Source organism: Sus scrofa, chromosome 4 (genome assembly GCF_054392235.1).
Source record: "Sus scrofa isolate SSC_HxYL_T2T_F1_AM1 chromosome 4, Sscrofa_HxYL_maternal_Yorkshire_Landrace_v2.0, whole genome shotgun sequence".
Classification (NCBI taxonomy): Eukaryota; Metazoa; Chordata; class Mammalia; order Artiodactyla; family Suidae; genus Sus; species Sus scrofa.
Window position 1 is genome coordinate 979,031 of NC_139386.1, and position 101,738 is coordinate 1,080,768.

The 101,738-nt window shown below is 61.8% G+C and overlaps 10 protein-coding genes across 42 annotated transcripts; 6 read left to right on the plus strand and 4 right to left on the minus strand.

The window, feature by feature from the left end:
• Positions 1-620: 620 nt before the first annotated feature.
• MAPK15 (mitogen-activated protein kinase 15) lies at positions 621-10,734 on the minus strand. 6 transcript variants are annotated; one of them, XM_085021509.1, is made up of 13 exons: positions 10,602-10,734; positions 5,174-5,272; positions 4,952-4,981; positions 4,755-4,845; positions 3,786-3,916; positions 3,538-3,701; positions 3,253-3,392; positions 2,454-2,511; positions 2,008-2,145; positions 1,817-1,922; positions 1,335-1,709; positions 1,123-1,251; positions 621-1,028 (listed from the first exon to the last, which is right to left on the minus strand). In XM_085021509.1, exons 3-13 carry the CDS (start codon positions 4,961-4,963, stop codon positions 840-842), a joined length of 1,533 nt encoding a protein of 510 aa, XP_084877635.1. In that variant the 5' UTR covers positions 4,964-4,981; positions 5,174-5,272; positions 10,602-10,734; the 3' UTR covers positions 621-839. The 6 variants fall into 6 exon arrangements, with proteins under 6 accessions (XP_084877635.1, XP_020946128.1, XP_020946130.1 ...); XM_021090469.2 differs by lacking the exon at positions 10,602-10,734 and adding an exon at positions 6,692-6,816; XM_021090471.2 differs by lacking the exon at positions 10,602-10,734 and adding an exon at positions 5,650-5,748 and having other exon boundaries at positions 3,786-3,842.
• A 1,450-nt stretch (positions 10,735-12,184) lies between these two features.
• Positions 12,185-13,906, plus strand: CCDC166 (coiled-coil domain containing 166). Its single transcript, XM_013993490.3, is given in 3 exon segments — positions 12,185-12,723; positions 12,817-13,606; positions 13,609-13,906. Coding segments are annotated over 3 exon segments (1,353 nt in total). The 5' UTR covers positions 12,185-12,282; the 3' UTR covers positions 13,731-13,906.
• A 6,238-nt stretch (positions 13,907-20,144) lies between these two features.
• On the minus strand, positions 20,145-42,233 carry ZNF623 (zinc finger protein 623). Of its 8 annotated transcripts, none has more exons than XR_014843269.1 (3): positions 31,964-32,050; positions 21,701-24,342; positions 20,145-20,817 (listed from the first exon to the last, which is right to left on the minus strand). XR_014843269.1 is itself a non-coding variant. In XM_021090510.2 (2 exons), exon 2 carries the CDS (start codon positions 24,270-24,272, stop codon positions 22,857-22,859), a length of 1,416 nt encoding a protein of 471 aa, XP_020946169.2. In that variant the 5' UTR covers positions 24,273-24,342; positions 42,107-42,233; the 3' UTR covers positions 20,145-22,856. The 8 variants fall into 8 exon arrangements, 5 of the variants coding, with proteins under 5 accessions (XP_020946169.2, XP_020946167.2, XP_020946166.2 ...); XR_014843268.1 differs by having other exon boundaries at positions 31,932-32,050; XR_014843270.1 differs by lacking the exon at positions 31,964-32,050 and adding an exon at positions 31,401-31,552.
• On the plus strand, positions 32,133-47,212 carry GFUS (GDP-L-fucose synthase). 9 transcript variants are annotated; one of them, XM_085021560.1, is made up of 14 exons: positions 37,001-37,202; positions 37,779-37,900; positions 38,252-41,462; positions 42,071-42,473; positions 43,433-43,589; positions 43,903-44,017; positions 44,994-45,122; positions 45,247-45,320; positions 45,524-45,657; positions 45,739-45,803; positions 46,125-46,191; positions 46,324-46,403; positions 46,571-46,670; positions 46,854-47,212. In XM_085021560.1, exons 3-14 carry the CDS (start codon positions 41,427-41,429, stop codon positions 46,907-46,909), a joined length of 1,416 nt encoding a protein of 471 aa, XP_084877686.1. In that variant the 5' UTR covers positions 37,001-37,202; positions 37,779-37,900; positions 38,252-41,426; the 3' UTR covers positions 46,910-47,212. The 9 variants fall into 9 exon arrangements, 8 of the variants coding, with proteins under 8 accessions (XP_084877688.1, XP_084877687.1, XP_084877686.1 ...); XM_021090529.2 differs by lacking the exons at positions 37,001-37,202; positions 37,779-37,900; positions 38,252-41,462 and adding an exon at positions 42,885-42,977 and having other exon boundaries at positions 42,407-42,473; XM_021090530.2 differs by lacking the exons at positions 37,001-37,202; positions 37,779-37,900; positions 38,252-41,462 and having other exon boundaries at positions 42,407-42,457.
• A 3,950-nt stretch (positions 47,213-51,162) lies between these two features.
• Positions 51,163-55,558, plus strand: PYCR3 (pyrroline-5-carboxylate reductase 3). 3 transcript variants are annotated; one of them, XM_085021592.1, is made up of 7 exons: positions 51,163-51,267; positions 52,424-52,519; positions 53,110-53,174; positions 53,550-53,729; positions 53,937-54,149; positions 54,360-54,452; positions 54,657-55,558. In XM_085021592.1, exons 4-7 carry the CDS (start codon positions 53,721-53,723, stop codon positions 54,834-54,836), a joined length of 495 nt encoding a protein of 164 aa, XP_084877718.1. In that variant the 5' UTR covers positions 51,163-51,267; positions 52,424-52,519; positions 53,110-53,174; positions 53,550-53,720; the 3' UTR covers positions 54,837-55,558. The 3 variants fall into 3 exon arrangements, with proteins under 3 accessions (XP_084877718.1, XP_020946202.1, XP_084877716.1); XM_021090543.2 differs by lacking the exon at positions 52,424-52,519; XM_085021590.1 differs by lacking the exons at positions 52,424-52,519; positions 53,937-54,149.
• A 531-nt stretch (positions 55,559-56,089) lies between these two features.
• Positions 56,090-60,753, minus strand: TIGD5 (tigger transposable element derived 5). Its single transcript, XM_021090462.2, has one exon. It carries the CDS (start codon positions 60,642-60,644, stop codon positions 58,731-58,733), a length of 1,914 nt encoding a protein of 637 aa, XP_020946121.1. The 5' UTR covers positions 60,645-60,753; the 3' UTR covers positions 56,090-58,730.
• A 386-nt stretch (positions 60,754-61,139) lies between these two features.
• EEF1D (eukaryotic translation elongation factor 1 delta) lies at positions 61,140-73,622 on the plus strand. Of its 3 annotated transcripts, XM_085021492.1 has the most exons (10): positions 61,140-61,209; positions 64,162-64,176; positions 66,163-67,226; positions 68,793-68,916; positions 69,182-69,253; positions 72,468-72,567; positions 72,645-72,745; positions 72,915-73,133; positions 73,251-73,445; positions 73,525-73,622. In XM_085021492.1, exons 3-10 carry the CDS (start codon positions 66,163-66,165, stop codon positions 73,561-73,563), a joined length of 1,914 nt encoding a protein of 637 aa, XP_084877618.1. In that variant the 5' UTR covers positions 61,140-61,209; positions 64,162-64,176; the 3' UTR covers positions 73,564-73,622. The 3 variants fall into 3 exon arrangements, with proteins under 3 accessions (XP_084877618.1, XP_020946117.2, XP_084877617.1); XM_021090458.2 differs by lacking the exons at positions 61,140-61,209; positions 64,162-64,176 and adding an exon at positions 64,709-64,881; XM_085021491.1 differs by lacking the exons at positions 61,140-61,209; positions 64,162-64,176 and adding an exon at positions 64,709-64,881 and having other exon boundaries at positions 68,796-68,916.
• Positions 73,623-74,862: 1,240 nt separating this feature from the next.
• Positions 74,863-78,111, plus strand: NAPRT (nicotinate phosphoribosyltransferase). Of its 2 annotated transcripts, none has more exons than XM_021090465.2 (13): positions 74,863-75,101; positions 75,177-75,304; positions 75,379-75,461; positions 75,691-75,821; positions 75,929-76,044; positions 76,319-76,515; positions 76,591-76,731; positions 77,013-77,097; positions 77,194-77,274; positions 77,364-77,466; positions 77,549-77,703; positions 77,801-77,908; positions 77,996-78,111. In XM_021090465.2, the coding sequence occupies exons 1-13, from the start codon at positions 74,876-74,878 to the stop codon at positions 78,056-78,058; spliced, it is 1,617 nt and encodes a 538-aa protein (XP_020946124.1). In that variant the 5' UTR covers positions 74,863-74,875; the 3' UTR covers positions 78,059-78,111. The 2 variants fall into 2 exon arrangements, with proteins under 2 accessions (XP_020946124.1, XP_020946125.1); XM_021090466.2 differs by having other exon boundaries at positions 75,177-75,265.
• A 1,147-nt stretch (positions 78,112-79,258) lies between these two features.
• Positions 79,259-85,163, plus strand: MROH6 (maestro heat like repeat family member 6). 5 transcript variants are annotated; one of them, XM_021090448.2, is made up of 14 exons: positions 79,259-79,996; positions 80,125-80,277; positions 80,446-80,600; positions 81,191-81,308; positions 81,470-81,654; positions 81,743-81,880; positions 81,996-82,110; positions 82,220-82,363; positions 82,442-82,615; positions 82,802-82,969; positions 83,197-83,316; positions 83,568-83,670; positions 83,783-83,848; positions 83,997-85,163. In XM_021090448.2, exons 1-14 carry the CDS (start codon positions 79,745-79,747, stop codon positions 84,242-84,244), a joined length of 2,139 nt encoding a protein of 712 aa, XP_020946107.2. In that variant the 5' UTR covers positions 79,259-79,744; the 3' UTR covers positions 84,245-85,163. The 5 variants fall into 5 exon arrangements, 4 of the variants coding, with proteins under 4 accessions (XP_020946107.2, XP_084877573.1, XP_084877574.1 ...); XM_085021447.1 differs by having other exon boundaries at positions 79,810-79,996; positions 81,429-81,654; XR_014843210.1 differs by lacking the exon at positions 81,470-81,654 and having other exon boundaries at positions 79,597-79,996; positions 83,997-84,933.
• Positions 85,164-87,101: 1,938 nt separating this feature from the next.
• On the minus strand, positions 87,102-93,300 carry GSDMD (gasdermin D). 4 transcript variants are annotated; one of them, XR_014843265.1, is made up of 11 exons: positions 93,155-93,300; positions 90,292-90,608; positions 89,919-90,111; positions 89,166-89,334; positions 88,942-89,044; positions 88,626-88,679; positions 88,213-88,311; positions 87,943-88,132; positions 87,721-87,862; positions 87,557-87,630; positions 87,102-87,453 (listed from the first exon to the last, which is right to left on the minus strand). XR_014843265.1 is itself a non-coding variant. In XM_021090506.2 (11 exons), the coding sequence occupies exons 2-11, from the start codon at positions 90,506-90,508 to the stop codon at positions 87,214-87,216; spliced, it is 1,467 nt and encodes a 488-aa protein (XP_020946165.1). In that variant the 5' UTR covers positions 90,509-90,608; positions 93,155-93,300; the 3' UTR covers positions 87,102-87,213. The 4 variants fall into 4 exon arrangements, 2 of the variants coding, with proteins under 2 accessions (XP_020946165.1, XP_020946163.1); XR_014843264.1 differs by lacking the exon at positions 93,155-93,300 and adding an exon at positions 91,436-91,526; XM_021090506.2 differs by having other exon boundaries at positions 87,943-88,118.
• Positions 93,301-101,738: the final 8,438 nt, after the last annotated feature.

A 101,738-nucleotide genomic window follows, 5' to 3' on the forward strand; every position in this document is an offset into this window, starting at 1 on the left:
CAGTGTGGCGCAACCACAAGACACCCCGGGCCCTGCTGGGCTCCTCCCATCTCCCTGGCCCCCACACCCCTGGAGTGGGCTCACACTGAGCCCTTTGCCTGGTGATGACCAGAGGAAGCCCCACCTGGCGGTTCTCCCCTCCCCCAACCAAAGCCTGGAGACAAACCAGTGCCTGGCACCGTGTAGGCGGGGCTTGGGCTAGGCTCTCTGACAGTGGCCACAGTCAGGGGCACTGCCCAACATCTGCTCCCCTTTCCCGCTTTGGCTCAGGGCCACAAATGTGGCCACTTGGTGGCTTGCACCTGGACCACAGATACGCCAGTCCCTCCCCTGGCAGGACCACCCTGGGGCCAGCCGCCCCCTGCAGCAACACCAGCTGGGAGCTGCTGCAGGCAGGCCCTGAGCGTCTGTGGGCAAAGGCGGCTCCGAAGCAACCCCCCGGGGCAGCCTTAACCTAACGGGGAAGCGCCAGACACGGGACAGAGAGGAGCCACAGGGTGACAGCATATGTGCCCAGGGCTCCAGGGCTCTGTCCTAGACGAGGCATGAGGGCCTCAGAGGAGGGCGGTACAACCTCAGAGAAAGTCCCTCACAGAGCGGGGGTGGGTGGACAGGCAGGCTGGGGACAGACAAGGCTTTATTGGAGGTGCTTGAGCCTGGGGTGTCAACCTCATCAGCTTCCCCAGAGAGGCCCAGGGCTCTGGGGGAGCTCAAGGGTGGCCAAAAGGAGGCAGGGGGGGGAAGGTGGGTGGGGAGCGCTGGGGTATGGGGTGGGGACTGGGGGAGGGGCACAGGGCTGAGAGGCCAGGGAAGGCCGGGCCGAAGACGCGCAGGGCAGCTCAGGCGCGGGGTCCGGGGAGCAGGGGCAGGCAGCCCAGCGCCGAGTGGCAAACGGTCCCATAGGCCTGGGAGTAGCCCCCGAGCGCAGCCCGCGCGGCCCCCTGGGCCCCCTGCGAAGCGGCCGCGCTGAACATCCTGCGGCCGGGCCGGGGCTCAGGCTGGGCCTCCCGGGGAGGCCGGGGAGGGACCTGCACGCAGACATGATGGGGAGGCTGCAGGCAGCGCCCCGAGGGGACCGAAGCGTGCGGGGGCGGCAAAGAAGGCGGAGGGGCGCGGGCTCACCTGTCGCGTGCCCGCCGCGTCCGCCCCGCCGCCCGGGGTCCGGTCACTCCGGGTCAGGGCCCGGAGGGTCACCCGGGCGGCGGCCTGCGCGGTCAGGGAGGGCGCCAGTCCGCTCTCGCTGGGCTTCACCTGGGAATGCGCGCGTGGCAGGATCACTGCCACCCTCGCGGAAGGATCGGCGGGTGGGTCCCTCTGCCACCCCCACCACCTACCCAGGAGGGGAGCCCTGCCGCCGCCCCACGGGGCTCGTCCCCTCTGCAGAGGCCTCCTGGGGGCGGAGGCGGGTTCAGCGGGGCCGAGCTCCTCCTGGGATGGTTCTTGGCTCCGCCGGGGCCGTCTGTGGGGTCGGGAGACCAAGCCCCAGGGCTAGGAGTCCCGCGCTGCTGAGGGGCCCCGGGTGCGGCGCGGCGGGTGGTGTCGGCGATCACTCGGTGCGCGGGGGTGGGAGCCGGGTCCCTCTGAGGCCGGCGGCCGGGGAGCCACGCCGGGCAGCCCGAGGGCGGCTGGGGGTCGGCCTTGGGTTTGAAAGGGGGCGCCCGGGCTGGCTCTCTCGGGAGGCGGCTCTCGTCCCTGCGCTCCAGGATCACCTGCAGAGGGGAGGGCGGCTCAGAGCGGCGCGCGGGGCGGGGGCGCCGGCGCGGGAAGCCCCGAGGGCGCGTGGGTGGGGGTCGCCGGGGGTCGCGGGCCCGAGCACCTGATAGAGGCGGCGGCGATACTCTGCGGCGGAGAGCTGGACGCCTTCCTGCAGCGGGAGCTGCACATCCGCCTCTAGTGTCCACTCACGGGCCGGGCAGTGGAAGCTGGGGGAGCCGCCGGGGGCGCTGGAGAGGCAGTCGCTCCCACCTCTTCTCCCACCCAAGTCCGACCAACCGCGGCCACCCCCACCTCTGCACGTAGGGGTGCTCCAGGGCCTGGGCTGCGCTGAGGCGCTTGTCTGGGGCAAACACCAGGAGTCGCCTGAGGAGGTCCAGGGCCTCTGGGGGGGTGTCCGGCGGCAGGAGTGCGTCCAGGGTCTGCCTCGGCCTGCGGGCCCTGCCTGTCATCCCTCTGTAGCTTCCAGCCTTTGACCCCCAGCCACTTTCCTGTCCCCGTGGCTCCTGCCAGGCACCGCCCTTGGGTTCCCTGGGAAGGTGGGCAGTCTCCTGCCTCCCTCAGGTCCCTGCCCACCCAGGCCGAGCTGGGCCCACGCTGGGCTCTCCTCGTCGTTCAGCCTGACCAACAGTTTCCGGGTTTGGGACCGCCATCAGGAGGGCAGGGCCAGCTCAGCTGACACACACTGGCCCCTCAGGTTGCAGAAGTGCCTGGAGGCTGCTCCCAGCCTCCCCACTCACCGGGCCGCCAGGTGCTGCAGAACCGAGGCGCTGTAGCCAGAGCCGAGAGCCAGGAGTTCTGGGAGTCGGGTCAGAAGGCAGCACCATCAGGGGTCAGGAAGGTGCCCGGGGGGCAGCCACGCCTTCTGTTCTGCCCACGAGGTGACCTTCTCTCTGCAGGGCCCTAGCTCCCTGGCAGGGCTCAAACCCCCAGTGTGTGGGTGCAGGCCGCCCCCGCATGCACCTGTCCCTGCACTCCCCACGCTCAATCCTCTGGCCGCCCACGTGTGCACACACCTCCACAGGGGAGCCCCTGGCTTCTCCCCACCGCCGGGCGGAGACTTGCAGAGAGACCCAGGCTCCCCAAGGGCTGCCCTTTGACCCTCTCCCCCAGGGAGGAGGAGAGACCCCTATGGCTCCATCCCCACGGCCACCTTCCTCTGCCTCTTCACCGACATCTCTGCCAACGTCCGCGTCTCCCTGCCCGCCCCCCTGCCCCCGGCCCTGTCCCCTGTCAGCAGAGCTAATGCTTTTGTCCTGAAGGACCCTTCGCGAGCGCTGCTCGACCCTCCTGGAGCCACAGCCCTTGCTCCCGAAGCCCCGCAGGGGCTCCCTGGGCCCACCCCCTGCAGGGCCTGCCCTCTCCAGTCTTCCGGAGGCTTCGGGACCCTCCCAGTGGGTGCCTCATCCTTCTTGTCCCCACCCCTCCTCCCTGGCCACCCTCCCCAGGCAGCCCTGGCCTGTCAGGTGCTGTCCTTCCACAGCTGTGTGCTCTGACCCTCAGTGTCCCTGGCGCCCACAGGCCTCAGAACAGGCTCACCCTCCTCGGACGGTGGCGGGACAGCCTCCAAGATCAGTTCCAGCTGGTGGAGCGTGGATGTGCCGGGGAACAGGGGCCGCCCCCGCAGCATCTCCCCCAGGATGCAGCCCAGGCTCCACATGTCCACCCCAGGGGTGTACCTGGGGCAGGAAGGGGTGGCGGCATGGGGGACCCCAGAGGCAGGGGTGAGGGCGGGAGGAGGGACTTCCAAGGGAGTCTGCGACGCTCGCTGGGACCGGGCTGTGCAGGAGGGCAGGGGGTGGGATGGGGGCGGGTCGCTGTTACCAGCTCGAGGACAGCAACACCTCCGGAGCTCGGTACCAGCGTGTGGCCACATACTCTGTCAGGGCCTGGCCCTCGGGCCCCTCGGAGAGGCCGCTGAGGGAGCGGGCGAGGCCAAAGTCGCAGAGCTTCACTGAGCAGCTGGCGTCCAGAAGAACGTTGGCTGGCTGAGGGGGGAGAGGTGGCCGAGGGCTGACAAGGGCCGGGGCTCGAGGACCCTGGGGTGGGGCTCAGCGTGCAGGTGGGGGCACCTTCTGGTCCCGGTGGATAACTCGTCCTGAGTGAATGAACTTGGTGGCCCGCAGGAGCTGGTAGAAGATGTAGCGCTTGTGGGCATCCCTCAGCAGCGTGCCCTTGCGGAGCACGGCGTTCAGGTCAGTGTCTGGGGACCCAGGGAGAGCAGGCGGGTGTGGCCCATGTTGAACCCCAGGGCCCACCGGCCAGCCTCAGAGCTGTGTCCTGGGTGTGTGTACTTCCTAGGCGCCCTTGCTAGCTTCTCAAGCCTGCCTGCTGCCTTTATCAGTACAGGAATAAAAGTTTGCAGCAGTATTTTTATACTTTCATGTTGACTTTGTTTTATAAAATGAGTAGAAAAAAGAAAATGCAGCTGCAAACAGTGGACAAAGCAGGAGCCTTGTCGAGTTCCCTGGTGGCTCAGTGGGTTAAGGATCCAGTGTAGTCACCGCTGTGGCTCAAGTCGCTGCTGTGGCGCCACTGGATTCCTGGCTCCAGAACTATAGCATGCCACGGGCATGGCCAAAAGTAAAATTAAATATGATTTTAAAATAAGTGAAAAAGCAGGAGTTCCCATAGTGGCTCAGCAGGTTAAGAACCTGACTAGTATCCACGAGGTTTCAGGTTTGATCCCCGGCCTCGCTCAGTGGGTCTAGGATCCAGTGCTGCCGTGAGTTGTGGTGCAGTTCACAGACGCCGCTCAGGTCTGGCGTTTATGTGGCTTCGGTCTAGACCAGCAGCTGTAGCTCTGATTCCACCCCTAGCCCGAGAATTTCCACATGCCACAGGTGTGGCCTCAAAAAGCAAAAAAAAAAAAAAAAAAAAAAAAAGCAGGTGCCTCATGGAGGGAAATGAAGGCATTCGGGCTGACACTCTCCAGCTGTTTTTCCTTAGGCACAGAGACAAGGCCCAGGCTGAGCCCGCTGGCCACCTTGGGAGCCAGGCGTGGGAATCCTGGGCTGGGGTCTGAGTGGGGCCTCACTCACCCATGGACTCGAACACCAGGTAAATGTCCCGGTCATTCTCTGCCTGGATCACGTCCAGGAGGCGGACGATGTTGGGATGGTCCCCAAACTCCTGGGGAGAGAGCAGGGGGCTGTGCTCTGGGGGTCAAGAGACCAGGCTCCCCCTTATTTGGAGAGGCAGCATCTGGGGAAGGCGGCGGATGGCCTCGGCCGCTCACCTGAAGCAGCATGATTTCCCGGAAGGTCCTCTGGAACGAGACAGAAACAGGCGTGTGGGTGCGGAGCAAGGCGGATCCCCCGGGACTGATGCTCGCCACCCACACCCCCCGGGCCAGGGATGGAGGAGGGCAGAGCTCTGAGAAGCGTCAGAAACAAGCTGAATCGTCCAGATACAAGGCTGCAGGGGTTGCCCTCAGCCGGCTTCATCCTTTCTCACTTACCTGGGCATCTGTCTTATTCCTGAAGGCATCAAAGATTTTTTTGATGGCCACAACCTCGCCGGTCCTCCGATCCAGTGCCTTCCACACAATGCCGTAGGCCTGGGAAGGACGGAGGGAGTCAGCCTGCCGGCTCGGGGCCATCCCCTCGCTCCCAGGCCGCCCCCTGCAGGCACCAGCCTCCTCCTTCCCACTCTGGCTTCTAGGAGGGGAGGCGGTGTGCTGAGGGCAAGGTGCCTGCGGGTGCAGGCTGCCAGCCTGCTCCTGGGGAAGGCGGGCAGCTTCCAGAGGAGTGGAGAGGAAGCAAGGGGCATCTGGTGACGTCCCCAGGAGGAAGCGAGGTCACAGATGGCAGGGAGTTTCTGGGCAAGAACTGGGGCCTGACCCTTCTCCAGACAGCCTTTCACCTTCCGGGCACCCAAATCCCTCTCCCATCGAGCCCATCCAGCCTGTCAGCACATCCTGTTGGCTCCACCTACAGAATTCATCAGAATCCAGTGGCTTCGTACCATCGTTGCTGCCCTCGCCCTGGTGCCCTGGTCTGTGCCTCTCACGCCTCTTGCCTGCGTCGCTGCACTGACCTCTAAGCTCCTGCTGCTCCTCCTTAACAGAGTGGGCGGGCCGAGCCTTGCAAAGTGCTGCCAAAGGCGGCTACCCCTCCCCATGTCACTCACAGTAGGAGCCAAAGCCCTGGCAGCTCCCCAAAGCCCCACATGATCCAACCATCCTTCCTACCCTGGCACATCAACTTTTCTTCCCCGAAGGCCCAGCAGGTCTTTGTCTCGGGGCCTCTGCACGGCTGTTTGCACCATCTGGAAGCCCTTTCTCCCCTCCCCCATTACACACTTGCACACACCAAGTCACACAGCTCACTCTCACACACAATCCCACATCCTCTCACACAATCACAAATGCACGTGGGGGAGTTCCCACTGCGGCACAGTCAGTTAAGGATCCAGCATGGCCATTGCTGTGTAGGTCACAGCTGCAGCTTGGATTCAGTCCCTGGCCCAGGTGCAGTGGGTGCTGTGGTGGGGGGGAACCCACAAACGTGCAGGGTTCTGGCCCCCACTCCATGCCCACCCATTTACCGGCTCAGGCCCTTCTACTGCAGAGGCCCTGGCATCTGCCGCTGCACAGCTGGGGTGGGTGTGCTGGCCTCCCTGAGCATCCTGTGGGCTCTGGGAGTGGCAGCCTGGGAGCCGAGGTCAGTGGGTGGGGACCGCGGGTGGATGGGGCACTGGAACCACACCCGAGACTGCTGGAGGCCTGGCTGTCACTTGCCTCCCAAAGCCAGGTAACAAGCTCCCTGGGAGTAGACACGGATAGGACCCTGACATAGGAGACAGGCACCAAGGCGCTCCGGGACTTGCCCAAGGCCGCACCAGCAGCTCGTGGAGGAGGCAAGACTCAAGCCCAGGAGACCCTGGCCCTGGGGAAGGCAACCGTCCTCAGACTGGTCCTGTCCACGCCCTGCAGGTGACCCGGTCCGGGGGATGCCCGGGCGCTTCCCCGACTCACCCCCTTCCCGAGCCTCCGCTTGAGCAGGTATCGCTCGGCGACGCGATGGTCCACCTCGGCGGCACACATGCCGGCGGAGGGGCCGGGAGGCCTCCCGACACGGAGGTGCACGAACTGTTGAATCCGGTTTCCTTGGGAACTGGCGGCGACGCCTCCCTTGCGCCCGCGCCGGGCGGGGCGGGGCCTGCCGCGCGAAGCCCGCCCACTCCGGGGCCACCCAGGGGCCCCTCCCTGGAGCCCCGCCCCCTCGGCGCTGGCCTCCCCCACCCCGCCAGCCAGGCCCCAGCGGGCGCCGCTCGCAGCTCCCCGGCCCGCCTCCGCCCAGGGGGCCTCCCGCAGCCTCCAGAACCTCTGCGCCGACGCCGGGCTTGGGCCCGTGTGGTGCCCGCGGCCCGGGACGCGGTCTCCTCCCGCCGTCTTACTGCCGGGCTCTGCTAAGGGCGTGCGGGGGTTGGAGTCATTCGCAGACAGTTTGAGGGCAGGCGCCGCGCCGCCCCGGCGAGTGCGAGTGCCTGAACTGGGTAGAGGCCCCGCGAGGAGCCGGGGCGTTCCAGGGCCGGGGTCCCGGCGAGCGGCAGCGGGGGTAAAGCTGGAGAAGGAGAGTGTTTGGGCGACTGGCTGAGCGGGGATGGCTGCGCGCCCAAGTCAAGCGGTAGACGGCGATCTGAGCCTCTGGTGGGGGCTGGCGGGCGGGGTGGCCAGGAAAGGAAATGGGAGCACATCGAGGGGCCCCGCATGGGGGTGTGTGCCTGGCGCGTCGGAGCCACAAGGAGGCCCGGGTGGCTGGAGACGTCCAGAGTCCGCAGGGGGCGGTGGGCCACGCGGGAGAGCGGTGACTGCGCGGAGAGAGACCCGGCGCAGCAGGGTGGAAGCAGGGGAGGGGAGGAGATGCGAAGGAGTGGGTTCTGGCTGCAGTGGAGCCCCTGGATTTGCTGTAGGGGGGCTGTGGGTGTGAGAGAAAGAGGAATCTTGGATGACGGCCAGGTTCCTGGGAAGGGGGTGTCTGGAAGGAGCCGGCTGAGATGGGAAGGCAGCCGACAGACCAGGTTTAGAGAGACTCGGAATTGAGACGTTTAAGAAGCTGATAGGACATCCAAGTGGAAATCACAGAAAGACCTGACTCGGGTTCAGGGGTGAGGTGACATACCCAAGGGGTGTGGGTTGATGCAGCAAGGCTTAAAGCAGCAGCTGGACAAGACTGCCAGGGCGTGAATGTGGGTACAGAAGCGATGAGGCAGAGCCCTGAGCTCTCCAGCGTTCAGGGTCAGCTGCCAAAGTGTCTGGAGCCCAGCAGTTTTAAAACCTTTCCATCTGTTATAGACCCATCATTTTGTAAAATACAGTAAAAATGAGTTTCTAGGGAAAAAATGTTAACCATATACATAAAAGCCCAAAAGCTTTTTATTAGATTCGGGTCATACAACTACTCCGTCCTATGGCCACGCTTCTCAACTCTTTCCATTTCTGAGTGACTTCATCGTAGACCTTAGCCGTTTGGGGGAGGGCACTACAGACGGGGGCGGGGGGGGGGGGCTGGGTGCTGTCTAGTGGCCACATGAGGACACCACGTCTGAAACAGAGAACACAGGGGTCCCTGGTGGCTCACTGTGTCAAGGATCCAGCGCTGTCACCACTATGGTATGGGTTCGATCCCTAGCCGGGGAACTTGCGCATGCTGCAGGTGTGGCGAAAAAGAAAAAGAAAGAGAACACAAATGAAAGAGCACTTGACATGGGCTGAATGCCTTCTAGAAAGGCTGCCCTGAAGAAGACTGGCCCCAGCCAGTGTTGATGAGGGTGTGTGTTGCAGACCACTGAACGGCTGAACTCGGCAGAAAACAAACTTGGCGCACGTGCAAGAGCACAGCCACTAAGAGGGAGCTTTATCATCGCCTGCACCTGATTTTGCTCACGAACCTACGTCACCATCCCTAATAAAAGGCATGAGGGCTAAAGCCTAGGCGCCTTTGTTCTGCGGAGCAGAGTGCCTCCCGGTCCCTCGCTTTCTAAATCTAAGAGTCGTGGGGGTCTTGCTATGCTGCACCCTCCCTCCTCCAGGATTCCCCGTGGCCTGCAGTGCTGGATGCGGCAGGTGTGGAGTGACTGAAACGCTCATTCTGCGATCATGGGACTATAAACTGCTACAACCACTTTGGAAAACGATTTGGTAGTTTCTTAAAACGTTTAACACAAAGGTACAGTGACCCAGGCATCACCCAAGAGAAACGAAGACATATGTCCACACAAAGAATGGCTCATGCAGGCTCACGCAGCTTTACATGCAATAGCCTCAACCGAGAATCAACCCAGTGTTGCTGCCAACGTTTGAAACAGAGAGATGGGTAAGCAGAATGTGATATAACCATGCGAGGGCACGTCACTCAGGAAAAGGCGAGGAAGTGCTGATGCCCATGACATGACGGATCTCAGAATCCTGATGCTGATTAAAGAAGCCAGTGTCGTCCCAAAAGGGAACCCTGTAGGCTGCCCTCTGTACCCCCTCTGTGCAAATTTCCAGAAAATGCCCGCTGCAGACCTCGGAGGGCCTTGCCATGGAGTGGAGAGAGGGGCAGACGACAAGCCGTACAAGAAAACTTCTGGAGGCGACAGACGTGCTCGGGTGAGGGATGGCCGACGAAGACTCGGGTCGAAACCGGTTAGATCAGACTTTAAATACGTGCTGTTCGATACGGACTCAGACCCTGAAAAACGTGCAGTTTCCAGGGGAGATGGGTGGGGGGTGGGGGGTGGGGATGGACGGGCTGTAACATCGGGTTGTGGTGACCACTGTAAACTATAAATGTGATAAAACTTGCTGAGTAATTTAAAAAATAAAAATCAGAAAAAATCCGCATGTGCTGTTTATTGTACTTCGCCTGCCTCTCACTGGAGGGGTGGGGCATCAAGGAGAGAAAAAGGAATGAAGAAGGGACGAGAGACTTCTACCTCTGGCCGGGACTGAGTAGCTGGTACTGGCCCCGCCCTCTGTCAACGAACAGCTAGGAAACCGGACAAAGTACATGAAACAACTGCGGAAACACCGGACAACAACCAGGGCTGTGCTCTCAGCAAAGGAGACACAGGTGACGTCCTGCTGATTCCACTGCCGACACCACATCAGGGTGGAGACGGAGACACGTCTATGAGTCCAAGCAAGGAACCACTGGGCAGGGGAGGGGGAAGCTGAACATTCCAGATTTCGCCTAGGTCGTAAGGGCTGGGCAGCCAGGGTGGACACCAGGCCATTCAGGAGAGACCCCAGGGGCGTCACGCCTCAGTGAAGGCTCTACACTAGCTCTAGACCAAAGGCCACTCCAGGTTCATCAGGAGTGTGGGAACAAGCCTCAAAGGGAATAAGACCATACAAACATAGCTTAACAGCCTGCCAGAAAGTCAGCCCTCTTTAAAGGGAAACAAGAGAACACTCAACAACAAATTCCACAATAGCCATCATCCAAGAAACGTTACTAGACTCACCCAATTAGAAATATGGACACGTGGCGTTCCCGTGGTGACTCAGCGGAAACGAACCTGACTGGCATCCATGAGGACACAGGTTCCATCCCTGGCCTCGCTCAGTGGGTTAAGGATCTGGCATTGCCGTGAGCTGTGGTGTAGGTCACAGACGAGGCTCAGATCTGGCATTGCTGTGGCCGTGGCGCGGGCCAGCAGCTACAGCTCCAATTCGACCCCTAGCCTGGGAACCTCCACATGCCACGGGAGCGGCCCCCTGCCCCCCCAAAAGATGGAAATTCCACATGGTCTTGAAGTTTGTCATTTTATTATTTATAAATTACATTTTTTACAAAGAGGCACATGCCCCAAATGTGTCCCCAAATTTAAAAGGCTCTGCCACACCTCTGGTGCAGGTGCCACTAGCTGGAGCAAGTCCAGCCAGAGGAGCGACTTACCAGGCTCCAAGAGCAACTTCCTGGAGTTCCTACTGCAGCGCAGTGGGATCAGCGATGTCCCTGCAGTGCCAGGACGTGGGTTTGATCCCCGCACGTCACAGTGGGTTAAAGGATGGGACGGTGTCACAGCGGCAGCAAAGGTCGAAGCTGCAGCTCGGATCTGATCCCCGCCCTGGAACTCCATATGCTGTGGGGCAGCCAAAGGGGGAAAAAAAAAGCCACCTCCTAAGACAGTTTTCAACATAAGCCTTCCTACAAATGTGGTTTCCTAAACCGTGCCCCCCACAAAGTTACAAGTCAGCAATCCTTGAACTTGTTTTTCTTGCAGCAAATGTGGGCAGACCTGGACAGAACCTTGACTGTATGACGGCAAGACCGAAACGTGTAGATTAAAGTTACTTGTCTAAGGCATCTGACAGGATGGGAGGCTCGACGCTCTGCTCACTCTCTGGGCAAGGAGGGGTTTACGATGTTGTTTCCGCAATGCTAATGGCAGAAGGAGCCCAGCCAAATCGCTGGACGTGCCCTTCCTCTCCAGCCACGCTGGCCAGCTGGGAAAGAAGGCCCAGGTCCAGCGGCGGGTGGGATATCGGGGACTGATGCTGCACGTGTGGGCTTAGGAGCCCAGAGAGGAAACCCCAGAGAGAGACAGACACACTGCACTGATGGATGGCATTTTGGCGTGCTCGACCCTCGCAGAGGCCCTAACTCCCACGAAGGCTCCAGGACAGGCAGGAATCATGAAGCGCCTCGAGGAAAACCAGGGTCCCCGGAGCGATAAGAAGCTGCGGGGAAGCGCTCTGTCCTGAAGAGATATAGGGACATTTCACGTGTGTGTGGTGGGGGAGGCCAGGAACCTGGCGAGGACTCTCGCCATATGGGGACAAGTGGGGGAAGAGCCCATTGGTGTACAGTCCGCAAAGGGCCCGAGTCTGGCACGTGGAGTGGGCGCACCTCTGACGGCTGCCGTCTGTTAGAAGCAAGCCCAGGAGTTCCCGTCGTGGCGCAGTGGTTAACGAATCCGACTAGGAACCACGAGGTGCGAGTTCAGTCCCTGCCCTTGCTCAGTGGGTTAACGATCCGGCGTTGCCCTGAGCTGTGGTGTAGGTCGCAGACGCGGGTCGGATCCAGTGTTGCTGTGGCTCTGGCGTAGGCTGGTGGCTACAGCTCCGATTGGACCCCTAGCCTGGGAACCTCCATATGCCGAGGGAGCGGCCCAAGAAATAGCAAAAAGACAAAAAAAACAAAGCAAGCTCAGCATCGCCCTCCAGGGAAAGCCGAAGTCCTGCGCGCCTGGGGTTTGCAGCGAGCACACAGGCCGTCATGCACGGACTCCTCCGAGTGAGGGAGTCGGGGGTAATGGAGAAAGGCGAGTCGGGCCATTGCCCTGGCAACGGGGCGCGGGGGGGTGGTGGTGGTGGGGAGTGGGGAAGAGCGACTACGTTCTGTTTCCATGCAGACCGCAACTCCACTAAAGGTGGGCGAGCCCCGACGGCCGGCCAAGATCCGGAAAGAGACCACTAGCAAAGGTTGGCGACGATGCCCTGACCCCTGATGGACCGCAACCCCCTGATTCCGGCCTCCAACCTCGTGACCCTGAGACGCTTCCAGCCCCGCCAGAACATTCGGGCCGGAGGAGGGGAAGGGCGGAGCTGGAGTGGCGGGCTGGGGGACCCCAGCCATGGCGCCCAAGAAGAAGCGCGGGACAAGCGCGGGGCGCCGGTCGGGCGCGGGGGGAGAGGGCGCCGAGCCGCCGCTGTCGGAACGCGCTCAGTACCTGCAGCGCGAGTACAAGCTGCTCTCGGAGCAGCTGGACGCCTGCGAGCAGCGAGTGGACCAAGTGCTGCGGGACAACGCCTTCCTCGACCGCGAGGCGCTGCGCCTGCGCGAGGAGAACCGGCTCTACGCCAGTTACGTGAGCGCGCGCGCCCAGCGCTGCGCCAACGCCGTCGTCCGGCTGGAGGAGCAGAACCGCGTGGACTTGACGCTGATCCACTGGCAGCGGGCGGAGCTGGCGTCGCTCTACCGCGGGCGTGAGGACGGGGTGCGCGCGCAGCTGCTGGAGATGGAGGCGCGCGCGGCGCAGATGGCGCAGCAGGTGCAGGCGTTGCAGCCCTACAAGGCCAGTGCGCACCCTCCCGCGGGCGGGCGGGGCGGGAGCTGGGCGAGGTGGGTGCGCGTCGTAGACCCGCGCTGACCCGCGCGCCCGCCGCAGGAGCTGCAGCTGGAGCAGTTGGCCCGGATCCGGACGCTGGAGCGCGAGCTGCTGCACATGCGCGTGGAGCACACGCAGCTGCTCCACCGCGTGAAGCGGCGCTTCCTGGAGGACAAGGCAGCCTTCGAGCGCGAGGCGCGCCAGCGCGTGCAGTCCCTGGCGCGGCGTGCGGAGCGTGAGGCGGCGCGCGCGCTCTTCGCGCACACTCAGGCCATCAGAGCGGACAACGGGCGCCTGCGGCAGGAGCTGCTGCGGCTGCTCCGCCGGGCCCAGCTGCTGCACGACATGCGGCGCCAGTTGCTGGAGCAGCGGGAGCAGCTGCGGCGCGAGCACGAGGACACGCGGGACTTGGCGCGCGTGCATGGCTGGCTCTCCCGCGGCCCCGAGGGGCCGCCGCTGTGGCAACCGCCGTCGGCTGCCTCACCCCCGGGGCCGTTCGCCTCCTCCACCAGCCCGCTGCGCGCCTTCTCCCGCGTTCCCTCAGCCTGTGCCTCACGGAACCCGTCTCAGGTCTCGTGGCGCCCGGCCTCTTGGACGCTTGCGGCTTCCCGGGCCGCGTCGCTGACCCCGTCGCGTGTTGCCCTCAGAGGCCCGTCACTGGCCCCTTCGAGGGCGGCTTCCCAGGCTCCATCCCAGCCCCCATCGCAGGTGGGCTCCAGGGTACCGTCCTCGATCCCTTCGCGCCCAGCCTCCCGGGCCCCTTCCTGGACCTTGTCCCGCTCGGGCTCCCGGATCCTTCCCTGGACCCCATCCCGTCCGGACTCTCGGGTGTCGTCGCGGTCCTCGCTGGGTGAGCTTCACAGGACACCACCCTTTCTGGGAAGTCCGTCCCCAGAAGGGGCTCTTGCGGCCTCCCAGTCGCCGGAGACCGTGAAGGTGACGCTGGAGCCGAAGCTGCCTCTGGGAGAGCCTGAACCTACCCGGAGGGAGGCCAGTTAGGCCAGAGGGTGGGGGAAAACGCGTGCGCAGCACACGGATTTGGTGAGTGGATTATCAATAAAGGTGTGGCAGCCTCGCCCCACGCTGCTCTGGCACCACCTGCTTCAGTGGCCAGCATTTCTGGCCGGCAGGGGCCATTCATTATGCCTTCTAGTTTCCAGTCTGCTGGTGGCTTGTGTCTGCCAGGCATTCAGCGTCTGTTCACCCACAGCTAGTCTCCCGGCAGCTGGCAGGGGCAGACGAAGTCAGCGACGCCGTGGTCCTGCCCACAGGGCCTGACAGTCTGGTGGCAGAGAGGGACAGCGAAGGCGTGGTTGGACAGGTAGTGTGAGAGCAGGAAAGGAGTCTGGCGGACCAGGGAGGAGCTGGTCGGCTGCGTGAGGTGGCTGCGACGGCCGGCAGCCACGCAGGCTGCTCCGCGGGGACGGGTGTGGGCTTTTTGTTCCAGCGCCTTGGGGAGTTACGGGCGTTTTTGTAATGTTTAACCTGTTGGGGGGTTGGGGTTAATTCTTAATTGTGATATAGTTTCCAACCTAGAGAAAAGTTGCAAGAATAGTACAGGGAACTCCCATATACCATTTATTCAGACTCACCAGCATTCTGCACCTTTGTTTTGTCTATGTATCTGTTTGTTTGTTTGTTTTTCTTGGTCATGTCCTCCGAATTTGAAGTTCCAGCCAGGGATCAAACCTGAGCTACAGCAGCAACTCAAGCTGCTGCGGTGGATCCTTAATCCTGCTGCACTGCAAGGGAACTCCTGAGCAAACTTTAAGTCTGAAATATATTGAGCAGTAGTCCATGTTTATGGATATTAAGTTTTCAATACTCCCTAAACTGATCTAGAAATTCAGCATGACTCCAAGCAAAATCATAGCAGCTTTTTTGCTTTTTTTTTTCTTTCAGCGATAGATTATAAAGTTTATATGGAAAAGCAAATAACCCACCTTGAATAACAAAGTTGGAAGATTTACACTACCTGGAACTAAAACTACAGTAAATTAAGACAGAGTTCTGTCGTGGCGCAGAGGAAATGAATCCAACTAGGAACCATGAGGTTGTGGGTTCGATCTCTGGCCTCACTCAGTGGGTTAAGGATCTGGCGTTGCGGTGCGTCGTGGCGTAGGTTGCAGGTGCAGCTTGGATCTGGCGTGGCTGTGGCTGTGGCCGGCGGCTACAGCTCCGATTCGACACCTAGCCTGGGAACCTCCATATGCCGCGGGAGCCGCCCAAGAAATGGTGAAAAGACAAAAAAAAAAAGAAAAAAAAAAAAGATAGCGAGATCAGTGGAACAGAATAGAGGGCAAAACAGACCCATGTAACACAGTTAACTGTTTCATGACAAGGGCACCAAGGTAATTCAAAGAATAAAAGAAAGCTGTTGTTTTTTCAATTAATGGTGCCAGAACTGTAGGGGGAAAATTAACCTTACCACCCCTACCCCACAGCATACCCCCAAAGAATTCAAGATCAACCATGGGCCTAAATGTGAAAGCCAAAACTATAAAGCTTCTAGGAAAAAAATACACAATATTTTCACAACCCTGGGGTAGGCAAAGATTTCACTGGTGGGACCCCAAAAGCACTAAGCTTAGAATTTTAAAAATTCACAAATTGGACTTTGTCAAAATTAAAATTTCTGCTTATCAAAAGACAGTTAAGTGAATTTTTTTTTGTTTTTTTGCCTTTTTCTAGGACCGCTCCCGCGGCATATGGAGATTCCCAGGCTGGGGGTCAAATCGGAGCCATAGCCACTGGCCTATGCCAGAGCCACAGCAACACGGGATCCGAGCCGCGTCTGCGACCTACACCACAGCTCATGGCAACAATGGATCCTTAACCCACTGAGCAAGGCCAGGGACCGAACCCGCAACCTCATGGTTCCTAGTCGGATTCGTTAACCACTGCGCCACAACAGGAACTCCGAATCTTTTAGAAAGAAAAGAAAATAAGGAAACACACAAATTTCCCCAGTGCTACTAAGCAAAACCAACTTGAAGGACTAGTTACAGTCTTGCAGACCAGGGGTCAGCAAACTTTTCCTGTAAAGAGTCGGCTCATATGTTTTAGGCTTTGCAGGCCATAGTCTCTGTCCGACCTGCTCCACATGGCCTGCCACTGAAGCATGAAAGCAGACACAGATGATGATACATCAAGGAATGGATGTAGCTGCATTCCAATAAAACTTTATTTACAAAAATGGGGCGGGGTGAAAAGGCAAGCCACAGACTCGGAGAAGAGTCTCAATACATGTGTCTAACAAGACGCATATCCAGAAATAGAACAAATCAATAATAAAAATGAAACAAAGTGAACAAAATATTTGGACTCTTCCGCCAAAAGATACGCATGGCCTATAAACACAGGAAAAGGTGCACTGGGCTCAGGTGTTATGGGTGGTGCTTATCATGAGAGCTGGAACTCCTCCAGCCTCCCAACAACTGAGCACAGCGATAAATAAGAACATTTTCCGGCACTGGGTAATCCACTACGTGCTACAAATGGGCTGGACCTGGCCGACTGTAAAGCAGAATGCGGGAGGCCAGGGTTTGCCGAGAGACAGCCAGAGGATCCGGCCGGGGCCGGCGCACCCAAGGCGTCCTGGGCCACGGTTTGACCTCCTGGAGCGAAGAAATCGGAAGGCCGCGGACAGGATGCCGTGGGGGACACGAGGAGAGGACCGAGCACCGAGTCCCTCAGGGAGAGGCGAAGGGTCCGGGGCAGGGGCAGAGGGTGGAAACGGAGGCGCGAAGACAGGCTGACGACGGAGTTCGAACGCCAGACCTCGTGGGTGGTGGGCACGGGGCGGGGAGGCGCTGCGAAAGGTGGCGTCTCAGCGGGCTGCCTTCTTCGGCCGTAGCAGCGATGTGGGGGAGCTGCCAGGCCAGGGACAGAGTCCCAGCGGCAGCTGCGACCCACGCCACGGCTGCGCCGGCCGGGGAGCGAAGCGCGCCTCCGCGAAGACGAGACGGATCACTGCCCCACCGCGCGGCAGCGGGCGCTCGGGCTCAGGGTTTCCGCTGCTGGGTCGGCAGCGGCGACAGCGCCCGAACCCCACCGAAGCGGGGCGGCCGGAACAGGAAAGGGGCCAGTCCGACAAGCGCCCGGCGGAGAGGGGACGCCCAGCAGCTGGGCCCCGGCGCGGAAACCGACGGCCCGGGCTCGCCCCTCCGCGGCCGCCGCCGCCGCCCCGCGCGGTGCCGCCGCCCCGGCGGAAGCGCTTCCCCCGCCGCCGGAAGCAGCGCGTCGGCCGCTCTAGGAACTCGTCTCGGTGGCGGAGTCCCGGCGCCCCGGCGCCAGCCCGCCCGCTCCCCCAGGGCCAAGGAGCACTTGCGCGAACTCGACAAATCTAAGCGTGGAGTGCAGCTGAATCCGTGTTAGCGGGAAAGTGTTGGCTTTAAATATTTATATCAGGAAAGAAGACATATTCAAAACTACTAGCCTAAGCCTCCACTTTATTTCTACTTACGTTTTTTAAGTTTAATTTTTTTAGAGCCGCACATGCGACATATGGAAGTTCCAGGCTAGGGGTCGATCGGAGCTGTAGCTGCCAGCCGAGGCCACAGTCGAGCGATCCGATCCGCATCTGTGACCTACAGGCAGCTCAGCAACGCTGGATACTTTAACCCACTGAGCAAGGCCTGGGGTGGAACCTGCATCCTCTTGGATTCTTAACCTGCTGAGCCTCGATGGGAACTCCCTAAGCTTCCACTTTAAGAAGCTAGAAAAGGGAAGGGAAAATTGTCTCCAAGTAGAAGGAAAGAAAGAAAATGATTCCACTGCAGTGAAATAGAAAAAAGACAAACAGTAGACAAAATAAGGGAAAACTGAAGTTGATACTTTGAAAGGACTAATAACGTCGGTAAATCTCTAGCTAGACTGATCAGAAAAGCAGAAGGAAGACACAAATCACCAAAATTGGCTGCAGTGCTGGCTCCTGGACAAACAACTCCAACAACAAAATACGAAGAAACTGTAGGTACTAAAAATGACTATGTACACGAGCAACGGGGGCAAATTGTGGGCAAGGAAATACAAAGAAACTAAAAACCCAGCTGCCACTTCTGAAGAGCTCTGAGCAAAAACAAGGTAGTACGCATGCTCTCTGCACCCACCGCCACCAAGGGGGTGGGCCGACCAACTAAGCTGCCCCTCTGGCCTGCCCCCTGGACCTGCCCCTTCCGTTGCCCCCATATAAAGAACCAGCTCACCACCCCCGTGAGTGAGCAAGCCTGGGAATCTGTTTATTTTTGCTCCCCAGTGCTGTAGCAGGAACCCCAAGAAAACCTTGCCTTAATTTCCCTGGCCGGACTTAGCAGTTTCCATTAGGTAAGAAGGCCAAGAGCCCTGGACGGTAACAGAGGAAGCAAAGAAGGGACATCATTTATTTAATTGATTTATTATTTTTTCTTTTTTGGCAGCACTGTGTCATGCAGAGGTTCCTGAGCCAGGGATGAAACCTGTGCCACAGTTGTGACAACACAAGATCCTTAGCTGCTAGGCTACCAGAGAACTCCCGCATCTTATTTTTTGTTTGTTAGTTTTTGTCTTTTTAGGGCCGCACTCTCGGCATATGGAGGTTCCCAGGCTAGGGGTCCAGTCAGAGCTGTAGCCGCCAGCCTACACCACAGCAACTCGGGATCCGAGCCTTGTCTGTGACCTACACCACCGCTCAAGGCAACGCGGGATCCTTAACCCACTGAACGAGACCAGGGATCAAACCCGAGTCCTCATGGATGCGTCGGGTTTGTTAACCCCTGAGCCATGACAAGAACTCCCGACATCATTTTAACTATAACTGATTAAGATAGAATTGTAAGAGGGAATGCACAAAGACAGTGAAATGCTTCAAACAACTTTATGCCAATATACCTAAATTATATTAGATGAATTAAGTAATTCCTTGACAGACACAAGTTATCAAAATTGGCACAAGAAGAAACAGAGAAATCTGAGTAGTGCTGTATGCCTTATAGAAATTGAATTTGGGGAGTTCCCGTCATGGCACAATGGTTAACGAATCCGACTAGGAACCATGAGGTTGCAGGTTCGATCCCTTGCCTTGCTCAGCGGGTTAAGGATCCGGCGTTGCCATGACCTGTGGTGTAGGTCGCAGACACAGCTGGGATCCTGCATTGCTGTGGCTGTGGTGTAGGCCGGAGGCTACAGCTCCAATTAGACCCCTAGCCTGGGAAACTCCATGTGCCGCAGGAGCAGCCCTAGAAAAGGCAAAAAGACAAAAAAAAAAAAAAAAAAAAAGAAGAAATTGAATTTGTAGTTTTCCCATTAAGAACTCCCCAGAGTTTCACTGGGGAACATCTATCAAATATCTAAGGAAGAAATGACATCATTACACGAACAACTTCAGATAACAGAAGTGAAGAGACTAATTCACAACTCTGAGAGCAAGTGTTTGCCTGATATCAAAACAAGACGAGGGCGTCCTCTCACCACTTCTAACGAAAATTGTACAAGACGCCCAATAGCAGGGCAATAAAGCAAGAAAAGAGAGCAAAGTCTATGCAAACTGGAAAGGCAGAAATAAAATTCTTTAATTGGCTACATAGAAAATGCTGACGAATCTAGAGAAAAGCTAATGGTATCAATGAATCAATTCATCTAGGCTGCAGGATACAAGGTCAATTGCAAAAAAAAATCAAATGCATCTCTACACACTGGCAATGAATCTGGAAAAGGGCCTTTAGAAAACCAAGACAGAGGGCTCTCTGGTGGCTCAACGGCTTAAGAACCTGGCGGTGTTACTGCCGTGGTGAAGGCTCAGTCCCTGGCCTAGAAGGTGCCACATGCCACAGGTGCAGCCAAAAAACAAACAAACAAACAGGCAAAACAGAGACAGAACCCAAAAAGCATAGCCATAAAACTTTGGGTAAATTGCAGCCCCGAATTGATATATCATTAAGAAAACCAAAAGGTTAGGCCAAGGATGAAAAGGAAGCGTTTATAATAAATAGTCTGGGAGAAGAATGACCTGGAACATCAAGGACTCTTGCAAGTAAATGTTAAGGAAACATCGCCCCCCTCCCGTGCAAACATGTGCAAGAGACGCGAAGAGACACATCACAAGAGGTGATTCACACTCGAAAAGCTCTCATCCTCCCCAGCATCATCGCTCGGCAGGCAGCACAAGCCAGAAGCATAAAGAGCCAGCGTTATGTCCCCCTGGCGTGGATGAGACGTTGGCAGAGTGACAACAAGGGGAGGCGAGGGTGTGGACGGACCGACAGAACCCTGCAGGCAGGCGGGAACAAGGGCAAAGCCACGAAGGAGAGCTTCTGGAAATCTCTCAAAAAGGCAACACTCACGTATCTTATCACCCGGGAACTACATTCTAGGCCTTCACCCACAAGAAACACAGAGGCAGGTCCAAATGAGCAGGTTAACACAAATGCTTAGAGCAGTTTTATTCACAACAGCCCAAGCTGGAAACGCCAATTTCCGCCCCCAGAGGCACGAGTAAGAGACGATGTCTACGAGGGACCCACTCACAGCGAGGAGCTCCCGAGACAGGACGCCTCGCTGAGGCCTTACGACGCCGGAAGGAGCGGCAGCAGACACGCGGGGTTACACACCGTGCGACGCCCTCCGTGCGAAGCCCCAGGACAGGCGGAACCCCCGCCCCGACGGAAAGCGGCGACTCGGGGCCCAGGTGGGATTCGCCGGGAAAGAGCACAAGGGAACTTTTTTGCGGGGACAGAAATGATGTTTTTCGCGGTTGTAACACAGGTACCTGGATCTGTCAACATTCTGCACACTTAAAAGAGGTGTTTGAGTGTTTGGAAGTTGGACCTCAACCAGACATGTTTGGTTCACGTGGCCCGGCTCGCTCTGTCTCTATAGCATTTGCGAATCTCCAGTAACGGGGAGTTTCCCAAGAGGGAGAACGCGTTCTTTTTCAGTAATTTACCCCCTCAAGTCTTCTAGGGTTACTGGAGTCGAAGGACTCAAAACATGCCCTCACGGGCAGGATGCTGTTTTATAACATTTCAAAACTGATCGTTGTTTTCTCGTTTCTCTTTTGGCTGCACCCTTGGCATGCAGAAGCTCCTGGGCCAGGGATCGAACTAGAGCCACAGCAGTGACAAGGCCACGTCCTTAACCTGCTGTGCCCCGAGGGAACTCCAGAACTGGTCATTTTGATTAACGGTCAGATAAAAGAAGCCTGGAGGCGACAACCAACAGTCCTGCTGGACTGGCGCCCCCTGTAACACAGCTGGCCTGCTCCCAGCAGCCCTACCAAAGAGGGCCCACCGTATCTCCTGTTTCTGCACGTGCCCTGCCTGGGTCACTCTCTTCTCTGGCTGCCGAGTGTCTCCTTATCTCTGCAGACCAGTTCGAATGGCGTCTCTTCTTTGAAGCCGTCCCAGACCCCCTGCCTCGCCTCCGCCCCTGCACAACAGGGAAGAGCACTTACCTCGGTGAACCCCGACTTTGGACAACTTCAGGACAGACTTGTTCATCCATCCTCCTCCGGTTTTTAGCACTGCGTCTTACAGGTCAATGCATGGCCAAGGCAATGACAAAGGGAACCAGAGAGCAGGCAAAGGGCAAAGAGCTGGGCTCAAAAAGGACAGAACTGCTCGGGCAGAAAAAGGGCACGGAGCACACCAAGACGGTGGGCCCTGTGCACGAATTAGAGACCCACGGCTACGTGGAGATCTGGCTTCCCGAGCGGGCAGCACAGATAAGCCCCGAAGGCAAAAACTGTGAGGGGCAAGGCCCTCCACTGCCGTTTGTTTCCTGCAACTGCTGAGCGAAGTGGGAAGACGACATCGCCAGGGCAGACAGGGGAGCTGTTTCCAGCAGATCACACCGCTAGACGACAACAAGAACGGCCAAAAGATAGGAGTTCCCTGGTGGCCTAGGAGTTAAGGACTTGGCATTGCCCCTGCTGTGGCGTGGCTTCCACCCCTGGCCCAGGAACTTCTGCCTGTCCCAGGCACAGCCAAGAAAAAAAAAATGTCAATAGCAGTATATAAAGAGGATGAAGGGAGTTCCTGTTGTGGCTCAGGGGAAATGAATCTGACCATGAGGATGCAGGTGCCATCCCTGGCCTTGCTCAGTGGGTTAAGGATCCAGCGTTGCCGTGAGCTGTTGCAGGTTGCAGACACCCCTCAGATCCTGCGTGGCTGTGGCTGTGGCGTAGGGCAGCAGCGACAGCTCCGATTCGACCCTTAGCTGGGGAGCTTCCACGTGCCGTGGGAGTGGCCCTAAAAAGATAAAAAATACAATAAATAAATAAAGAGGATAAAGCAAGACAGGTGCCAAGGACACAGATTCGGGGTGTGGTTTTTACTGCCTTGCCCCAGACACTGCAGCGGACACGCAAACCAATGAGATATGCTCATTGTCCTCAAGGAATTAACAGTGTAAGGATGAAAGAGATAGTGTACAAAACACAATTTTGACACGTCAACGTGCGTGCAGCAACAGAGGTGCATGACCACTGAACAACGGAAGCCGAGGGGTGGCTGGCTGGGCCCAACACGACACCACACCTGGGGCAGGTCCTGACTGCTGATGAGGAGCCCACCAGGTGAGGAAAGGGGCGCGTTCAAACACGCCCCAGGCCAGGAGGCAGGAGCAGCTGGGAGAAGGGGGGCCACTCCGCAGTTAGGGCTGCCGCCGTGCCAACCACGTGGCCAGGAGTTCACTGGCGGGAGAAGGAGAAGGCCAAAGGAGGGCAGCAAGAGGAGCCTGGAGTTTATCCTAAGGACGACAGGGAGCCCATTCGCAGTTTTAGATAAGAAAGTATCTTTCTCCAACTTGCCTTTAAGAGAGATCAAAATTTGCTACGAAATACTCTTTGCAAAGGAATGAGTAGATACATGACTCTGCTTTAAAAGAGCTGAACTCAGGTGAATTGCAACGGCGCAGTCGCCGGAAGACGCCCCTCTTGGGCCTAGCTCCCCACCCCCCCAATCCCTCCAGCTCCGAGTCAGCTGCCCAATCACCGGCTCCCCTCAGGGCAGAGGTGCAGTCCAGCACTGTACCAAAGTGGCAGGGGACAGCCCGCTCCAAAGGCAGCCCCGTCCTTGATTCGGGGACATTCAGACACATGCAGAGCTGCAAGAATGAGGACTCTCTTAGGAGTCTGCGCCTTCCCCCTGACCCACATGCGTCTCGCCCAAATGCACGGGGGTCTTTTTCAAGGGAAGTCCCTCCGGGGGGTCATCCTGAAGGCTTTGGAAGCTCGGAGTGGAGCTGAACTCTTTCCCATAGTGACCGCATTCATAGAGTTTCTCTTCAGTATGAATTTTCTGGTGTTGGAGGAAGTTTGACCTCTGAATAAAGCCCTTCCCACAGTAACTACACACATAGGGCTTTTCTCCAGTGTGAATGATCTGGTGCAGGAGGAGCTTGGAGCTCTGAATGAAAGCTTTCCCACAGTCCTTGCATTCAAAGGGCCTGTCCCCAGTGTGGATCTTCTGGTGCTCGGTGAGGTGGGCTTTCTGGAGAAAAGCCTTCCCACACTCCTTGCACTCGTAGACCCTCTCTCCAGTGTGGATTTTCTGGTGTCGGATAAGGTAGGAACTCAGAAAGAAGGCTTTCCCACACTCGTTACACTCATAGAGCTTCTCTCCAGTGTGAATTCTCTGGTGCTGAGTGAAGTTGGATGTCTGGCTAAACCGCTTCCCACACTCGTTGCACACGTAAGGCCTCTCTCCTGTGTGGATCCGCTGGTGCTGAATCAGCTTTGAGCTCCGGATGAAGGCCTTGCCACACTCGTTGCACTCGAAGGGCCTCTCCCCAGTGTGGATCCTCTGGTGCTCGATGAGGTCCGAGCGGTGGCGGAAGGCCTTCCCGCACTCGCTGCACTCGTACTGCCGCACCTCGGTGTGGATCTGGTAATGCCGGATGAGGCTGGAGCTCCGGATGAAGGACTTGCCGCACTCGTTACACTCGTAGGGCCTTTCTCCCGTGTGAATCCGCTGATGGCGAATGAGCAGGGAGCTCTGGCTGAAGCCTTTCCCACACTCCTTGCACTCGAAGGGCCTCTCCCGGGTGTGAACGCGCTGGTGCCGAGCCAGGTCAGAGCTGTGACAGAAGGCCTTCCCACACTGAGCGCACTTGAGCGGCCTCTCCCCGGCCTGGGGCCTCTGTTCCGGGTGGAGAAGCAAGTCCTGCCCGCACCCGCTGCACGCGGGCAGCCCTTCCCCGCCCGCAGCCCGTCCACGCTGGTCCCAGCCAGACTCCGGACTAAACGGGAAGCTTCGGCCACAGGCCCGGCGCCGGGCCTCGCCTTCGGCCAGTTCGCTCTCCAGGAGGAGGAGGTCCGAGCTCAGGCCGGGGTCTCCGCCCGCTGCGCGGCCCACCTGCGCTGCCGGGGCCGCTTGCATCTCCCCACGGGGAGGGGCCGCCTGCTGGCCACGCCCCTCCTGGGGGCGGCAGCTCCGCAGGCCCCGCCCTTCCAGGCTTCCCAACAGGCCCCGGATTTGGGGTTCCGCGCCCCCAGCAAATGTGGGGGCCGCGAGCTCCCTCACGGTCAGGGCTTCTGACATCGTCTTGGGCAGGTTCCCATGCTCAGCAGCTCAGGCTCCGGCGTGTCCCCGTCTAGTCACCAGTCGGAATCTGAAAGAGATGAGAGTGAGATTAGCCCCCCTTCGTTAACAGGACTCTAGCGGAACACGGGACAGAGGAAGGCCTTCCCTCTGCCCACAAGTGACCCGCCACAGCCAGCCTCTCCCCCTGGCGGCCTGCTGCTGGCCCCAGGGGACAGACGGGCCGGGTGGCAGATGGGGAGGGAGAAGGCCTGGACTCCACGCAAAAATCAAGACTTATCGCCAAAGAAGCACAACCGTCTCCCGCCGTCCCTTGCGTCCTCCGTCCCTCCTTCCCCATGGGCGGGCTCTGGCATCATCCTGGTTTGGGCGATGTTACAGTATCTTCGTCCCCACTCCCCTGGCCCTTTCTTCGTCCGTCTTGCGTGGGAAAACCGCAGATCGGGAAGCGTCAGCTGGCTTCCCGACCTGCGTCTGCATCCCGGCTGGGTTCGCTCCACGTTTATAACCACGCGCCTGATGGGGCCCCGAGAGCTGCCAGCATTTCCACCCTAATTCTCCTGTAAGACCATCTCCCTGTTTTTCCTCTTTTCTCAAACGTCCAACACCCCCTCCTCCCTCTCAGCTGTGGCCTTGCACCTTCTTTCAGTGAGAAGATAGAGCCAGGAGACAGAACACCCCCCTCTCCCCTGCATTGACCAACTGTGTCTGTGCCCACGCACACCCTCCCTCCTGATGTCATAGCCCTTGATCCAATCGAAGGTGAGCAGCTTCACCTGTGCACTAAAACCCACCTCTGCCCATAGAGAAATCGAATTGGCATGTTCCCAGCAGCACTATTCACAATTTCTCAGGAGTTCCCATCGTGGCGCAGTGGAAACGAATCCGACTAGGAACCGGAGGTTGCAGGTTGGTATCCCTGGCCTCGCTCAGTGGGTTAAGGATCCGGCGTTGCTGCGAGCTGTGGTGTAGGTGGTAGATTCCACCTGGATCCTGTGTTGCTGTGGCTGTGGTGGAGGCCTGGCAGCTGTAGCTCCAATTCGACCCCTAGCCTGGAAACCTCCATATGCCGTGGCTGCAGCCCTGAAAAGCAAACACACACCCTCCCAAACCTCCAGCATCCATCAACAGAAGAAAGGGGCAACTGAGGCGCCTTCCAAGGGGTAACTGCGGGCAGCCCTGCGCAAAAGCACAGGTGAGCCTCCCAGACGTTAACGCTAGCAGGGTCCACGTGTGTCATCCTGCTCATATCAAGTTCAAAACAAAGCCAGTTCGTGGGGAGCACCAAGAGAGCAGTGGTCTTCAGGGAGCTCATGGCTGGCAGGGGTGCCTTGGGTTCCAGCGCTCTGCACGGCGGGCAGTGTCCCACAGGTATGTTTGCTTTGGAAAAGCTGGTGACAATTCTTTTTTTTTAAGCTGGTGGCGATTTAACCTTCAACTCCCTTCTTCAAAGAAATGCCTCCCTCCAGTTCTGGAATTCTCCCACTGGACACTTTTTCGGGTGGAACCACCAAGGTCATGCCATCTCCCTGCATCTCTCTACTGCACCACAAGCTACCTACCACCACCCAACACCACAGCACAAGCTCAGCAGCAGGAAATGGCACCTGCCATCTCGCCTTGCCCAGGTTTCAAGTCCAGCCTGCGAGGGCTGGGACCCCTGCTGAGGGTCACACAGGCGTCAGCCAGCTCTGGGTCAAACTCATTCAGGTTATTGGCAGAGCTCAGCTCCTGGCACTCACAGAACTGTCCCTGATTATTTGCTGGTGGCCCCTTGGGAACACCTGCATCTTCCCCGACTTCTCTTCTGCCACCAGCTGCAGGAAACTCTGCTTTCCAAGGGCTCCCTGGCTTAGCTCCACCTATGTCAACTGACTAGGACCTTAATTACATGAGAACCACCCCCCGCCGCCCAGAAGCTGCAGGTGTGCATACATTGGGCGACAGAAACCTTGGACCTCTGCCCACCACACCCCAGCTAACTTCTGGTCAATGGTGTAACCCAGGGTTCCCTGCCTCCATGTGGGGCTACTCTGAAGGATCACCCCAGCCCTAGAGCTCCTGGGATGTGCCTTGGCCTGTTTCAACCCCAATCCTGCCCCCCTTACAGGAGTCACCTGCCAGCTGTCCCTAGATGTGCACCAGTGGGAAGCAGACCGACTGCTCTGCAGCCACAAGAGAGGGTGCCCTCCAAGACCCACGTCCAGCCTGGCTGCCGAGGACAAGGACATGCCCCTGAGAACAGAGCTGGGCGGAGGGGAGCCACCCTGAGCGCAGGGGTGCAGTGTAACCAGGCAGCAAGGGCCCTTCTTCCGCCTGGCAGGCCCTCTCCCAGCAGGATTTTTCTCCTGGGGCTACAGCAGCAGGTGCCTGCGCATATTAACCGCCTACATTTCCATGGCCCAGCAGCTCCGCCTCCAAGGCGAACCGTCCCCTGTTATAAATGTGAGTGGAATCAGTCATTTTGTTTTTATTCATTAGGTACCCACTTTTTATTGAAATAGAAGTCACACGCCATAAAGCTCACCATGTTAAAGCACACAACTCTGCTTTCTGGAGCATTCCTGCGGTTGTCGAACCTCCCCCACTACCGAATCGACTCCAGAGCACTTCCACGACCCCATCGCGGGTCTGCTCCTTGGCACTGCACCCGGGCCACCTGTGCTGGGACAGGCTCCCTCCACTGTATGAAACACCTCCGTGGACTTTCCACTCTGCGTCAACACTCCACGGCCGGTAGTGGGAGGTCAGGATAACGCTGCCTGGAACGTTCCTGTATTTGTCTTCCGACAACGGAGTGCTCGTCTCTGCTGGGTCCTGGGACTTGGCTTCAGTAGCCGCCAGTTCAGGCCGCCTCTGCAGACCGCCCTGGGCACCACGGCGGCTGTGGACCAGCAGCTGCTGGGGTGTGGGGCTCTCCCCTGCCTGGGGCGGCGGGGGTTGGGGGGTATCTGTGCAGCCATCCTGCTCCTTTGCTGGGTGGAGGAGCTGGCATTTGGGGAAGCCAGGGCGTGGGCTGCTCGTGCGACGGTGTGAAGATGCACGGGTGCCGGGAGAAAGCCACAGCCAGGGGCCCCGGCTCTGGGCTCTGGGCTGGAGGCCGAAACAGGAGGCTGGGACGGGGCCAGGGCAGCCAGGGGGGAGGACGGCGGCAGAGGCTCCCTCAGAGAAACTCCCGTGGACACACAGGCAGCAGCACGTGACTAAGTTTCCTCAAGTCCCAAGGTAGGCGATTCCAGCCAGGGAGACAGGAACAGAGGGGACATGTGGGGGCCGCCTGCCTCCTACCCTCCCGCCCAGCCCAGCCCACACGCTCAGGGCAGCAGAGCCTCCCCGTGACACGGAAGCTGAGAAAGCAAGTTTCTTGTTGAATCTGTTGCAGCAAAATGAACCCATGCTTCAATAAGGCTGTGAAAAGACAACCTGACTTTTCGGATGCAACGCTCCCGGTGAGCAAAGAGAAACTGAATCCGCACACCAACAACGGACAGTAAGAATGAGAAGCGGACCACGAGCCCGCGCGAGGCGGTCTCCCCACGCGAGATGCAGCCCGGCCCTGACCCCGCTGCCTGGTGCCGCTCACCGAGCAGGCTCTTCCGAGCTAAAGGCCCGCTACCTTGGTTTAAAAAAACCTTCCTCCCGCTTATAAAAATTAATTTAAGTAGTTATTTTTGCAAGGCAGAAAGGTAAATTATGCTAGTCGAGGAAAACTTAAAAAAATAAAACTACCTTTAACCCCACCACTCAGATCACCAGACATTTCCCGTCAGCATTTTTTCTGCTCCAATATACGATGAAATCAGGACCATGCTACTGTCTCATATCCTGTCTTACTTTACTTTTATATCTTGTTCTTAGTGATTAAAACATAAGATACACACTGTAAACCTATTTCAAGTGTAGCCAAAATACAGACGATGAAAACCCTCAGCAAGAGAGACCAACAGCCGTTCAGTTTACACGCAGCATCCCGACCTCCGCTTCACACACACGACTGACTGTACACGTGACCTTCAAACACAAACATGGATCACACTGTACCTGTCCGCCTGCAACACTTCCCTCGCTTACACGCTGTCCCGCTTTCTGCAAGTTCATTCACCCAGGCGCCCCGGTGCTGAGGGCACGGCCCTCGCTGGTACCGGGTCCCTGCTGCCCGGCAGGTGCTGGAGGGAGCACTCAGCCCGGTGCTCCCTGAAGTACTGTGCCCACTCCTCTTCCCCAAGAGGCCGGAGGAGTAGCCAAGGGGGAGGTGTGGGAGCACCACCAGGCATGCACGCCCAACCCCCTCCCCAGGGTGCAAGTTCTGCTCCTCTGATCCAGCAGCAGTGGGGGCAGGGCACCCCCACCCCAGGGGAGACTGTGGCAACTCAGCGCCCCCCACCAGCAGGCAGGGCTGCAGAACTGGCACTCAGCTTGAGAAACCCAAAGTCACCCCAGCCCCTCCAACTACAACCAGTGCCGCAGCTGCCCAGCCACAGGCAGCTCCAGCCTCATGAGGCAGCCACCCTCTTGCTACTTCCTCTGTTACCAAGACCCCTCAGCCAATCAGCCCGGGAGCTCAGGGTCAGATCCAGGTTTGTCTGCCTCCAGTGTCCATTTCTCGCTGTCAATGACTTTTTTGGTTTTTTTTTAGAGGCTCATCTGCAGCACATGGAAGCTCCCAGGCTAGGGGCTGAATCAGAACTGCAGCTGCTGGGCTAGGCCACAGCCATAGCAGATCAAGTCACATCTGCAACCTACACTACGGCTTAGAGCAACGCCAGATCCTTAACCCAAAGAGCAAGGCCAGGGATCGAACCCTCATCCTCATGGATACCAGTCAGGTTCCTTACCGCTAAGCCACAATGGGAACTCCAAAGATTTTTTTTTTTTCCTTTGCCAAGCATGATGTTACTTTTACAGGCTATTTTGCTTAGATCAGCTAGGATTAGTATTACGAAAGTAATGTTTTAAATCTTTTTTTTTTTTTTTTTGGTCTTTTGTCTTTTTAGGGCCACACTCACAGCATAAGGGGTTTCCAGGCTAGGGGTCGAATCAGAGCTACAGCTGCAGGCCTACACCACAGCCGCAGCCATGCCAGATCCGAACTGTGTCTGCAACCTACACTACCACTCACGGCAACGCCGGATCCTTAGCCCACTGAGCGAGGCCAGGGATCGAACCTGAAACCTCATGGTTCCTACTCAGATTCGGTTCCACTGTGCCATGATGGGAACTCCTAAATCTTGTTATTTTTCTAAATTAAAAAAAGGGAGGATAGCCTATTGGTTTTTTGTTTTGGAGGTGATATTTTCTGATTCTTTTTGTTTGTTTGTTTTTGTCTCTTGAGGGCTGCACCCGAGGCATATGGAGGTTCCTAAGCTAGGGGTTGAATCGGAGCTGTAGCTGCCCACCTACACCACAGCCACAGCAATGTCTAAGTTCCAGGCTGCCTCTGCGACCTCGACCACAGCTCATGGGAACATTGGATCCTTAACCCACTGAGCAGCGAGGCTGGGGACCAAACCCGCAACCTCAGGGTTACCAGTCAGATTTGTTTCCCCTGTGCCACGACAGGAACTCCTGATTCTTTTGTTTAAAATGACTGTCATACCACCTGAAAAAAATATCCTGCATCTGTTTACAAGAACATAGCTTTAAAAATGTGTGCCTTTTCATGATTCCCCTAACTTTTTTTAACTTTAGAGGAAGTGTTAAAAATTAAAATGCCTTGCTTTGAATAATATCAATCTGAAAATCAGCAATCTCTGTTTCTGCTTAGCTTCTTTTTCTTCAGTGAATTCAAGCGAAATTAAATTGATACTCTTTCATTTAAAGAAATCTGGAGGAAATGACCAAAGGAAGTAAAAATACACCAGATTTCCGGCTCCAAATCATCTGGGGCTAACAGAGCCCACCCCTCTGTTATGAGAGAGAGCACGTGCTAGACAAAATACAACATGAAATGGTCTATATACACATTTGATGCTGAGAGCTGGGGTGGCCCCCTGTGCTGGGCAGGAAGTGGGAGCTTAACCTGGGAGTGGGGACCCGTGAGCAGCCTGTGAGTGGCTGAGATGGGGGCTGGGGGGTGCCCACTGCAGGCACCAGAAGCTGCACAGCCGTGCTGGTGAACAGGCAGTATGGCCTCAGGCTTGCAAGTTAGCCAGTCGCTGTGTGCTGACTACAGCCTGAAGCAAGGAAGCAGGAAGGACTGGCGAGCTTCACCCTTGGGGACAAGGGGAAGAGTAACAGGGCACCCAAGTGAGACCAGCCGAGAGCTCCGGGAGGCCCTGCGCTCCCGCCAGCGCAGTGGTGAAGGAACCCAGGACAGTGTGTGCTGTTTGTCTCCTTCCGTCCTCCTCACAGCCACCGCGAGGCTCAGGGTGGTGACGTGCTCCAGGCCGAGCCCGCGGCTGGCCGCTGTCTCCCCCCAGCCCAGCCCGCAGCCATCTGGGGTTTGCTCCCAGGGTCAACGGCCTCCTTTCCTGACAAGTTCAGCGTCCTTTCCGCAGTCATCCTCCACAACCCGGGGCAGCGCTGGACACGTCTGACGGCCGTTCTGGGTCAGCTGCCTCCCTGAGCACACTTCCATCCCGGGCTCATGAACGGTGTCCAGGCCTTCTCAGCTCAGCCCTCTCTCGCTATCATCCCCATCACCCCAGGAGAGGCTGGAGCCATGAGATTAGCCTCGTGAAAAAAACAGAGCAGCCCCCCCCCAACTTCTCTCTGTATCTCCCCTAAGAGAAGTATTAAGATACTCTTAAAATATTACACCGACCACAGAGGCAAAAGTCCCGCCTCTGTGGACAGAAACAAGGCAGCGCCTGAAGACTCTGTTAGGCTGGCGGCTCTCAGATCCTAGGTGGGCAGAAGACATTCCCGCCGTTCATCGGGAGTGGACCTCAGGGCAAAGAGGTGCTGCAGCATGAGTGCCACAGATAAACAGCTGAGTTCAAAGCTGGCCTCCAGCTAACATTCCTGGAAACCACAGGCATGCTACTCAGGCCCTAAGAATCCCGTGCCCATGAGGCAGCCACTGGAGTAAGACGTCCAGGACATCGCAGAGATGGCCCCTGGGACTTTCAGAGAAAGGGAACCTTCAGGAAAAGGTTAGGACAGCGCAGCCACATCACCGCTCCTCACCTGCGAACCCCCTGCCGGGCCCAGCGTTGGAGGGAGTTCCACCAACACTTTCACCCCACCAGGGCAGAGGTGCCGGCTCTGCACCTCCGCCAGCGAAAACAGGCTCAAGGGCCCGGTCACGTTCCTTGCATCGTCTGGAGAGCTCCCTTGGGCTTCAGGGGAGAGGAGACAGGCTTAGAGCAAAACTGTAGCACTGCCCGAACCTGCACCCTTCACCCCCACCCCCAGGCCACCTCAGAGGGGCTACTAGGCTAGAGCACTGCGACACAAACGCTGAAGCCAGACTCTACGCGCAGCCCCTGGAGCCGGGGAGCTGGGTATTTACCCACACGAGGTTCCTTGGGGAGAAAAGCTGTGGGCCACGGGCCAGACTGCAGCCCTGCGGGGGCGGCCGTGACCGCTGCGAGGGGCCGGGCTCACCGAGGCCCAGGCTCCGGGACACCCGTGCGGAGCAGGCCGCGCTCAGCCCGCCTGCTCGCCCGCCCGGAGGCCCTTGCCGCCCCCGCCTGCGGCCCGGAACGCGCCACTCACCCGGCGCCCAGCGGCGAGAGGACGGCACGCACCCTGCACGCGGAGCGCCAACCGCCCGCCCCGCAGGCCAGCCGACAAAGCCCGCACGGCCGTCCGCACGCCGCGGCCGGAAGTCGACCCGAGGGCCCGCCCGAGGAGCTTCCGGTGCCGCTCTAGGCGCGCAGGGCCGGCCGGCCTCTCGGTGGTGCGAACTTCCGGGCAGACTTCCGGGCGGGCCCGCGCGCCACCCGTCCTCCAGGTGTGAATGGCTGCGAGGGGCCTGGCTTCCGGCGAGCTGCAAATGGCGACCGCAAAAGGCAGGTGCCCAGCCACTAACTTCGGGCTCTGGGCCGAGGGCCGCTCCCCTGAGAAGAGGCCAGTTTGGAGGCCGCGGCAGGCAGCGTTTCCCGCCCTGCTGGTCTCCGGGGTGGCGCTCACTGCGATCCCAGGAGGGTCGGCTAACATCTTCCTTTTACAGACCAGGGATTGAAGCAGGACAGGTCAGGTCATTTACTCGAGGTCGGCTAACGAGTGGCCTGGCCCACCGCTTCGAGGGCCACGCCCCTGCCTTGGCTGTGCGGTTGGTCCTGCGGGCGCAGATGTGGCCTCGGGGGACAGTCGCTTATCTCTGCCACCTCCCCGGTGGAAGAGCAGGCGTCCAATTACCAACCCCAGCCCCGAGCAGGTGATTGCGCTCTGGGGGATTTCGGAGAGCCCCGTGGGTTCGTAACCGCTCAGCCAGAGCAGGGGCTCCCCACTTAATTCTTTTCGATGTGGTGAGTCGCTATTCCTGGTAAGATAAACAATTTACCCTTGCACACATTGCCTTGTCATCGAAATAGTGTCTGTGGAGTTCTCACTGTGGCGCAAAGGGACAGGTGGTGTTTCTGCAGCGCCAGGACACAGGTTCCATCCCCAGCCTAGCACGGTGGTTAAGGCATCTGGCCCTTGCCACAGCTTCGGTGTGCCCGGATCTAACCCCTAGCCCAGGAACTCCATATGCCTCAGGGCGGCCGAAAAGGGGGTGGCGGATCTATTTGGAGTTCCTGTTGCGGCTTCGTGGGATAAGGACCAGACGTAGTCTCTGTGAGGATGTGGTTAGATCCCTGGCCTGGCTCCGTGGGTTAAGGATCTGGTGTTGCTATGGCTGTGGTGTTGCAGCCAGAATCCAGGTTCTCGTTTACGGAGCTGAAGACTGAACTGGGAGAACATACTCACACAGGCAAAAGACTTTATCACAGGAAAGAAAAGAGCTCCCAGCAGAAACCCTGGGAGGGGAGAAAGAGTCCCCTTTTCTCTTGTCTTACGGAGGTTTTTATCTTTAAGGATGGGGGTGCCGGTGTGGGCCTCCACACCATGCCTTTTCCCATGACCTTGTCCAGTCACCCATGTCAGGCCTTACCCAGTAGGGCTCTGAGAGATGGATATGCCCCTTGAGTTTGACGGCTGCTTTGTTCTTCTTTCCCTAGACTGGGAGTTGCCGTTCCTCTCATTCCTTCCCCATCAGTCAGGGGTGCCTGAGAGATGACGTCCACCCAGACGTAAAGCAGATGGTTTTTCTATGGGAAGCAAGGCCCGTGAGAACGTTCTTTCCTGGAACTCCCAAATCATGGACATTAGTCAACAGCCATGCCACAGCCTACCCGGACATACTATGTTCATGTAGAGTCATGTATTCATCTCCAGCTGTAGAAAAGAATATATCAAAGCCCATGTTTCTACACTGACTACCAGAGTTATTGTTCTGCCTCAGTGTAGACCAACAGCTTAACTCCACTTCAACCCCTAGCCTGGGGGACGTCCATAGGCTGCGGGTGCAGCAAGGAAAAAAGGACAAAGAAATAGCGTCTTGAGAACACTGGCTTGAGATGGGAAGAAATCAGGGCTGCAGGGCCGTAGGGGGAGGTGTGTGTCTGCTCCACTACACAGCAGCAGCGACGTAAGCATCAGAAATTAGGCAGGAAGGTTACAGAGACACCCTCCCATCCCCATTTAAGACTGGAAATAGGATGAAGTTGAAGGGAAGGGGTGAGAGCAGAGCTGGGCCCCTTCCAGCCGTCACCACAGGCCTGGGGCTGCACCCCGGCGGGAGGCTGCTCACTGGGACCCCTGGGTTCTGACCAACAGGAGGGCAGCCCAGCCTGCCCCTAACTCCACAGGGCCAGTGGGCGCTGTCCAGCGGGGCCTCCACTGGGGGCTGCCACCTGGCTGGAGGAAACAGGGCGAGCTCTCAAAACTGTAAGTGCTCCCTCTCGAGCCCACCAGAGGCTTCCTAGGGTTTCATGGTCTCCCTCGCAGGCCTCTCTGCTGTGTTTGCTATCATGACAGGGCCACTTACCATTGCCCGCCATGGTCCTTCGGGAGTTAATGCCAGACAGCTGCCTCGGAGACACTGGCTCTCTGCTGATGGAGCCAGGCTGGGGGGAGCCTGTCCCTGTGGGAATGTATAAAGGCCACCCAGGGGGACCAGCCATCCTGCCTCAGAGTCCCCCTGAGGAGGAGCCAGCTGTCTGCTCCCTCCCTGAGTTGCGCAGTAGACCCAAGTCCACGTCCGGGTTGTGATAACTATTCAGCCGGCCAGCAAGGCTTTTGAAGCAAAACGGTCTAACTGGAGTTGGAGAAGGACAGCATCCAGAAACACCAGTTCCGTAGGGGGTGAGCTGCAAGGAACAAGCAAGAAGCTCATACACTATGCATCGCCAGGAGTTCCCATCGTGGCACAGCGGAAATGAATCTGACTAGGAACCATGAGGTTTCAGGTTCGATCCCTGGCCTCAATCAGCAGGTTAAGGATCTGGCGTTGCCATGAGTTGTGGTGAAGGTTGCAGACGCGGCTCGGATCTGGTGGTGGTGTAGGCCAGCAGCTGTAGCTCCGATTAGACCCCTAGCCTGGGAACCTCCATATGCCATGGGTGTGGCCCTAAAGAGACCAAAAAAAAAAAAAAAAAAAAAACATCGCCAAAGAGGGTCACTGGGCCCTGAGCATGTGCTCTCAACACCCCCACTCCACCCTTCTGCACAGCATTGAAAGCTTCCTGGAGGAGAAGGCCCCTTACAGAGGCCTGAGGGGAGGGAAGTCTGTCTAAGCAAAACATGGACAAAATGTATCTGCTGCAAATTACAAGAAGCTGATGAAAGATCAAAGAAGAACTAACTAAATGGAGACATGTTATCATGTTCACGGACTGGAGGATTCAACTTTTCCCCAAATTAATTTAAAGGTTTAATGCAATTCCTATCAAAATTCAAAAAAGAATGTTGGCAGAAACAGGTAAGCTTATTCTGAAATTTATACTGACAAGAGAGCAGGAGGTCTGGCTTGCGAGTGGCCACTTCTCTGTTGCGTGTGGGGAAAGAATAAATTTAAAGTGGGTGATGTTGAGAAGGGCAAGAAGATTCTTGTTGGGAAGTGTCCTCAGTGCTGTACCGTGGAGGAGGAAGGCAAGCACAAGACTGGCTCCAACCTCCATGGTCTGGTTGGACTGAAGACGGGCCAGCCTCCTTGGATTCACTCACCCGAGGAGAGGAGACGCTGGCGGAGACGTGGACAATCCCGCAAAGGACCTCCCTGGAACAAAAATGCTCTTTGCTGCCCTTAGGAAGCGGGGAGAAGGGAAGACGTGGTAGCTTATCTCAAGAAAGCTCCTGATGAGAACAGAGTGCCGTCGTGGCTCAGTGGTCACGAACCCAACTGGTATCCATGAGCATGTGGGTTCAAGTCTTGGCCTTGCTCAGTGGGTTAAGGAACTGGCATTGCCGGGAGCTGTGGTGTAGGTCGCAGACACAGCTCGGATCTGGCGTTGCTGTGGCTGTGGTGTAGGCCGGCAGCTACAGCTCTGAATAGACCCCTTGCCTGGGTATGGCCCTCAAGAAAAGACAAAACAAAACCCTGTAGGCGATTGGTTTTATATATAGATTTCTAGAACTCGTTTTATTAATATGTTTAAATACTGAGAAGATCCCTTTACGGTCTCAGAACAGAGCAAGATTCACCTGCGTTTCAAGCTCTGTTCACTAACCTGTTAAGGCAAGAGTGGAGGATAAATTGACACCGTCCCCTGTATCTTTTTGGTCTTAATGATGCTAATTTCATTAAAAGTTCTCTGTGTCTAAATAACTGCCTTTTGGGAGTTCCCTTCATGGCTCAGCGGTAACGAGCCCAACTAGCATCCATGACTCAGGTTCGATGCGTTGCCTCAATCAGTGGGTTAAGGATCTGGCATTGCCATGAGCTGTGGTTTAGGTCAAAGACGTGGCTTGGATCCCCAGTTGCTGCGGCTGTGGTGGCTGTGGTGTAGGCCAGCAGCTGCATTCGACCCCTAGCCTGGGAACTTCCATATGCTGAAGGTGAAGGTAGGTCGCCGACGCGGCTTGGATCTGGTATTGTGGTGGCTGTGGTGTAGGCCAGCGGCTACGGCTCTGATTGGCCCCCTAGCCTGGGAACCTCCATATGCCGCGGGTGTGACCCTAAAATAAAAAAATAAAAATAAAAACTGTAGAACTACTGAGTATGTGTGATTAGTAATGGTGCTTTGGCCAGCTCATTGGAAGGTTTAAAGCAGAGGAGAACAGATTTGTAAATTCTCTGATCATAAGGCTTAATAATTAGGAGAAATTATGTGGATAGGCCCTAGAATAGCTTTCAGAATTCTTTTTTCTTTTTTTTGTCTGCCCCTCAGCATAAGGAGTTCCCCAGCCGGGGATCAGTCCCAACCGCAGCTGCAACCAAAGCCACACCTGCAGCAACGCTGGGTCCCTAACCCACTGCTGGGGGCTGGGGAGGGAACCTGTGTCCCATTGCTCCCAAGATGCGTTGGATCCCCTTGCCCCACAGGAAGTTTGGAGCGGGAACTCCGAAACTTCTTGAACGAGAAGAATACAGTGGGAAGATCATCACCTGATGTCAAGACCTACGGCGGGCCCCTTGTGGCTCCGCGGGTTACGAACCCGACTCGTGTCCATGAGGATGCGGGTTCCAACCCTGGCCTATCCCGCGTGGCCGCGAGCCGCGGTGTCCGTCCCAGTTGGGCCGGGGCGGGGCCGTGGAGCGACCGGGGAGGAAGAACGGGAAAGGGGCGGGGCCTGAGGGCGGGGCGGGGCGGGGCCCGCGAAGACAAAGAGGGGAGCGCCCCGCGCCCCGCAGCGCGCGGGCTGGGTCCGCCCAGTTCGGGGCTCCCCGCGTCAGGCTTGGGGGGCGCGCCCCGCCTGGCGGGCTCTGGGCTCCGCTCCAGCGATGCGCACCGCTCCGGCGCCTCTGGACCGCGGAGCCCGGCCGCGGCAGCCTCTCCCCAGGTAGGCCGGCGGGGTGGTGGACCTCTCCGCCCGGCCCGGGGGCGCCCCGCCAGCTCCCCAGCCTTATCTCAGGTTGACCCGCGCGCCCTGGTGTTCACGTTAACGCAGAGCGTCGGTGTACCCGGGACCCGCCTCGTAGCGGGTGCCGCTGAAGGCCGGGGCTGGTTCGGAGCCCCGGGCCCACCGCCCTCCCCTGCCGGCTGTCCTCTCCCCAGCCCGCCCTGTCGCGAGGGACCGGGAACCGGCATCCTAGCCACCTGGCCTCGGCTGAGCGCGTCTGCCGCCAGGGCCTGGGCTCCTCGCCTCCCAGAAGATCTTTACTCAGAGGCGGCTCCCCCGCCCCCCCGGGGCCTCCCTGAGGCTGAGGAGGACCTTTCACCGAGGACAGTGGCAGGGAGCAGGTTGGGGGGATGGAGGGTGGAGAGAAATGAGGCCAGGTTGACTTGAGGGTGTCCTCAGGGGTCCCACAGCTGTCTGTCCCACACACCTGCTAGGAGCCCTGTGTCTCCCTGACCTTAAACTCCCCCTCCGGGCCCTGCTGTGGTCACCCCCTGGGCAGCACCAGTGTTGTTTCAGGGCCTGCTGACCTTTGGGGACGTGGCTACGCACTTCTCCCAGGAAGAAGGGGCACGTCTGGACCTGGGAGAGGGTGTTTAGAGAGGTGATGCTGGAGACTCGCAGGAACCCGGCCTCCTCAGGTGTGGTGTCTCAGCCCCCAGCTGTCCCTCCTCCCCACGCCCAGCCCCCATTCAGAACTGGGGAAGATCCCAGAGGGGCCTGACTGGCTGTGACTGGGAGACCAGAGCTGGGACATTCTGCTCCCAGGCCCAGGCGACCGGGGGCAGGGAGGGCTCTCCCGCACTTTGTTGTCCTGGGAGTGGAGCGGCCTCTCTCTCAGCTGCAGACCTCACTTGAGTCCACATCCCTCCTGGCTCCCTGTCCCTCAGCCGCCCTGTTTCCAAGCCTGCATCCTAAGGCCTACTCACCTCACAGTCCCAGGTTTCCTCTGGGGCAGGGAAGCTTGTGCTCACTCCTTTCCTCTCTGGCAGGAGTCCCAGGATCCAAACCAGATCCAGCCTCCCTGCTGGAGCAAGGAAAGCAGCCCTGGGGCTTGGACCTGTGGGGGGCCCAGGAAGGAGAGACCCCGGGAGGCCCTGGCACAGGTGACTGAGGGGAGCCATGGGCTCAGGCTGTTCAGTATGTACGGTCAGTATATGCAGCTGGAGTTGTGAGCAGCTGAACAGGACAGCCACAGAGTCCTAGTGCACTCTCGTTGGTTCATCCTGTGTGGTCACCCAGGTAATGGGCACCTACCCTGTGGCAAACAGGCAGCCAGGTAGCAGTTAAGGAGTAAAGGCTGCGGTTGTTGCCTCCCCGTCATTACAGGTTGCGGGAGGCTTTCTGGGAGCCAGCACTGTGCCAGGCGCTTTACAAATTGTGCCTCACTTTCCCCCCAGCAACCCAATGGGATGAGCTATCAAAACCCTCAACTGCAAGGAACCCAACCACCCTTGCCAAAGTTGGGGGGCTCTTGGCTCAAGCTGTGAAAGTTAGGGGTGGGGTTCTCAGTGCTATGGGCCTCAGGCACAGGGGTGAAAGCCAGAATATTTCACATTGCTGGGCCCGACATCCAGCTTCCTAGGTAGGTCATGGCCCGCTGGTGACCAAAGCACAATGGGGACCCATCTGCCCCCCCCAAAGGGAACCTTCTCTACTTCTCACCACACTTCTGACAGCAAATGTGTGTGTCTTGGGGGGGGGTTGTGTTCCCACACCAACCAGCTCGCCAGAGCAGGAGCAGCACGAGGGACGGGATTGTTTCTCCACCCGCAGTTGGCGTGGGCATGTCCGGCCATCTCCACGACGAGCGGGTCGCCCTGGTCTGCCTGCTCGGGCCAGCATCACCCGGTGGCCTGCGGATCGGGCGTGGCAGTGGCACTTCCCTGGACAGACGGATGCTCTGAAAGCCCGTTTTCAAGGGCATCCAGATTTTAAAACTTCAAACGTAGGTCGTGGGCTTTGTTTTCAGCACAAGTGTGTTCTAAATGCCTTCGAGGTCCGAAGGGGCTACGGGGCTTTCGGGTCGACTTTGATCACGCAGCAGCCCTGAGCACCTGGTCGCAACTCTAGACTTCATTTGGTTCTGGCGCTGTTTTCAGATGCTGATTTGCCGCAGCGGGATGGGATGTTTCCATCTTAGGCCGCTCGGCCCTGGTGCTCCTGTAGCACCGAAGGCTTTACTCGCTCAGCTTCACGTTCCTGTAAGCTGCCTTTTGGGTTATGTCGGGCAAGGTGAAACATTAAGAATGTGCCTTTCGTTTGAACTGTTCTTTTTTCAGCCACTGTTCTTAACTTTACAGAGTAAGGTTGCGTAGTAGGGATGTCTTCTGTAAATAATCACAGGAAAACAACTCACACCCATGGTGGTGAAGGTGAGGGACACGAAGTGCGTCAGGCCAGTGGTCCTCAAACACACAGGAGGAGATGAAAGTTTGTTGGCAAAGGCTGCCTGAGCTTCGGGGGAAGGGCACTGTGCCCGGGATCTCCCACTGACCCCTTGGCATTCCTGGATGCCCCCCACCCTGAGGCTGAGGGTCCCCGTGCACAGTGAGGCTCTAAATGTGCTCCGACATTCCATAAGCTAATTACGAAGCAACCCGTGACCATTGAGGAAATATAAAAAATGCAAATATAAAAGTAAAACATAACAGGGAGTGTTATCTTGGAGTCCTCTTATTTTGGCTCTTTAGGAACCCTTAGGCCGCCAGGGAAAATGGCCATGGAAAGGGGGTGTGGGATTTGGGTACCCCCGTGGCCACAGTGTTTTCATCCAGGCTATCTAGACTCAAAGCTTTAAGTAGAGAAAACGTCCCCAAACAAAAGAAACATGTGATCTCAATCCTGAAAGACCTTCTTGCAAACTAAGAAAAACAAGAGAGCTCTCGAGGGCTAACCTCAGAGGCACTGTGCGAACATCGAGAACAGACACGTACGCCACTGAGAGAGAAGTCAGTGAGACTCAGATTCAACGACAAAAACCGTAACGCTTTCTGCATGTGCTTCCTTAACACGTCATCGTCATCTTTTTTTGGGGGGGAGTCTTTTTAGGGCTGTACCCCTGGCATGTGGTTCCCAGGCTAGGGGACACAGCCACAGCAATGCCAGATCACAGCCACATCTACAACCTACACCACAGCTCACGGCAACGCCAGATCCTTAACCCACTGAGGGAGGCCAGGCATCAAACCCACAACCTCATGGTTCCTAGTCGGATTCGTTTCTGCTGCGCCACGACGGGAACTCCAGTTCGGGTTTTTTCATCAATGCTCTTTGTTAAGTTGAGGAAGTTCCCTTTTATTCCTAGTTTGAGTGTTCTTATCATGAAAGGGTGTTAGAGTTTGTCAAATGCTTTATCTGTATCAACTAAAATGATAGTGTGTTGGAGTTACCTTCGTGGTGCAGTGGTTAACCAATCTGACTAGGAACCATGACGTTGCGGGTTCGATCCCTGGCCTTGCTCAGTGGGTTGAGGATCCAGCGTTGCCGTGAGCTGTGGTGTAGCTCGCAGACACGGCTCGGATCCCGCGTTGCTGTGGCTCTGGTGTAGGCCGGTGGCTACAGCTCCGATTCGACCCCTTGCTGGGAACTCCATATGCCGCAGGAGCAGCCCAAGAAATGGCAAAAAGACAAAAATAAATAAATAAATAAATAAAATAGAATGATAGTGTATTTTTTCCTTTGTTCTATTAATGTGGTGTATTACATTGATTTTTCTTTTCATTTTTGGCCACCCCTAAGCTTCCTGGCCCAGAGATCAGATGCAAGCTGCAGTTTCAACCTAAGTGGGATCCTTAACCCACTGTGCAGGACCAGCCATTAAACCTTCGTCCCAGCGCTGCCAAGATGCCGCTGATCCCACTGTACCACAGCAGGAATTCCTACATTTATTCTTTTGAATATTGGACCATCTCTTGAATTTTAGAAATAAATCCCATTTAAGCATAGTGTATAATCCTTACTGTGCTGCTTGATTCCTTTTTTTTTTTTTTTTTTTCCCTCTTAGGGCCGCACCTGTGGCATATGGAGGTTCCCAGGCTAGAGGTCGAAATGGAGCTGCAGCTGCCAGCCCACACCACAGCCACAGCAACGTGGGAACCAAGCTGAGTCTGCGACCTACCCCTCGGCTCACAGCAACGCTGGATCCTTAACCCACTGATCGAGGCCATGGATCGAACCCGCATCCTTGTGGATCCTAGCCAGGTTTGTTAAGTGCTAAGCCAGGAAGGGAACTCCTGTTTGATTCCCTTTACTATTTTTTTTTTTTCTTCCTGGCAGCACCTGCAGAATATGAAAGTTCTCTGGCCAGGGGTCAAATCCGTGCAGAAATGCGGCAGTGACAACACCAGATCCTATCACCTCCTGCCACCTGAGAACTTCAGCGCTCCTGTCCTGAGGTCGAATTTCTTCTTCATCAGTGAAACCTCAATTTGGTTCTTAAGCTTTCAAAACCGACTACATGAGGCTCACTTTAGGGAGGAAAGTCTCGTGTTCTTTTTTTCCTTTTTTGGGGGGGGGGGTGCTGCAGTTGCGGCACATGGAAGTTCCCAGGCTAGGGTAGAATGGGAGCAGCTGCTGACCTACACCACAGCCGCAGCAACAGGGGGTCCGAGCGGCATCTTCGACCCACACCACAGCTCAGCTCACTGAGCAAGGCCAGGGATCAACCCGAATCCTCATGGACATTAGTCGGGGTCCTTAGGGCTGAGCCACCACGGGAACTCCATGGAGTATGTTTTGTCTTTTTAATGTCCTCCGGTAGAGTATCAGAGTTGCAACTGCTTCTCACAAACACGCGGTTTTTGACCTAGGAAAGCAATGAGGAGTCGAAGCTCCCGCATTCTTACCGGTTGTTGGCTCTGCCGCTACTCCTCCCCGACAGCCCGCGGCGTTTCAGAGATGTGCGGCTTCTCCGCCCTGCCATCGCCCCCTCCGTTCCCGAGCCTCCGCTGTGTGAAGGCGAAGTCCGGGTCCGCGTGGGGAGGGGTCGGGGACGCACGGAGCCGGCGAGAACTACACTTCCCAGGATGCTGCGCGGCCCTGGACTCCACTTCCCAGCAGCGCCCGGGGCGCCTTCCGAGGACTCCATTTACCAGAGGACCGCAGGAGGGCGCCCCCTGGTCCCGCCCCCTCCCCGGTCCCGCCGCGTGGCTGGAGAGTCGGCCCGCGCCGGAAGCCGCTCTCCCGGCCAGGGGAAGGTGGGGAAGGGTGCAGGTGAGGTGGCGCGGGGTACCAAGGGGACCCCGAGGGTGTGGCGTGGCGAGCCGGCGCCTGGGCCTTGGGTGCCCCTGACCGCCGAGAGGCCTGAGGGGTGCCCGAGGGGTGGCCGGAGCCAGGGGCTGAGAGAGGCCTGGGAGTGAGGGAGGGGGCCCAGCTGCCAGATGCCGGTGGGCGTGGAGGGGGCCCCCGGAGCCCAGGAGGGGATCCGGGGGCGTGGGAAGCTCCTGCAGTATGTGGTGGGGTCTACCTGCGGGCCTGCTGTTGGACTGCCTTCTGGTCGGGGATGCCCGCGGGCCCCTGCACTGGGGTCAGAGCTGTACAGTAGGGGCCTGAGCAGATTTCCAGCCCCCAGGATAGAGTCCTCAGAGGTGGTTGCGCCCTGAGGTCTGTCCACTTCTGAGTTAGAAGCGTGACTTGTCCACAAGGAACCAGGCCCTTGAAGGCTCTCTCGGACCAGCCTTCCCCGGCTGGGCGCCGCTTCTACCCGGTCTAGAATATGTGAGTGGAGGTTGGGAGCAGAATGCCTAGGCCAGGAGCCCCCAGCCCCAAGGTTGGCTGCCCCCCCACCTTGTCAGCCAGGAGGGAGCCGGATGTTCCTTTTCTTGGCCCAGTGAAGGTCAGCATTGGGCTTGGAGGGCAGAGGCTGGCTCTCCTAGCTGGACGGTAGCCCCAGGGCCCCTGGTGCAGCTCTAGGCAGAGGGCTCTCTGGGGATCTGGGCTGGGAGGAGGGAATGACTCAGGCTAGCTGGGTCTGTTTAGTCCCTAGCAGGCAGTGTCCCTTCCCTGGTGACTTCAGTTGGTGCCACTCGCCCCAGGGAGTCTCAGGCCAGCCCTGGGAAGTCATAGCGGGGCCCAGCGCTGAGGGCAGTGTCCCCAGGCAGGGCGTCCAGGGGGAGTGGGTCCTGTTGGGTGGGAGCGTGATGGCCTCAGCCTCACACCATTTGGCCCTACAGGTGCAGCCAGCATGGGCGAGCCCCAGAGGTCCACGCGGATCCTAGTGACTGGGGGCTCCGGGCTGGTGGGCAGAGCCATCCAGAAGGTGGTAGCAGATGGAGCCAGGCTGCCCGGAGAGGACTGGGTGTTTGTCTCCTCCAAGGATGCCGACCTCACGTGAGTGGGCTCGTCCCCGAAGCACCCCTCCAAGCCCACTGCAGCCTGAGGGCTCCAGGCCGGGCCCGGGAGCCTCACGTCCGGGCCCTCCCTGCCAGGTGGCCAACCTGGCCTGGGTGTGTGCAGCTTTGTTTCTGAGCAAACTTCCTGGAGGCCCACACCCGCACACCAGTAAGGGCCTGACCTGGCCGCTCTCCCGTTTGGCAGCCGCTCCCACTATTGGCCCTGCCTGGCTCATGCCCCCAATGCCTTGAGCCAGGATGCTCATTCCCTTGGGCCTCCAAGTGGCCCCTGACGGCCTGGCTCCCCCCAGGAATGCTGCACAGACCCGGGCACTGTTTGAAAAGGTCCAGCCCACACACGTCATCCATCTTGCTGCCATGGTGGGGGGCCTCTTCCGGAACATGAAATACAATTTGGACTTCTGGGTAAGCGAGGGGCTCCAGTGAACACTGGGAGCCAGGACCTGGGATTCTGGGAACTTCCTGGCCAAATGTCCATGCCACAGTCCTGGGGACACCCCTGAGGGTCAGGACCTGGCACAGCTGGGTGGGGCAGCCCCCGAGGGGCCCCCAGTGACCCACTCTTGGTCTCTAGGCAGAGGGGCACCCAGAGGGCCTGGGGGCATTTGGCCCAATAGGAAAGCCAGAAAGCTGACCTGGGGATGGGGAAGCTGAGAGAAACCAGCGTTCACGTGTGGCTGGCGCTGGCTCCTGTGCCTGCAGACCCTCCTGCTCCCCAGCAGTCCAGCCCGTGACTGAGCCAGGCCCGTGGTGCACCCCAGGGTGCAGAGGTGTGAGCTGGTCTCTGGGTCTGCAGCATGTGCCCTGAGGGCTTGGACGTGTGGGGCAGGGGCTGACGGAGAGCTGGGCTCTGCCCACGGCCTTGCCCTCACCTGGCTTTGCCCCGACAGTTGGCCCCAGCACCTCCGCCTCTGACCTTTGGTGTGGTTCGGCCCTGCATCAGGACTGGGGCCCCAGTCACCACAGGGCCCTCCTTGTCTTAGTGCCAGCCTTCCCAGAAGGCTGTCTGGCCACCCAGGTACCCTGGCCAGCTCAGGTCCCTGGAAGGGGGAGTGCGGTCGTCGGAGGGGTGTGGCTGGCTAAGGTTCACTGCTCCTGGGCAGCAGAGCCGGGGAAGCTGGGGGGTGGGAGCAGAGGGTCAGCCCTGAGTTGTAGGGGCCTTTCCTCCGGGCCCTCCCCCAGCCTCAGGGGAGGCAAGCGTGGACCCTCTTACAGCCGTGTAGGTAGAGCTGCCTGCCAGGACCACCAGGCTGGGAAGGGCCCCTCGGAGCAGTTAGAACCAGAACCGATGGCTCAGATACTGTCCCTGCTTCGGCCCCTGGAGGAGCCGGAAGGGCTGGGGTTCGGCCTGCAGGGCCCTGATCCCGTCCCCGCCCCGCAGAGGAAAAACGTGCACATCAACGACAACGTGCTGCACTCGGCCTTCGAGGTGGGCGCGCGCAAGGTGGTCTCCTGTCTATCTACCTGCATCTTCCCGGACAAGACCACCTACCCTATCGACGAGACCATGGTGAGGGGCGGGGCGGGGCCTGGCGGGGCGGGGCCTGGCGGGGCGGGGCCTGGCGGGGCGGGGCCTGGCGGGGCGGGGCCTGGCGGGGCGGGGCTGAGCAGCCGCAGCTCCTGTGCTCCCACAGATTCACGATGGGCCGCCGCACAGCAGCAATTTTGGCTACTCTTATGCCAAGAGGATGATCGACGTGCAAAACAGGTCTTTCTTCCGCGCACGCGCGCCAGGGGAGGCCAGCGGGGAAGGGGAAGGGCCCGAGCAGCGTGCAGTGGGCGGCCGGGGCCGGCCTTCCAGACCCAGGCTCCCCCTGGGCGCCTTGTGTCTGCTGCCGCTTCTGTCAGACTCCGGGCGGGGCGGGCAGGCCGTCCCAGGCTGAGGGCAGAGGATACACTGTGCCCCCACAGGGCCTACTTCCAGCAGCACGGCTGCACCTTCACCGCCGTCATCCCCACCAATGTTTTCGGGCCGCATGACAACTTCAACATCGAGGACGGCCACGTGCTGCCCGGCCTCATCCACAAGGTGCACCTGGCCAAGAGTGAGTGCCCGATGCCTGGCGGGGAGGAGAGGCGGTGGCTGGCACAGCCCCTCCTGACACCCGCCCTTCCCCTGCCTACAGGCCGCGGCTCAGCCCTGACGGTGTGGGGCACGGGGAGACCCCGGAGGCAGTTCATCTACTCACTGGTTGGTGGCGCAGGGTCTATGGCGTGCCCCAGAACATTCTTGGGGCTGCCGGGCTGGCTGGGGAGGCCTGAGCAAGCCTAGGAAGGGCTGGGGGGTCCTGCCAAGCTGATCCCCGAGGGGAGCAGTCCCCCGTCCCTGTGGGTCCCTGTAGGTTCCTGTCCCCAGCACTGGGTACAGCTCCGAGTTCCTCAGAAGCGAGGACTTGGGCTGAGCTGGACAAGCAGTGCCCCAAGGGAGGGGTCCCAGGGGCCCTTGGGAGAGGTGCCCTGAGGCCCCACCTGGCCTATCTGTGGCCTTTGACCCTGGCTGTCTGACCTCTAGGACCTGGCTCGGCTCTTCCTCTGGGTCCTGCGGGAATACGACCAGGTGGAGCCCATCATCCTGTCAGGTGGGCTCCCAGCAGCCCCAGCCCCACCCCCGCCCAGCAGGCGGGACCCTCGGTCCCGGGAACCGCTGGGGGCGGGCAGTGGGTCCAAGTAGAGGAGGCCTGACCTGGCCACGGGCTCCTCACTCCCCACAGTGGGCGAGGAGGACGAGGTGTCCATCCGGGAGGCGGCCGAGGCCGTGGTGGAGGCCATGGACTTCCACGGGGAGGTCATCGTATCCTTCAGCTCAAGGCGGAGGCAGTGCAGGTCTCACCTGGTGGCACCCACCTGGCAGCTGGGGCGGAGGCTGCCGCTCTCCTGGAGAGCTAGCAAGGGTCAAGGGCAGGCTGGTGGCGGGGGGAGGGTGCACCCCGTCTGCTGTGGCCTTGACCGGGCACCCAGTTTGATACCACCAAGTCAGATGGGCAGTTTAAGAAGACGGCCAGCAACAGCAAGCTGCGGGCCTACCTGCCTGACTTCCGGTTCACACCCTTCAAGCAGGGTGAGCCCTCCCGCCCCAGCCCTGGGAGTCCTCCCAGCCCCTCCCGAGGCCTCAGCTCCCTCCCGCCAGGTGGGGTGGGCGCCCTGCAGGTTTGGTCTCCACACCGTCACCATGGAGGCAGGAGGCAGGGTGACTGCCCTATGGCCCTGGGCCCCCTCCCCACCTCCCCTGTTGCCTCTGCAGCCGTGAAGGAGACCTGTGCCTGGTTCACTGACAACTACGAGGAGGCCCGGAAGTGAAGCACAGCTGCGGCCGCGGGGCCAGGGGCCTCCTTTTCCTGGTGCCCTGGCGGCTGCTCAGCCAGTGGAACCCAGCGGCCACCACCCTCAGAGCCTGCCCGGAGTTGGGAGCACTGCCCCCCCGGTGGTGGGCCCGTGCTTCACCCCCTACCAGGGTAGCTCTGGGTCACTGTCCAGAGGGGCCATGTCCGTCCTCAGGGAAAGAAAGGCCCGGCCAGGCCGGCACCTTGCTCCCCAGCACCGGTCCCCGAGTGTGTCCATTCCTGAGTCCCTGGGAGCCAATAAAGTGCGTTTGTTTCCACAGGCCTGGCCTGGGCAGCTCTGTGCCAGCCCCCCCCCCCCAGCGGGCCCTGCCCCCGCTCCTGGCCTGCTTCCCCCCCCCCCCGCCACCCCTGTCCGTAATGGGTGTCGCTCGAGAGTGGGCCTGGCGGGCAGGGCGTTGAGCACCACAGGCCTGCCCATCAGTGGGAGCACCCGGACAGGTTGACCGACCGTCCCGGCCAGCCATTCAGCTGGGTGTGGACCCAGGGAGCCCAGCTCCCAAGCCTCAGGCCAGAGCCCAGGGACGGACCTCCTGGCTGGGAACCCAGCCCCTCCCCAGGCTCCCTCCTGGCCACTCTTGCCATCAGCACGCCAGTGGCTCGGCGTCACTCGGGCCCCAGGTGTGCCTGCTGTGCGCCTGACCCTGGTTATGCTCAGGCGGTGTCCTCCTCCTGCCGGGCACACAGGCTCCACCTTGGTCCTAGTACCCGGCTGGGCGCTCGCTGCTTTTGTCACCAACCCCTTTCTCTCCCTTCCAGGCCTCCCTGGGGCCGTCCTACCCCTCCCCACCTTTTGGGTGGAGGTCTCTGCTGAGGTGGTTCTTTCTCTCTAAGCCCCTCCCCCACATACCTGTTTGCTTCTCCTGAAACACCCCCTTCCTCCACCCCAGGGACTTGGGGCTCCAGGACCGGGTCAGCCCTTCGTGGTGTAGCCTCTGGGTGAATGAAGGGTCTGCTCATGTGGGGGTTCGGGGACAGGGTGGTGGTGCCTGAGTTGGAGCTTGGGTCAGCCAGGTGAGAAGCGGGACAGGGGCCCGTCCCAGAGGCCTAGACGTGGCTGGCAGGACACAGATGGTTGTGTGTCCCGAGCTGTCCCCTGCGTTGTTCTGCGTGTGTGTTTGGTGGAGATGGGCTGTCTCTCCAGCAGGCATGCAGGCCAGCAGGGCGGAGGTCTGGCTGCCCACTGCACTGCTGTATGGCCTTCATTTCCAGCCCAGGGCAGAGCCCCAGGCTGAAGGGGCAGTGCTGAAGGAATGAGGCCATCTCATTGCTGAAGAGCTCAGAACACATTGGAGTTTACAGAAAATAACGAAACATTTTTTTTTTTTTTTTTTTTTTTTGTCTTTTTAGGGCTGCACTTACGGCATATGGAGGTTCCCAGGCTAGGGGTCGAATCAGAGCTGTAGCCGCTGGCCTACACCAGAGCCACAGCAACACGGGATCCGAGCTGCATCTGCGACCTACACCACAGCTTGCAGCAATGCTGGATCCTTAACCCACTGAGCAAGGCCAGGGATTGAACCCACAACCTCATGGTTCCTAGTTGGATTCGTTAACCACTGCACCACAATGGGAACTTCCAAAACGTCTTTAAAGTGCAATAGTAGGAGTTCCATGGTGGCTCAGCAGTAATTAACCCAACTTGTATCCATGAGGACACGGGTTTGATCCCTGGCCTCATTCAGTGGGTTAAGGATCTGGCCTGGGAACTTACATATGCCATGGGTGCAGCCGTAAAAAGACAATAAATAAATAACCATCATGAAAAGAAGAAAATGCAATACTAGGAGTTCCTGTACCAGCTCCGCAGTTCAGGGACCCAGCATTTCTATCAGGATACGGTTTTGATCCCTGGCCTCAGAGGGATAAGGAGCTGGCGTTGCTGCATCTGCAGCATAGGTCACAGACAGGGCTCAGATCCGGTGTTGCCATGGCTGTGGCACAGGCTTCAGATGCAGCTCTGATTTGACCCCTGGCCTAGGAACTTCCATATGATACAGTTGTGGCCATAAAAAAGACAGAAATGCAGTCTTAAAAACTACAATCTGAGGAGGTTTCCATTATCTGATTGCAGCGGTTTGGGTGGATGTGGAGGCACAGGCTCCATTCCTGGCCTGACCCGGTGGGTTAAGGACCTGGTGTTGCCACAGATGTGTAGGTTGCAGCTGCAGCTTGTATTCAATCCCTGACCCCAGGAGTTCCCAATGTATTGCAGTGGAAATGAATACAACTAGTATCCCTGAGGAGGCAGGTTCGATCCCTGGCCTCGCTCAGTGGGTTAGGGATCCAGCAATGCTTTGAGTTGTAGATCGCAGACTCAGCTAAGATCCCATGTGGCTGTGCAGGCCGGCAGCCGTAACCCTGATTAGACCCCTAGCCTGGGAACGTTCATATGCCGCCGGTGTAGTAAAAAAACAAACCCTTTGTGGCTCAGCAGTAAAGAAGGGGACTAGTAACCATGAGGATGCGGGTTTGATCCCTGGCCTCACTCAGTGGGTTAAGTATCCAGTGTGGCTGTAGCTGTGGTGTAGGCTAGCAGCAGCAGGTCCGATTTTAGGACGTGTGGTCCTAAAAAGAAGCCAAAAAAAGATCTACAGTCTTAGATCTTTTTTTTTTGGGGGGGACGCACCTGTGTCATATGGAAGTTCCCAGGCTGTGGTTGAATCCTTGCTGCAGCTGCCTGCCTCTGCCACAGCCACAGCCACTTTGACCTATACCACAGCTCCCAGCTGGATCTTTTTTTTTTTTTTTTTTTTTTTTTTTGTCTTTTTGTCTCTTGTTGTTGTTGTTGCTATTTCTTGGGCCGCTCCTGCGGCATATGGAGGTTCCCAGGCTAGGGGTTGAATCAGAGCTGCAGCCACCGGCCTACGCCAGAGCCACAGCAACGCGGATCCGAGCCGCGTCTGCAAACAACCTACACCACAGCTCACGGCAACGCCGGATCATTAACCCACTGAGCAAGGGCAGGGACCGAACCCGCAACCTCATGGTTCCTAGTCGGATTCGTTAACCACTGCGCCACGACGGGAACTCCTCACAGCCGGATCTTTAATCCACTGAACATGGAGGCGAGGGATTAAACCCGTGCCCTCATAGATACTAGTCAGGTTCTTAACCAGCTAAACCACAACAGGCGACACCTATAGTCATAGATCTTCAAGCCTTATTTTCCCAGGTCAGTGAAAAATAGGAAGTGCAGGAGTTCCTGCTGTGGTGCAATGGATTAAGGATCCAGTGCTATCCCTGCAGTGGCTTGGGTTCAGTCCCCAGCCAGGGAAGTTCCAAATGCTGCAGGTGTGGCCCTCCCCAAAAAAGGAAATTAGAAGCACACCCCACACACACCCTCCCTCTGTTAGTCTCTAAGCTGGTCCCTGGACCTGGCCTGGCCCTCTCTCTCCCCCAGGTCCAGCAGGCAGGGCCAGGTCTCTGCTGGGGGCTACACCTCAGGAAAGTTTCTCCTGCCTCTTCCCTGGGGCGCCCTGAGAGGCCCTCACAAACCAGAATCCAAGCTGGCTTGAGGAACTGTTTTGGCACACAAAAGCAGCAGATGCCTGGGGGCGCATTACACAAGCTGTGCTGGTTTTACCCTGTCACCTGAACCCCTTGGGGCTCGGGGAGGAGGTTAGGAAGCCCCGGCCAGGCAGCCCTAACCTCCACACCTGAGTCCATTCTCAGGCCTCAAACAGAACCAGGGGTCTCTGAACGCTACTCCCCACCTAAGAAGCTTCCGTAAGGTCAGCAAGGTCCCATTCGCCAGCACCTGACCTGTAACGACAGGCCAGGGTCCAGATTCTGACTGCCAGGTTTTTCATCAGAATCCGGTCATTTCACCCGTCCTGGAAGCTCAGCTGCCCAATGGCCACCATCAGTGGTTCGCCGACTCTGCAGAATCCCCGCGAGGGACCCCGCCTGAGACAACCACCTCTGGGGCGAGGTCAGAGAGCCCCCAACTTTTTGACTCTTCGACCCTCTAAAGTTGCCATTTAGAAAACCCACACACCCAGTCAGAACCCCGGCCTGGCTCTCCATCACCCCGGAATCCAAATCCTGGTCTTACAGGCTGGCAGGACTATTCAGGCGCCCCGCCCCCCGCGCCGCCCCGCCCCTCGCGGCGCCCCGCCCCCCTCGCGGCGCCGAGACTGGGGCGTAGCGTGAGCCAATGCGTCTGGGGCAGGTGCCGAGCTGCGTGGCCCATTGGCCGGCCGACGTCGGGACGCGGCGTTATGGCGGCGGCGGCGGAGACCGGCCCGCGGCGCGTGGGCTTCGTGGGCGCTGGCCGCATGGCGGAGGCGATCGCTCAAGGCCTCATCCGAGCAGGTGGGGCGCGTGGGGAGCGTGGGCATGGCGGCTAGCGGGCACCGTGCGAGGGACGGGCTTACGTGCTCGGAGCCCACCTGCTCGGACGGATGGAGCCCCGGGCAGCACGGGGCCCTCCGCTCAGAGGTCCCCAGGGTGGAACTGGCCCGGCGGGCCTGGGCGGTGGTGGGACGTGGACCCTGCCCCTCTGGCCTCTGCTTCCTTTGGGAGTGCAGCGGGAGTTGGGTGTGGTGGAGAGGCTCAGAGCCGGCCGTCCCCACAGTAGCCCCAAGCCACACAGGAATGTGGCTGGTCTGAATTGAGACGTGCTGTGAGTGCGTAGAATGAAATACATGCTGAATGGTGGAGACCTAGCTCTCAGCAAAAGGTAATACATGTTAGTGATTTTTAGTATCGATTACTAAGGCCAATTATTGTGGCTACATTGGGCTAAATAAAATTATTACAGTTAAGCTTCGTGTTTTTTTCCTCCTCGTTTAATATGATTACTAGAAAATGTAAAGTTACATGTATTGCTTGAGTGCTGTTTCTCTCCGACAGCAGTGGCTTAGAGCCTGGGGTCTCCTGCCACCTTCCTAACCTCATGCCTTGGTCGCGCTGCCTGACCTCTGAGCCTCAGAGTTGTCTCTGTGCCAGCTCCACTCCCGGTGGGATGTGGCAGGACTTCCGTGTCTCACACGGCACACATGTGGAGCCAGATAACTCTCCATCCTCCACGTTGTGGGGTGCTTGGTCCCTTCCCTGGCTTCTCCCAACTAGATGCCAGTAGCACCACTAGATGCAACAGTCGAAAATGTCGCCAGACATTGTCACGTGTCCCTTGTGGGGGTGGAACAGGGGTGCAAAATCACCCTTCCTGAGAACCACTTACAGCAGGGGTGCCAATGCTCTTCTAGTCACACTCCCCAGCATTTAGAAGCTTGTGTAAGTGATGGCTGGCTTTCTGCCTTCGGCCACATGTCAAAGTTCAGAAAGGTCAGTCATCAAAATAATTTACCGCGAAGCGCAGATGTTTTACCTGTAAAACCTGGCAGTATCGCTTGCCTCCCTGGGCTGTGCAGAGTCAGTGTTGATCACAGTACTGGCTTGTGTAGGTAGCACACAGCGATGTGTTCAGATTGTGGCCTGTGCTTCTGCCTTCCCCTGAGACTTACAGAAATCTGACCTCCTTGGAGTTCCCGTTGTGGCGCAGTGGTTAACGAAACCGACTAGGAACCATGAGGTTGCGGGTTCGGTCCCTTCCCTTTGCTCAGTGAGTTAACAATCCAGCGTTGCCATGAGCTGTGTTGTAGGTCGCAGACGCGGCTCGGATCCCGCGTTGCTGTGGCATTGGCGTAGGCCAATTCAACCCCTAGCCTGGGAACCTCCATATGCCGTGGGAGCAGTCCTAGAAAAGGCAAAAACACCAAAACAAAAAAAAAAAACCCTGATCTCCCAGTCTCCCCAACCCTGTACCCCACAAATGTAACTGGTTTCTATCAAATGGGCACTGAGCCTCTGCTTGGATGGCCCAACACAAATACGCCCCCTGCGAGCCCCTCACCTCTCGGGTCCGCCCTCCCCCCACACCCTTCCTGTTCCCAGAGGCAGGGGTCTCTGTCACCACACGATGAGCCAGGGCCTGGGACGCAGCAGCAGTGGGCAGGTGGTCATGGCAGCTGTAGAACCGGGTAAATCTGATTGCCTGGTCCCAGCGGCGTGGGGCAGCCCTGCCCAGCACCTGCGTTCTTGGAGGGGCCCCGGTGTGGTTGAGCCCGAGCGACACCCAGTCAGGGGCCCGCCAGGCTGTCTCTCCCCCACCCTCATCGACCTCCCCCCACCCGCCTTCGCCTTTCTCTCCAGGAAAAGTGGAAGCCCAGTACGTGCTGGCCAGCGCACCCACTGACAGGAACCTCTGCCACTTCCGGGTGAGCCGGGCCCAGCTCCTGAGTGGAGGCCTCCCCGGGGCCAGGCTGGCTCTTGGGACACTCCTTGGGGCCAGGGAAGTGCTGCTCACTCTGCTCAAGTCTGAGACGGGCTGGGCTGGGGAAAGGGAGGTCGTGCCTGGCCGGCTGGGGCAAAAGGGGCGCGTGCCTGTGTGTGCGGGACGGGCGGGCACTTGCCGTCATGGCACTCACCGAGGGCTGGAGGAGGCGCTGTCATCCGGGGCATCTGAGGCGCGGGCGCAGAGCCTGAGCGAGGGTGGGGGGGTCTGGGCCAGGCCCGGGCACCGGGGCGGGGGGGTGGCAGGCAGCAGGGAGGTCGCCTGCTGAGCCCGGCTGGTGGCGGCACCCCTGCTGCAGGCCCTGGGCTGCCGGACCACCCACTCCAACCACGAGGTGCTGCAGAGCTGCTCCCTCGTCATCTTCGCCACCAAGCCCCACGTCCTGCCCGCCGTCCTGGCGGAGGTGGCGCCTGTGGTCACCACAGAGCACATCCTGGTATCCGTGGCTGCCGGCGTCCCCCTGAGCACCATGGAGGAGGTGAGGGCCGTGGGGGCGAGGGGGCGCTGAGGCTCTGACCCCAGCCTAGGCCGCGCTGGCTGGCCCAGACTGGCTGCAGCCAGAAACTGGGACGGCCTCGGCCAGCCTGCACAGGCGGCCAAGGGGCTGGGGTTCGGGCGCCGTGCCCGGGAAGCGGCGGGGGGAGCCCGGCTGCTGAGGCACTGACTGCAGCCTCTCCCGGGCCAGCTGCTGCCTCCCGGCGCTCGAGTGCTGCGGGTCTCCCCGAACCTGCCCTGCGTGGTCCAGGAGGGGGCCATGGTGCTGGCGCGGGGCCGCCACGCCGGGAACAGCGAGGCCGAGCTCCTGCAGACCCTGCTGGAGGCCTGCGGGCAGTGCGAGGAGGTGCCCGAGGCCCAGGTGGACACCCACACCGGCCTCAGCGGCAGCGGCGTGGCCTTTGTGAGTGCAGGCTGCTCCCCTCCCCACATCAGAGCCTTCGGGGGCCTTTGTGGCCGGCCCCCCGCAGGCCCCCGGGCTCAGGCCTCAACGCTGGTGGCTGGGGCGCCGGGCTAGTGCCCAAAGGCGTCCAGCCAGGGTGCTCTGTCCAGAGCCGGGGTGCTCTGTCCAGAGCCGCTGTGGCTTTGATCCCTGCTCCTCCCGCTGCTGCAGGTATGTGCCTTCTCGGAGGCCTTGGCCGAAGGCGCCATCAAGATGGGCATGCCCAGCGGCCTGGCATACCGCATTGCTGCCCAGACCCTGCTGGTGAGACCCTGCTGCACGGCCTGGGCAGTGTGTGGAGGGGGACGGGCCAGCCTGCTCCCGGGAGCAGTGAGAAGGAGCCGGCAGGCCTGAGCAGCCTGGGCCGAGGGGGCGGGGGGCGGAGGGGGACATGCTTGAGAACCTGGGGCCAAGCTGGAGAAGGGGCTGCTGGCCTCCCCCGAGTCACCCCAAGGCCACCCTCCCCAGGGGACAGCCAAGATGCTTCTGCAGAAGGGGCAGCACCCGGCTCAGCTGCGGACCGACGTGTGCACGCCGGGCGGTACCACCATCTACGGGCTGCACGCGCTGGAGCAGGGCGGGCTGCGGGCGGCTGCCATGAGCGCGGTGGAGGCCGCCACGCGCCGGGCCAAGGAGATGAGGAAGTAAGGTGCCAGCGCCGGACCCAGGCCCCAGCCCCTCCCTTTCTCCCTCCCTGGCCCCTCCCGTGGACTCTCCAGCCTGCGGGCTGCTGGAGGCACTGCTTGAGGTCTGGGGCAATAGAGGGGACGGGTCCTGACCACACGACTGGGTGTGGACCCCTTCCCAGACCCCAGGCTCCAGGGGAGTGGCAGGTAGAGCTGGGTCAAGAGTCCTGCAGGGTCCCAGGGCCTCTGACTGCAGGATTTGGTTCTTTGGTGTGTCCGCGAAGGGACCCCCAGGCCGGGAGAGCCACGAGCTTGGGGCCTGAGCAAGGGCATGGCGCCTTTGGGGAGGCGGGGTTGTACTGCCCCCAACATTCACAGGGGTCCCCACCATGCCGCGCTGGTGCCCCTGCCTTCCACCCACCAGGTGGAGAGGCTGAGGCCCCCTTCTCTGCTGTACCCGCCAGCTGGGAGGCTGGAGGCAGGGCCATCTGGATTTGCATCTGTAAAGCAGCGCCCTGCACACAGCCTCCCACCCACTCCCCGCACTCGAGGCCCCGCCTGCCCTCCCTGGTGGTCTGTCCTCTACCCCGCCGCCTGGCCTCCACCGGCCAGCTGGCCCTCAGCCAGCCACAGCTTGTCCGACCCTGGTCCTTCCACTGTTAGAAGGATCGGTCCGAGTCCATTCCTGCACTTGCTGCCTTTACTTTTGAAACGCGAATAAAGACATTGTCCTTTTGTCATGGAGTGACCGATGTTCAATTGGAGGCTCTGAGACCAAGTTCTGAGTCCTGCAAACTCGGCTGAGGCCGGCACACCGGGCTCAGAGCTGGCCGGGGGCAGGAGGAGGCTGTGCCCTCTTCAAGGACAGGCTCACCACCCCCACACACCGGCCTCAACCTCAGCCGTGTCTGTGTGGGGAGCAGGTGCGTCTCTGCCCAGCCCTGAGTGAGGCACCGGGCACGCCCCTGGCCCAGCTGGAGAGCCAGAGGTGACCCTGTGGTAATGGCCCGTGGAGGGACACACACCGGTTGAAGAGGACCCAGCCCCCGAAGGGCAGTTGCGGGGGGGACGACGACGCGGATGATGGTGACGACGGGGACGGGGTCCTCACAGCCCAATCACTGGCTGGCAGAGTCCCTCATGTTACACCGCAAAGTTAAAACTCCTTTCCCAAGAAGGTGGCCCATCTGAGCGCCCGTCATCAGTGTCGTCTTCCCTGTTTTTTCTAGACCCAGTCATTGGGCAGGGTTACAAAAAGACTAGAAGGGGACCGGGTGAGGTTGGCATGCTCAGCCTTTATTATAGCGCCCTGGGCCCAGCCGGCCAGGGAATTCCACTGTCAGTGACCTTGGGTGTGAAAGGGCCCATGGACAGCCTGGGTCCCATGGCCCACTTCCCAGGACCTGCCACTGAGCGAATCTGCCCTGTGGGCACCTCAGGCCCCAGGGTCCCCGTCATCCTGGCGTGCTCTCCGGCCAGCAGGCTGGGGGGCCCGAGCCCTCCCCTGGGGACACCCCCTCCCCCTTGCCCCACAGGCCACACTCCGCCGCCTGGCCTCACCCTCCCAACCCCGCAGGTCGGGGTGGTGTCAGCAGCTTTCTTCCTCGGCCTATCGGGCCAGCCCTGACAGGGACTCTGACCAGGGGCTGCCTTGACGATTTGTCTAGGGCCCCGAGCGGGCAGGGAGAGGCTGGTGGCTGGATCCCTGAGCACCTCCCAGGCCTGCGAGGGGAACCGCGCTCTCCAGGGCATGGCGCCTGGCCCTGCGCAAGGAACCCCTCCCTCAGCCCAGCAACAGCCTCCCCCGCTGAGCTCACGTGCCCAGACCCAGCACGGGTCCGCTTCAACCATTCTCAGGGACCAACTCGGGCGTCCCCCAGAAGACACCTCTGACCAAGCTGCCCCCAGGTTTCAGAGCCCAGGAAGGTGGACTGCCAGCCAGGGCACGATGGGCCAGGGTCAGAGCTGCCCTCCACGTGCAGGGTTCGCATCCTGCAGCCTCCACCCCAAGGCAGTGCCTCCGTTCCAGAGGGCACTTCCAGAAGCCTCCGGTGCGGGGACCCCCAACCCCACCTTTGAAGGGCCTCCTAAGCTCAAGGCCCAGCCTCGCGCTGTGCCTCCTTCATGTGCTGCACGCAGCCAGGACCATGGAGACTGGCCAGAGCCACCTCCTGGGCTGTAGCCCTGGCTGCCCAGAGGGGACCAGGTGGGTGCCCTGTCCTGATAACCGGTTCCCAGTACCAACCGCAGTCTCCCTGCCCAGGCCCCGGCACAAGGGGTTTAAAGGCTGAGCTGGGAAACTTGGTGCCCAGCTGGGCCCTGAGGTCTGTCTCTCTGGGCCCCTACAGGCAGGCCTATCAGGGCAGAGCCTCAGTGGGAGCCTGGGTCCCTGGGTCCCCACCAGCCAGAAAGGCAGATGGTGTCAAACGCGAGCCGTCCTGAGGCCCCGTGTCAGCCACCTGGTTAGACCCAGGCCGACGCAGACCGCAGGTTCGAGACAGCTGAAGCGGCAGTGCCAGGCTTGGCTGGGCTGCATCCCCGGGCCTGGCTGGCCGGGCCCCTTTTCTTGCCCCCCAATCCTCCCTACATGCCCTCGGCTTTCAGATTTGAGGTATGTGTATGTTATATATATATATATCTCTGTTTTGATTGCAGGGGGAACTAGGAACCGCCCCCAAGGAACAGTTTGCCTCCTTGCTCTAGGCCCCCCAGCTGCCCCCCACCCAGCCGTTCCCTCCCACAGACACAGCCCGCGGCCACCAGGAGGACAGGGCAGGTGAGGATGAGGGAGAGTGCCAAGAGGCAGGGGACACCTCCGTTCCGGCCTCCTGGCTCTCACGAGGGTGCGGGGCATCTCCGCAGGGTGGCCTCTGAGAGACCTGGGTGCTTCTTGGCCGCAGGCCACCAGCGGGATCCTGAACGCAGCGCCAGAGGGAACACAAGAGCGTAGGAGCCGGGCAGCCACCCAGCCCCTCCTCCCTTCCAGCCGTGCTGGGTCCTTGGGAGGCAGCGGGGGCAGCAACCTTGGAGGGGAGGGAGCTAAGGCACTGAGGATTGTCCTGGCATGGCTGGCAGTGCCATGGGGCTGCTCCGGGGAGGCGGGCTGGCACCGGGCCCCAAGCTGGTGGGGAGCTGGTCCAGTCACTGGCCTGCTACCAGGGCCCAGGTCTTGTACTTGCCAACCGCACACAACAGAAGAGCTGTGTAGAAGGGGATTTTCTTAAGGAAAGTTAAGAACGCGAGGAACAGTAACCTATACCTCTCGCTGTAGTCAGAAGCTCGGGAGGCCTGGAGTGCTGGGCGCCATCGTCCCAGGTGGCCCCGGGAAGGGGTCCGAGACACCACCCTGGGTCCCTGAAGAGTATCTGTAAAAAATGGACCTAACACGCTAAATCCAAAAATGAGGGGTGTGCTTCCCGCCAAGACGACCCCTAGGCTCCGGCACCAGGTGCAGCACCAGGGCTGGGCCGGGGCTCATCCAGGGCAAGTGCTGGGCATCAGGGGAGGGCAGGAGGTGCGGCCAGGAACGTGGCTGGAGGCCTCAGCCCCCCGGGGCCAGGGTGGGGACACAGCAGTGTTCCGGGAGGTGCGGGGTGTGGGCATCAGGCTCGCATGGGAGGGGACCCGGCTAAGACTGCAGACCCTGCCTGTGCACTTGCCCAGCAAGGAGGAGCAGGCGCCACCTGGGGTCTCTCTCTCTTCCACCTACCCCACGCGAGACTGGGGGCACCGGTGGAGGGACGACCCTTCACCAACAGAGCTCCCGCGAGCTGGGCCAGACTGGGATCCTGGCAAACCCCTAAGCCATGGGGCGGGCCACCCCCGAGGAGCGGAGAAGAGAGGAGAGGCTTTGTGTGGCCGCTCCCTCCGAGTGCAGCAGGAGAAAGGCCAGCGGGGGCTGCTGGGGCTGGCCTGGTCACACCCCATCGTCAGGGACCGCAGGAGAGGGCCCGATGCCCCCCAGCCTCCGGGCCATGCTGATCAGGGAGCGAAGCTGCACCAGCTTCAGCGGCCCTACCTCCTGAGGGTCCCGGCTCTCCAGCCATCGCAGCGCCGTCTCCAGACCGCGCACAGCCTCCCCAGCCGTGGGCACGGTGGCCTCCTCCTCCTCCTCCTCTCCACCCGCCACGACGGGGGGCGGGCTGCCCGGGGTGGGAGGGGCTCCCGGGACCAGCACGGGAGGACGGCTGGGGCCGGAGTCCTCCCTGCAGCCATCGGGCAGCCCGCCGTCATCGTCCAGGTGCAGCCACTCGGCCACCTCCTCAGGGGCCAGGCGCTTGTAGGCCAGGGCCGCCAGGTGCGTGAGGTCGCTGAGCACCTCCTCGGCCTGGCCAGCTGGCTGCCCTGCGCGCTCCTCCACCGGCCGGGGCTCAAAGGCGGCTCGCAAGCCCAGCAGCCAGCAGCGCTCAATGCTGCCCGCCTGCACCAGGTCCCAGGAGAGGCCGGCCAGGTAGAGCATGTCCTTGAGCATGAAGCTGCGCATGAAGTCCAGCGGGGAGCCCCCGGCGCAGGACACGGCCAGCCGCAGCAGCTCCCGCTTGTACAGCTGTTTGAAGGCGGCCACCACGCCCTGCTCCAGGGGCGCAGGGATGTGTGCCCGGCTGCTGCCCCTGGACAGGAACAGCACCCGCACAGCCCCGTCGGGGGTCTGCAGCTCCTCCGGGGGTCCCTGCGGCTCAGGTCGGCACCTCCTGGGGGTCTCGTCACTATCCTCCAGGGCGGGCATCCTCGAAGTTGGGCTGGGGCAAGGCGGGTGGGCGACCAGCAGGACAGCCTTCTGCTGCAGGCAGCTGCGGCGCAGGTAGCGCCTGACCCCGGGGACGAACTCCTCGAAGAACCAGCCCCGCAGCAAAGGGCGGCTGAGCCAGGCGTCTGGGCTGTAGCGGTAGGAGGCAGGGAACTTGTCCTGGTTGTGGTGGCGCAGGCTGGGTGGGTCCGGCAGCTGCCCGATGACCAGTGGCTTCAACTTGTGGCTGCCGGTCAGGTTAGCGGCCAGCAGCACCGTCACCCGGTCGCCCCTCCAGCGACGGCCGCAGCCCCCCGCGCCCAGGGGCGAGGCCTGCTCCGGAAGCAGCTTCCAGTAGAGGCCGGTGACGTTGGCATTGTAGATCTGCTCGTCGCCGTAGCCACCCTCGGCGGGGGCCGGGGCGTTCAGGACGCGATGGGGCAGGGGGCCGGCGCGGGGGTGCTGCACCGGCTCCTGCTTGACAGGCGGGCCGGGCGCGGGACCGGCGGCCGGGGGCTCGGCCTCGCCGTAGATGCGCTGGCTGGAGATGCCGTGGCGCTTCTGCCAGCGCCAGAACCAGCCGTGGCTGGCCTTGAAGGTGCACTCGGGCCCGTAGATCTGGCGCGCGAAGGCCTCGGCCTGCGCCTGGATCAGCGGCCCTGAGAGCGGCACGCCATGCTGGCGCAGCGCCAGGAACCACGAGTAGACGGCGCGGTCGATCTCCTCCTCGTTGGCCAGGCGCATCTTCTTGCGCTGCGTGCCCACCTCGCCGCCCAGCTGCTCTAGGAACCAGCGCAGCTTGGGCTCGTCCTTGAGCCAGCCGCGCAGCGTGCCGCCGGGCACGCCGAAGTCGCGGCACACGCTGGCCTGCCGCTCGCCGCCCTTGACGCGCTCGATGGCCTGCAGCTTGTCCTTAATAGAGTAGGCCTTGCGGAAGGCCATCTTCACTGCCCCGCGGGGCCGCGGCCCCGCCGCGGGGGGCGGCGGCCGCGCGGCGGGGACCAGGGCAGGCGTGGGGGTCCGCAGAGGCTGCGTGGGGCGCCCGGGCGGGGGGCGGCGGCCGCGCCGCGGGGCCGAGCAGGCAGGGGGGCCCGCGGGGTACATGGTACGGGCGGCAGCGGCGGCGGCGGCGGCGGCAGAGGCAGCAGCGGCAGCGGGGGCGCGGGAGCCGGGGCCATACGCCCGCCCGGCCGGCCGCGCGGGGCGGGGCTCCGGGGGCGGGGCCGGCGGGGCCCTCCCCTTTGTCTGGCCCGCTCGGCGCGCGCAGGCGCGCTGACCCGGCCCGGCCCCGCCCCACCCCGCGCGTCACCGGGCGCGTGTTGGCCCGTCGGCCCCGCCCCGGCCCGCCGAGTCCACCCGAGCGGCGGCGGAGGGGGGCGGGCGGGGAGGGCGCCGTCCTCGGCTGTTTGCTGCAGCGTCTCCCGGAAGGAGCGAGCCCTGCGGTGGTCTCCTACTGGCTTCTGTCTTCGCACCCACGGGGAGCGTCGCGCGGGGGGCTCCGGCAGCGCGGCGGGGCGTGCACGCGAGCCTCTTCCCCCGCGTCCCGGTGCGTGGTAGAGTCCGCTGCTTCATTTCCCGTGCGCGGCCCGCGCGGTCCTCCTTTTCCTCTGCCGTCCAGCGTTGCCGAGCCTTCCTCTTTGGTCGCCGCGTCCTTGTCCTTGGCTGGCGTGTGAGTACCGCGGCTCGCGCCGCCAGGGCCCTGGGAGGGGCGGTCCGCACTGCGCCGGGGGACCCGGCCGCAGTGCAGCGGGCAAGCGGTCACCGGGGCGCGCGGCCAAGTGCGGGCGAGCAGGGAGCGCAGAGGGGCGGGGCCCTCGGACCACGTGCGGCCGGACCCCTGCGGCAGGAGGGCGGCTGCGGGAATGCCCAGCAGCGCGAGCCCCTCACGCCGTGGGTGACAGGAATGTGTGTCCAGCTGTGGCCCGCGCCAGTAGCTCTTGCTCTCCTTCCTTTGTCCGCGTTTATTGAGCGCCTCCTGCATGCCCGCGCTGGGTCTCGGGGTCGGACCCCGGCCCAACTGTCCGGGAACCTCGACAGCTAGCGAACGCGGGAAAGAATTAAAACGCGATTGCTGGGTGACTCAGAAGAGATTCACGGTCTTCTCTGTGATCGAGGGTCTTCACGCGGATAAGGTGGTCCGGGCTGGAGGCGATGTGGAGCGACCCCCGCCCCCCAGCTCTGGCGGCGGGCGTGCGCTGAGAAAGCCTGGCACGCAGACTCCAGGGAGCAGGTGCTCTCTGCCAGCTCTGCAGCGAAGTCAGTGTCCTGGGCCTCGACTCCTCACCCTGGAGTGGCTGCCGCGGGCTTCGCGGGACCCTGGGCAGAGTGGGGGTTCCCTTCCTCTGGAGGAGGCTGCCGTGAGGCCGGCTCCCTTGACTCCGCTCCTGGGGAGCTGGGTGAGGCTGCCTGCAGGGTTCAGTGCAGGTGGGCACAGCGCTTGACCAGTGTTTCTGCGAAGGAGGGTTTTCGGAGGTGGTTGCTCCGCTCTGGTGTCAGTTTTCAGGGGCCTTAGGCAAGAACTGCTGACATAAGCCCTGGTTTTGTGCCTGTGTTTTAAGATGATAGGCATGAGTGCGGAGTGGACAGCAGGGCGACGTGTGCATGTGTGTGAGGTACACGCATCGGGGAGACACAGATGCCCAGCTCCTCTCTCTGACTGGGAGCCTCAGGTCCCCCGACTCCCATCTCCAGGTGTGCGCAGACGCAGGGCCAGTGCTGGCGTCGCTCTAGGGAAGGAGACCCAGGTGCCTGGCGGTCAGGGCACATAGACCGGGTACCACGGACCAGCAGAACAGATGCTGATGGCCAGAGCGTTGCAGCACAAACAGTGCAGCTGGCTGGGCCTGGGGCGGGGTGATGGGGGCAGCTACAGTGTGGGCCCTGAGCCTTGGAGTCCAAGGGACCCCCTTCCTGCCAGCAGCACAGGTTGGCACTTTTGAGTGGGGCTGGGCTATCCGGGAGTCAGAGGTAGGAAAGCATCTGAGTAGGAATTTGGGGCTGTGGTTTGTCTCTGAAGAGAGAGGACTCCACTCCAGCGCACTTGCCCCAGCAGGCGGCTGAACGAAGTCAGGCCCAGCCACCACACTGCCCTCTCGGACGCTGCACATTTGGGAAGGCCTATCGTGCAGCACTGATCCAGGCCACCCCAGCCCCGCTTCCCCTGGAAGGTGGGCCGAGAGCCTTGACCCTGGTGGATGGACTGGCAGTGCCTCCGGGTGCGGTGTGTGACCGTGGGCACAGTGCTGCCTGAGACAGTGGCATAGAAGGTGGAGCCAGGGGAGGGGACAAGCCCTCGCCCCTCCCAGAAACCTCACTCACTGGAGCTGAAGCTGCCGGGACACCCCCCTTCTCCTCCCCCCGGGCACTTGGGTGGGCACAGCTCTGCTGAGCTAGGTCCTTCTCCTCAGGATCCTCCAGCCAGGAGCTTCCTGGGCAGGGGTGCTGCCAGCTTCCCTACACTAGCACTGCAAGAGCTGCCCTCCCAGCCTGTCAGGCCAAGGAGGGCCCTGTGGCCCCCAGGCCCTGCCCTTGCTCTGGAGAGTGTACCTCAGCCCTGCTGTGCCTGCTTTCTGGGCTGGGGGAGCCACCTTCACCCCACATCCTGGTGGCACTGTGGGCGGCCTGCTCTCTGCCCTGCAGGTGAGCCAGTGGTCCAGGCCGCTTCCAGGAGCACAGGGTGGGGACTGGGGGTCCTTGCTCTGGCCTCTGTGGGAGCACATGGCCCTTAGGAGAGCTCGCTGCTTGCTGCTCGCGGGGAAGTGTCCAAACCCAGACTAGACCCGCTCTTCCCCTGGAAGGGATGGGCCTTGGCGGCACTGAGGGTGGGGATGCAAGGAAATAGAGGTGGGCCCTCGTGGCTGGTGCTGGGGAGGTGGTGTCTGGGGGGCCCCGGGGGAGACCCCCATGCACTCCCGCCTGCCTGCGCTTCCTCCCAAGTCCACCCCACCCCACAGGACACGTTGTGCGTCTCTGCCCAGTGGTGACTTGATGCTGGCACTCTGGTGCTGGCTGCAGCCTGGGGTGGACAAGAGAGGGCAGGGACGTGAGGGCAGGACCCTGGTCATTGAGCAGCTGAGGGGACCCTGGGATAAGGCAGGGTGGGCGGAGCAGGCTGGGTGCTGGGGTCCTGGGCTGCCAGCTCTTGTGGGTGCCGCCTGGGGCAACGCACCAGGAAGGCATGGTGACCCTGAGAGTCCTTTGGTGCCAGCCTGCAGGGACAGTGGCGTCCTGCCCACCCCAGCAGAGCAGCCCTGTCCCAGAGTGGGCACTGGGGCTGGGTGGCTCCTGAGGCCTTCGGGGAGGTCGTCCTTGTCCTGTGCCTGGTCCGGCAGTCCGGACCCAGTGGCAGCGCAGGGCCTGGGGAGCCCCACCAGTCACAGGTCCAGGTGGACGGTCGGGGCGCCCAAGGTCGGGTCTGCTCAGGAGCAGGTGGGAGGGGAGCTGGGGTGGGGGTGCTCCCAGGATCTGCCCATTTCAAGTGATGCTGGAGCAGCTGCTGACTCGGCCACCTCGGTTTCGTTGGTGGGCCTTTCCCGTGCTCGCTGCCAAACTGGCCTCCAGCTGCTCGGGCCGCCCTGTCTGACTGCCTCTAACCTGCTGCTTTCTTTTCACGCTGTCCTAGGAGGTCAGAGCGAAAGTAAGTACCTGCCTGACCCACGTCCCGTGGTCCCTTCACCAGCCAGGGGACCGTCTGCCCAGCCCTCACCACACCCGCGAGTCCCAACCGCCCTCCCTGGCCGGGCTGCGGCCTCGGTTTCCTTCCGGAACGGGGTCTGAACCCGTTGGTTGTGAGCTCAGCTGAGCAGGTTGGGACTGGCATGCCGGGTCCCCGCCTGCAGACAGGGCGTGGAGTTGTGGCCCCCGCAAGCCCCTGGTCTCAGGCCTTGTCCCTCGCTCCCGAGCATCTCGGGAAGTGGCCTCTTTCCTGAACGGCAGCCCTTGGACCTCTTGCAGAACCTGGTCTGATGTTCGGGGCCACGGACGGCGTGCAGGCCAGTCCGTGCACGCGGGGCCTTGCACAGGGCGGGGGTGGGCGTCAGCCCAGACCTGCACTGCTCTGGCGAGGGTCCTCCAGAGAGGCCAGAGGACAGACAAGCCCAGCCTAGGGGCACAGCCGGCGATGTCACAATGCCTTGCCCCCTTGGGCACACGCTCCTGCCCCCACCCCTGCCACTGCTGCAGCCTGGGGAAGAAGGCTCAGGGGCGCCCCAGGGACTTCTCCGCCTGGGGCCTGTGCCCCTGGGGCCTGTGCGATTAGAGGCGCCCCGTCAAGCCCCTTCCGAGCCCAAGAGGAATCTCCTGTGTCCAGGCGGGTGTGGGCCTTGCCCACATGTCCCACGGGGTAACTGGAGTTGGGGTTTGGTTTCCTTTGAGGGTGTTAGGAAGGGGATGCAGACCTGCAGCGAGTGGCAGGAGGGGTTTGCCCTCCAGGGAGCAAGTCTGCCTCCCTCTGGAGGCCTCCGCCCTGGGGCGAGGGTCTCCCTTCACTTAGGCTCCACCAGGCGCCCTCGCGGCTGCTGGAGACGGGTGGTGGGGCCGTCCCGAGGGAACATTGCTCAGCCCCCTACTCAGTCGGCCGGGGCTTCTGCCTCTGGCACAGGATCCAGAGTAGAGTCCGGGGAAGGTGTCCCTGTGCCAGTCACAGCTGGTCTCCAGGGCCTTCTGGGCTGGCGGAGTAGGGGGTCAGCCTTTACGCAGTGTGGGTCTGGGAGCAGAGGGGGGCGCCCGTACCAGCCATGTGGTCAGGGCCTTGCCTCGTGTGGCCGTTGGGACACACTGTCCAGCCCAGCAGCCTTGGTCTTGCTCTGAGGCAGTGGGGACCAGAGGCGCCTGGGGCAGAGGCTTGGCCAGGGGCTTCAGCGGCATCTCAGTGATGGAGCCCTGACGCCACAAGGTGCTGAAACGAGGGGAGGGGTCCTGACCTTCTAGGACAGGACCCGGGCTTTCCTGTGTGGCCCCTTTTCGTTGAGGTGCCCCAGAGATGCGAGGTGATTGGCTTCTGTCAAGAGGTGGCTGCCACTGGGCACTCCGCCCTCTGCTCCTGGCTGCCCCTTGTCTGAGACCCTCACAGCGCCGGTGGGGATGTGGGGTCTCAAGTCGGGCAGGGCGTCCAGGAGACTGGTGAGCACTTTTCAATGAGACAGAAGCCCCAGTGTCCTGGGGAGGGGCCAGACTCAGCCAGACACAGAACGTCCAGTTACAACTCGAGAGGGACTGAGCGGACCGGAAGGGAGTCAGTGGAAGGGAGTCTCGAGTGTTTGCTGGGACGGGCTTCTCAAAGGCTGTTTGCCGGTGACTGTAAGGCGTCCTGTGTTTGACCCGGCAGGCCTCCCCGGAGGCCCCTAGCAGAGGATTCTGCGCCAGCGAGGTCTGGAAGCTGCTCTCCTGACCCCGCTGGAGAGCCTGGGCGGGTGCTGGCTGAGGAAAGACAGGGTTTGCCGGGAGAAGGATGCAGAGGCACAGGACCACGCGTGCGTGTGTGCGTGCGTGTTTACCGCCACGCTGGGCTCCCTGGGTCTCGGGACCCCGTTGGCGGGCTGAGTGGGGAGGCAGGGCACGTGCACCAGGGGCTGCTGTGTTGCAACTGCCTTCTTGTGCTTGCTTTTTTAACGCTGCGCGGAAGATGAGGAGCGGGAAGGCCTCCTGTGCCCTGGAGACCGTCTGGGAGGACAAGCAGAAGCACGGGGAGGACGAGCGGCGCTGCCACGGGCCCGAGGCCGCGCAGGCCGCCGCCACCCAGCAGCTCCTGGCCGAGGCCGAGGCTGAGGCCGAGGCGCCAGCCGTCAACGGGCTGGGTCGGGAGGAGGCCGAGGCAGCGGGCCCCGACGGCGGCGGCGGCGGGAGTGACCCCGGGAGGAGGCCGCTGCAGAAGAAGAGGAAGCGCTCCCCCAAGGGCTGGCCCGGCCCGGCAGACCCGGCCCTCATGGGCCTCTCGGCCGACCACGTCTGGCTGGACAAGCCGCTCTTTGACCAGGCAGAGCGCTCGTACCGCCAGCGGCTGGCAGACGTGGCTGCCCAGGCGGGCCGGCCCCCCGCCCCAGCCGCCCGGGGGCCCTGCACCCATGGGAGCCAGGTGGCCTGCCACCACGTGACCTGGGGCGTTTGGGCCAACAAGTCGGCCTTCGACCAGGCCGAGCGGGCATTCGTGGAGTGGTCGCAGGCCCTGCTGCTGGCTGCCGAGGCGAGCGGCAGGCAGGGCGCCTCCGGGCCGCGCCTGGTCCGCCAGCCCAGCCCGCCGGCCGATGAGCAGCCCCCGCCGCCGGGCAGCCTGCAGGCGCTGGTGCGGGAGGTGTGGCTGGAGAAGCCCCGCTACGATGCGGCTGAGACAGCCTTCTACGAGGCCCTGGTGGACAGCCACCCTCCCGGGAAGGTGCGCCTGCAGGAGCGAGCGGGCCAGGCCGAGGGCGCCCGGCGGGGCCGCAGGGACCGGCGGGCCCGCAACGCTGTCGGGGGCAAGCGGCTGGGGCCACGGCGGTCCGACGGGGAGGCCCCCTCTGCCCTGCCCTACTGGTACTTCCTGCACAAGGACGCCGAGGCCCCCTGGCTCAGCAAGCCCGCCTACGACAGCGCCGAGTGCCGCCACCACGCTGCCGAGGCCCTGCGCATGGCCTGGCGCCTCGAGGCCGCGTCGCTGGCTCACCGCCCCAGTGTCCGGTCCGGCCCTTCCATGTCCAGCCTGAGACCCAAGTAGGAGACACTTCCCTGCCCCAACCCCGACGGGGCCTTTCCCGAGACTCCTGGACCCAGCAGAGCCCTGCCCCTGGGGCGACCCTCGGGGGCGACCAGGTTGGGGAGGGTGGCAGGGGGCCAAGCGTCCCACCTAAGGTTTCCCTTTTGACCAGGCACCTTGCGGGTCGCCTCTGGCCAGCGCGGGGCAGCGGAGTGACGAGGGCACCTGGCCTCGGGGCCTCACTGGGCCGGCGTGGGAGCCGGCACCTCCGCCTGGCCTGCTGTGGGTCTTTCCCGCCTCCCTTGTCTGAGCCCCCCTGGGATGAGGTGGGCGTCTCGGGTGCTTGCGCCTGGGGCCTGAGTCTGGAGGACCCCCCCCCCCCAGCCAAGGCCGATGTGCCTGCAGCATGTGGGTCTTACCCAGAGCAACTGTGTGCGGCGGGGGGGGGGGGGGGGGGGGCAGAGACAGCTGGGCTCGTGGAAGCCAGAGCGTGGCTGTGGGGACAGGGCTCCAGACCCTCGGCAGGGGCTCCTCGGTGGGGTTGGACTTGCTGCTTTGATGGGATCTGGGCCTTGGTGTGTGGGGCAGGGCGAGGGCCCATTTCTGAGGGAGGGTCCCCCCACCAGGCACCAGGAGGGACCTGGAACTGAAACCATATTCACGGTGGGCGGGGGCGACTCACGGGGGCCCCTCCTCTCTTGGCACTGAGGGCACTTACCAAGGTTCTGTGATGGCTTGGGGTCCTCTTCTGTTGTGCTTGCCAAGGGGCCGGGCGGTCTTGGGTCAGCAGACCTTGTTGTCTGTAAAGGGCCAGGGGCTCTGGGCCCAGGTCCGGGGCGGCCCCCACCCTGCCAAGCCGCGGGGGGGCGGGGGGGTTGGACTGTGGACATGCCAGTGCGGCAATTTGCAAAACAGACCATGGCTGGATCAGGCTCACAGGCCCACGGTCACCAGCCCCGGGTCTAGAGCAGCCGCAGTTCTCCAATTGACTGGTGTTGGGACGCCACAGAGCTTCCGTTTCATCGGTTGGTTTTTAGCACATTGGCAGTTAAATGCAGTTTATACTTGTTGAAAAATGACAGGCTTGTTTATGTTAATGGAAAATTTCTGCAAAAAATAGTTCTTCAGTAACAAATTCAGGGAGTGGAGTGGCATGGTTTTATGTTTTTGTGAAGTCCGTGGCTGGCTTAGTGGGAGGCAGCTGGAGTCTGAACCCGCGTGTGCAGTCCGTCTGTTGGTGTAAATCATCTGACAAATTCAGCCTTGAACAGATGTGTGATTGGAAGAGGGCGGACCTTGGGGACCCCCCCGAGGTTCTTGGCCTTGCTTTGAGAGTCACTGGCCTTGGGGACGGTCCGGAGACCACTGGCCTTGGCGTTGAAGGAAGCCTGGGGTCGGGGGGTGCACAGGCTCCTTGGGGTCCGGGCTGAGAGCTGCTGGTGCTCTGCCCTGGGGCCTGGAACCCTTGTCACCCAGGGACTGGATGGCCTGCCCTGCATCCTTGGTCTGGGCGTTGGAAGGGCCTTGGGCAGCCGGTCCTTCAGGCGGCTGCCAGGCCGTCTTAGTCTCTCCGCCCCTCCCAGCAGGAAGATGGCCACAAACTTCCTGGTGCACGAGAAGGTCTGGTTCGACAAGTTCAAATACGATGATGCAGAGAGGAAATTCTATGAGCAGATGAACGGGCCTGTGGCTGGCTCCTCACGCCAGGTAGGGGTCGTAGGTGGCTGTGCTTGCACCGGGAGGCTGGTGGGTCTTTCAAGGTGGCTGGCCGGCCCCGGGGTGCACATCAGGCCAGGGACATGCGGCCTGGCTGGGCCTGCAGGCCACGCACCGGGAGCCCTGTCCTCGGGCCCCGCTGAGCTTTCGTTCTGCATAGCATGTTTCTGCTTCTCCACCTGAGACTTTTTTAACTGGAAAAAAAAACAAAAAAAAAAAACAAAAAGCAGCCCGAGTCTCTCTGTACCACCTGCAGGAGAACGGCGCCAGCGTGATCCTCCGTGACATCGCGAGAGCCAGAGAAAACATCCAGAAGTCCCTGGCCGGAGTGAGTACCCGCAGACTTGCGCTCAGGGCTGCGGCCCTTGTGCCAGCCAGCATGCCTGGCACTGCCCCAGCACTGCTGATGACCAAGCCTTTGGAGCAAAGTCAGGGAGAGACGTGCGGGGCTATCTATGTTCCCACAGCCAGGGAGGACGTCCCGCCTGCACCCTGGCGGAGCTCCCCGCCCTGCTGTGGCTGCTCCTGGGCTGGCAGCCCTGGGCACCTCATCCTGTAGGCCTTCCCGCTTCGGCGTGGCCCTGCCCAGAGAGAGGGCTTCACCTGGGGTGTTGCGTTCCAGTCGGAGTCAGCGCCACCTGGAGTCGAGGCCCAGCTCAGCCTCCATGCCCCTGTGACGGGGAGGATGGCCGGGGAGCGCGTCCCTGCAGGTGACAGCCCTGCTGCTGCACCTTCCTTGTCACAGGAGCCAGCACCTCCTCCTCCCTCCCGGCCTCCAGGGCCAGGTGTCAGCAGCGCCGTGTTCCTTCTGGACGCTCCGGGAGACAGCCCTTCCCGTCTTTTCCGACTTGGAGAAGCCCTGAGGCCTGTGGCTTCTCGGCCGCAGGCCTCACGTCTGCCTCGGTCGCCTTCCTTTTCTTCTCCGCCCTCCCTCGTGTGGGACTCTGTCATGACCCCAGTTCCCCGGGCCATCCAGGGTCCTTTCCCCGCGTCCAGATCCGCCTCTTCATCACGTCTGCAAAGTCCCTTCTGCCACACGAGGTCCCCTTTTTACAGAGTTTGGGGCTTAGAAAGGGGACATGTTTGGAACCTTCTGCCTGCCACAGCTGGCTCCTGGCTTCAGGCTGGGCGGTCCTGGGTCGTGCCCCCAGGAAGGGGTGCCACCATGTCTGCCCAGGAGGCCCTGCTTTATATTGGCCCCCATGTGTTCCTGCCTCGCCTTCTGCCCACCAGCCCTAAACCCCACCTGCCGCCCTCTGCTTGCCCAACCAGATTCAGGCCATGCAGACACAGCAGCCAGGGGGCGCAAGATCTTTGCACTCAGGCCAGGCTTCGGGGCCAGGGCCTCAGCAGCCCTGGGGCTTGGGGTCTGGGGCGGCCGGAAGCCTTCCCCTCTGGGCCTTGGGGCCCAGCTGTTGAGGTCAGCTGCCAGCTCCCCGCCTTCAGGGAGCGCGTGAGGGCTGCTGATGGGGCTGGGGGCTCGTTTGCTGGAGCCGCTGTGATGAAGCACCACGGAGCAGGCGGCCGAAGCAACGCAAGTTCGTCTTCTCATCATCAAAGGCCCAGAGTCCAACACCCAGGGGGAGGGAGTCGGTTCCTTCAGGGACCTGTGTCCGGGTTGTGCAGAGGGCAGCTTCTCCCTTTAGCGCACGTTCTCTCTGTTCACGTGTCCTCTGAGGACACCAGTCGTTGGCTAGGGCCACCCAGTACCTGAAGACCATTTGTTGGGAGATGAAGAAGCGTTTCCAGATGAGCTCCCGCTGAGGCCCTGGCGGCGGGGGCGTCCATGCAGTGAACGCAGGAGGAACGTCATTCAGCGGCCGGTGGACCCAGGAGGGGCCCTGCTGCCTAGCCGCACACTGGGATTTGGGTCGAGTGGGGCTCAGCAGATGCTGGGGGGCCAGCGTTCCCCAGGAACTGCACGCTGCCAGGCACGGGGCTGGAGCGTTCTGCATTTCACAGCTTTGGGGTGGGCACCAGGTGGCTGCCTGTGGCCTGCTCTTGTGGGCTCCATCTGGACTGGGTGGCCCCGGCCTACCTCTGAGCCAATGGCTACCTCAAAATGGTGGTGGGCAGGGTAGCCCCAGGGCAGAAGTGCCATGGAGTGGCCTGCTGCTCACTGGGCCAGGCAGTGGTGACCCGGTGGGCCCGGAAGCTTGGTCTCTCCCCACCGCTTCCTCTGGCCCTTGCCTGGAGCCTGCATCTCTAGGCCCCATCAACATGCCCCTGCTCAGTGTTCCCACCCGGGCTGTATTGGGAGGTCCCCAGTGCCAGGCAGCAGGGACAGCAGGGCAAAGGCTTGAGCACCAGCCAGCCACCAGGACCTGGTTCACTTGCTTGGCAGGCAGAGACCCCCGGAGAGACGGGGGTGCGAGCATGCCGGCTGGTAGAGCCTCCTCGGGGATCACCCCTGGGCCGTGGAAGCGGGTGGATGGCCTTAGCGTAGGTGGCACCGCAAGCCAAGTGCTGTGGGAGGTAGGCTGGAGAGGAAGTCACATTCCCGGTGGTGGTGGCAGTGGCTGAGACGTGGCGAGGGTGGCCGGCTGGGGTGGATGGAGCTGCTGTTTACTACTCAGAGCAGCAGCTGGGGGCGGACGTCCTGTCAGCTGATCTGAAAGGAGGGAGGGGTGTGAGCAGAGCCCCCCGCCCCGGGCCTGGTCATGCTGCTCACTTGGGCAGCTCTGCTGGTGGTTATATGTGCTGGGAGCTGGCGGCTCACCTGAGACAGTGACAGCCTGGCACCGTCTGGGGCAGGGAGCCAGGCTCCTGTCGTCTCAGGAGCCCTGAGCTTGGCAGTGGCCTGGGCTGTGCACAGAAGGGAAGGCCACGTGGCTTGCCGTGTGGCTGCTTGGTGGGCAGGCCTGAGGCCCAAGATCTTTGTCATGATTGGATGCTGGATGGGAGGACAGTGGCCCTCGAGAAGCGTGCTCGGTGCACCACCCATGCCGCTATTCCTTTGGGGGGTGGGTGCTGAATGGCCTGTGTCAGCCCCTGGGGGTAACGGAGCTTGAGCTGTGGCACTCTGTGGGTGAGCTCCCTGGGTCAGATGGTAGGGGCCCCAGCCAGGGAGGAACCAGAGGAGGTTGGTGGCCAGGCAGGGACCCCTGGGTCACCCAGAACTTTCCAGGGCAGGCAAGTACCTGCCTTTCGGGGGGGGGGCAGGGGGCACATGAGATGCAGCGCTGCCTGTTTCCAGCACAAGGCTGTGCCCAGTCCTGAGGCTCTGGGCCTGGCTGCCTCTCAGGCTAACAGTTTGCTTCCTCTAGGCGATGGCAGCCATGGCTCTACTTGGCACGGTCTCTGTGCTGGGCCCGCCCTGGGCCTCCTGCTTCCTGTCCCATGCTCTCCACTTGGCCTGGAATGTCCCTGTGGTCTCCGGCCTGCAGGGCCTCTCCCCCTTCCCCTGGGTTGAGCATGGCGGGTAGACCCCGCAGGGCCCATGGGCTCATCACCCGGCTTACGGTGCTGCCTCGGGATGGCTGTGGGGGGGGGGCCTCGAGCGGGCTGGGGTGCTGATCCCTCCCTCACCCCCTGTCTTGCAGAGCTCAGGCCCTGGGGCCTCCAGCGGGCCCAGTGGAGACCACAGTGAGCTGGTCATCCGGATCGCCAGCCTGGAAGTGGAGAACCAGAGCCTGCGAGGGGGTGAGGCCCGGGGCTGATGGGCGGGCTGGCGGCCCCAGCCGGCCCTGCCCTCTGACCACGTCCCCTTTGCCCTGCAGTGGTACAGGATCTGCAGCAGGCCGTCTCCAAGCTGGAGGCCCGGCTGAGTGCGCTCGAGAAGACCTCGCCCGCCCACCGTGCCACAGCCCCACAGACCCAGGTGAGTGCCCTCCCCGCACCCAGGGACCCTGAGCCTGGCACTGCAGAGCAGGAGGCTGCCCACCTGGCAGCCAGAGCTTGGGCCCCCGTGTCCTCCAGGCTGGCCGGGGGGTGCAGCCCGGGGCCCCGGCCATACACGTCTCAGCCTCGTCTCCCCGCCCCCGTGGCAGCACGTGTCTCCCATGCGCCAAGTGGAGCCCCCCAGCCGGAAGGCGGCCACGGCCACAGAGGACGACGAGGACGATGACATTGACCTGTTCGGCAGCGACGAAGAGGAGGACAAGGAGGCTGCCCGGCTGCGGGAGGAGAGGCTGCGGCAATACGCCGAGAAGAAGGCCAAGAAGCCCGCCCTGGTGGCCAAGTCCTCCATCCTGCTGGATGTCAAGCCTGTGAGTGGCTCGCCTGACCCCCCCCCCCCCCCCCGCCTGCCCTGGGCTCCCGGAGGGGGCAGGGGGGTGGGAAGGCAAATGCAGCTCTGAGCCAGCATCCTCCCCTCTGTCCCGCAGTGGGACGACGAGACGGACATGGCCCAGCTGGAGGCCTGTGTGCGCTCCATCCAGCTGGACGGGCTGACCTGGGGCGGCTCCAAGCTGGTGCCTGTGGGCTACGGCATCCGCAAGCTGCAGATCCAGTGCGTGGTGGAGGACGACAAGGTGGGCACCGACCTGCTGGAAGAGGAGATCACCAAGTTCGAGGAGCACGTGAGTGGCAGGACCCCCCTGGGGGGGGGGCGGCCCCCCGAGACCGGGCCCCGTGTGACCCCCGCCCTCTCCCCCTCAGGTGCAGAGTGTGGACATTGCCGCCTTCAACAAGATCTGAGAGCCCCGGCCCGCACCTGAGAGTGCGATGCCTTGCAGCCAATAAAGACTGAGATTCCAGCTCTGGCCCCTGTCTGGTCTGGTGTCGCCGGGGGCACGTTCAGTGAGCAGCATTCTGCCAGGCCCCAGGCCTCAGGCTTGGCCTGCAGCTCGGGAGTGTCCACCTGGGCCCCATCGGTCCTGCTGCTCCTGCTCCAGCCTCCTCCCCTTTCTCGGCCTCTTTCTCCATGGCCCTCTGCCTGCCCATCCGCTGCTCCCGTCTCGCTCCCCTTTGAACTGCAAGTACCACGTGCACGTCTCGCTTTAAAGGGGGCACGTGCTGGCTCCGTCACCCCAGGAGGCATCCCCGTCCCCCAGCGTCTCCACTTGGTCTCCTTTCCCAGCCCCACGTGAGCGCAAAAGTGCCTGCCCCAGCAGGGGAGGTCCCAGTGGCTGTGCTGGCCTTGCTGTTGAGACCTGTTTAAAATCCTGCCATGCACCCCACCATCTCCACACCTCTGAGAAGGGGGCTGGGCTTTTTTGCCTGAGCCCTGAGGCCCCCACTGCCCAGCCCTGTGCCCCTCCCTTCAGTCTTGGGGGGGGGTACACACGTGTGCACACAGCTACCCCATGCGAGGCCCACACCCGTGGTCACCCCTCACCCTCCAGAGACCTGGGCCAGGCAGGTCCCACCACAGACTGCTGCCCTGTGGAGTTGTGCCTGCTGTCTGCCCGGGAGCCCGAGGCCTGAGCTGTACGTGTGCCACTAGTGAGTGGTTCTTCCCCTGGGCTGTTGGCCACAGGGCTGCTGAGGGAGCCGTTTTTGGCATTTGGGAGAAAGTGGGTTGAGCTTACTCTGGTCGAGCTGGTGTCCTCTGGGCCCCCCTCGGGTTTTTGTGGGGCTCAGAGTGCAGGACCTGGAAGCCTGTGGTGCCAGGTGGTTCGGGAAGTGGCACCACACGCCCTGCTCAAAGGGCAGGGGCCTGGCCTGGGGGGAATAAAGTTCAGCCGTGTGTGGGGTTTGAATTTCCCTCTTCGACCCTCTCCCCTGCTGCACGAACTCCCAGCCCGGCGGGGACCAGGATGCTCCAAGGGGAGCTGGGGTGACCAGCGAGAGCGCACGTCCCCAACTCCAGCCGGCCGCCGGGAACCCCACGCCACGCCCCCAGTGTCGGGAGGTCGGCGGCCCGCCCGCCGCGGATTCTGGGTGCCAGGAAAGGCGGTCGCTGCCCTGTGCCCCAACCTCCCGGCCCCTGGTTGGACCAGCTGGCAGGGCGGGCCCTGGGGAGTGCGGCGTCACGCGGGCAGGCGGGCAGAGTCCGGGCGCGGGGCCGATGGCGGCGGAGCAGGACCCCGAGGGGCGCGCGGCGGCGCGGCCGCTGCTCACCGACCTCTACCAGGCCACCATGGCGCTGGGCTACTGGCGCGCCGGCCGCGCGCAGGAGGCAGCCGAGTTCGAGCTCTTCTTCCGCCGCTGCCCGTTCGGCGGCGCGTTCGCCTTGGCCGCGGGGCTGCGCGACTGCGTGCGCTTCCTGCGCGCCTTCCGCCTGCGGGACGCAGGTAGCTCCCGCCCGCGAGCCCGGCCCGCCCCGCGGCCCGCGATCGCCACCGCCCACCACGGCCTCTCGCCCCCAGATGTGCAGTTCCTGGCCTCGGTGCTGCCCCCAGACACAGAGCCCGCGTTCTTCGAGCACCTTCGTGCCCTCGACTGCTCCGGGGTGACGGTGCGGGCGCTGCCCGAGGGCTCCTTGGCCTTCCCCGGCGTGAGTGCGGGGCGGCCGGGGGCGGGGGCGGGGGAGCGGAGCGGGCGGCGCCAAGCTGACAGCGCGCCCCGCAGGTACCGCTGCTGCAGGTGTCCGGGCCGCTCCTGGTGGTGCAGCTGCTGGAGACGCCGCTCCTCTGCCTGGTCAGCTACGCCAGGTGGGGCCCCTCCTGCCCGAGGCCGGAAGGCTGGGCTGGCGAGCGGGGCCGGGGCGCGGCCTTCCGGGAGGGCCCTGCGGGGCGGGGCCCCACGTGGAGGGCGGGGCGAGGGGCGGGGCCGAGGCCTCCGCAGAGGGTCTCCCGCCGCCGCTGTGCAGGCCTGGGGGAGGCTGGCCCCTGGGGGGCTTCCTGGCCTTCCTCCGGGTCCCCTGAGCCTTTGCTCCCACAGCCTCATCGCCACGAACGCGGCGCGGCTTCGCCTGATCGCAGGGCCGGAGAAGCGGCTGCTGGAGATGGGGCTTCGGCGCGCTCAGGGCCCTGATGGGGGTCTCACGGCCTCCACCTACAGCTACCTGGGCGGTGAGGGCCGGACCGGGAGGCATGGTCTAGGGAAGGAGGAGGCTTGGCCTGAGACGCCCCCCTTCAGGGCCTGAAGTCCCCTAACCCTGCCTTATGCTCTGGCCCAGGCTTCGATGGCAGCAGCAACGTGCTGGCAGGACAGCTGCGGGGTGTGCCTGTGGCCGGGACCCTGGCGCACTCCTTTGTCACTTCCTTTTCAGGCGCTGAGGTGCCCCCCGACCCTGTGAGTGCCCTCCTCTTCTGTGTGCACTCCAGAGGCAGACCCCTCAAGGCCCAGGGGCAGGTGGGGCGGGCTGGGGCCGGGGCACTCTGGCGGAGGGGGGCCCCCCGTATGCATACAGGCAGGTACCGAGTCTGGCCCACCCAAGCCATGCTGGGCCTGGGGCCTCTGTGTCACACTGGGAAGCTGGCAGCCAAGTGGCTCAGACCCTCTACGGGGGTGAACCAGGCCCCACCCTGCGTCTGGGTCCTCCATCCTTCACCAACCCTCTCCTTAGATGTTGGCTCCAGCTGCTGGTCAGGGCCCCAGGGTGGACCTGGCCGCCTGCGTGGAGGTGTGGCTGGAGCGTGTGTGTGCCCACTTGGGGCTCGGGGCGCAGGAGCCACACCCAGGGGAGCGGGCAGCCTTTGTGGCCTATGCCCTGGCCTTTCCCCGGGCCTTCCAGGGCCTGCTGGACACCTACAGTGTGCGGAGGTGAGCCCCAGGCATCTCCCAGGGTGGGCTCAGCAGAGCAGCTGCTGACCCTGACCCCCGTGTCCCTGCCTGCAGGAGCGGTCTCCCCAACTTCCTGGCTGTAGCCCTGGCACTGGAGGAGCTGGGCTACCAGGCAGTGGGCGTGAGGCTGGACAGTGGCGACCTGCTTCAGCAGGCTCAGGAGGTCCGCGGGGTCTTCCGTAGGGCCGCGGCCCAGTGAGTCCCCCGGGAGGGGCTTTGCCTGCAAGGAGACCCCATCCGGGGCAGGAATGGGGTCTGGGAGGGAGGGAGGAGCTGTGCCCCTCCCACCGCGTAGCTGCCTCGGTGGCAAAACGGCGAGGAGGCCGGGTGTGTGCTCAGGGGCCCATGGGCAGAGGCCAGATCCAGGGTAGCTGAGGGCAGACTGTCGCGTAAGGAAGAGGGGGCGGGGCGGGGCGGGGGGGTGGCGGGAGGACCGGCTCAATCCGGAGCTTCCGAGGGGCTGCGCCTCATCACAGGTTCCAGGTGCCCTGGCTGGCGTCCGTCCCTATCGCCGTCAGCAACAACATCGACGAGGAGGAGCTGGCCAGGCTGGCCCAGAAGGTGGCTGGGGCGGGGGCAGGCCAGAGGGTGGCCGGGAGGGCCCCGGCCGCGAAGGCTGGCTGAGCTCAGTGCCGCCTCCCCCGCTCCCCTCCCCAGGGCAGTGAGGTGGACCTCATTGGCATTGGCACGAGCGTGGTCACCTGCCCTCGCCAGCCTTCCCTGGGCTGTGTCTACAAGGTGAGGCGGGGACGGCGGCCCGTGGGGGTTAGGGGCGGGTCACGGGTCCGGGAGGAGGGCCCAGCTATCCCAGAACCCCGTGCCTGCAGCTCGTGGCCGTGGGAGGCCAGCCACGAATGAAGCTGACCGAGGACCCTGAGAAGCAGACACTGCCTGGGAGCAAGGCCGCCTTCCGCCTCCTGGGCGCCGATGGTGAGGACCCTCCCGGTCCCTGGTTCAGCCCCAGGCTCCCCACGGTCTCTGCGCTGCGCTCCTCACATGCACACATCCGCAGGGTCCCTCCTGTTGGACGTGCTGCAGTTGGCGGAGGAGCCTCCTCCCCAGGCGGGCCAGGAGCTGAGACTGTGGCCTCGAGGGGCCCGGGAGTCCTGTACCGTGAGGCCGGCCCATGTGGAGCCGCTGCTGCGACTCTGGGTCCAGCAGGGACAGGTGACGGACACTAGCCGCCCCTTTCGTCTGTGCCATCACCCTAGCTCAGGCTCCGACACCTGACCTTGAGCGAGCCCCTCCCTTCCCTCTTCCCCAGCTGTGTGAGCCTCTCCCATCGCTGGCCGAATCTAGAGCCTTCGCCCAGCTGTCCCTGAGCCGCCTGAGCCCCGCACACAGGCGGCTGGAGCAGCCTGAGCAGTACCAGGTGGGTGTGGGGCCCACGCCGTCACCCCGCCCCCTGTGCTCCCTGCCCCCACAGCCCCCCATTGGCCCCCCCCTGTCCTCCCTGCAGGTCGCGCTGTCTGAGAAGCTACAGGCCCTGGTGAACAGACTGAGGGCCCTGGGCCCCCAGTGAGAAACTCACGCTCGGAGCTGCCCAAGTGAACATGACTCATTCACTGTCCCCTACAACTTGTCACGTGTCATTTCTTAACCCAGCCTGCCTCTCCCGGGACCCCCAGGGCCTCCCAGGGTGGGCTGGAGTCCTGCTTCCAGGGGAGACCCCGGCCCTGTGCCGAGCCTGAGGGTGCTAAGGAGTTGGGCCGAGGCCAGGGAACTGAGGGGCAGGTGGGCTGTGGGGAGAGAGAGGGCTTTGGTGCCCAGCTGGGGGCTGGGGACACTTTCTGGGGAAGATCTCTCCATGCTAGAGGCTCCAGGGGCGGGGGCGGGGGTAGAGGTGCGGGCAGGGGATGGAGTATCAGAGAGAGGGGCTCCCGGATCCCTGGGACCAAGCCCTGCCAAAGACACTGCCCCTGCGCCAGGTTCCCAAGACAAGGAGAGACCTGTGTGTCCCCTGCTGCCAGCCCTGCGGGGCTCTGGGCTCCCCTCACCTGGCGCCCTCCCGGCCCGGCATCTGTCGTGGTGTAGACCAGGCCTGGGCCTTGAGAACCCAGCTCCTGACCCAGCAGCCCTGGACAGGAAGAAGCGGGGATGGGGGCGGGGGGGCAGCCCTCTGAAGAGGCTGAAGGTGCAGGAGTGACTCGGCTCCGGGCACCCAGCCAGGGTCCTGGGCCGGCCCTGCCTCTGTGCAGGTGGCCTGGTCAGGTCTCTAGCAGCTTTGGCTGCAGCGGAGCTGCTCAGGAGAGAGGTGCAAGGCTCTGCAGGACGCAGAGGGCGGGGCCTGGGCCACTCCTGTTGGCCTGCGAAGGTGTGGGGGAACGCGAGGGTGTGGGGTACTTCCCGGAGTGTCGCCCCTGTCCAGGTATTTGGCCCGACCAGCTCTTCCGGCTCCCCTGGCCAGGCTGGGTGAGGGTCACAGTGGGAATCTGGGGCAAAGGCCCGGTCAGGCCAGCCCTGGGAGCAAGAGGCTCCGAGAGAGATGCTGCCTCCACCCCCCACAGCACAACAGGCACCAGGCCCCAGGTGCCCACAGGTCACCATTTTAGAGCTTTGCACTCTCTGTGCCAGGCCCCAGAGCCCCCCCTCCTCCAGTGGCGACATTCGCCTGCAAGGGCACCTGGGAGGCCGGCTTCGGCCTCTGGCTCCACTCCAGGGCTGCCCAAAGCTCCGAGGGGCGACCCCATCCCCAGGATGTCCCACTCGGTGGGAATGCAGAGGGGACAGCCCAGCCCCTGGCTCCAGGACTAGCCTGGACCCAGCTGTTTCTTTAAGGCTGAATCGGTGCGACTTCAGCTCAGGGCAGAGCCCAGACTTCTGGAGTTGCTGGGGCCTCTTCAGGGCTGTGGGTACCTGCCCAGAGGGGCGGGTGGGGACCCTTCCGCCCCTCCCCTTGCACGTCCACAGTTAGCTGGGGACCTTGCTCACCCTTTCCCAGGGCCCAGGGGACAGAGCCAGACGCTGGACACTCAGGCTTCGAGCCGGTCACTCACCACCAGCACACGCCCCCAGCAGGCACCACACCTGGGACATTTCGGTGTGGCTCCCTAGCCCCCACAGAGCACGCACGCGCCACCACACCTGTCCCTGGTCCCGCCTGCCTGGGGCCTGCTTCTAGGTCAGGCCCGGGCACGACTTCCTGGGAGGACCAGGGGCAGGTGCTACAGGCTGGGCCTGGCTGAGCAGCTCGGTGTGAGCGGCAGCCATGGCTGGGGGCGTGTGGGGCTGGGGCCGGGCCCGGGGGGGGCCCCTGGGTGCCCTAACCCTGACAGCTCTGGCTGAAGGGATCCGGGCCAGCCGGGGGCAGCCCCTGGGACCCCCTGCCACGGGCCCTGAGCCAGAACCTGAGCTGGAACCTGTGGTGGAGCCTAGGAGGGCGGCCTGCATCCCCAGAGCCGGCAGCGAGCCCTTCCCCCAGCCCCCTGCCCAGGAGCCGGCTCCTGAGGGACCCCATCAGGTGAGCAGGAGGGGTGCCGGGGGCAGGGGAAGTAAAGGGGGCCCGAGCTGAGGAAGGAGCGGGGAGGGAGTGGACAGGAGAAGCGGCAGAGGCACGGGGGCTTCATACGCTCCCCTCCCCTGGCCCAGACTGCCCGGCGTTCCCAGGAGGAGGGGGCCCTCGAGGACCTGGCCTTGTACACAGCTGCCTGCCTGGAAGAGGCTGGATTTGCGGGGACCCAGGCAACAGCGCTCACCCTGTCGTCAGCCCTGGAGGCCCGGGGGGAGCGGCTGGAGGACCAGGTTAGCCCCCATACCCCTCCCTGCTCCTGTCTCCTGCCTGGTCCCCTCCAGAACTGGGGGTTAGAGGGAGCGGCCCCTTTCAGGCTGCCCCTGCTGGGTGGGGGCACGGAGGGCAATGTACAGGGGTCCAGGAGATCTGCCCGCTGACGCCCGCCCCCCCCACACCAGGTGCATGGCCTTGTGCGCGGGCTGCTGGCACAGGTACCCAGCCTGGCAGAGGGGAGGCCCCGCCGGGCGGCCCTACGGGTGCTGAGCGCCCTCGCCCTGGAGCACTCTCGGGACGTGGTGTGTGCGTTGCTGCCGAGCTCACTGCCCCCCGACCGGTAACCCACCCCGCCCCCGCCAGGGGTGCATCCCCGCCAGGCCCCCACGCAGCAGCTTCCTTCCCCTTCCGGCTTGGCTGCTTGGCGGTGGAGTCTGGCCCAGGGTGGGGCAGGTGGCGGTGGGGGCAGAGCCTTCCCATTCCCTTCCACTCACCCATCACCCACACCTCCCACTGCCCCCACCCCAGAGTCCTCCGTGCTCGGGTTGCTGGCTAGGGGCCTGCCCTCTCTCTCCTGGAGACCATTTGGGGGTGGAGCCAGCCAGCTGGCTTCTGCACCCTGTGCCCCCAGCTCTCGGGTTACTCTGCCCCAGGAGTTGGCTCTGGTTTTACTCTCTACGGTGGCTGTTTGTAGCGCCAGATTTGCTTCACTGTTGCTGGCGCAACAGGACTCTGAGTGGCCTCGGCCAGGCAGCTGACCTGGCGAGCCGGCTCTGTGGCCGTCTGCACAGATGCCACTCATTTTGTTTCTCTGGGGTTGGGGGTGGTTACCTGCCGCTCCTCCTGCTGGAGTCCTAGTGGCCGCCTCCCCAACCTGAGGACTGCCCCATCCCAGCACCAGACCCAGTCTCCCATGCCCCGTTCCCCCAGGGTGGCGGCTGAGCTTTGGCGCAGCCTGAGCCGGAACCAGCGTGTGAATGGGCAGGTGCTGGTGCAGCTGCTCTGGGCACTCAAGGGCTTGGCCGGATCCCAGTCGGAGGCACTGGCGGTAGGTGGCTCCAGCCCGCATTGCCAGGGCAATGCCACAGGGGGTTGGGGGCAGCAGGCTCACACCTGAGTCCCACCCATCAGTAATGTCCCTCAGGCACTGAGGCTTTGTCCTCGTCAGGTCTGCAGTGCCGGAGCCTGAGTGGGCCGCTTGTCCCACAGGCCACTCGTGCCCTTGGGGAGATGCTGGCCGTGTCCGGTTGTGTGGGTGCCACACGGGGTTTCTACCCACACCTCCTCCTTGCGCTGGTCACACAGCTACATGAGCTTGCCCGGAGCACATGCCCCCCTGACACCCCCAAGGCTTGGGCCCCATCCCACCCAGGGCCGCCACATAGCCACGCCAGGTGAGAGGCACGCACCGGGGGAGACTGAGGGCTGGGTCAGTGCCCTCCTAGCCCTCAGTGCCCACTCCTCCACCGCCCCCACCTCCAGCTGCACCGTGGAGGCCTTGAAGGCCCTGCTCACCGGGGACGGCAGCCGCATGGTGGTCACGTGCATGGAGCAGGCTGGAGGCTGGAGGAGACTGGTGGGCGCCCACACCCACCTGGAGGGTGTCCTGCTGCTGGCCAGGTGCGGGGTGGGAGTGTGGGAGAAGAGGCAGGGGCATGAGGGTGGCAGGGCAGAAGCAGCTTCTTGGGGTGGGGCCGGGAGCGGACACAGAGCTCCCGTTTCTGCCCCGTCGCAGTGCCATGGTGGCGCATGCCGACCACCACCTGCGAGGCCTGTTCGCGGACTTGCTGCCCCGGCTGCGCAGCGCCCACGACACACAGCGCCTCACGGCTATGGCCTTCTTCACCGGGGTGAGCCTGCTTCCAGGATGGGTGCGGAGGGGTGGCTGGGGACTTGGCCCCCTAAGGGACCTGGCCTGCGTAAGAATGCGGGCCGGCTGACCCCGCGTCCCGCGCTCAGTTGTTGCAGAGCCGGCCCACCGCACGGCTCCTGCCAGAGGAGGTCATCCTGGAGCGGCTCTGCGCCTGGCAGGGCGACCCCGAGCCCACCGTGCGCTGGCTGGGCCTGCTGGGCCTCGGCCATCTGGCGCTGAACCGCGGGAAGGTGAGGGGCAGGACCGGGCGGGACCCGGCGGGGTCTGCGAGGGGCCGCCCACAAGTTCCTGTATCGCACGCCCTCCAGGTGCGTCACGTGAGCACGCTGCTGCCCGCGCTCCTGGGTGCGCTGGCTGAGTCTGACGCTCGGCTCGTGGGCGCCGCGCTGGGAGCCCTGCGGAGGGTCCTGCTGCGGCCGCGGGCGCCCGTGCGGCTCCTGAGCGCCGAGCTGGGGCCACGCCTCCCACCGCTTCTGGACGACGTGAGCCCCGCCCCGCCCCGCCGGCCCCGCCCCGCCGGCCCCGCCCCGCCGGCCTTCCTCTCAGGATCAGGCTCTCCAAGGGCTCCCCAACCTGGTGGCTCCAGGCCCCTCGGCCAAACCCCCAGCTCGCAGCCGCCGGTACATCCTCGCCCTGCTGGCGCTGCTCTCATCACAACCTCTTTGCAGGCCCGGGAATCAGTCCGCGCGTCGGCGGTCGGGCTCCTCGGGTCGCTGGTGCGGCGGGGCCGGGGTGGGCTCCGAGTGGGGCTCCGCGGCCCCCTGAGGAAGCTGGTGCTGCAGAGCCTCGTGCCGCTGTTGCTGCGCCTGTCCGATCCCAGCCGGGACACTGCTGAGGTCAGCCACCCCAAGACTGTGCCACTGCTGTCCCCATCCAGGCCCTGTCTCTCCAAAGATGGCTGGTCAGGGGCTTCCCCAAGGAGCTCAGGTGCAGGCAGCCAGGTTCCCTGTCTTTCCTGGGCCGCCTGCTTCAGCGTCTCCATCCTTCATGCTGGCCACCTTCTACCCAGGGCCCTTCTTGTCACTTTCCGGACCCCTAACTTTGTTCTCTTCCCTCGTTTCAGAGCTCAGAGTGGACCCTGGCGCGCTGTGACCAGGCTCTGCGCTGGGGCCTGCTGGAGGAGGTGGTCACCGTGGCCCACTATGATAGCCCTGAGGCCCTGAGCCGCATCTGCCAGCGCCTGGTCAGTAGCGGGAGGACAATGACAGTGACGGTATGGTCAGCTGACCACCTAGTGGTCTAGTACAGACCAGGGCCACTCCCCCGAAACAGAGTCTCCCCAACCTTCCAGTCAAGGTAGTGGCAGGTCTAAGGCCTTAGGCCCTGATGCCCTGCCCTGGGCGATCCCCAGGGGGGCTCAGCCCCTGGATTCACCTTTGCAGCCTCCTTTCCACGCAGAATTGACCCTCCTGCCATGATCCCTTCTGTCCCCAGGTTCAGTGGTACCCGAGTCACGTGCCTAGCTTCCTGAGCCAGACTCAGGGCTACCTGCGGAGCCCACAGAAACCCCTGCGCCGGGCAGCCGCGGTGCTCATAGGTGAGGCCGTCCTGGCGTCAACTGTCCCTTGCTCTGGGAGGGCTCTGGGAGCCAGGCCAGCCCCTCCCTGCTGTCAGCATCAGGCCAGTACTCAGGGTTTGCTTTGGTCCAGGCTTCTTGGTCCATCACTCAAGCCCCAGATGTGTCAACCAGGACCTACTGGATTCCCTGTTCCAGGGTGAGAACCCGCCTCACCAGGCTTTGGGGGTCCCAGAGAAGTGGTGGGGCCCAGGGCGGACTGGATGGGAATGGGTGGGTGGAGGGCCAAGGACCTTGGTCCATCCTGAGAGCCCTCCCCATCGCGTGACATGCTCTGTCCCCTGCAGACTTGGGGCAGCTGCAGAGCGACCCTGAGCCCGCTGTGGGGGCAGCGGCACACGTGTCCACCCAGCAGGTGGCGCTGCTGGCTCAGGCGCAGCACCACCTCTGCCGGCGGTGCCGCCCGGGCCTCCTGCGCCTCCCTCGCCTCCGCCGGTGCCACGCCCACCCTGCCCGGCCCCGACCCGTGTACGGAGACAGCCCGTTCCAGCCCCGGAGCCTCGCTGGTCGCTGGGACTGCTCAGGACTCGGCTGAGCCGCACTGCCCTCACCCGGGTGGGAGCCAGGGTTCTGAGTCGGGCACCCTGCCACTCTGTGGCCCTTCTTGGCAGGACCAGAGCTCCAGAAGAGGCTCCCCTTGAGGGGTACCCAGGGCTTGGTGCTGGACATCAATGCCTGCCATCCCCCCCACTCCCGGAGCATGCAAGGCCTGTTGCAGGGAGAGAGTTCTCTCCAGGAGCCCACCCCCCCGGACAGACCTGCTACCCCAAGGGAGCCTGTGCCTTCCGTCCATGCACCGTTTCCCCCTCAGCCTCTAGCCTCTTACGGCCAGGCCATCTCTCCTCCCTCGGGCCTGTGGCTCTCCGAGCCCCCTGCCAGGGTCTGGTGGGGGACACTGTGAAGCTGGCACACCCTGTGCTGCCGCTGTGGGCTGCCCTCTGCCTGGAGCCTGGCCAGGTCCCTCCCGGTGGCCCCAGCAGCCCGTCACCCCCCGCCGTGCGCTCTGCCCTCGCTGGCCATGTCCCCTCTGCTCAAGAAGCACTCATCTGTCCTCCTGTCCAGACCTGCTGCCCTGCCCTTGCTCACTGTGTCAGACCCCTCCGGGGCCTCCTCTGACCTCCCCACTGGACACCACAGGCCTGAGATGATGCCTGCGGGTTCGGGGAGGTGGGGGGGCACTGGCACCCTGGCCCTGGCTCAGGGTTGAATGAAGACTTGACTGCACGTCCGGGGATGAAGCCCCTGGGGAGGGCTCTGAAGCTGCAGCCCAGCCCCTCCAGACTCTGGCTGGGCAGCTGCCTCCACCTGGAGGCTCACCTTGCCATGTCCCCTTGCCCGTTCATGGCCCCCAGAGCTGCCTCCTCAGCAAAGGAGGCCTCAAGTCACACGGCCTCTTGGAGGCTGGGGTCCTGGCATCTCTGAGGGAAGCATTTAAAATAAACACGCAGGTCGCAGCAGTTCAGCATCCATCTGGGGCCGGGCCAGGGCCAAGGTTGGGGTTCCGATGAGCTAGGCCTGGTCCACGATTGGGTTTGGGCTAGGACTACAGATAAAGCAGCACGTAGCCAGCAGCAAAGGTCAGCCCGGGGTGGGCGTGGAGGTCAGGCGACTTTCACCCTGAGAGGGCGGCTACAGGGGGTCCGGCACAGGCTGAGCCGATGGGGCTCGGCAGGAAGGGGCCGGCTCGCTTTGTGGGTTAGAGGCAGGGGAGGCCAGGCTGAGGGCACGCTTCTGCGGGAAGCCAGAGGTGGGTTTTGGGGTATTAGTTTGTATCCTCCGAAGTAGATGCCGGAACAGGATTGAACGATAAGAAAGTCATCAAGAGACCTGCTGGAGAGGCCAGGAGGCCGTCAGACCGCAGTGAGGGAGCTGGGGCCGGGAGAGCGCAGCGCCTCCGTACCTGCTTACTGCACGCTTTCTAAGACCTAAGCTCTTTGGCTCCTCTTCACCTTGGTGTTGCCTTTCGAGTCCTCCCACCAAGGGGGCCGCAGGAGGAACACGGCCCCGGTGGACAAAGCCAGGCCTGAGAGCCACCCAGCTTCCCCATTCCCGATATGAGGGTGACTCCTAGGGCATTTCTGTACGGGGATTGGAATGTTTGGGGCTCCCTCTATCTTCTGTTTTAATATTGCCTTCATGGAGTTCGCATCGTGGCTCAGCAGTTAGTGAACCCGACTAGAATCCATGAAGTTGCGGGTTTGATCCCTGGGTTAAGGATCCGGCGTTGCCGTGAGCTGTGGTGTAGGTGGCAGACGCGGCTCGGATCTGACGTTGCTGTGGCTGTGGTGTAGGCCAGCGGTTCCAGCTCTGATTCGACCCCCAGTCTGGGAACGTCTGTATGCTGCAGGAGCGGCCCTAAAAGACAAAAAGACAAAATATATATATATATATATATTAATTTTACTGTTGGCCTTGCTCCTGAGATTCCTTGGGGGTTAATGTCCCAGCCACAGCCAAGCCAGCCGTCCCTTCTCCTTGGCCAGTCCTGAGGCTGGAGGATGGTGGTGAGCTGGGCAGGAGGGGAGTGTGGCTTCCCCAGCCTGGCACTGAGCAGAGGCTGGCAGGCAGGCTCCCACCAAGGAGAGGCAGCTTTTTTTTTTTTTGGCTTTTTAGGGCCGCACTCGCGGCATATGGAAGTTCCCAGGCGAGGGGTCAAGCAACACAGGATCTGAGCCACGTGTGCAACCTGCTCCACCGCTTACGGCAACACAGGGTCAGGGGTCAAACCCACATCCTCATGGATACGAGTCGGATTCACTTCTGCTGCACCACAACGGGAGCTCTGAGGCAAGTTTCTCCTGCTGCTCAAGCTCAGAGATGAAAACAGCTCCCGCTGCATCGGTTACCATCTCTCCCTGGACGTGGGCCATCCCTCCCCTGGAGGCCGAGGTCCTGTAAGGGATCCGAGCCCTGCCAAGTGCCCCAAGACTGAACCCAGGGGCCGGGCCTCCTCTCGAGAGACTCTCACCTTTGAGCGAATGAATTGGGGTGAGCCACACCCCAAAGGGCAGTTTCTCTAGTTCGGGCCACTCCACCAGGGCCCATGCCGCTGAGGGAGAGCAGGTGGTGTGCCCACTGTCAGTACAGCTGTTGGTGCCTCCGCAGATGCGGGCGGTGAGGACGGCCCGCTCCCTCCCCGCGTCAGCCTGTCCTCAAGTGCCCCGGGGCAGACAGAGGGCCGTCCTGGGGTGGAATTGCCCTGGCCCATTCCTTCAAGGCCAGCCCGCTGGGAAGGGGCCAGGTTCAGGCACAGGCCTCAGCCCCTTGGCCTGGCACGAGTGGGCCCGTGGAAGAGAGCCTGTTCTTGACCCCCACGTGCCCTATCCTGTGGGTGCACCATCCGCATCCCACCCCCACCCCAGATATAGGAGCCCCAGAAGTTCGGTGAGCCGTTTTTCCTGGGTCTGCATTTATTGGCTTTCCCCAACTTCCAGGCCTTGAGCTGCCACATGGCTGGGTTTGGCTCCCGGCAGCCGGCTGGGCCCGAGCTCTGTCCGGCTAGGACTAGCAGAGCTGGCTGAGCCTCAGCAGCAGTGCGAGGCAGGCATAAAGTGCACACGTGCAGCTCTGGGCCTCTGGCTCCCAGCACACCTGAGCGGTGCCCACCTGTGGCTCTAGGCCACACTCCTCCAGCAGGGCCCAGATGGGTGCCTCTGAGCCCCAGCTGCTCCCCAGCAGCGTGGGTGGCAGGGACACGGCCCTGCGCTCCTGCCATGGGGCACTCTGTTCCAGAAGACTCCCCACCTGGAAGGACAGGGTAGGAGGTTGTCAGGGGGGCCCACCCCAGATTCACTGGGCCCCACAGCTCCGGCCCAGCCCCTCCCCTCCTAGGCCTAGGCCCTCTCACCAGCGTGAGCGCGCCGGACAGGGCCCCCGTCTCCAGCACCTTCGCCAGCAGCACATGCTGGGTTTCATTCAGCACTGGGGAGAGGCCTTGGGTAAGAGGGGTTCTGGAAGGCCCAGCTGGGGAAGCCCTATCCCCGCCCACCCTGCCCTGGCCGCGGGCCTCACCAGCTAGAGCCTGTACCAGGTAGAAGATGGGGCCGGCGACTTCCCTCTCCAGCCTTCTGCAGGCCAGCACCAGGCACTCGAGCATGGCACCCGCTGGACCGTCCTGAGGCTCCACCAGCCCACCGCACAGGCCCTGCTCCAGCTGGGGGCACAGGCAGGGCGGGTGAGCGGGCAGCAGGGGCAGGCCCCCGCCCGCCCCTCCCGGCCGCCCAGCTTGCTCACCGAGTCCTCCAGGGCTTGCAGGGCGGGCTCGTCCTGCAGCACTTGCCCCAGGCCCCCCAGCAGCTGCCTACATGGCTCCCTGGACAAGGCCTCCAGGCCCGCGGCCCAGGCGTCCACCTCGGCCTGCAGGCCCTGGAAGTCTTCGGTGGTCACCAGCTGGTCCTCCGCGGGCCCGTCTGTGGGGACAGGGCTGCCACTGCTGGGTGCCCACCAAGCCCAGGGTGCCTGGAGCCCACCAGAGGCCACAGGGGTGGTCACCAAGGTACTGACCTGACTGGAACTTCAGGTGCTCAGAGGGGAAGCTCATCCCGGAGACGAGGCGGGAGAACTGCGGCGGCTGCCCATCTGCACCGTGGGAGGCGCTATGGCCTGGGCGAGGCGGGGCTGGTCAGTGCAGGGGGTGGGCCCTGCGCCAGAGGGCTGAGGCCTTCCCTGGGCCCGCCTAGCCTGTCACCACCACCCAGTCCTGGCAGCCTTGGGCAGGGAGCAAGGCCGGTGCAGGCTCACATCAGCCTGTGGCCGTGTGTGTGTGTGTGTGTGTGTGTGTGTGTGTGTGTGTGTGTATGGGTGTGTGTGTGTGTGTAAAGGAGGGTGAGAGTACGCACCCCCGGCTGCCCGGTACTGCGCAGGAGAATGCCTCGCTGGCTGGGAGCAAACCCCCCGCCCAGGTCCACTGGCCTCACCTTCCCGCAGCGGCCTGAAGGTTCGCTGCTTCTTGTCCGGGAAGAGAAGGATGTCTGGCAGCCGGGCAGAAGCAGAGATAGGGGATGCGGGCTGGCAGAGCACCGGGGCTGTCCCTCACTGCTGGGCCCCCTGTGCAATTCCCCCGTGGGGCCCCAACCCCCCACGTGCCAGCACAAGGCGCCCTCAGCCACCCCAACCCAGGAAGCCCTGTGGCCCGATGCCCACAGCAACCCCAGCCAGCCGGTGGCTCTCCCAGGCCTCCGCGCCTCTCTGCCTGGGAGTCTGGGCCCCCAAGTCACCCTGAGGCCAGCTCACCCCAGTCAGAACCAATCACCAGCTGGGCCACCCGAAATGCAATGACGCTGCCCGAGGGGATGGTGACCGTCTTCTTCCGGCTCAGGTGGCCCTGGCCCTGGCCCTGGGGGGGACATGGGCTCAGGGCTGGGCTCAGGGTTGTGGGGCCGGGGCGAACAGGGGACACGGCCCGCCGCCCCCGCCCCGGCCTCCCTTCCTCCCATCGCAGGGCCCCAGCCACACACCTGCAAGGACACAGCTCCAGGAAGGGCAAACTGGCCCGAGCCCTCCTGCTTGTGGGTCCGCGTGACCTCCACCTCCTTCTGCGTCTGGAGCACCTCCGTCACCACGAACACATCGTTCCCGCGACTCCGCAGCTGCTGCAGGACTTTGTGCTCAGGCTGCCGCAGGCGCCTGCGGTGAGCGGGCCAGCGGGAAGTTCACAAGTTCATGCGGTGCACCTGCCCTGCCCTCTCCCCTCCTCCCCTCCCCTCTGGGGGACCAGCTTCCCGCCCCCAGTCAGCCTTTGTGCCCGGTGGGGGTGGGGTGATGCAGCCAAGGAGCCCACGAGCTCTGCGGATGCCCAGGCTCGGAACATGGTCGTCTCCCCCCGGGTGCTCCAGACAGTGTTTGTGGGAGGGCGGGGTTGCAGGAAGAAGGGACAAGGTCCAGCAGGGACAGGCAGACACCTGCAGGCCCCGGAGGCGCCCGGCCCCGCGGTGGCCCCTCTCTCCCTCCACTCCCCGCCCCTCCCACTCCAGAGTCTCTCCACCCCTGCAGCGCAGCCCCCTCGCAGGGGGGCTCGCTCTGAGCCCTGAACCCCTGGGCCCTGCATGGCTGTCCTGGCCCAGGATGCAGGCCCCGGTGCCCTCTGCAGCCTCGTTCCCTGCCTCCTGCCTCTGGGACTTCTCTCGCACAGTTCTGGCCCTCCCCCAGCACAGACGCCCTGTGACACCTGATACCCCAAGGTCGCGACACAGAGGCTGAAGGGGGCTCACCTTTCAAGGTGCATGGCGTCCCAGGTGTTGGGGGCCACTCGTAGCGTGCACACGTTCATCGAGGCGCTGGAGCTGCCAGACACCGCGGCCCCGCCGGAGAACTTCCCCTGTCCTGGGGCTGCCAGCTCCACCTGGCCTTGCAGCTGCCCGTCCATAGTGTCATGGAAGTAGAAGGGGCCGCCACGCTCCACAGCTGGAGCAAGGCCAGATCTGAGGCCCAGGCCTCCGGCTGCCACCTCTCCCACCCGGGCCGAGGGGCCTCTGAAAAAGGCTTGCCTTCTGGAAGCAGAGAACCCAGAGGCCCAGAGCAGGGGGCAGCCGGCCCACCCACTCCCCTCCCACCTGTTGCTCTGACTCAGGGCCCCATGAGTACCTGGCTCCGGGGCACTGGGCTCCAGGATGTCCCAGATGGACAGGTCAACACATGTGTAGCGGGGTCTCCAGAACCATGAACTCGAGGGCTTCCTGCCCAGAAGGCAGTAGGGCTGGAAGCGGTCAGAGGTCTGCAGGCTCTTGACAGGGGTCAGTTCCCTGCCGTGGTCCAGCTCCCGGACCACGCTCTTGACCACCCTCTCAAAGGCTGATGCCATGCTCCCGAGGGCAAGGGGCCAGGCCCTGCGCTCACAGGGACTTGGCTGTCTCCAGTGATGGGGAGCTCTTCCCCTTCAAAGCGATCCTGCGTGGCCAGGCCTGGGAGAGGATACACAGCCCTTGGTGGGACTCAGGCCACGCGCAACATCTGCTGTGTGGCCACAGTGCCACACAAAGCCTGAGAAGGCCCTGGGACTCCCAGCCTTTGGGGCGGGGAGGGGCCGCTCTGGCCACCTGCTGAGGCTGCCTCTGTCACCTTGTCACTTCGACAGGGCTTAGGGCTGCTCACAATGAGCAGCCACCAAGGAAGGATGGGGCAAGGCTGAGGCCTCAGAGGGACCCCAGGCCACTGCCCTGCCCGCTCTAGAGCAGGCCATGGCTTCCCTGGCCGAGGCATTCTGAGGGCAGGGGAGGAAAGAGAAGCCACCACCTTCTGGGCAGTTAGCGCAAGGGCCCACAGCAAGGCCCAGCCAGAGTGTCCCCAGCTCCTAGGCGTGCCCTCCACGTGGGCTTTCTCGATGCCCAAAGCTCCACAAACCAACAGTAGAGGACTGAGGCTTCAGGGGTCAGAGGCCAACACGGGCCTCACCCAGGACCCAGGACCTCTGGGCTCCAGGCACAGGCGCCTCCGAGCGGGTCTGAAACCCGAGAGTGGGCCAAGGGACACTTGGAGGGCCTGCCCAGAGATGGGCCCAAACCAGCCAGGCTGGGAGAGCGCCCCGGCCCAGAGGCCCCAGGCTTCCCGAGGCCGGTCTGGGTCTGGGACCGCGGGGAATCTGGGCCGGGGAGTCTAGGGAAACCCGGGGAGGGAGCCGGGCTCTGGAGGGCCGGCCTCCCGCCAACAGTGCTACCGGGGCCCCACGCTCCCGAGCCCGGCGGGCAGAGGGTGCGGCGGCGCGCAGGCGGGGTGGGGGTGGGGGGCTCACCTCGACCGTGCGTGCCCGCGCCCCGGAGCCGCAACCAGGAGCTCGGAGCTGCCCAGGGACCGACCGCCAGAAGGCTCCCAGCCCCAAAAGTGAAAGCGGGCCTCGGGCAGCTCCACGCCCGGAAACGCCCCCGGAGAGCCCGGCCCGCACCCGACCGCCGGGAAGGGCCGCCTCCCGCCCCCCGCCTCCCGCCTCCCGCCTCCCGCCTCCCGCCTCCGCCTCCGCCTCCGGCTGCGGGCCTTCGGCTTTCTTTCGCTCCGGAAACTCGGGGCCAGGGCCCGGCATGGGGTCTGAAGAGACATTTCTTCAAAGAAAAGGTGCAAACGGCGGCCCGCAAGCGAAATGAAAAGATGCTCTTATCGTTCGCCGTCGGGGACATGCAAATGAACCGGCAGCAGGATGCTGCTTCTCACCCAATAGGAAAACCGAGTGCGAAAGGGCGGGCCCAGGGCTGGGGAGGCGTCGGGAGCCTCTGGCTCTGCGCCGCCGCCGCCGCCGCCGCCGCCGGCCGGGGCCTTGCTGTGGAAAAGCCTGGCAGGTCTTCAGGAAGGTACAGAGGAATTCCCTGGTGGCCTAGCAGGTTAGGGATCCAGTGTAGTCGCAGCGGTGGCTGGGGTCCCTGACCCCGGCACAGCCAAAAACAAGTTAAGCAGGAGTTCCCGTCGTGGCGCAGTGGTTAACGAATCCGACCAGGAACCATGAGGTTGCGGGTTCGATCCCTGCCCTTGCTCAGTGGGTTAAGGATCTGGTGTTGCCGTGAGCTGTGGTGTAGGCTGCCGACGTGGCTCGGATCTGGTGTGGCTGTGGCTGTGGCTGTGGCTACAGCTTGGATGAGACCTCTGGCCTGGGAACCTCCATATGCCGCGGGTGCGGCCCTGAAAAGACAAAAACAAAAACAAAAACACCCCAAAAAAACAAGTTAAGCAGAGAATGACCATAGGTCTCATCCATCCAGCTTCGTGCATCAGGAAATGCAGGGTGTGTTCAGGCCGGAGCATGGCGTGCATGCTCCGCCATGTGGTTCTCAGCAGCCGCACTGCAGCGGCAGCGCAAATGTCCACCAGCGGGGCTGTGAACAAACCCAACCCGGTGAATCCACGCAGCGGAAGAAGCAGGGCAGGACGGAATGGAGCTCAGCCCTGAAAGGGAACGAAAGTCTGCTCCTCCGTGTGACGCCCCTCGAGACGCTGTGCCAACTGAACGAAGCCGGACGGAAAGAGGGCGTCTCACAGGATTCCTGCCTGTGAAACGTTCCCTGCAGGCAACCCGGTGAGGACAGACAGCACCCTAGTAGTTGCTGAGGCTGGGGGAGGGGAGTAGGAGCCGCGAGGTCTCCTTGGGGTGGCTGGGATGTCCTCCGACCGCCTGCGATGATGGGTGCACAACTCAAGATGTGCTGAAACCCCGGGGAGTTTTACTCTTTCCCTGGGTGGATTGCATGGTATGTGAATTCTATCTCAATAAAGCTGTTATTTTGAAAACCGGGAGCCAAGTAACAAGATCCAGGCCCTTCTCAGGCTCCCAGCGCCCTCCTGTCCCAGGCCGCATGCGGATTCGTGTCCAGTGCAAGGCAGCCGGGAGCCCCGAGTCCCTTTTTCTCCGCTGCTCCACTGCCGCATCCTGCCTCGAGGCCCTCTGACACCCTGGTGCCCACGCCAGGGCCCCTGGCGGCTGGCCTGACACTCATCTCACAGGCGCTGCCACACGCATTCACTGTACCTGGTACTACGTGCTCCTTCAGGAGGGTCCTGCCAGTGAACCAGACGAGGCCTCCACCCGGTCGAAGCCACTGGCAGAGGCCGCCGTGCTGGTGCCGGGAAGGTTCTGGTGGTGCGTGTTTTGGATTTTTGCAGCTGCAAATAACTGGAAATGCTGATTCAACCAGAACGGAAACATTCTTCAGAAAGCGGAAGTTTGGAACTGCCATGTGCTCCGGGCGGACAAAGGCAGGCCCGTCATCTGGGTGCAGAGGATGGGCAGGGGGCTGGGGGCAGGGGGCTTGTCTGGGGTCTCTGAGGCTGCTTCTCTCTCCGAGCTGGGGGAATAGAGTGCAGGCCTGCGAGCTCTGCCCCTCTCCGCTCGGCCTGCTCCGCTCAGCCTGCTCCGACCAGCTCCCAGCAGCTCCAGTCCAGTCCCTGGTGCCCACGTGCTGATGTGAGCGGGGGCCCTGCTGGTGGTGGCAAGAAGCGCCAAGAGACTGAGGAGGGCCGGGTGTCTGTGTGTTCGTGTTCATGTGTGCCTGTAAGCATGTGTGTGTGTGGGAGTGTACGTGCTTCATGTGGGTACGTGCATGTCTGTGGTCATGTGTGCTTGTACACGTGCAGGTGTGAGTCTGTGTTCCTGTGTGCACGACTGGACGCGCTGTGTGTGTTCAAGTGTGCCCTGCACGGTGCTGTGTGGCCTGCACCGGCCCAGCCTTCGTGCTGGAAGGTGGTCCCCCCGCCACCCCCTGGACCTTTCCCTCCTCTACCCGCCCGCTTCTCCGTGTCCCCACGGCAAAGCTTCTGCAAAGCTGTGCAGCCTCTGGCCCCGCGGCCCCCTTACCCACCTCTCCGGGTGGCAGGCCCCAGGCCAGGTCAGGAAGTGGCAGCCTCCCCGGTGTGGGGTGAGCCTGCTGTGGGTTTCCAGCAGGGCTACGACCAGCCCTGGCTTATTTTTCTAGAAAGCCTTGGGTGCCAGGTGGGTGAACAGCTGGAGAAGGGGACGCAGCAGCCCTTGGGGGGGGGGTCTGAGGCAGAGGTACCAGCTAGGTGACATCCACAGACAGGAAGGCAGTGTGGTGGCTGCAGTAGCCATAGCAACCGGAGACGGCGTGGCACATGGTGCCCACCTGCCGGGAGGCAGTGACGGGGGCTGCCACAGCCTCGGGCTGGATGATGTGTGGACAGGGCGTTGCTGCTGCTGCGGTTCCTGGTCCTGGTTCACATTTTCAGTTCTTTAGCGCTGGTTGCACAAGAGGCACTGGGCTTGGGGAGTGGGGCTGTCACGCGGCTCCTGACTCCGCTGGGGACAGATGTCAGCCTGAGAGGGTGGGACTGAAGCCCACTGGGGAGGGGCTGGCCCTGCACCGCATTTCCCCCCCCACCTCCATTCACAGGCTTGGGCAGCGCCAGGGCCGCCCTGCTCTGCCTTCCAGGGGCTGGGGCGGGTGGGGGTGCTGGCTGTGTGCAGAGATGGGTCAGGGCCTCCCAGGGAGCTCTAAGGAAGAGGAAGCTCACTGCACTGGCCGCCTCCACCCACCCAGTGTGGGCTGGCATAGGACCAGGCTCGCTGGGCGCCCTGGGAGTAGCCAGCCCCAGGGAGGAACAGAGCAGGTGGTTATACCCAGAAAAAAACCAGGGAGCGGGGTGGAGGGAGCAGCTCAGAGGAGATGGAAGTGTGCGCCTAGGGAAAGAAGTGAGGCAAGGGAAGGCAGAGGCAGGCTGGCCTCGATGATGATGCTCCGGGGACCCACCACGTGTCACAGGAGGGCCGGGCAGGCCCCACCCAGCCCTGGAGGCCGGGCCCCAGGGCCACAGGGCCCAGCTGGGTCAGCCGTGGGGCGTCATGCAGCCCTGCGCTTGCTCCGCCCTGGGCCCGCCTCCCAGGGATACTTCTGGGCCACGGAGGGGAGCGAGCCCATCGCCCAAGGTCCCAAGCGTCCTTCCCTTTGGGGGTTGAATCCCCACAGGGCCTCGGTCCTGCTGGGCGCCCCTGCCCGTGCCCCTCGCCCCTCTTGCTGGCCTGGACCCTCAGGGCGGTGGCAGCCGACTGGGACCACGGGTCAGCAGGCCCTGTCCAGCGAGCCCTCTGTCAACATTCACGGATCGCTGGGCACTGGGGCCGCCCCAGGATAGGGATGCCCCGGAGTCAGGGGGGCCGTGGCCGCAGGAAGGCCCAGCAGACCTGGAGGGGTGGGAACTCCCCTGCCCACAGCTCACCCCAAAGCTCACAGTCTCCCCTGGGACAGGCGCAGGTGCCTGGAAGCTCCCAGCACCCACGACCTGCCTCCAGCCGCCCCTCCCTGTACAGCCCTCCGCATCCCGCTTCCTTTTGGGGTCCTTTGTCTCGAGGTCTGCAGCATCCTGCCTGGCTCCCCGGGCTTTCTTGGCTGGGGAGGGGGGGGAGCAGGTGTCCTGAGCCCTGCTTCAGTTTCACCCCAGTCGGAGGAGGCGCTCCCAGCTGGGACCCCGGCATTGCTGGGCGCTGCAGGGCTGGGGGTAGAGTGTGTGTGTGGGGGGTTTTCCACCCAGACGGGGTCACTGCCCAAGTTTGCCCAGTACTAGGGCACGTGGAAAATCATGCATGTGAGATTCACACCATCTGACTGCTGCGGTCCCTGAGAGCCTCGTGGCCATGCCACCCGCTAGGAAACAGGAGACCAATAAATAAACTTTCTGCCAGAAGGATCTGACTCCCGGGGTCCCCGTTGGAGGCTGAGATGAAGGGAGGACCCCCAGGGTCCTCTTCTACAGTTATTTCCTGCCCCTCGTCCTCTGGGGTCAGAGGCGAGGGGGCATTCAGGGCGTCGTGGTCCCAGCCTGCTGACCACCTGTTCCCACGGGAAGGTCTGGTGAATCGGGTCGCCCCACCCACCACCCAGCGCCTGCAAGTGCCTGGAGGGAAGGAGATGGTGGGAGGGGGATTCCCCGGGAGACGCGGGCTGGGTTGATGGGGGGGCAGACACTTTCGCAGGCTGTAGAGACGGGACAGGGAACAAGCCCATTTGACGTTTTGTGCCTGTGTCCCAGTACAACGCCCTGGGTACGGCTCCTTTACATTCCCTTTATTCTGCCCCCCGCCCCCACCCCAGGGGCTGGTGCAAGGCCCCGGGCACACGTGGGCAGCGTGGGCGGTAGGAAGGCTGCCCGGGCTAGTCTACTGCAAAGAGCAGGAAGCTGGGTGTGGGAGACGCTGGGGAGCAGAGGGAGGCGAGGGTGGTGGGGTGAGAAGACTCCCCGTAGGGAGGACAGGCTGCCAATCCCTGGATGCTGCTCCTGCTGGGAGCCGTTCGTGCAGGTCTGCCTTCTGACGTGGCCGAGGAGACCATGACCCCAAACTGCATGGCAAGTCTGGGAAAGCGACGGTCCTGCTGCTTCTCTGTTTAGTCATAGGGCCAACGGAAACTTTGGGAGCTGGGGAATTACAGCTTAATAAAGATCCCAAGAAAAAGGCCCAGGAGAGGCTAAACGTTGGGGATTAGTGCTTTCTCATAAGCCGCCAGAAACCCCTAAAGTCCCTACAATTCCCCCTTTGTCTATGTCCTCCTTTCCACTTGGGGGACTGCCCCTCTCTAAGAAAGTCCCCAGTAGAATGCTTTCTGATGACCGGTGCTGCTTTGAGAGTAATATGTTTAGGTTTGACAAGAGGCCAAGACGTGGGCCATTTAACCCTGTGTGTGAAGTTGGTTTCCCTCCCAGCGAATGGCCGGTAAATACAACAGGCACTGGGCATTGGCACGAGGAAAGCTGGGGCAGTTTATACCTCGCCCTAGAAACAAGTTCGGGAAATATGGGGCTGCTGCGGAAGCCGACCAGGGGTGAACTGATAGGTCAGGTCCATTAGCCCCAAGGAGTGTGGATGCCACGGCCTCTGTTGCTATTGAGATCTGTTCTTTAGATCTGACCACCAGGACGAAAAAGATCTTCTTTAGAAACCTTTGAGAATATAATTTACCGTTGCTAATGAAAAATAGAGCTGAACAAAGAGCTGTCCATAGTCAACAAGCTGGCCCTTTTCTGTTCCATGAGAATTAGGTCATAGTCATAAGTACATTGAATACCGAGAAGTCACGTGCAAAGTACAGGAAAAAAGACCCTCGTGAATGTCCCTTGATACACAGAATCACGAGGACATAGTTGGCGGATTGGAAGGTTAAAAACTATCTCAGGATGCACGACACATAATAGCAGGAAACAAAAATGTACATAAGCTAAGCCTGTCCAAGCAATAAACGAGCCGTCCCACACATGCTGGCTCTGTGTCCATTCTCTCGCCGACGCCGCTCGTCCTCCGGGAAGCCCTGGACCTGCTGGAGCTGGACTCGGGCAGATGCGCCTCGGCGCGCGTTTGCTGAGTGTCGGCAACGCACGACTTTTCTGTGGCTCCGGACCTGCACCCGGGCAGCCCAGGGCGGGGCGCTCCACTGCGGGGAAGAAAGAAGCCGGCCGAGAAGAGACGGCAGGGAGGGGGCTGTCAGCCAGAGGGGACACGGAGGAGACACGCCAAGGGGCTGGCCTGGGACGGGCAGGAGTCTGGGGCGGGCCAGGCTCTCCGGCCAGGATCGGGATGGGAGGTTCAGCCCCCGGGTTGGTCTCCTCATGCCTAAGAGGGAAATGACCCTGAGAGGTGTCTTGGGAACTCATCCGTGCAACGACTGGCACGGGGCTCGGCGTGCTGCCAAGGGCTGCAGGCACGCTCCACATGTTTCTCCTGTGAACGGAAAAGCTCAACCCTGAGTTTTTAATTTTCTGTGTTGAAGTACAGTTGATTTACAACGTCATGTTCGATTCTGGTGTGTGGCAAAGTCATTCATGTCTGTCTATCTATCTACATATATATTCTCTCATATTCTTCTCCACGTTGCTTTATTACCGGATAGTAAACACGGTTCCTTGTGCTGGACAGCAGGGCCTTGTGGTTCCCCGTCTCATACTCAGCAGGCTGTATCTGCCAATCCCAAGTCCTGATCGACCCCTCCCCTCCCCCTTTCCCCCAGCACTTGATTTTTTTTTTTTTTTTTTAGAGCTGAACCCACGGCCTGTGGAAGTTCCCAGGCTAGGGGTCCAATCGGAGCTACACCACGGCCCAGCAACACCAGATCCGAGCCATGTCTGTGGCCTGCCCCACAGCTCATGACGATGCTGGATCCTCACTCCCCTGAGCAGGGCCAGAGATCAGACCGGTCACGGATCCTAGTCAGGTTTGTTACCGCCGAGCCCCAACGGGAGCTTCCAGCACCCGATGTTCTTGTTCCTAAAAGGCCTGGCGTGTGTTTCGTTATTTCCTCTGGGGGATATTCTGAAAAGTGAAATTGCTCAGAAGGTATTCAGGTCTTGGCATGTATCGCAAATTGTCCTTCAGGAGTTCCCGTTGTGGCGCAGCGGAAATGAATCTGACTAGTAACCATGAGGATGCGGGTTTGACCTGTGGCCTCGCTCAGTGGGTTAAGGATCTGGTGTTGCTGTAAGGTGTGGCGTAGGTTGCGGACGAGGCTTGGATCCCACGTTGCTGTGGCTGTGGTGCAGGCTGGCAGCTGTAACTCTGATTCGACCCCTAGCCTGGGAGCTTCCAGTGTGCAGGTGTGGCCCTGAAAAGAAAAAAAACAAAGAAAAAAGAAAGTCTATGCCAGCATCCAAAAAGCGAACAGTGCAGTTCCCGTCGTGGCGCAGCAGAAACAATCCAACGAGGAACCACGAGGTTGTGGGTTCGATTCCCGGCCTCGCTCAGTGGGTGAAGGATCCGGCATTGCTGTGAGCTGTGGTGTAGGTCACAGACACGGCTTGGATCTGGCGTTGCTGTGGCTGTGGTGTAGGCCGGCAGGTGTAGCTCTGATTCAACCCCTAGCCTGGGAACCTCCACATGCGCTAGGGTGGCCCTAAAAACCAAAAAAAAAAAAAAAAAAGCCAAAAAACAAAAAGCGAACAGTGAGGCGAGGCTTCCCCCACCCCAACAAACACAGAAGGCAGGTGGTTTTCATTTTTGCCAGCTTGACGGGTGTAACTGTCAAGGTCAGTTTTACGCATTAACTGTGACAGCAGCTACATCCCGTTTCCAGTCTCACAACTCCGGGGGACGAATCCACAGAACCGGCCTGCCCCCACCACCCCAGGACTGAAATCCAGGAGCAGAGAGCTTGCCCGGCCCAGAAGACAAGGTCAGGGCAGGACCCGCGAATGCGTCAGCCTGTGGTAAGAAATCGCCCCAAATCTTCAGGGTGGAGTCACCGTCCACGGGCAGCTCACGGTTATGAGCTGCCCTAAATCATGACCTTTAGGCTCATCTCTGTGCCACGTGGCACCACCAGAGTGCAAGGACTTTGTCGTTGTTGAACTGGCAACCAACGGCCTTGTGTTTGGCAGCCGCCTGGCTGTCCAGAGGGGCTGTGGTGCTGACTGGGCGTGCGCGGTCCACCCTCCAGGGGCGGGGGGGGCAGCCCTGGCTGGTTCATCAGGTGATAGGTGCAGCCTTCTCGAGAGAAGCAAGACAGGGCAAGCCCAAAGACGCACTTGCTAAGAGGGCTGGTGAGAAACGCCATCTCTCTCATTCTCTGAGAACTCCCCGAACTCGCCCTCAGCATTTCATCACAGCCTCAGGGTCTTAAACAGTGTTTGTATTGCTGAGGGCCCGAGGCCTGCCGAGCCCTACCTCATGGCCTGAGTGCAGGGGCCACTCTGTTGCCCGGTCTTCCCAGCCTGGTGCCGCCACTGCCCAAGAAGCCCCAGGGGGCCCACCACTGTACGTGGACTGACACTGGCCCCTGGGAGGTAGGAGGCAGGCCTGGGAGCAGGCTGTGGGCTGCACCCTTACCTGCAGGGCACAGTGTGTGTACCCCTTGCACCATCATTGGCATAGGTTGTACCTCTAAGGGTTATAAACCCGCAAAACGTTTTTATTACTTTTATTGAAACTTTTTTTTTTAGAGAAAATAAGTAAGAATTTAAAAAATTAACGTGTTTTCCCTTCCCTGTCCTCTTTCCTCATGTAGCTGTTTCCATATTGCATCATTTCCTTTCAGCCTGAAGAATCTCTTTTAAACATTTCCTGTTGCTCAGGTCTGCGGCAGACATTGCCCATTATTTTTTTTGTGTGTGTGGTAAAACATTTACAACATATAAGCTGTCATACAATCATTTTTTTTTGCTTTTTCTTTTCTTTTTTTTTTTTTTTTTTTTGCTTTTTAGGGCCGCATTCGCAGCATATGGAAGTGTTCAGGCTAGGGGTCAAATCGGAGCTGCAGCTCCCAGCCTACACCATAGCCAGAGCAAAGCGGGATCGGAGCCGCATCTTCAGCCTACACCCTGGCTCATGGCCATGCTGGATCCTTAACCCACTGACTGAGGCCAGGGATCAAACCTGGGTCCTCAAGGATCCTGGCCGGGTTCATTACCACCGACCCACAATATCATTTCTTCGTGTCCAATTCAGTGGCCTTAAGTGCAGTGACAGTGTTGTACGACCATCACCCTACTTGTTTCCACAGCTTGTTCGTCCCGGCAAACGGAAACCGTGTGCCCGGGAGGCACTATCTCCTCCCGTCTCCTCCCTTCAGCCTCTGGTGACCTCTGATCTTCTTCCTCTAATTTTGCCTCTTCCAGATATTTCATGTAAGTGGAACCTCACCATTTTTGTCCTTTTGTACTGGCTCATTTCACTTAGCATGATGTTTTTGAGATTCACTTATGCTGAGCATGATTCGTTCTTTTTCAAGGCTAAATCCTATTCTGTGGTGTGGATGTGTGTGCCTTCACCCCTACAGACACTCGGGCTAGTTCCGCCCTCTGGCTATTGTGAATGGCTAGTGCTTCATCCGCTGTCCTGTTCTCACCTCGTCAAGGTATCTACCCAGAAGTGGACCTGCTGGGTCAAGCCGCGTTCTAGGCTGTTTTTGGCCAAGACCACCGGCACGTGGCAGTTCCCAGAGGGAACAGCAGCGACCCCAGCCGCGGGATCCTTAAGTGGCTGTGACAGAAGGGAACTCTGATTTTAACTTTTTGGGGAACCACCACACTGTTTCTCACGGTGGCTCAGCAACGTACAGGGGTTTTTACAAGCTTTTACAGCCCCAGCAGTGTACAGGACTTCACCCATGTTTTTATTTATTAACTTATTTTGCCTTTTTAGGGCCACACCTGCGGCATATGGGCGTTCCCAGGCCAGGGGTTTAATCAGAGCCGCAGCCGCCAGCCTGCACCACAGGCGCCGCAGCGTGGATCTGAGCCGCCGCTGCGACCTACGCCACAGCCCCCGGCAACGCCGGACCCTTTGCCCACCGAGCGAGGCCCGGGAGCTCACGGCTCCTCGTCGTGAGCCACGACGGGAACTCCACCCATCCGTTTTTATACTTGTTTCCGCCGACACCCCCAGACCGCCCATGTTTCCAGAGGTGTAACCAGCCTCCTCAGGGCCGCCCCATTTTCAGACGTTTCTCCCGGCCCGACTCGCGCAACAACGACAGAGCCTCTTGGGCCCGCGTTCTACCAGGCCGCTCCCGCTAAGCCCCCAGAGCATAAATCTACGCCGAAGGAACTGCGCTGCGGCTGGGGTAGGGTCTGACACTCGGCCCCTTGCCCAGGCCTGAACGCACGGGAACTCGCAGCGAAGG

Coding starts and splice junctions, on each gene's coding strand:
- MAPK15 (XM_021090469.2), bottom strand. CDS start 6,760: ATGTGTGCCGCCGAGGTGGACCATCGCGTCGCCGAGCGATACCTGCTC. Junction 4,982..5,173: donor GGAATAAGACAGATGCCCAG/GTAAGTGAGAAA, acceptor GTCTCGTTCCAG/AGGACCTTCCGGGAAATCAT. Junction 2,146..2,453: donor CTGCAGCACCTGGCGGCCCG/GTGAGTGGGGAG, acceptor CAGGGCCCGCAG/GCCGAGGCAGACCCTGGACG.
- ZNF623 (XM_021090510.2), bottom strand. CDS start 24,272: ATGTCAGAAGCCCTGACCGTGAGGGAGCTCGCGGCCCCCACATTTGCT.
- GFUS (XM_085021560.1), top strand. CDS start 41,427: ATGGATCGAACCCGCATCCTTGTGGATCCTAGCCAG. Junction 45,123..45,246: donor ACCCTATCGACGAGACCATG/GTGAGGGGCGGG, acceptor GTGCTCCCACAG/ATTCACGATGGGCCGCCGCA. Junction 46,404..46,570: donor ACTTCCACGGGGAGGTCATC/GTATCCTTCAGC, acceptor CCGGGCACCCAG/TTTGATACCACCAAGTCAGA.
- PYCR3 (XM_021090543.2), top strand. CDS start 51,174: ATGGCGGCGGCGGCGGAGACCGGCCCGCGGCGCGTGGGCTTCGTGGGC. Junction 53,175..53,549: donor GGAACCTCTGCCACTTCCGG/GTGAGCCGGGCC, acceptor CCCCTGCTGCAG/GCCCTGGGCTGCCGGACCAC. Junction 53,730..53,936: donor CCCTGAGCACCATGGAGGAG/GTGAGGGCCGTG, acceptor CTCCCGGGCCAG/CTGCTGCCTCCCGGCGCTCG.
- TIGD5 (XM_021090462.2), bottom strand. CDS start 60,644: ATGTACCCCGCGGGCCCCCCTGCCTGCTCGGCCCCGCGGCGCGGCCGC.
- EEF1D (XM_021090458.2), top strand. Junction 73,134..73,250: donor TCCTGCTGGATGTCAAGCCT/GTGAGTGGCTCG, acceptor TCTGTCCCGCAG/TGGGACGACGAGACGGACAT. Junction 73,446..73,524: donor TCACCAAGTTCGAGGAGCAC/GTGAGTGGCAGG, acceptor TCTCCCCCTCAG/GTGCAGAGTGTGGACATTGC.
- NAPRT (XM_021090465.2), top strand. CDS start 74,876: ATGGCGGCGGAGCAGGACCCCGAGGGGCGCGCGGCGGCGCGGCCGCTG. Junction 77,275..77,363: donor CCCTGGGCTGTGTCTACAAG/GTGAGGCGGGGA, acceptor CCGTGCCTGCAG/CTCGTGGCCGTGGGAGGCCA. Junction 77,467..77,548: donor CCGCCTCCTGGGCGCCGATG/GTGAGGACCCTC, acceptor ACACATCCGCAG/GGTCCCTCCTGTTGGACGTG.
- MROH6 (XM_021090448.2), top strand. CDS start 79,745: ATGGCTGGGGGCGTGTGGGGCTGGGGCCGGGCCCGGGGGGGGCCCCTG. Junction 82,616..82,801: donor TCCCACCGCTTCTGGACGAC/GTGAGCCCCGCC, acceptor ACCTCTTTGCAG/GCCCGGGAATCAGTCCGCGC. Junction 83,317..83,567: donor GCCGCATCTGCCAGCGCCTG/GTCAGTAGCGGG, acceptor TTCTGTCCCCAG/GTTCAGTGGTACCCGAGTCA.
- GSDMD (XM_021090506.2), bottom strand. CDS start 90,508: ATGGCATCAGCCTTTGAGAGGGTGGTCAAGAGCGTGGTCCGGGAGCTG. Junction 90,112..90,291: donor GCCCAGTGCCCCGGAGCCAG/GTACTCATGGGG, acceptor GCCTTGCTCCAG/CTGTGGAGCGTGGCGGCCCC. Junction 87,863..87,942: donor TGCAAGCCCTGGAGGACTCG/GTGAGCAAGCTG, acceptor CTGTGCCCCCAG/CTGGAGCAGGGCCTGTGCGG.